Genomic DNA, 144,179 nt, shown 5'->3' with positions numbered 1-144,179 from the left:
CCCAGCCAATAGTAGTTGATAGCGATGATGCTTTTACTTTAGGAAAGCAAGAGAAGTAACAGTTCCTTGAACTCATCTTATAAACGCCTGATTTTATTTCACAGAGATCTTACCAGGAAAGTCAGAATCTTTTAAGGAAACTGCAGCTATTTGTGAGCACTGTTAAGTTGAAATTGTTGATATAAAAAAAAAATTCAGACACCAGAGATTGCTTATAGTTTGTTTTTAAAAAATGAATGATTTGGAAATAAGGGATAGAGAAGTAGGTGATTAATATTGAGAACATGTAACTTACAAGTTACTTCACAAAGTAACTTTCATTCTCACATTTAAAAAAATCAAAATTACTAAATCAGAATTTCAGAGATAAAGGATGTTAATCTATATTTCCACAGAGATTTTGTGGTATTCTAATGAATGTTTCAAGGTGTTGAACCAAGATGTATTCATACCTTTCATTAATTTATTCAGTAAATATTTAATGAGTGCTGATACAGTTGCAAAATATATAAAGCTATTGAGCTACAAAAGTGAATAAAATAAAATCGAAATTTCTGTCTTCGTGAAGCTCATCACCTAACAGAAAAAGAAAGCATGGAACTGGGTGCCCCTCTTTAGTATGTGAGATGCAAATTGTGTGCCCCAGTTGTCAGGTCTGGAATTTGATTTTATCCTGCTTAAAACTAATAAGTTTGCCTGTTTCTGCTTCATAGATACTGGCAGGAGACAGGAGACTCCTGGTTTTGAGACAAAGAACTTCATTAATCATGCATGGCACAGCAAGCAGCATGAGCATCAACATGTTTGTGTCAATTTCTCTTGCTGCCCCCTCCCAAGTCCATGGGGGTGGTGCAGAATGCCCGGATAGATGCACAGTGGATTGTGTTACAGGGGAGGAATACTGCACCTAGGAGATCTACAATTTTCATAGTAAGCAGTAAGCAAGCCTGCTGCATGTCATGAAGACATTACCTAATCCCCTGAGGATGGTCTTTATAAACACAGCCCTGGGAAATGGTTCCCTTAAAGAGCAGTCAGTGCCTTGCATTCATGGCATACTGGCAAGACATGCAGAGTCCGAGAGATCTGTGAAGGACATTCTCACAACATCAGTCAGGATCCAGAGTGCGATGCTAGAAATATCATGTTTTGACTGAAGCAAGAAGTCCAGTATTTCTCCTTTCAATATTTTTCCCATCTGCTTTCAAGCCATCCAGGTATCTTCAGATTCTTATATGGGGATTCCCTTCTAGGGCAAGGGAAAAATCCATTTTGCGATTGACACATTTCAGGGTGCTAGCTGTGAAGTGGGGTGCTGATTGCTGAGTAGAAAATATGGAAGACACAGACAGTGTATCCATAGCACAAATCACAGTAGTGGAGTCTCATTTCTGTACTTTTAAGGCCAACACTTGTTAACCACTATGTTGAGTGATTCCAGCCAAAGTGTCAAATATTCTCAAGGTTAAATTGACTTTGATTGCCTTACCCAGCAGCAAACGTGGTAACAATCTGCTTAGTCACAGAGAGGAGGTACAATGAGAGGTGTGGGTTGGCAAGAGGCTGGAATAGAACAAGCTGTACATTCAACAGAAATAGTTACTCCAATAGGACTTCCTAATTCTAAATTATGAAAGATTCATGTAGCCATCAGAGTTCAGTTAATAAAAACAAAAGTTACCCCCCACATTTTAAGTTTGAAGGATTTCAATACACGAAACTAAAGATTTAAACAATCATAGGGAGGGGTGGGGAGCTAAGGTCAGGAAAACTGCTACGTTCAATCTCAAATGAAAGCACCAAAGGGATGGTTCTCAAAAACTCTCCCAAAAGGTGATGTAATTCTCAAGACTCTCTGGAATGTTCTCACTCATCATCTCAGCTGCTATGGACCTGGTGTGTGCCCTCAAAATTCACATGTTGAAGACCTAACACCGCAATGTGATGGTTTTTAATGTTGGGGCCTTTGGGAGATAACTAGGTTTAAATGAGATCTTGAGAGTGTGGCCCACATGATGGGATTAGTGTCCTAAGACAACAGAGCTTTCTGCCTCTCCTGCAAGTGAGGACGCAGTAAGAAGGCAGCCGGCTGGGCGCAGTGGCTCATGCCTGTAATCCCAGCAATTTGGGAGGCCGAGACGGGCGGATCACGAGGTCAGGAGATCGAGACCATCCTGGCTAACACGGTGAAGCCCTGTCTCTGCTAAAAATACAAAAAATTAGCTGGGCGTGTTGGCGGGTGCCTGTAGTCCCAGCTACTCGGGAGGCTGAGGCAGGAGAATGGCATGAACCTGGGAGGCGGAGCTTGCAGTGAGCCGAGATCTCGCCACTGCACTCCAGCCTGGGAGACAGAGTGAGACTCCATCTCAAAAAAAAAAGAAGGCAGCCATCTATAAGCCAGGAAGCGGGCCCTCTCCAGACCTTGATCATGAAGGTAGCTTGATCTTGGACATCCTAGCTTCCAGAACTATGTGAAATAAATGCCTGTTGTTTAAGCCACCGTCTATGACAGTTTGTTCTGGCAGTCCCGGCAAACAAAGACAATCATCCGAGCTTTAGGGCGAGTCACATCTGTCCATATGTCTGGCTGCTTCTTCCTGAGAAGAATAACAGCCACTGCTCTTCACATTCTAAATTTCAGTCAAGTGTTTCATGTTGATGAACTCTAACCTGGCGCCTTACAGAAAAGGCAGTTTTGAGAAATGTAGTTCCAACCTTCTTTCTGTGATAAAGAAAGCAATTATGATGCTGTGTTAATAGCAGATAATCCAACCAAGCCGGATGATTAAACTAGCAAACAGATAATAATAAGCGCCACATGAGTGTTACAGACTAAGTGATATGAGATTGATAATGAGATAAATGTACTTCTGATTCACCCAGGATTTGGGGTAAGCCGTGACATCCTAGAGCAGAAAACATAGTTCAAACTGTGACTGATACCACTCTCTAGGCCCTTTGCACCAGGAGGACAGCTCCTTTGGCAAAGCTAAAGACTTTGGTGGAACCACAAAGATGCGAGAATCTTCCAAGTCATTCTCAGAAATATCAAGGGGATAGAAAAGAAGGAAAGTTTCCAGGTAACTTGGGTCCTTCACTGGCAGGTAGTGGCAAGCCCTGTCAAAGCATTCATTCAAAAGTAAAATAATCCAGTTAGATTTAGTGATCCATTTAATGAATTACTCCACTCAAAAAAAAAAGAAATAAAATAACTTTATTGGAAATGATGTTAGAAAGATGGTTTGTAAGACGAGTAAATTTGGAGGAGCAATGAAGGGCTAGGTTAAGGAAAATAAACTTTAGTCTGTAGGAAAATGGGGAACAATTTAAGATTTCTGAACCAAGGAATGGCCCAAGCCAGGCAGTGTGCAATGTGAACTGAGAAAAGAACAGACGTGAGGCAGAGAAATGAGATAACAATTTGGCTATTATTTTATTAAAGTGCATGATAATCAATGTTTGACTGCAATAACAAGAAAAGGAGTGAAGGGATTCTTGGTCAACATTGTGAAGGAAGAATCAACATAACTTAGTGATTTGAGAAGTGACTTTTTCTGAACTTTAGAATGTCCATCTTCTAGTCTTAGAAACTTGTATTCACCGAAAGCAGTCACTCCTGATCTTAGATTTCAAATCCTCTTAACCATGATAGTGGCTTCATTTTCAACAGGATTCTCCTTTAAACACAAGATAGAAGCAGACTAGGCATTTATCATTTCCACACAGATGTTATCTCTGCTTGAGTAGGCTGAGCTTATCCTTGATCATCTCTAGATCTCAATAAGGCTAATAAATTATTTTGCAATTTCCCTAATATTTTTCTCTAATTACATATGTTCACGCATTTTTTTTTTTTTTTTAATGGAGTCTTGCTCCATCACCCAGGCTGGAGTGCAGTGGCACCATCACTGCTCAGTGCAACCTCTGCCTCTTGGGTTCAAGCGATTCTCTTGTCTTAGCCTCCCAAGTAGCTGGGACTACAGGCGCATGCCTCCACACCCGGCTAATTTTTGTACTTTTAGTAGAGACGGGGTTTCACCTTGTTGGTCAGGCTGGTCTCTAACTCCTGACCTCAGGCGATCCACCCGCCTCGGCCTCTCAAAGTGCTGGGATTATAGGCGTGAGCCATGGTGCCCTACAAAGAAATTTTTTAAATTTCTTTTTTAAATGTATGGTGGTAAGAACCAAACATTAATTCTACTCTCTTAACAAATGTTTAAGTGTACAAAACCGTTTTGTTGTCTATAGGAAAAATATCGTACAGCAGATCTCTAGCACTTATTCATCTTGAATAACACAATTTTACACCTATGTATTAGCAACTCCCCATTTTCTCTTTTACTCAGTCATTTGCAACCACTATTCCACTCTTTGATTCTGTGAGTTTGACTATTTTATCTAACTTATACAAGCAGAATCATGCAGTTTTTGTCCTTTTGTGACTGGCTTATTTCACTTAACATAATGTTCTTAAGGTTCATCCATGTTGTTGCATATAGCAAATTTCCTTCTTTTTGAAGGAAAAGTTAATATTCTCTTGTATGTATATAGCATCCTTTTTTTTTTCATTCATCTGTCAATGTACATTTTGGTTGTTTCCACATCTTGGCTATTGTAAGTAGTGCTGTAATGAACATGATAAGAGTGCTCATATCTCTTTGAGATCCTGATTTCATTTCTTTTGGATACATAGTTAGAAGTGAGTTTGCTGAATCCTATGGTAGCTCAATTTTTAATTTTTTGAGGAACCTCCATGCTATTTTCCATAGCAGCTGCACTATTTTGCATTCCCATCAACAGTGTACAAGGGCACTAATTTCTTCACATCCTTGCCAACACTTGTTAACTTTTGACTTTTGGATAGTAGCCATACTAACAGGTCTGAGGTGATATCTTGTAGTTTTTGTTTGCATTTCCCTAGTGATTAATTGACGTTGAGCATCTTTTCATGTACCTGTATGGTCATTTTTATCTCATTTAAAAAAAATGTCTATTCAAGTCTTTAGCCCATTTTTAAATCAGTTTACAGTTTTTTTTTCTATGAAGTTGTAGAAGTTTCTTATATATTTCGGAAATCAGCCTTTTATCAAATATGTAGTTTGCAAAAATTTTCTCTCAACAAGTTAACAAGTTTTCACTCTATTAACTGTTCCCTTTGCTATGCAGAAGTCTTCTAGTTTGATGTAGTCCCACCCGTTTATTTTTGTTTTGGTTGTCTGGGCTGTAGGTGTCCATGGAACTCATTAATCAGTAAGTGGCTACTGTAGCCTCTTAGCCAGACACTGTGCTAGGTGTTAGGTATGAAAACATAGAAGAGACCTGGCCCTGGCTTTGAGGGGGCCCACATTCTACAGCCAAGCACAAAAATATAATTATTATAAATAATATAAAAGAAGTGCACTGTTATCACAAAGATGAACATTAGCAATGAGGGCTATGGGATAATAGCCTGGGAAGGCTTGACAGAGGAAGTGATTCTTAAGCTATACCTCAGAGGAAGAATAGAATTTGTCAAGTAGATAAGATCTGAATGAAAGAAAGCCAAGCAGCCACAGAGGCAAGAAGAAATAAAAGAGTATGGATTTAGATGCAGGCCATTTGCACACCTGATAATTCACACACTTCTTGCATACACAACTCCAATTTCCATAGCTAGATAGTCCATTTTTGGATTAACTAGGGTTTAAAAAAAAAAAAAGGTTTTTTAAATACATTAACATTTGTATGAATCTCTGAAAGCATCTGCATATTAGAAGTGTCTATTATTCAGAACCATATGAAAACCAATAGTAATTGGTTTGAGCCCACTGCAGAATTGGGACACCCTAATGCTCTATTCCAATATTTAGAAATAGGGAGACCAGCTGAGATAAGAAAGGTAACAATCATAACTATTTCAATAGAGAACAATTTTAGCTATTTTTCCATCAGACAATTTATAGTTACAGATCTAAATTATTGCTGTAGTTTCACTTTTATTCTTTGGGATGCCATTTCTATGATGCCACGTGGGACTATTATTTTAAATTTGAGGTTTACATTAAATCCAAGCTTTATTTTGTTTTGGTCTTTAATTGTCTGTAATTTCCTCTCCCCAGTCACCACCACCAAACCCCTAAATATTAACCTTGTTCACAATGAGTTATAAGTATTTATTTACTTTGGTTTTATATCCCTGCTTTCATTTTTTATGAATATCCTATTAAAATCAGATGTCACCAGAAATCTAGCGAACTCATTTTACAACCAGATTACTTTGTTTGTTTACTTTTTTCTTTCTTTTCTTTGTTTTTGGGTCTCCTCTTCTTCTTTTTCTTACTCAGTGTATTAGCATTCTCTAGAGGGACAGAACAAATGGAATAGATATATACATAAAGGAGAGTTTATTAAATATTAACTCACGCGATCACAAGGTCCCACAATAGGCCGTCTGCAGGCTAAGGAGCAAGGAGAGCCAGTCTGAGTTCGAAAACTGAAGAAATTGGAATCCAATGTTGGAGGGCAGGAAACATCCAGCACACCGAAGAAAGATGTAGGCTAGGAGGGAAGGCCAGTCTCTCTTTCCACATTTTTTTTGCCTGCTTATATCCCAGCCTTGCTGGCAGCTGATTAGATTGGGCCCACTCAGATTAAGGGTGGGTCTGCCTTCCCCAGCCCACTGACTCAAATGTTAATCTCCTTTGGCAACACCCACACAGACACACCCAGGATCAATACTTTGTATGCTTCAATCCAATCAAATTGACACTCAGTATTAACCATCACACTCACAAAGTTGTTTTATGTTTGGAGTCTCTCATTCCTCTTAGGCTATATTACATTTTAGATTCTCTGTTTATAGCATATTATCTTTTTTCTTAGAGTTTCTCTATTTATATGGCTGTACTGTTTTTCTAGGGCTGATGCAGAAAAATGCCAGAAACTAGGTGGATTAAAACAACAGAAATTTATTTTCGCACAATTTTGGAGACTAGAAGTCCAAAATCAAGGTGTTGGCAGGACCATGCTCTTTCTGAAGGGAAGTCCTTCCTTGCCTGTTTTTACCTTCTGGTGGTTTGCTAACAATCTTTGTTATCCCTTGGCCTACAGCTACATAAATCCAATCTCTGCCTGGTTTGTCAAATGGCGTTCTCCCTTTGTGCCTCTCTGTCTTCACATGGCTGTCTTCTTATAGGGACACTAGTCATATTGGATTAAAGGTCCACCCTACTCCACTATTACCTCATCTTAACTAATTACATCTGCAAAGAACCTATTTCCAAATAAGGTCACATATCTGAGGTGCTGGGCATTAGGACTTCAACATGTCATGTTTTGTGAGACACAATTCAACCCGTAACAATTACTGATATTGAGAAACAGTACAGACTGTGCTCAAGGGCATGGGCTTTGGAATGAAAAAGCCCTGGTTCAAAGCCTTGTTCCATCACGAACTGTGACCCCAGGCCATTTCTGTAATTTTCCTATTTATAAAGTAGAAATTATGACAATACCTCAGAATTTTTAGAGAATTAAATAAGATAATACATCAGTGTGATTAGCACAGTACCTGGCATATAGCAAATGTCCAGTAAATATTAGCAATTGGCATTATCTTAAGGATATAGGGGACTATTTCTAAATATATTCAGGAATCCCTATTTTGAACAGTATAAGAACTAAAACAGTAGGAAGTGGCAAAACTTTCACCACCTTTAGCCTATGCTGTGTCATCTTTCGAAATTCTGATATTTTTGGTACTGCCTGCCAAAATGATAAAGAGTAACTAGGAAGACTCTTTGCATGGAGAACTGAGAATGTGCCACATGAAAACTCATTCCGACAGAAGAGGGAGCTATCAATGACCAACTTGATTCCATACTACATTTTATTTTCAGAAGGAAAGGGTGATTCTTAGGATAGCCTCCTGTCAGACTGTCCCTGGCCCCACACTATGAATTTCTACCTAGGTCTTAATGGCTGTAGATGACTCTGAGTTAATACCCAAAGAGCAATGTCACTGGAAAGGGGTACAATATACGTTCTTTGGGTGATGAGTACCATAAAAGCCCTGACTTCACCACTATGCAATTTATACATGTAACAAAATTACACTTGTATCCTTTAAATGTATGCAAATTGCAAGATGGCCGAATAGGAACAGCTCCGGTCTACAGCTCCCAGCGCCAGCGACGCAGAAGATGGGTGATTTCTGCATTTCCATCTGAGGTACCGTGTTCATCTCACTAGGGAGTGCCAGACAGTGGGCGCAGGTCAGTGGGTGAGTGCACCGTGCGCCAGCCGAAGCAGGGGCGAGGCATTGCCTCACTCGGGAAGCACAAGGGGTCAGGGAGTTCCCTTTCCAGGGGTGACAGACGGCACCTGGAAAATCAGGCCACTCCCACCCGAATACTGTGCTTTTCCGACGGGCTTAGGAAACGGTGCCCCAGGAGAGTATAGCCCGCACCTGGCTCAGAGGGTCCTATGCCCACGGAGTCTCGCTGATTGCTAGCACAGCAGTCTGAGATCAAACAGCAAGGCGGCAGCGAGGCTGGGGGAGGGGCGCCCGCCATTGCCCAGGCTCGCTTAGGTAAACAAAGCAGCCTGGAAGCTTGAACTGGGTGGAGCCCACCACAGCTCAAGGAGGCCTGCCTGCCTCTGTAGGCTCCACCTCTGGGGGCAGGGCACAGACAAACAAAAAGACAGCAGTAACCTCTGCAGACTTAAATGTCCCTGTCTGACAGCTTTGAGGAGAGCAGTGGTTCTCCCAGCACGCAGCTGGAGATCTGAGAACGGGCTGACTGCCTCCTCATGTGGGTCCCTGACCCCTGACCCCCGAGCAGCCTAACTGGGAGGCACCCCCCAGCAGGGGCAGACTGACACCTCACACGGCCGGCCAGGTACTCCAACAGACCTGCAGCTGAGGGTCCTGTCTGTTAGAAGGAAAACTAACAGAAAGGACATCCACACCAAAAACCCATCTGTACATCACCATCATCAAAGACCAAAAGTAGATAAAACCACAAAGATGGGGAAAACACAGAGCAGAAAAACTGGAAACTCTAAAAAGCAGAGTACCTCTCCTCCTCCAAAGGAACGCAGTTCCTCACCAGCAACGGAACAAAGCTGGACGGAGAATGACTTTGACGAGCTGCGAGAAGAAGGCTTCAGACGATCAAATTACTCCGAGCTACGGGAGGATATTAAAACCAAAGGCAAAGAAGTTGAAAACTTTGAAAAAAATTTAGAAGAATGTATAACTAGAATAACCAATACAGAGAAGTGCTTAAAGGAGCTGATGGAGCTGAAAACCAAGGCTCGAGAACTACGTGAAGAATGCAGAAGCCTCAGGAGCCGATGCGATCAAATGGAAGAAAGGGTATCAGCCCTGGAAGATGAAATGAATGAAATGAAGCGAGAAGGGAAGTTTAGAGAAAAAAGAATAAAAAGAAACGAGCAAAGCCTCCAAGAAATGTGGGACTATGTGAAAAGACCACATCTACGTCTGATTGGTGTACCTGAAAGTGACGGGGAGAATGGAACCAAGTTGGAAAACACTCTGCAGGATATTATCCAGGAGAACTTCCCCAATCTAGCAAGGCAGGCCAACATTCAGATTCAGGAAATACAGAGAACGCCACAAAGATCCTCCTCGAGAAGAGCAACTCCAAGACACATAATTGTCAGATTCACCAAAGTTGAAATGAAGGAAAAAATGTTAAGGGCAGCCAGAGAGAAAGGACGGGTTACCATCAAAGGGAAGCCCATCAGACTAACAGCGGATCTCTCGGCAGAAACCCTACAAGCCAGAAGAGAGTGGGGGCCAATATTCAACATTCTTAAAGAAAAGAATTTTCAACCCAGAATTTCATATCCTGCCAAACTAAGCTTCATAAGTGAAGGAGAAATAAAATACTTTACAGACAAGCAAATGCTGAGAGATTTTGTCACCACCAGGCCTGCCCTAAAAGAGCTCCTGAAGGAAGCACTAAACATGGAAAGGCACAACTGGTACAAGCCACTGCAAAATCACACTGAAATGTAAAGACCATCGAGACTAGGAAGAGACTGCATCAACTAACGAGCAAAATAACCAGCTAACATCATAATGACAGGATCAGATTCACACATAACAATATTAACTTTAAATGTAAATGGACTAAATGCTCCAATTAAAAGACACAGATTGGCAAATTGGATAAAGACTCAAGACCCATCAGTGTGCTGTATTCAGGAAACCCATCTCACGTGCAGAGACACACATAGGCTCAGAATAAAAGGATGGAGGAAGATCTACCAAGCAAATGGAAAACAAAAAAAGGCAGGGGTTGCAATCCTAGTCTCTGATAAAACAGACTTTAAACCAACAAAGATCAAAAGAGACAAAGAAGGCCATTACATAATGGTAAAGGGATTAATTCAACAAGAAGAGCTAACTATCCTAAATATATATGCACCCAATACAGGAGCACCCAGATTCATAAAGCAAGTCCTGAGTGACCTACAAAGAGACTTAGACTCCCACACATTAATAATGGGAGACTTTAACACCCCACTGTCAACATTAGACAGATCAACGAGACAGAAAGTCAACAAGGATACCCAGGAATTGAACTCAGCTCTGCACCAAGTGGACCTAATAGACATCTACAGAACTCTCCACCCCAAATCAACAGAATATACATTTTTTTCAGCACCACACCACACCTATTCCAAAATTGACCATATACTTGGAAGTAAAGCTCTCCTCAATAAATGTAAAAGAACAGAAATTATAACAAACTATCTCTCAGATCACAGTGCAATCAAGCTAGAACTCAGGGATTAAGAATCTCACTCAAAACCGCTCAACTACGTGGAAACTGAACAACCAGCTCCTGAATGACTACTGGGTACATAACGAAATGAAGGCAGAAATAAAGATGTTCTTTGAAACCAACGAGAACCAAGACACAACATACCAGAATCTCTGGGATGCATTCAAAGCAGTGTGTAGAGGGAAATTTATAGCACTAAATGCCCACAAGAGAAAGCAGGAAAGATCCAAAATTGTCACCCTAACATCACAATTAAAAGAACTAGAAAAGCAAGAGCAAACACATTCAAAAGCTAGCAGAAGGCAAGAAATAACTAAAATCAGAGCAGAACTGAAGGAAATAGAGACACAAAAAACCCTTCAAAAAATAAACAAATCCAGGAGCTGGTTTTTTGAAAGGATCAACAAAATTGATAGACCGCTAGCAAGATTAATAAAGAAAAAAAGAGAGAAGAATCAAATAGATGCAATAAAAAATGATAAAGGGGATATCACCACCGATCCCACAGAAATACAAACTACCATCAGAGAATATTACAAACACCTCTACGCAAATAAACTAGAAAATCTAGAAGAAATGGATAAATTCCTCAACACATACACCCACCCAAGACTAAACCAGGAAGAAGTTGAATCTCTGAATAGACCAATAACAGGAGCTGAAATTGTGGCAACAATCAGTAGCTTACCAACCAAAAAAAGTCCAGGACCAGATGGGTTCACAGCCGAATTCTACCAGAGGTACAAGGAGGAGCTGGTACCATTCCTTCTGAAACTATTCCAATCAACAGAAAAAGAGGGAATCCTCCCTAACTCATTTTATGAGGCCAGCATCATCCTAATACCAAAGCCTGGCAGAGACACAACAAAAAAAGAGAATTTTAGACCAATATCCTTGATGAACATTGATGCAAAAATCCTCAATAAAATACTGGCAAACAGAATCCAGCAGCACATCAAAAAGCTTATCCACCATGATCAAGTGGGCTTCATCCCTGGGATGCAAGGCTGGTTCAATATACGCAAATCAATAAATGTAATCCAGCATATAAACAGAACCAAAGACAAAAACCACATGATTATCTCAATAGATGCAGAAAAGGCCTTTGACAAAATTCAACAACCCTTCATGCTAAAAACTCTCAATAAATTAGGTATTGATGGGACGTATCTCAAAATAATAAGAGATATCTATGACAAACCCACAGCCAATATCATACTGAATGGGCAAAAACTGGAAGCATTCCCTTTGAAAACTGGCACAAGACAGGGATGCCCTCTCTCACCACTCCTATTCAACATAGTGTTGGAAGTTCTGGCCAGGGCAATTAGGCAAGAGAAGGAAATAAAGGGTATTCAATTAGGAAAAGAGGAAGTAAAATTGTCCCTATTTGCAGATGACATGATAGTATATCTAGAAAACCCCATTGTTTCAGCCCAAAATCTCCTTAAGCTGATAAGCAACTTCAGCAAAGTCTCAGGATACCAAATCAATGTACAAAAATCACAAGCATTCTTATACATCAATAACAGACAAACAGAGAGCCAAATCATGAGTGAACTCCCATTCACAATTGCTTCAAAGAGAATAAAATACCTAGGAATCCAACTTACAAGGGATGTGAAGGACCTCTTCAAGGAGAACTACAAACCACTGCTCAAGGAAATAAAAGAGGATACAAACAAATGGAAGAACATTCCATGCTCATGGGTAGGAAGAATCAATATCGTGAAAATGGCCATCCTTCCCAAGGTAATTTACAGATTCAATGCCATCCCCATCAAGTTACCAATGACTTTCTTCACAGAATTGGAAAAAATTACTTTAAAGTTCATATGGAACCAAAAAAGAGCCCGCATCGCCAAGTCAATTCTAAGCCAAAAGAACAAAGCTGGAGGCATCACACTACTGACTTCAAACTATACTACAAGGCTACAGTAACCAAAACAGCATGGTACTGGTACCAAAACAGAGATATAGATCAGTGGAACAGAACAGAGCCATCAGAAATAATGCCACATATCTACAACTATCTGATCTTTGACAAACCTGAGAAAAACAAGAAATGGGGAAAGGATTCCCTATTTAATAAATGGTGCTGGGAAAACTGGCTAGCCATATGGAGAAAGCTGAAACTGGATCCCTTCCTTACACCTTATACAAAAATCAATTCAAGATGGATTAAAGACTTAAATGTTAGACCTAAAACCATAAAAACCCTAGAAGAAAACCTAGGCATTACCATTCAGGACATAGGCATGAGCAAGGACTTCATGTGTAAAACACCAAAAGCAATGGCAACAAAAGCCAAAATTGACAAATGGGATCTAATTAAACTAAAGAGCTTCTGCACAGCAAAAGAAACTACCATCAGAGTGAACAGGCAACCTACAAAATGGGAGAAAATTTTCGCAACCTACTCATCTGACAAAGGGCTAATATCCAGAATCTACAATGAACTCCAACAAATTTACAAGAAAAAAACAAACAACCCCATCAAAAAGTGGGCAAAGGACATGAACAGACACTTCTCAAAAGAAGACATTTATGCAGCCAAAAAAAACATGAAAAAATGCTCACCATCACTGGCCATCAGAGAAATGCAAATCAAAAGCACAATGAGATACCATCTCACACCAGTTAGAATGGCAATCATTAAAAAGTCAGGAAACAACAGGTGCTGGAGAGGATGTGGAGAAATAGGAACACTTTTACACTGTTGGTGGGACTGTAAACTAGTTCAACCCTTGTGGAAGTCAGTGTGGCGATTCCTCAGGGATCTAGAACTAGAAATTCCATTTGACCCAGCCATCCCATTACTGGGTATATACCCAAAGGACTATAAATCATGCTGCTATAAAGACACATGCACACATATGTTTATTGCCGCATTATTCACAATAGCAAAGACTTGGAACCAACCCAAATGTCCAACAATGATAGACTGGATTAAGAAAATGTGGCACATATACACCATGGACTACTATGCAGCCATAAAAAATGATGAGTTCATGTCCTTTGTAGGGACATGGATGAAATTGGAAATCATCATTCTCAGTAAACTATCGCAAGAACAAAAAACCAAACACCGCATATTCTCACTCATAGGTGGGAATTGAACAATGAGAACACATGGACACAGGAAGGGGAACATCACACTTCGGGGACTGTTGTGGGGTGGGGGGAGGGGGGAGGGATAGCATTGGGAGATATACCTAATGCTAGATGACGAGTTGGTGGGTGCAGCGCACCAGCATGGCACATGTATACATATGTAACTTACCTGCACGTTGCACACATGTACCATAGAGCCTAAAGTATAATAATAATAATAATAATAATAATAATAAAATAAAAAAATAAAAAAATTAAAAAAGTATGCAAATTAAAAATGAATAAATAGAAATGAAAATTCGGAGCACAACTTGTAGTGTTTTGGTATGCATCTAACAAATTCTAAAATAATATGATGGTATGAGGCATTCTATTCTAAACTAGTACAAATATCTGGGGAACTTTGGAACTTTGAGGATCCTTGTAATGCCTGGTGGTCACAAAAGTACCTGTGAAGTGTCACCTTGGTTGACGGAAACTGCAGTAGTCCCTGGAAGAAAAAACATGGAAACAAATCAGTGGCGTAAATAGACGTGGACGTCAGCACAGTGGTGCTTAGAATGCTTAGACTCTTTCATTGGTCCTAGCAAGAACTGTATTTGTGAAAGACTTTTATTGTATCTGTTTTACACATGAGGAAAACTAAAAGTTGAAGAGTGGTCAATTTCAAGTCCAAGACCACAGAGCTAATAGGTAGAAGAAAAAAGTATTTTAACCCAAGCAGTTAAATTCCAGGAGCTGCAAATTTTCTAAAAGGAATGTTAGAAACCCTCTAGAGCAGTGGTCAGAAATCTTTTCCTGTAAAAGGCCAAATAGTAAATACTTTCAGCTTTTGGAGCTGTATGGCTTCTTTTGCAACTACTTAACCATTTTTGCCATGGTAGTACAAAAGCAGCTGTAGACATATGTATACAAATGGGCACGGCTGTGTTCCAATAAAAGTTTATTTCCAAAAACAGAAGTCAGCCAGATTTGGCCCACAGGCCCTAGTTTGCTAATTCCTGACTCCTTTTAACTGCTGTGGCAAATGATTTGTTCAGTCTTATTAAAGCATCACTTAAGAAAATAGCATTTAAGGCTGCATCACCACTTTCTCTTCTATTACTGTTAACCTCTCTTAAATTGGTAAGGTGTTAGTAATCTGCACTGATGTATTTCACTTAGTGCATCTAGTCTCCTCGGGTAACAGAGACAGAAACAGACCCTTGATGTGACTTTTCCATAATAGATCACTCATTTTTGCACCTCTTGCTGCACCTGTTCATCACCTGCATGCCGCTTGCTTACATTGACCTTCATCGTTTCCTACACCTGTACCTTTTCTTTGTTAGCTACCCTCTATCTATTTTTTTCTGAAAGGTTACTTGGTTTCTGAATTTTTTACTTTAAAAAAAAATTATGTGACTTGTACTTCATTTGCTGTCTTTCCCTTCTTCTGCTCTAATTTTAACACATTTATGCATGCTTATAGCATCTGGGACTATGGCCACACATAAATTCTAAGAGCACTTCAAATGGTTAGGAATTTCAGATTTAGTGAGAAAACTCTTATGAGTTCAATTTTATTCAAAAGTTTAGTTGCACTAACACAGCATAGAAACACCGAGAGAGAAACAAGATGAAACAACGCACATCTAAAGTGGAAGTAAGCTTACTACATTCCTTAAGACTGTTTATTAGAACTGGAAGGAATGTAACTACCAATACATCCACCATTTTCTTTTATTTTTTTAAAAAAGAACACACACTGGGGCCTATTGGAAGGTGAAGAGAGGGAGGAGGGAGAGTATCAGGAACAATAACTAATGGGTAGAAGGCTTAATAATAACTGGACGATGAAATAATCTATACAACAAATCCCCATGACACAAGTTTACCTATGCAACAAACCTGCACATGTACTCCTGAACTTAAAAGTTTAAAAAGAAAAAGGAAAACTGGAATCAGGAAATTCAGGGTCATTTATTTAACTGGTTATAGAGTTCTTTGGAGAGCTGATTCTAAAATCCAGATCCGCTGATTCACCATCTAAGGGCTCTTTCTAACTTCATGAGACCTGAACATGTGGAACAAGACAGAAGCATTTTCAAAGCGTTTTTTTCTTCTGTTGATCTGACATATTGCATCATTATTCTTGGTTCTGATCCCTCAGGTAAAATGACTGGAACCTGTTTTCTCATCTGTTTTCCCACCCCCTCCAGTGGTTTACAAACATAAAGGCCAGAGTTGATAAGTTCTTTAAAGAAAGTTCAGTTTTAAAAATAATCTCCTCAAATCAAGGATCCTTCCCTTCTTTTTCAGTAACTTGCAGCTACAGAACAGTCTCAAGGTGAGCTAAGTCTGCCTTTGCCGGTCTTCCTACCTGTGATGTGTAACTTCACTAAAGCACAGTTCTGAAAATGCCACTCTGCTGCTTACTCATAAACATTCAGAGGCTCCTTACTGCCTCCTCAGACTACAAACATTTCTTTGTCTTCAAGTTTTCCTTGTTCTTTCCTTCACATAAAAACAAAACAAAACAAAACAAAGCTCTGTATCTCTCTCTCTACCATTATTCTTATCAAAACCCTTTCATTGGTTTGCTAGAGCTGCGGTAAGAGAGGACCACAAACTAGGTGGCTTCAAAACCAGAAATTTATTGCTTCACAGTTCTAGAGATCAGAAGTCTGAAATCAAGGTTAGCAAATTTCCAGAAGTCTATCTGAAAGAGTTGGTTCCTTCTGAGGGTTGTGAAGGAGAATCTGTTCATACCTTTGCCTTAGTTCCTGGTGGTTTGCTGGTGACGTTTGGCATTCACTGGCTTGTGGCAACATATATCCAAGCTTCACATGGTTTTCTCCCTGTGTCTCTCTGTCCAAATTTTCCCTTCTTATGAGAACACTAGTCAGATTAGATTAGAGCCCACCTTAATGACTTCTTAATTTGACTACATCTGCAAAGGCCTTTTCTCCAAATAAAATCAATTTCTGAGGCAAGAGGAGTTATCCTTTCAACATATGACACACATGTGACTTTGCTATGAATTTGTAGAGAGACACCATTCAGCCCATAATAGCCCTCTTTGTATTTCTAGGCCTTATACAGAAGCAATATCTTCCATGAAACATTTCCTACCTCTAGGCGGAGATGTTTTCCCCTGCTGAGCCTCTTAGTAACCATTCCTTCTTTCCACTTCATCACCAATTTCTTGAAATCAGGGATTGTGTATTTCTCAATTTGTTACTTTACCCTAAAGTCTATCATGTTGCCTGGTATTCAACAGACATCAAAAAATGTTTGCTGTAAGATGGGTACTGTGGCTCATACCTGTAATCCCAGCCTTTTGGGAAGCCAAGAAAGACGGATCACTGAGCTCAAGAGTCTGAAACCAGCCTAGCCAACATGGCAAAACCGCGTCTCTACAATAAAAGAAAAAAACAAATACAAAAAGTTATCCGGGCTTGGCAGCGCAAGCCTGTAGTCTCAGCTACTTGAGAGGCAGAGGTGACAGGATGATCTGAGCCCGGGAGGTCGAGGCTGCAACGAGCTGAGATAGCGCCACTGCACTCCAGCCTGGGCAACAGAGACCCTGTCTCACCCCAAAAAAAAAAAAAAAAAAAAAAAAAAAGGCAGGGCGCGGTGGCTCACGCCTTAAGCCCAGCACTTTGGGAGGCCGAGGCGGGCGGATTATGAGGTCAGGAGATTGAGACCATTCTGGCTAACACGGTGAAACCCCGTCTCTACTAAAGATACAAAAAATTAGCCAGGCGTGGTGGCAGGCGCCTGTAGTCCCAGCTACTCGGGAGGCTGAGGCAGGAGAATGGCGTGAACCTGAGAGGCGGAGCTTGCAGTGAGCCGAGATCGCTCCACTGCGCTCCAGCCTGGGCGACAGTGAGATTCCATCTCAAAAAAAAAAAAAAAAAAAAAAAAAAGGTCTGCTGGGTTGAAGAGAAGGTTTTGTCTTCTTTTGTCTTCTATACTCCAGTTCTATACTCTAGAGATGACAGAGATTTTCATGCAGGTTAAGATCCAAGCAAGGCCTCTACCCTTCTAGGTCATATTTTCACCATAGTGATGAGAAATAATACAGTATTGATTAAGAAAATGGACTTGAGTCCTAATTCTGATTTTGTCACATATGTCCATATTTATATAACCTGATAACATTAGCCTCTCACAAATTTCCCTCAAATTTTCTAATTTATAAAGCATGACGTGTAATCCCTACCCTAAAGGATTTGACTGAAAGTTGATTAAGACAATATATGCAACGTCTTAACCAGTGATAGCTAACAATACTGTTGTCTAGGACACCTAGATAACCTATTGCTATTTATAGTGCTGACAAGCTTTTTAAAGGCTTTCAAGAAGTTTTTAAAGACTTTAACATGTTTATAGATCACAGAGAAGCCTCCATACACACAGAGAAACTATTTGAGCTTGATTCATGAAGAGGAAAAAAAAAATAAGAGACACTTTATATAACCTTAAGGAAACAGTGGTCACTACTGGTCAAGGAGAACAGATAGCAATTGTGCAGAATTAAACTACAGATCCTATCTTTGACTATTTAGTCATGCCTCACAATTAGCCAGAAGAGCCATTTTCAAATATCAAGGGCAACACAAATAGAGTTGTTATCATCATTCATTCTTCAAAGCAATGACCTTTACTTTGGGCTAGTTTCTTTGGCAAGGAAGTTTGGCATGAAGCTGCTAAAGTAACATTAAACGGCAAAAATCTGTTCTTGTGACTATGCTACCTTAATGGCAATTTAACAAAACACCTAATTTCAGGCTCAGAGGTAAAAATGCTTAAGCAACCCACCTGAGACTCCCAAGTGGCATATTTATCAAAACAAGTTAAAGTCACCTTCTGAATAATTGTTGTGGAGGGGTTTTCACACAGCAGAGAGGCACATTTTCTGTGGATTGAACGATTGATCACTAAGTTCTAGTAACAGGTGCATCTTGCTTCTGGGGCCTTGAAACATGACAGGCTGTAGAAAGACTATTAAAATCGCTTTGCTAACAAAGAAAAATCAATTGTTCTCCACAAGGAGGTGCCCTCTGGCGCAATCAATATACAATAGTACAATGCTGGGCTGTAAAGCCTGTGAACAGATTTAAGCTTTTGAGTAGGTAAAAGGTGGAGAGGGGAGCTGTTTTTCATCTCCGATGGACTCAGAAAGATAAAGATATATTTTGCTGTAAGTTGCATTTGGTTTGTCTTCAGTAGATCAACTTGTTAAAAGCACAGCTGGGTTTTTTTGAGTATAGCGCTTTGTAAAGTAGCATCTTACCTATTTTCAGGTCAAGGTATGTGGTAGAGAGCTGGAGTTGGAAAGGGGCATACTTATGAGACTAGTCCAAGAATCAAAATGGAAGGACACATGGGAACAAGAACACTATCAGTTCCATTGTTACGAGTTGAAAAGTATATAATGTCTGTTATTTTTCTGCTACATATAAGAAATATACGAGTTTATATGGCAGTCAGGTACTGGAACTTTTTGTGCATTTTTCTACCAATAAATCAATAATCATCTGTCATTTACAGACATATGTTTCAAGAATAGAAAAATGGCATTTACAACCTCTGTATTTTCATAAAGCTTTGCCTGTGTGCCAACAATATTTGAAGCAGATACAAAACTCAAAATAAAACTCAATTCAGGCTATTCAGACAGGGGAAAAGCACACTCTCAGTAACAAAGAACTTTATGCTGAGAACATGAAGTGCTTTTTCACTCAAAGGAATGTTATAACTGAATAGTGTAGACAAAACCCATTGAACAATTGTCAGTAACTTTTTGTACTTAGAATGTGTATACATGAACATATTTGAAATTCCATCTTTAAAAATGTTAAATGGTCTAGATTTTATAAAATGAGCAACATAATTCAGTATTTTCACCAAAAATTAACTATATGCATTAATGGAGCATACAACAGAAGTAAAGATGTTTTATAATTTGCATGGTGTTGGGGAATTCACATTATTTAGAAGGTAATTTTTGTTCAATATAAATCATCTCAGAAGTATCATTCACTAAAACTTCCAATTTCTTGAGTTGAACCAGATTAATCTTGTCCTCTGAGTTTGTTTCAGCCATAGAGAAGTCAAGTAAATTGCCAGACATAAAGCCATGCAATTTTCAATCCAGGCATCCAAAATAAAGATCTGGGAGTCTGACAGGGAGGCCAACATTCAAAGATAGCAGTGTAGTAGAAAGTCAAGAGCCAGAAGAGATTCGGAAGAGGGTTTGGCTGTGTACTGTTGCCCACTCTTCAACTGGAACAGCTTAGACATAGCTATCGATGATCCCTCATCTGCATCTCCAGAAGAGGGCTGTATTCACTTCTGACCAGACACCCTCAGAGCCCATACATTTTCCTAGTGAAATACTAAAGAAAGTTCTTAGGCAGATGAAACTGATGAAAGAGGGAAGTGTAGAAATGAAGAAAGAATATGTAGAAGAGCAGCAGTAAGGGTAAAGCTGTAGGGAAACCTAAATGAAAGAAATCCAATGTTCAGGCATGTGTGCGTGTGTGTCTTTGTGCGCACACATGCATGTGTGCAGTTTGGAAGTCATTGCATTGTCCGAAAATAGTTAAGTCCTAATTTACATTAGACTTTCATTAGAGAGTATCATAATCTCTAGATGGATATTAATATGTTAAGGAATGTTATAATAGTAAAAATAGTAAAATAATGTGTCACTAATAAGCAAATGAGTATAGAATTTAATAATTAATCAAAAAATGCATAGAACAGATGACAAATAGAAAGCAAATTGGAAGATGCTAGATTTAAACACAGATCATATAAACACTTTCAATGTAAATGAACTAAAATTACAATTAAAAATGAAGATTAAAATAATCTAAAGAAACTAAACTCAATGCTGCTTTTAAGAGACATTTTCAATTTTAATGTTCAAAAACATTAAAAAAGATGATAAAAATTACTGAGCAACACTAAAAGAAGCTTGAAGCTACACTAATAACAGACACTGCAGACTCTAAGCCAAGGCACATTATTAAAGATTGTAGAGATATTTCAGGGCACTAGGAAAATATAATTCTAAATGTGTATACACCTAATAACATAGCCTCAAAAGATGTAATGCAGAATTTTACTGAACTACAAGAAGATATAGTCAGTTTCACAAATACATTGAGAGATTTTAAGACACCCCTCTAAGCAACTGATAGGACAAGCAGATACATCAGTAAGGTTATAGAAGAGTTGAAAAACTTGATTAACTATGTTGACATAATTGACAAATATAGTGTACCCAACCCAACAATTGCAGAACACAGGCTCAAAGTAAAAGGAGTTGATTTGGCTTCGTATAACAAGGAAGTCTGGACTTACATCTTCAGGTTTCAGATATCCTTGGACCCAGGGGTTTAAAAATATAATATGAAATTTAAAATTTTTTTTCCGTCTCATTTCTCCTTAATTTTGCATATTGAATCTTATTATCTCCTACACAAACAAGCTGTCTTTTTAAGACCTGAGAGTATGGTGTCAAGCAACTGTAAGTTGCTCCTCATTTTTGTAGGTTGATTTAGGAACCTGCAGCTTTAGTGAATTTGTATTAGTTCTAACAGTTTAACAATGCTGGACATTTAGGTTGCTCTTTTTATATTCATTTTGATCCTATACTTTCTGTGTGTCTCTGTATACCCTACTAGACTATTGTTCTTGTTGCCTTCTGCTGTTTCCTTCTCTCATTCTTTCTCTGTGTTGCTGCCATCAAATCTAAACACGTAACTGGTGTTTCCACTTTCTCCTGCTATGGCTACACCACTATGTTTATCCTCTTCTCATGCCCACAGTTATGCCTAGGTCTGGATGTACATTGGGATTCTATGATTGTCTGGATATGAGATATTATATTCACTCTAAGAAAAATTATTTTTCCTCCAGGAGTAGAAAGAAAACAATGTTCCCAGGCCTTTTCCAGTGTTTCTCCTAAGCCCAGAGTATATTTACATCTCCCTGTAGCTAGAAATAAGTCAATGACTCTAATATTCAATAAACCTCCCTGAACTCCCATAGTCACTTACTTTAACTAAAAAGATTTCATTGATTTGTTTTTGCATGGTTACCTTTTATTCAGAGATATGGCTTTGCTATTTTTCTCTAAAATGACCTTGACATGATTTGCCTCCTGGTTGATTGAACATCAGCAAAAGTTAAATAATGGCACAGCAGCTTATTCTCTGACCCAGAATATTCTCTTCTAAAAATTTAGCCAAAAAACTATCAGATAAAAATACAAACATAAATATATATTTTATAATGGTGCAAAATAAATGAAAACAACCCAGAAAAAACTAAATACCAAATATTAGAAAACTGGTTAAATAAATTGCAGGACATCTGCTGGGTGCAGTTGCTCAAGCCTGTAATCCCAGCACTTTGGGAGGCCAAGGTGGGTGGATCACAAGGTCGGGAGATTGAGACCATCTTAGCCAACGTGGTGAAACCCCGTCTCTACTAAAATACAAAAAAAAATCTACCTGGTCATGGTGGCGCACACCTGTAGTCTCAGCTACTCGGGAGGCTGAGGTGAGGCAGGGGAATTGCTTGAACCCGGGAGGCAGAGGTTGCAGTGAGCCGAGATCACGCCACCGCACTCCAGCCTGGCGACAGAGTGAGACTCTGTCTCTAAAAAAAAAAAAAAAAAAAAAAAAAATTGTAGTATATCTATACAATTAGCTTTGATATAATCTTTAAAAGTTATACTGGCCAGGCATGGTGGCTCATGGCTGAATGCCTATAATCCCAATACTTTGGGAGGCCAAGGCAGGAGGATTGCTCTAGCCCCAGCCTAGGCAACATAGCCAGACCCCATCTCTACAGAAAAATAACAAATTAGCTGGGCATGGTGGTGCAAACCTGTAGTCCCAGCTACTTGGGAGGCTGAGGTGGGAGTATCACTTGAGCCTGAAGGTGGAGGCTGCAGTGAGCCATGATTGTGCCACTTCACTCCAGCCTGGGCGACAGAGTGAGACCCTTGTCTAAAAAATAAATAAATAAATAAGTAAATAAATAAAATTTATACTGTACAACATTTAAGAACATATAAAACTGTTCAGGTCAATAACAGGTTGTCAGTTGGTTATTCCAGAATTACTTCTAGGTTAGATAGCAAAAGCTGGGACTAGATAGAATTTCTTCCTCCAAAGGCAAAGTGAAAGCAGAAACAAAAGCGAAAACTAGAAATGTTCTTGAGGGAAACTGCAGACGACATACATGGATTTGAAAATACTTTTCTGTTTTTCACCTTTTCAGGGCCAAAATAAGTTTGACACAGTGCCTTGTGTATTAATAACTTTCAAATAATAATATACCTTTATAAGAAGAGCCTCCCCATGGCCACTTCCCAGGTTCAGAGCTTCACCATATTCAGCCTCCCTGCTTGTCACACTAAGGATTCGACCAAGGACCTTACCAAGCTCAGGGAGGCGCATCAGACTCTTTCAGCAGTGTATACAGTTTATATTCCTCTTCCGTAACCTATCACTGTTGGTCAACTTTCTTAAGTCATCTAGCTATCCATTCCAAGCAAAGTGATGAACCTCACACAAATCCTCCTTTTATTTCCTCCAGCCCATGGACAAAGTTGGGATATATCTTATGCCAGAGACAAAATGATTGAGTTGTCTCGAAGCTGCATGAAGAGGCTATATTACAGCCTATGCATAAGGGCCTTAATATACCTGTGAAAGGTAAATAAATGCAAGTCAGATCTGAAACACCCAGTCAACACAGCCTGGGATAATTTTGCAATTGGTTTTCATGTCTTTTATCTTCTGCATCTAGATGACAAAGATAGGGGACTCTAACAGACCCTATATTAGTCAGTGTTCTCTAAAAGGACAGAACTAATGGATTAGATGTATATATAAAGGGGAGTTCACTAAGGAATATTGACTCACACAATCACAAGGTGAAATCCTGCTATAGATGGTCTGCAAGCTGAGGAGCAGGGAAGCCGGTCCGAGTCCCAGAACCTCAAAAGTAGGGAAGCTGACAGTGCAGCCTTCAGTCTGTGGCAGAAGGCCAGAGACCCCCTGGAAAACCACTGGTATAAGTCCAAAGTCCAAAAGCTGAAGAACTGGAGTCGGTGTTCAAGGGCAGGAAGCATCCAGCACGGGAGATAGGTGAAGGCCAGAAGACTCAGCAAGTCAAGTCCTTCCATGTTCTTCTGCCTGCTTTTATCCTAGCTGCACTGGCAGTGGATTAGGTGGTGTCCACCCAGACTGAGGGTGGGTCTGCCTCTTCCCATCCACTGACTCAAATGTTAATCTCCTTTGGCAACACCCTCACAGACACACCCAGGTAGAATATTTTGCATCCTTTGATCCAATCAAGTTGACACTCTTTTTTTTTTTGAAATGGAGTATCGCTTTGTCGCCCAGGCTGGAGTGCAGTCGTGTGATCTCAGCTCACTGCAACCTCCGCCTCCCGAGTTCAAGTGATTCTCCTGCCTCAGCCTCCTGAGTAGCTGGGATTACAGGCACATGCCACCATGGCCAGCTAATTTTTGTGTTTTTAGTAGAGATGGGTTTTCACTATGTTGGGCAGACTGGTCTTGAACTCCTGACCTCGTGATCTGCCCGCCTCCCCATTCCAAAGTGCTGGGATTACAGGTGTGAGCCACCACCTGGCTGACACTCATTATTAACCATCACAGACCCATTAGTACCTTTCCTGGGCCACATGCAAACAAAAAGATTTTCTCTAAACTGCCAATTGATTTACACCTTCTCCTCTTCACATCTATACACACAGAAAATTTAGAATTCCATTGTTCCACTGTCCTCTTGTGTGTTTATCAAACTCATACTGGAACACGATTCTTCAATTTGCTTGATATTTATTTATTTATTTTTATTTTATTTTATTTTTTTGAGATGGAGTCTTGCTCTGTCTCCCAGGCTGGAGTGCAGTGGTGCGATCTCAGCTCACTACAAGCTCTGCCTCCCGGGTTCAAGCCATTCTCCTGCCCCAGCCTCCCGAGTAGCTGGGACCACAGGTGCCCGCCACCACGCTCGGCTAATTTTTTTTGTATTTTTAGTAGAGTTGGGGTTTCACCATGTTAGCCCAGATGGTCTCGATCTCCTGACCTCGTGATCTGCCCATCTCGGCCTCCCAAAGTGCTGGGATTACAGGCGTCATATATTTATTTTATTAAATTATATCTTGTAAAAGGTGAAATTTAAACAACTTATTATTTCAATCAGTTATAAGACACCAATGCAGAATACAGATAAAAGAGGGAGATACAGTTGAGCGTGAATTTCAGAAGACTTTCCAGAGCTGTGTTACATGTTCATTTCTGCCACTGAAGATACCTCCGGATATTTGAAGGATCTCTATCAGATGACACTGGGTACTAAAGCTAACCTGCCTAAGCTGAAGGTCGCAAACAAGTTCAAGAAAAAAGTCACTGTAGGCTTACCTGTATTAACTCTTATGTTCATTTTACTTATATTCTCCAGTTGTGTTTTCAAAGGAGCTAATTTCTGTAAATCTCTTTATTTTCATTCTCAATTCAAATTTCTGGTTGAAAAACACTCCTGGAGTGCATGTTTTATATAATTCTGTGCAATTAAAATTTTATTCTCTAGCAAGAGGTTTTTAGTAGATGAACACAAAATGGTAACTGACAAATTATAATCAACAAATTCACCTTTTACCTCCCTTCTTTGTATCTGGTCATCATAAAGATTATTTAAAAATTTACCTTATATTGTCCATCTTTTCACATCCTATGATTGGGACTCCCGTGAAGCTTTATACAACTAAATAACACAGGCATCTATGATTTTCTCCAACTGGACAGATCAGTTTTAAGATCTATGGGCTTGGGGGTAAAGTAGGTTTGCCGCTCCCTGGTTACCAGCTTCTCTGAGTCCAGTGAATACCCCTCCAACACACACAACAGATTATATGAAAAGAGTTTATTTCTTACAGATAAGCAATAAAGAACAACAGAAACCTAGAATTCCTCATATTTCAGTCCCCCAATGCTCAGAAAAGCTGTCAAAAATGGATGGAGTCTCATCTGCACATACCCTGCCTGAACTGCAGCTGAGGAACTCCAGAAAGCAGCCCACCTCAGGTTTTATAACTCAGGGTGATGTGATGTGCTGGGCTGAAGTGTTGAAGACATCCTGATCTCCTAGGGGACTGAAACAGAGCCTAGGCTGTTCCAGCCAGTCCCTTGCTACCCCAAGATGTTTCATTCACAGCGCATTCTATGATTAATTTTGAGAACCATAAGCAAGAAAGTGGGGAGAGCTGGATCAGTCCAAGATCACTTAGAGAACTATCTTGCAATCACCACTTACAACTGAAGTTTATTTAATTTACTTCTTTGTGAAAGTAGAACCACTTTTTTCATCTTGTTAATTTTACTCTTGATGGTATTTATAAATCATATTACAGACTCCCATGATTCTGAATAACATTAACATTAGTAGTCTATCTGGCAAATTCTATTAGTCACTAAAATTGTGGACTTTCCTGACACTATTCCTATAGACACCACCAATACCTGAATTTTCATGATATTCCTTAGAATGTATTGGTTGTATTTTCCTCCTTTTAAAATTTTACATCTAAGTTAACCAACTTTGCCTAGTCAACCTCATTTACTTTCCTGAATTCTAGAACTTAGCAAATGAGTTCATTTGTATTTGCTTCACATGTCCCTGTTTTTGATCATGCTCTGTTTAACCACCAGTGAGTTTCTATTCATAACTCAGTCACTAGCTCATGTATTATCTTCCTCACTAACTGTCAAAGAAGAATTATTCACTCCATTTATAGTCTTGTACAGTTTTTTTATATGATAAGTTGATTGACGTGCTTCCCCTGTTACATTATAAACTCTGAGAGCAAGGACTTCATCTTATTCTCCTCTGTATTTTGAGCATCTATTACACTGGATGACACAGAGGTGAAGATACGTAACTGTTAGAAATGAATAGATGTGCCTTTTGCAGCCATCATCGAAGCGGGAGCAGCCAAAATGAAGTTCAATCCCTTTGTGACTTCCGACCGAAGCAAGAACCACAAAAGGCATTTCAAAGCACCTTCCCACATTCGCAGGAAGATTATGTCTTCCCCACTTTCCAAAGAGCTGAGACAGAAGTACAACGTGAGATCCATGGCATCCAAAAGAATGATGAAGTTTGGGTTGTACGAGGACACTACAAAGGTCAGCAAATTGGCAAAGCAGTCCTGGTTTACAGGAAGAAATATGTCATCTACATTGAATGGGTGCAGCGGGAAAAGGCTAATGGCTCAGCTGTCCATGGAGGCATTCACCCCAGCAAGGTGGTTATCACTAGGCTAAAACTGGACAAAGGCCGCAAAAAGATTCTTTTAAAAAAGAAAATTATTATACTTTAAGTTCTGGGATACATGTGCAGAACATGCAGGTTTGTTACATAGGCATACACATGCCATGGTGGTTTGCTGCACCCGTCAACCAATCATCTACATTAGGTATTTCTCCTAATGCTATCCCTCCTCTAGCCCCCCACCCACTCACCCACCTACAGGCCCCGGTGTGTGATGTTCCCCTCCCTGTGTCCCACAAAAAGATTCTTGAATGGAAAGCCAAATCTCACCAAGTAGGAAAGGAAACGGGCAAATACAAGGAAGAAACAATTAAGAAGATACAGGAACAAAGTAATCTTATATACAAGCTTTGATTAAAACTTGAAATGAAAAAAAAAAGAAAGAAATGAATAGATGCACTACCCTGAAGCCAGTTAAGAACCAGGTAATTACTGATCTGGAAGAACACCTGATTTGGAGACTTTATGTTACCACCCTACTGAGAGGTAGTGTGAAGGATCAGGACTAAGTTTCCCAGGATTTATTCTGAACTTGATGCATATGCATTTCAGCTTATGCTGATCTACTCTGTTAGACTCCTGTCCTAGTCCTACATTGCAGTGTTTCCTTTTCCCCATGGGAATCAAGGATATAGAGTTGTGGAAGAGAATGTACCAATCAAATACAGAGACTCTAAATTCCAGCCAGGATCTGACACAGAGTGTATTCTGAATAAATATTTGACAATTTAATTATATTCCCATAAGGTTATCAAGCTGTCTAATAGTCCTTGATATATGACAAACAGAAGAGCAAAATAACACAGAGAGACATTTGAATGCTATCTGAGCCATACTTTCTTCCAAACTTGTACTAAATAATCAATTTTTAAAATACCAGTTTTGTAAAAGAAGAACAAGAAAATACTTTTCTTCTGTGACTCAATAATATAAATAGCATTTGTGATTTTCAGTTCCAAACTGAGCTCAGATTCTATTGGCCACTAGTGAAACACTACTCGTAGGTAATAAATTCATTGGCTAAACTTGTAAACCAAGTTAAAGCTAAACAATTATTTGATTACCTTCTACTCATGTTTTACTAGTGGCCAATAGAGTCTGAATTCCATTTAGAATTTAAAAATCACAACTATTTATCCTAAAAGTGTTGCAACTCAAAACCAATACATGTGTCCAGTGCACCAGTCACCTGAAACAGAAGACATTTTAAAGCACATTTATAGCAAAAAAAAAAAAAAAGAAAAAAAAAAAAACAAGCATGAGGAGAAGAAGAATCCAGAAGAGACATTGCCAAGAACAAAACTTCTTTGTTGTCATTTTGTTTTCTTTTGAAATGTTGCTTTCTTTTAAATTTTATTTTATTTTAAGTTCCAGGATACATGTTCAGGACATTCAGGTTTGTTACACAGGTAAACATGTGCCGTGGTGGTTTGCTGCATCTAACAACCCATCACCTAGGTATTAAGTCCTGCATGCATTAGCTGTTTATCCTGATGCTCTCTCTGCCCCTGCCCCCGACCCACAACATGCCCAAGTTTGTGTTGTTCCCCTTTCTGTGTCCATGTGTTCTCATTGTTCAGCTCCCACTTATAATTGAGAGCATGCAGTATTTGGTTTTCTTTTCCTGCGTAAGTTTGTTGAGGATAATGGCTTCCAGCTCCATCCATGTCCTTGCACAGGACATGATCTCATTCCTTTTTATGACTACATAATATTCCATTATTTATATATACCACATTTTCTTTATCCAGTCTATCATTGATGGGCATTTGGGTTGATTCCATGTTTTTGCTATTGCGAATAGTGCTGCAATGAACGTACATGCATGTGTCTTTATAGTAGAATGATTTATATTCCTTTAGGTATATACCAAGTAATGGGGTTGCTGGGTCAAATGGTATTTTTGGGTCTAGGTGCAAAGAACAAAACTTTTAATGGGAGAAAAGATAGAAAGATGAAATTAGCATCTGGAGTTGATCTATTATTGTATATTGTATTAACCTACAAATGAATAAGCTTGTTTTTGATAAACTTGTTATATGTGACTTTTACTAATCCTTCCCCTGAAGCAACAAAACATGCTCTTTCTCTACCAGGTCCAATAAGCAGCTTTCTGAGTTCAGCAGCTGACCTCATTTTAGCATTCACTTAAAATTTATATTCTTCTTTCTTTATTTTGTTCTCCTTAAATTTTACAGACTTCACTGATATGAGCCAGCAGAGATTTCATTCACAGATTTCTTTGTGTGCCAGTGCAGAACGTGGAAGGAACTTGACACGCTAACCAGGAGGTGCGTTGTCCCCCTGGACTGAGTAAAGAAGATATGACACGAACTCAGCAAGCCCATGATTGTGAGACACTTCTACTGCTTCAGGAGGGAGCTCAGAATTCAATTAGAGATGCCAGAAATAGCATTCTGCTACAACTAAAGTACTGAGTGGGAAACTACATGTCTTGGCACACGAGTGATGGTTTTGCTATTCCTTTGTGTCATGGATAGAACAGAAAAAAAGAGAATATGAAGCAACGAAAAGATAAATGTGCAAAAATTTCCTCAAGGAACAATATTTAGTTTTCTATACTTGAAAATGAGTGTCAAAATATATATAAAGCAAAATTAAAAAGACATATAAGGTATTTTCTTAAGAAGAGTTAAGAAGAAAGAGGTTAACTAAACCAAGGAAAACATTGAGTGAGGACAAAAAGTGAAACAGATTTGCTGCTGTCACTGCTACCATATACCACAGACTCTCCAAAAAGAAAAAAAAGATATGGTTCAGTCTTTCATAATACAAACCACAATCCTGGCAAAAAAGCAAGACATAGCAGTGCTGGGAAAACTTCAGTAATTTGCACAACTAAATCAACAGCTATGAACACGTCCGCCAAATTCAGAGTACATAAAACTGTCTTTTTTTTTTTATTCTGAGAAAAGCATGTCTCCAGTAGATAGACCAACAAAATAACAACTCTCTGAATTTGATTAAAACAGTAGTAATAATAACATCAGCAGCTATCATGTGTTTACTTCTGGCTACCTGGGAGGTGCTATGCCAATCCCTTTGTGTATATTTTCTTATTAATCCTCAAATTCCTCTACACATCAGGCAGTGTTAAATATATTTTACAGATGGAAGAAACCAAGCCTCAAAAAAATTGAGTAATTTGGGTAAATTTATACAGAGTGTTAGAAGCAGGCTATGATCCCAGGTCTGCCTGACTTCAAGTTTGTGCTCTTTACCATTATGCTGTACTGCACAGGGAGACAAAGTGTTTAATGCTGTAAAAACAGAAGAAACATTTGAAAGAAAGTGGCAATACTATTCTAGAATTTCTTCTGGCCAAGGAACACAATTATGAGTATGCCCTACTGTATTAGTCTGTTTTGACACTGCTGAGTAAAGACATATCTGAGAGTGGGCGATTTACAAAAGAAAGAGAGGTTTAATTGACTTACAGTTCCACGTGGCTGGAGAGGCCTCACAATCATGGTAGAAGGCAAGGAGGAACAAGTCACATCTTATATGGATGGGAGCAGGCAAAGAGAGAGAGCTTGTGCAGGGAAACTCTCCCTTATAAATCCATCAGATCTCATGAGACTTATTCACTATCATGAGAACAGCATGGGAAAAACCTACCCCAATGATTTAATTACCTCCCACCAGGTATCACCCACAACATGTGGGAATTCAAGATAAGATTTGGGTGGGTACACAGCCAAACCATATCACTGACAATGTAGAAAGGCAAACTTGCTCTTCTTTGGAAGAGGAAGCTGGATGAAGATAGGCAAAACCACCCAATAATCGTGGTTTTAACTTAAAACAGGTATTATCCTATATTCATGTCCTAACTTAAAGGTACAATGCACTGTCTACAGTAGAAATAAACATAGGTTCTAACAGCACAGGCCCATCTCGAGTAAACAGTTATGTATCCACAATCTCAAATTTCATATAACATAATAGATATATATTGTGGGTACCTACGCAACATGCATAAGGCTTACCTCCATTTTTTCCCAAGGCTTTATTGACAATCAATTTGGTTAGAATTAACCATCCCCAGTTCCAAAAATTGGCTATAACTGGAATAAATAAATCAGATAAATTCCATTATCATTGCCTCAGTGATTCACCTATGGCAGAGGATGTGACCCAAGTTGGTCCAGTCAAGGTGTACTAGTCTATTCTCATGCTACTATAATGAAATACCTGAGACTGGGTAATTTGTAAAGAAAAGAGGTTTAACTGGCTCACAGTTTTGCAGGCTGTACAGGTAGCATGTCTGTGGAGGCCTCAGGAAACTTTCAATCATGGTGGAAGGCAAAGAGGAAGCAGTCATGTCTTGTGTTTCAGGAGCAGGAGGAAGAGAGAGAAGGGGGAGATGCTACACACTTTTAAACAACCAGATCTAGTAGGAATTCACTCATGGTCATGAGAACTGCAAAGGGGAAATCTGCCCTCATGATCCAGTCATCTCTCACCAGGCTCCTCCTCCAACACCGAGGATTACAATTCCACATGAGGTTTGGGTGGGGACACAAATTCAAACTATATCACAAGGTAAAGCCAAGGATTTGTGTTTGGAGATTTGAAGGAAGAGAAGAGTTCTTTCATCTTGACAGTCCAGTGAAGGGCGGTGAAATCTTGAACACTAACAGACATTTTGCTACCTTGAGGGTTAATATTGTCAACTTGATTGGATTACAAAGTATTGTTCCTGGGTGTGTCTGTGAGGGTGTTGCCAAAGGAGATCAACATTTGAGTCAGTGGACTCAGAAACGCAGAGCCACCCTCAATCTGGGTGGGCACCGTCTAATCAGCTGCCAACATGGCTAGAATAAAACAGGCAGGAGAAGTTAGAAGATCCAGACTTGCTGAGTCTTCCGGCCTTCATCTTTTTCCCATGCTGGATGCTTCCTGCCCTCGAATATCGGATTCCAAGTTGCTCAGCTTTTGGACTCTTGGACTTACACCAGTGGTTTGCCAGGGGATCTGGGACCTTCAGCCACAGACTGAAGGCTGCACTGTTGGCTTTCTTCCTTTTGAGAGTTTTGAGACCCAGACTGGCTTCCTTGCTCCTCAGCTTGCAGACGACCTACTTAGGGACTTCACCTTGTAATCGTGGGATTCATTAGTCCTTAATAAACTCCCTTTCATGTAACATCTATCCTGTTAGTCCTGTCCCTCTAGAGAATCCTGACTAATACACAACCCAAGGACGAAGCTGACACAAAAAGTAGGACAGGAATGGAAGAACTACAGAAATAGTCATCTTGATCAAATCGTGCCTGAATCATGCATTTCCTTTTAACTCTTTTAATTCTCTATACCGGCCAACTGCCTTTGTTTAACTAGTTAAAATATTGTATTGTTTTTGTTAGTCCAGTCCAGTGTAACAATATAAAGTGTTAAGGACTCAAGCTTAGTACCATTTTACATGTTAAGAACTCAAGTTTATATTCCATGATGCTAACTCCTCTTCCTTAGTGTCGATATTCCCACTTTAACTGTTTCACAGGAAATAATAATCAAACGCTTCCCACCACACAAAATGGTGGTTGTATCTACCTATAAATATCGAATATTCTAGACAAGAATGAATTTTACCTCCAGTGGATGTCTGGTAGATATCTCAAACACGTCTGAAACTGAGTGCCTGATCCCTTCTCAACATTTCAGTTGTTGGCAATTACATCTTTCCAGCTGCTCATTTTCTGCTACTTTCCCCAACCCTCATTCTACTTCAGGCATGCAGGCCTCCTTGCTCTTCTTCTTATAGGGCAGATATTCACCATCTTAGCCTCTTTCAACTGGCTGCTTTCTTTCCCTGATATTTACCTGATTAAGTCATTTTCTTGCTTCAAATATTTTCTGAGATGTTACCTTCTCCATGAGGCTTACTCTGTCCACACTAATTACAATTGTATCTGCCTCTCACACACACACCCTTCTCTGTTCTGTTTTTTCTCATATGACCTAACACTGTCTAATATACTGTTTAATTAATCTATTCATTTCATTGCATATTTTCCATATCTTACCATTAGAATGTAAGACTCACGAACATGCATTTTTGTCTCTTGTCTTAACTGATGTATCCCAAATGCTAGAATATGCCTGACATGTGAATAAATCTTTGTTGACTGACTGAGTAAATCACTCTGCCCTCAGCAACCTGGCACAGTTATCCAGTCCTAAGGTGTGTAGGGCACACTAAGCTATGAATTAAAAATCTTTCCACAAAAAATGATTTGTGATGATTTCCTTTGGAAATTGGATCAAATATAAAAAGAATTGAACTTAGAGATTCCAAAATCTCGTAAGCAGACACAATGTGATTTGGATGACTGAATAACCCTCATAGGTTAACCTCTGATGGCATATTCACTCATAAGCCTCTTCCCTGAATCTAGTGTGCTCTTTCCCTTCAATTTGGGTTTGCTGTAGCAAATAATTTAGGGTTTACAACATGGATCTCAGATGTTGTGCTAGTACACAACATATACTGGGTATGCATGGGATCATCCTGGATGTCATTTGTCAGACTGATACGGTTTGGCTCTGTGTCCCCACCCAAATCTCATCTAACAGCTCCCATAATTCTCAAGTGTTGTGGTATGGGACCAGTGGGAGATGATTGAACTATGGGGGTACATCTTTCCCATGCTGTTCTTGTGATAACGAATGGCTCTCATGAGATCTGTTGATTTTAAAAATGGAAGTTGCCCTGCACAGGCTCTCTCTTTGCCTGCTGCCATCCATTTAAGAGGTGAATTGCTCCTTTTTGCCTTCTGCCATGATTGTGGGGCCTCCCCAGCCGTGTGGAAGTATAAGTCCATTAAACCTCTTTTTCTTCCCAGTCTCGGATATGTCTTTATCAACAGTGTGAAAACAGACTGATGCACAGACTACAAAGTGTTTCCAAGCCACGCCCATTGGCTGTGACATTAAATAAATAATCTATTCCTTAATTCACTCAATCTTTCATTTGTTAATTCAAGAATATTTTTTCTGTGCACTGAGAGTGCTAGATTATATGATTGATACAGTACTTAGCTTTATTTAGTATAACAATGTGTTTTAGATTTTGATAAAACTAGCTAATGCATAGTTTCTAAAGATTAGTTGATCTATCCTGGAGATAAGGTCTGAGAGGAAATCTAAGATGTAGTGAAAATGTCTTAAAAGATGAGTATGATTTAGAGGATAAAGTATGAAGAATTGCAGACAGAAGGAAGACCATGAACAAAAGCATAGAAACATTAAGGAAACTAGGATGCATTCAGGAAGCCACAACCTGTTCTGTAATACTGGAGTGAAGGAGTGTGTGTGTGTGTGTGTGTATAAAATAAAGTGGATGCATCTAGAAAGATAGTATAGGTCCGATAATGAAGCCTTCAAATAATATCCTAAGGAATCTGATTTAACTTTTGAGAATTATAGCCAATGAAAAGTTAAAACAGTGGACCTACAGGATTATATGCTGATTTTAGAAAAAGTCTCTGAATGCATTTCTGAAGAACAGATGAGAGAAGAACAAAACTTCAGGCAAGGAGAATAGCTGGGAAGATGTTGTCAGAGAAACCAACAAGATGATATGACAAGAGATGATCTAAAATGCTCCCCAGATTTCTGTATCTGAGAAGGGCAGGTTGCCTATAAGAAGAGGAGGAAACATAGGGTGAGATAAGGGACCAACACAGTAGAACAAAGAGTGTGTTTAAAGATGATTGTTGGATTCTGTTTTGGACACACTAAATGTGAGAGACTTGTGGATATTGTGGAATATCTAGTTTGAGATTTCAAACTTACTAGAAGTTTGAATTAGAATTTGGAGGTATGTGGTAGGATTTAGGTTTTTACAACATGTCAGAATAAGTGGTGGAATGCATGAAATGAGACTAGGAGAAAGCTAAGGATGGGCACCAGAGAAAAAATGACTCACACAGGGACCTGAAGGCAGTGACTCAAAAGGCAAGACAAAGCAAAACCTGGAAGCCTCCTAAAGGTGGAGAAAGGAGCCAAGTGTTACAAAAAGGCTTTGTCCCTAGATCCCAAACAAGTCATCCTAGAATTGAAATTTCTGTAAGTGCTAGACGCATTTTTATCATAGCATGCCTTCTCCACACAGAGGAGAAATTGCCTCTTACGTTCTGAAGTATCTGGTGCATGGCAAGAAGGTTCCTTCCATTTTTCCTTGGTGTAACCTGCCTGCCTGTGTTGACACTGGCTGTAGTCAGTCTTTAGGCCCTGTTGTGATCCTTCCTGTTCCACTGGTTTCTATTCACCCACTGATGAGCCTTGGCCAGCTACACTTTTGCTTTGACTGTTCCACACTTTGTCCAGACTCTATTCACTCTTGTTTATCATGGAATGCCAACAGACGAGTCTATCACTTACATATTTCTATTGAATTGCTTCTGTGGTTCACTTTTTAGGTGCCAGATTGCTTATTTTATCCTAGATTTCTATTTTCACAGTTGTCACAAGTGATTTTTTGATCAAGCAGTTTTGGGAAATATTGGCCCAAATAAGTGATTCTTAAACTATGTTGTTCTTAAAAACTACCTGAGGGCTATTATTAATGTATCCCAACTCGAAGGAGTCTAATTAAGCGGATAGTCCTTGAGAAATAGGCTATAATCCCTGCTCTTTACCTTGCCGTCAAAAGACTTTTAAACTTTAGTCTCAGCTTTCATTAGTCTCCTCCCCTGGCATACTTCCCTTAATCACCCACTCACAATCAGTGAGGTCAATGAATCACCTACAGTAGAATTATGTGAGATAGATTCCTGAACTTCACCCAAGGGCTACATCTGAAACTCAGGAATTTCTATTTTAAAATAAAATCCCAAGTAATTTGAATGTTAAAGAGCCCAGCCCAGAACTCCAGTTCAAAACATGGCGTGGTGGTGGCGTTCATACAGGTTAAAGATGAATTAAAGTCATCTTGTAAGTTTGATCAGAATGAGTTTACTTCCAGATTTCTGTTGTCTTTGGAGTTGGGGATTGGGGTACATAATTTAAGAAAGTTTTCCAGAAGAATCTGAAAATCCTAGATTTTCTCCGTTTCTCTCTCTTTCTTCTTTCTGCCTGTCCGGCCCCATTATCCACCTGAAATTGTCCATCAAATTTATATCTTCAGGTCATATATCAACTCATCTATAAAAATGTCTACATATTCACATTTAAGCAAGATTAACTGCTCTCATAACTGTACTCAAGTACTTATTAGACATTTATAATACAAAATTTCCTACATTGAATTATAATCGATGGCCTCTGTGTCTTTCTTCTCTACTTAACTGAATTCAAGAGAAGGTGCCATCTTCTTTACCTTTGTTATGTCCAGAGCATGCTCGATAAATTACATTAAAGTAATTAAGAATTGCATGTTTTATAAACACAATAAAACAATTCCCTCCGTAAAAGTAATAGACAAGTAAGGCAAGTTCCAGTTTTGCAATGTTGACACCCTTGTCCTCAGCAAACTGTGTGGCTAGATGCAAAGCAGTTCTATCCATGTGTTCTTAAATTTCTCACTATGAATATTGGTGTAGTCATCATCATCTCCTTTAAAGGTGTCATCTCCACTATGGGAAACTTTATGATGAATTCCAATTTTATTTTCCTTTAAACTCAAAGGGCATTATTAAAGGCTAATGACAGATTGTTTTCACATATTAAATGCCCATTCCTGCAAAAAGATTGTACATCCCCACTCACTTCAACTCAAACATAGCCAAGTGTCATTCTATGGCCAATCACTATGAATGAAAGTGCTGATCGTTAACTTCAGAGCAGAAGCTCCAACAGCCAGCAGATGATTACCAAGTTGCTTATTTTTTCCCCTATGCAGCAAATATCATCAATGTTCTGGGTTGATACTGTACCATCAGAGGGAAAACTAAAACAGGACTGCAGTTGAGTCATGTGGATATGTAAAGAAAGAACAAAATACACTATGCTTTTTCAAACCACTTAGCACAGTTTGGCATATGCTGCCTGAGGAAATGCTCTTGTGACATTGAACTCCTGAATAATCATAAGCATCTTAGAGTTTCCCAAGCAGATATGACAATTAGCCTGAACATGGAAACCTCAGCTACTGAGTTTGCTATGGTGTATTCAACAGTGTTTTGAGCTTTTTTGTGGGGAGAGAGTGAACACGGGGGGGACATTTAGAACTCTCTGGTGTGTGTATGTGTGTATGTGTGTAGGGGCTTGGCCGTTATAGTTACAGGGGACCTACTGTCATGTAGTACATGATATACAGATGCTGTATATCCTGCAATCCAAGAGAGAGCTCTGCTTAAGAATTGTCAAGCCCAAATGACCATTGCTTTGGTGGAGAGACACTGGACCACGCAAACCAGTGACAAATGTGCAGATTCATTAGTTATTTTCATAGTGGATTTATCAAGAGTGTACTAGAATTTAACCTTCATTTAAATAGATTACTGAATCTACTAGTTTTTCAAGAATATTCACATGTATTCTTCAAAATCCTTGTTCAGAAAGTCATTGCATTTCTAATTTTATGGTACATTCTTGAGCCAATTCATTAACCAAAGGGTGATGTATGAAGACTTTTTTCCTGGCATAACCTGTTCCCTCTCCCACCAAGATTTTTTAATTGTTACTAATGTAGGTATAAATGTATTTATTCCCAGTTTGACCAGTTGTATGTTTTCCTGCCCTTTAGAAAATATTATCTTTTGCTGCTATCCTTAACAGATGTTATGTATCTGCAGACTGACTTTATAGCTCCTTTCCCCTTTGTTTAACAATACCATACATATTTTGATTTTTCATCATAGGCTGATCCTGCCACTTCATCATCATTCCTGTTGCTCTGCTCTGATTTTCCTCTGTACCTTTTTGTTATTCTAGAAAGAAATGATTCTAAAGAGAATAAATTCTGCCTTCCAGAAGAAAATTTAATATTATATTCAGAAACTGATGAATCTTGTTCGTCTTCTTCTAATAGATCAAACATTGTGTTATATCTCTTGGGTGATACCTGACACTGTAAACTCATATGCAAGTTGCTGTTTCCTGTCAGCTCATTGCATCCTTAGCATTACTGCTGCATGTTTCTCTCCCTTCCAAGTTACTCTTGTGCATTGCATTTAATATATGTATTTCTTACTTGTGCCGGGGCATTGGTGTAATTTTACTGGCCTCACTGCTTCTAGTAGCACCTTGTGTCAGCTGTGAATTTGGTTAGAATACTTCTACTCCCTTCTCTTTATTTAATTAAGTATCATATTTAACTTTCACCTTGAGGGCAGTATCTTACATAAAGTATCCACAGACTCTGGTGGAATCCAAGTGTGCTGATCACTAAAAAGTCAAGAAACCAAGAGTGCTTCTGGTCATCTTTTCCATGGATCCTTAGTATTAGACTAGGAAGATTGGATGACTGAAAAAATTGGCTTGTCCTAAGACACAAGAAAAGACGAATAAAGGCATCCATGACCGAATTTTAGGGCATGAAGTGAATAAATGAGTTAGTAATATAAGTAACTTTCAAAAGCAGCAAAAATCTTTGAGGCAAAATCTATTTTCTTCTTTCTCTAAATCTGGATTGGTTGTATATATTGTCTGTAGTCATGGGGTGCATTCTAAGTCCTTTATTCCGTTTCTTTTTATCAAGCCCAAGAAAGCAGTGTGAATGTTAATAGGTACTGAATAAACCCTATGATCACTGTAGTACCTTATAATGATGTGTTCCCAAGCTGCCATATCACGGTTGATTATTACTTCTTTTTCTTTGCAATCCTTCATTTAATTTCCATTCCTTACCTTGCTGTTAATATTCCTGACTATTTGAATTCGTTTTAGAGTGCATGAGATGCTGTATCAAATGTTTTTGCTAAAATCCAAATGTATTGCATCTCTCACATTGCATTCATCCACTAATCTTGTAATTCAATAAAAAAAAAAGCAATCAGATTTGTTTGGCATGATTTGTTCTGTGTAAATCCATGCTGCTTATTGCTCAATGGTGCTTAAATGATAAGTAGTGCTCAACGCAAATTTCCTCATCTAACTTCTCATTTTAGCTCAGGAAAGTCTATACTGTTTTTGTTCATAGATTTCTTCCTGGCACATAGCTAGTTTCTAGGTCCTAAAAACCAGAGAACAGAAAGACTACACTAGCTTTATTACAGTACCTTTTTTTTTTTTTGCTTTTATATTATTCCTTTCCCAATTTATTATTCCTACATTTTCTCATTAGATTTTCATTAAATTTACAATGTAATTTCTTTATTCTTATTTTCATACAATATCTGTTTAAGAAAAGTGTTAGTGAAGGTACAAGAAGACTATGAGAATACCACTTATTTCAAGCATCTCCATTGAGAATAGTGGACGATGACTCGGTTATATTTATACAATTTCTTTCTCCATATTAGTCATATAATATAAGAAAGATAGATTAGCAATTCATCTCTTAATCTCAAATATACTCGTGGTAATCATTTTATTTTTATGGATCACTTTCATTTGGCCATAATTTAAGAACTTGTTATGGGTTGTATTGTGTCTCTCAAAGAAGACATGTTGGAATCCTAAACCCAGTACCTCAGAATGTGACCTTATTTGGAGATAGGGTCTTTATAGGTGTAAGTTGAAATGAGGTCATTTGGGTAGGTCTGAATTCCAGTATGATTGGTGTCCTTCAAAAAGGGGGAAACTTAGTCAGAAACAGAAATGCGTATGGAGAAGATGAGAGAGACAGAGAGGGGATGCCATCTACAAGTCAAGTAAAGAGACCTGAAACAGATCCAGCCCTCAGAAGGTACCGTCCCTGCTCACGCCTTGATTTTGGAATTCTAGCCTCTAGAATTACAAGGTAATAATTTTCTGTTGTTTAAACCACCGTCTGTGCTACTTTGCTACAGCAGCCCTGGCCATCCAATGTAGTACCTATCGTACATGTACATTATTTTGTTATCATCATTATTCTGTTTAGATTACACTCTTCTGCAATGTGACAAATATTTCTGGTTCTTACTAATTACTGCTTTTATGTGCATGTACCACCACAGCAAGCTTTAAGATACTTTAGGCATCAAAATATTCTTGAAAAGATGGAAGAAAAAAAGGATATTATATATCCAGCACTTTTCCACTTCTAAAGATGGATGATATTATTTTTAGTGACTTTGAGAAAGACTTGACACCCAGGAGTTAATTCTACTTCTTTTTAAGTTTTCAATTACCTCTTATCCATCGGGCAAGGGCTTAATGAGACGGTAAGATAAGACCCCATGTCTTTTTATAGGCACGGGGTAGGGACACAAATCAAGGGAAAATTTTTGGTTTCTCTCGTTTGGGTTCTGAATCTTGTGAGAAGTAATACAAGAATGGAAAGATAGTTGGTGATCATTGATTTCAGCAACAGTGACCTAAATAGACCTATGATTGTCTCCTGCTGGAAGAATCAATAGGAATAATCAATAAATAAGAGTTTTTAAAGCAAAGTTCTCTGTTATTCCAACAGTTTTGCCATCTATTCACATCCTTCTGCTATGCTGTTTGTCTACTTAAAGCAGGCATGGCCATGCTACATTAATTTTCATGAAGATGTATCTAAAATTTATAAACCTTAAAATCTACCCAGTTCAGCCTCACACAAACTCAGATGCATATGTCCTTAAATCCTATAAATTTCCACAATTGGTTGACTGATAAAATAGAAGATGAAAGCTATTATGGGTCACCATAGATAAATAAGGGGAAAAAAGGTTAATTTTACCAGATACAGAAAAGTTTTCCTGTTTGGGATATTTGTTCTGGAAGGACGTTGTGATAATTCAATCATAAAATTTCTCCTGCAAGGCAACCAATGAAGTGCATTTCAACCAGGTTGTCTGATCTAGGGTGAAAGTAAAGAGTCAATTTATTTTCTAAACTTTGAGAGTAAAAGTGGGCGCTGTTAGCAATACGCTGAGAAAATAGATGTAAACAGGAACTGTCCTGAGACAAACTGTTGTACATAGGCAGTACCAAGTTAGGAGCTTCCTTTTACAAAATAGTCACTGCAATGGACAGGTAGATCAAGGATTGGAATCCCTCAGTGTTGGAAAGATCCTGTGACTCACTTCTAGTGCCCTTTCTGAGCACCCATGGTGGTGGGGTCGGGGCAGGGGGCCAGTTGTTAGGTGTGTTCCACAGCATCCACAAAATGGGGCCTCTTGGCTTTGAAAACCTCCTAACCAGTTGGTAATTGTTGCTTGAAACCAGCAAACACTCACTAACACAATGAACCTTTTAGAACACAGTGAGGATTCCTAGTATGTACGTGTGCACAGCAAGTGGGCAGTTGATAAATGCTTTTAATCAAGATGGTCATGATCAAGGCAGTCCACAAGTTAATGAGTCAGTGATCTGCCCTGCCTTGATTTTAACTTAAATTTTCAACATCCTACTGCATTTTATGCCATGTAGACCTACTTTAGTGATTAATTACTTTATTTGATAGCAACAGATATGATTGAAATTAAACACTCATAAATCTGAATAAAAGTATCCAGGCTTTTCACTGCCATCAGCAATCTTAAAGCTAGTTACTTACTGTACTCCTTTTATATAGGGTCTAAACCACATCGTTGAGCACTAAATGAGATACGACATCATATATCATCCAAGTGTATATTAGATCTACGTGGGTTACTCTTAGTTTGAGGACAGGGATCACTTTTTATAACTCTATTATATCTTCCATAGACTCTACCTATGAATTTGGATCCAGAAAACACCCAGTCTACTTATGCTATAGCGGTGTTTAAAACTGATTAGGAAGATATTCATATTTGGGGATTCTGAGGGATTGAGTAAATGGATTTCCTAACATAGAACAAAGTGAAATGAATAATCCAGTGTGTGTTCTAATATGAGTGAATTAATACCCACTCAATGAATGAATCAGTGTACAGTTTTTCTCCTTTAGGATGTAAATTATCCAAATATTTATTTTCATATTTCTCCTTGTTTTGGTTTTAGAAATACTGCCTCAAGCTTTCTACAGAATCACAAATTCTTGTGAAAATAAGTGAACAGTAAATGCAGGGGAAGAGGTCTTTTTTCACTTGATTCTGTTTCATAATTTTCTTGATACTGGATTTCAGAGGTAAGCATGTGACATAATTTGAGTGGCAATTTTATGAGTTATATTTGTAATATTTGTTATTTATACCTGCAAAACAAGCTCTTTATAAAGCCAAGTCAGAAACAATGAACACACTTGGAATGCATCTCACTAAGGGTTGGTACCACAGGTGTCCCATGGTATATGCTAGAGATTGGTTCCAGGACCTCCATATGTACTCAAATCTGGGCACTCACATCTGAAAAGTCACAGAAAAATATTCAGTTTCTGTTTTAATGTAGGAAGTTCTTAATGTTTAAACCAATAATACGGTAAGAGGATAGTGGAGAGAGGGCCAACTTATCTCATTAGCCTAATTTTACTTTAATTAAATACTGTTGTTAGATCTAGCATGTTTGTTTTGGAATTTTTTCTCCTAAAAAATGTTATCTGAAATTATTACAGTCCTAAAAAGTTTAATAATAATCTATGCAATATGTTTGTGTCTTTATGATATGTTAATCAAATGTATTAATTCAAACTAAAGAAACATGAGTTCAAAAGATCAGTTTGTTGTTTGATGTGGTTTAAGGGGCTGTTTGTAAATATAAATATAAAATGCTGAGTGATTTCAAAATATTCAATAAGCTAGTTAAACTTTTTTTCTTGCAACGGCTATTGGAACTATGTAAAATAGTGTTTTACACAACACTGTTTATATACAATGTTCATTTTTTTCCTTAGTAAAGCTATTAGGCCAGGCACAGTGGCTGACACCTGTAATCCCAGCACTTTGGGAGGCCGAGGTGGGTGGATCATGAGGTCAGGAGTTCAAGACCAGCCTGGCCAAGATGGTGAAACGCTGTCTCTTCTAAAAATACAAAAATTAGTGGGGCATGGTGGGGGGGCGCCTGTAATCCCAGCTACTCAGGAGGCTGAGGCAGAGAGTTGCTTGAATCCAGGAGGCAGACGTTGCAGTGATCAGAGATCTCGCCATGGCACTCCAGCCTGGGTGACACAGCGAGACTCCATCTCAAAAAATAAATAAATAAATAATAAATAAAGCTATTAAACTACAGTATAAAATCAAGAACAACCTATTAGTAAGTAAACTACAATTAATTTAAATTATTAGAAAGCATAAATTTGCATGTTTAAATTACTAATTGTAATATATGAAAAAGCATTTCTTTGACCATTTTTATTTTTATTTATTTTTACTTAAAATTTTTTTCTTTTTTTCTTTTTTTTGAGATGGAGTTTCACTCTTGTTGCTCAGGCTGGAGTGCAGTGGTGCCATCTCGGCTCTCGGCAATCTCCATCTCTCAGGTTCAAGTGATTCTCCTGCCTCAGCCTCCTGAGTAGCTGAGATTACAGGTGCCTGCCACCATGCCCAGCTAATTTTTTGTATTTTTAGTAGAGTCGGGATTTCACCATGTTGGCCAGGCTGGTCTCTAACTCCTGACCTCAGGCGATCCACCCGCCCCAGCCTCCCAAAGTGCTGGGATTACAGGCATGAGCCACCATGCTCGGCCCTAGAAAACAATTTTTTAAAGACGGAGTCTTGCTGTCACTCAGGCTGGAGTACAGTGGTGCAATCTCAGCTAACTGCAACCTCCGCCTCCTGGGTTCATGTGATTCTCCTGCCTCAGCCTCCTGAGTAGCTAAGATTACAGGTGCATATTACCATGCCAGGCTGATTTTTGTATTTTTAGTAGAGACAGGGTTTTGCCGTTTTGGACAAGTTGATCTCTAATTCCTGACATCAGGCGATTCACCTGACTCAGCCTCCCAAATTGCTGGGATTAAAGCGTAGGCCACTGCACCTGGTCTCCTTGACCATTTTTGATAATACTTTATGAATAAAAATATCTAAACACTTTGGAAATAATGGTGATGGTTGCACAACACTGTGAATGTAATTAATGCCACTGAATTGTACACTTAAAACTGGTTAAAATGATGAGTAGTATTTCATACACATTTTACCACAGTTTTTTTAAGTATAAAAATATTTGTTTAAAGAATGTAATGTTTGCAAATATTTTTAAGAATAAAGAAAAATAGTTCTGTGGTCATTGAAAGTAGAATAGTATTTTGCAGTTTAAAAAGTAATGTCCAGGCATGGTGGCTCACACCTGTAATCCCAGTGCTTTGGGAGGCCAAGTCAGGAGGATTAATTGAGTCCAGGAGTTCAAGACCAGCCTGGGCAACATAAGAACATGGGGATACCCCATCTCTACAAAAAAAAAAAAACAAAAAAAAATCAAAAAAATTGTGAGACCTCACCTCTATAAAAAAATAGAGACATTAGCTGGGAATAGTGGTGCACACCTGTGGTCCCAGCTACATGGGAGGCTGAGGTGGGAGGATCGCTTGAGCCTGGGAGGAGGTAAATGCTGCAGTGAGCCGTGTTCGCATGAAACTGCAGCCTGGGACAGAGTCTCACCCTGTCGCCCAGGCTGGAGAGCAGTGGCACCATCTCGGCTCACTGCAAGCTCCACCTCCTGGGTTCGCGCCATTCTCCTGCCTCAGCCTCCTGAGTAGCAGGACTACAGGTGCCCGCCACCACGTCCAGCTAATTTTTTGTATTTTTAGTAGAGACGGGGTTTCACCATGTTAGCCAAGATGGTCTCGATCACCTGACCTCGTGATATGCCTGCCTCGGCCTCCCAAAGTGCTGGGATTACAGGCTTGAGCCACAGCGCCCAGCCTCTAGTCTTACTTTCTATTTTAAAAACCATTTTTTGGCTTTTTCTGAATCATTTGACTTGAATCTTCCATGCTTTAAAAGTTTCCTGAAAATTCCATTACTTTCAGAAGTCCTGTCTAATAATGTAAATTATGGGGACAGTGTATATAACTTTCTGAAGAGTTTGATTAGTATTTCTGTTTCTTCGTTAAGCTGTACCCATCTCCAATAGAAAGAAACAAAGAGGTACTTCAATCAGTTTCATTTCTAAATGCTTAAAGACACTTAAAAAACAACTCAGTTTATTGTTGCTGTTGTTTAAATAGTGCTTGATTTCTTTTTAGATTTTTCTACAAGGAATATTCAAAAACGAAAAAAAATTAAATAACACCATGTTTCAGCAGAATGTGTTATTATTATAGATATTTTTGTCATTAGAAATTAAATCAGAAAAGTAGCTAGGTCCAAGTTCCACAAAAAGGTAGGGTTCATGATTTGCCTATGACCACGACATCTTGACACCAAGACATACTGGTTTTGCCGTTAGCTTCAGTTTCTCATCAGATAAAACCAAGCAATTTGGAGGCAGTAACATAATTCACATATCTGCGCTGTCTGGCATGTGGGAGTCACTGAAATAATTTAGTTAGTTCCCTTCCCCAAATTTCTCCATGATATATTTATTGAAGGATTTATGTGAAACAAGGTATTTACAGAGATTAGAACACAGAACTCAAAAAAGATATATCAGGTGTCCTGGTATCTAAATTATCTTTAAAAAAAAGAATAATATATGGAAAAGTAGTGCAAAGACATTACTTGAGTGCCGTGGTCATAAACTATTAAAAATGACAAGATTATTAGGAGGCAGTCAAAAATTTAGATGACATTTATCAGTTTTAGATGTGCTACCTTTCAGAGTGATCACGACAGTCCAATATTTTCAGTTTCTGGGCTTTTATTTTAGATTTAAATTTTGAGCATATTTAATTTGCTATAATCACGATTTTCATAGCATGTTTTCTCAAACCATAATTTTAATACAACCAAGTGAATTAAAAATTTTCTTCCCTATAGAAGCATAAATATAATTTTAGAATGAAAGTAAATAATATTGGAGTCTATATGCAAAAAAGACCCTACCTTACATATGAATCCATAAACAATAGCTACGGTATATACACTTTTAATTGAAAATTCTGAAATCATTAATATTTCTATAAAGATATCCACTTAGTCTAATCAAATTCTCCTCTTAAACTATACTTTCCATAAACTGTTTTTTTTTTTAAGTATGTCAAAGTGAGTCTCACGTATATAAAAAAAGAAGTCCTAAAAGTACTAGTTGAGCTCTGAAAAAACTGGGTGAAATTTTCTACTATCATGTCCAACTATTACCATCTTTTTGAAACTTGGTTTTTGCAATTCTTAGTAGAATTGCTTAATATGTACATTTGCCTTCTTTATATTTTTTCCACCATCACTTTTACCCAATTTGTATTTTTTTTACAATTCTATTTCCTCTCTTCTCCATACTGAATTGCAACTGGAAAATAGCTTACTCACCTCTTATTTTTAAATTTTAGTTTTTGTTTTCTAGGATTCCAAGTAATAAACATCCAAATGACCTTCTCCTCTGTAATGTTTTCTCATTATAAGCTCTGAAAAGGCTGCATGATAGACAAAGTGGCTCATTTTAGAAACCCCTATCATCTGGCAAAATTCTGTAGCTTCTGGCAATATATTTATTTCCTGGTTATATAAAGATAAGTTGACTCATTTTTACAATTGTTCTTTTGAGTAATAGACATATTTTACACATTGTTCTTACCTAATAAGTAATAATCACTAGCAAATGATAAGATCACATAGTAACCCATATTAACACCAAAAGAAATGTATTAAAAAATAAAATCTGGATTAGACCACTGATTTAACTGTTATTACTATTATTATCATACCTTCTGTTTTTCTGTCTCATGACTTAGTGTTTTCCTGGGGGCTGGGGAAGGATTTGAATAATCTAAAGGCTTGATGTGATTACCAGACATTTTAGTGGAATAGATGAACTTTAATATAGCAAGTTTTCAAAATCATTTATGCAGAATAAGGGGAAAATATCTCAGTGGTAAATAAAAACAAACTCTAGTACTTTCAAATCCTAGATCCCTCAGCAGAACTCCATTGTTCCTGAGTAAATCAATTAGAGTCTTTGCTACACAGTCTTCCTCCTCCGTGTGGTGTTTTGAATAACAGCCCTGCCCTCACCCCTTATATCCATGTCCTAATCCCTGGGACCTATGAATAATTATCTAGCCAAAAGGACTTGGCACACGTCCTTAAGTTAAGGATCTTGAGATGGAGAGATTGTCCTGGATTATCTGAGCATCCCCTAAATGTAATCACAAGCATCCTTATAAGAGGCAGGAAGGAAATTTGACTATAGTAGAAGAGTATGTGACCATGGAAGCAGAGATTGAAGTGATGTAGCCAGGAGTCAAGGAATGTCAGCAGACTCTAGAAGTGAAAGCTGGAAGAATCTCCCCTGGAGCCTCCAGAAGGAACCAGACCTAAGGACATCTTGGTTTTAGTCTCTGAAGGCTTCTTTTGAACTTCTGCCTCCAGAACTATAAGATAAATTTGTGTAAATTACTGAAGCTGTGGTAATTGGTTACAGCATCTATGGGAAACTAGACCTCCAAGATCCACCTATGATTTGAGAAAAATGTTCTGCACTGTCAGCCTTGTGGATTTTTATTTTGAAGCACTTTTCATGGACATAACAAGAAAAATTATTTTTACTTAGTTATTTGAGTATAAGTGTTTGTTGCAATTAATCTATTGGGTATTAACGTGTCATCATCAAGAGACAGCAAACAGCAGTGAAGATAAAAGCTGAGAGAAGACATTACATCATTAATGAATGATTTCTATGTTTGAGTAGCCAATTCAATGAGAAATTCAAAACACAAGAATCTTGCAGAAATCAGCTGCCAGATTTATTAATCTACCTGAAAATAAAAACGTAAAAACTCAACCAAAAAGTGGAATAAAAACAGAACTTAAAAAATTTTAGATACATTTTTCAAAAGAGTTTATAATGTAATATTTTCAACCCTTCTGTATTGGAAACACACTTAATGTTGGTCAATTATGTATTTAGTTCAGTGAGTCACTACGTTAAAACAGCAAAACATATAGTTTGTCCTTAAATATTATATAATTAATACCATTTCTGCCATTGTTCTCTTGTGATAACGTTAGCATGGCCCAATTCTTCCTCGCTGACTGACTAAAACGAGACTATTAAAAAGAAGAAAAAGGAGAAAAGAGAAAAAGAAAAAAAAGGAACAAAAATGAATCCTCAATACAGTTTTCATTCAGAATATATTTTAAAGACTCACTTAAATTTTCTCCTTCAGTTTCACCAAATCTCAATTATATATCTCAATTCTTTTTCCAATAAAACTTTCACTGAATATTTTAACATCTGTTTTTATTCTAAGTGCTGTAGATGGCCACATAAGCATAGTGGGGGAAAAAGGTTCTGATTTTTAAGGCATAGTTTTCTTTTTTAGGCCCATAATGGGCCAAAATAATACATGATGTATATGAACAACAATCATTGAAATCACATGTTACATACATATTTTGAAATTGGAGTATTTTTTGTAGGATTAAATGTGAAGAGTAGCAATTTTGGTGTTTGGGTTTCTCGATAACTGCTCCACTTAGAGAAATGAGCTGTGATCTGTGTAGTTTTGGAAAATGGGTAGCTGGGTGGATCATCTTTAAACAATCTTTCTCATGCTCATCACAAAATGCTTTTACAATAGGTTTATTTTGACTTTGTGTTTAGAATTTTTTTTTTTTTTTTTTTTTTGCTTTTTGCTATAGACTCGTTAAAAAAGTTGTTCTTCTGGATATTATTGATAGATGGAACAAAATTCATGTCCCTTGCTTCAATCTTTTAGCAAGCTATTCAGAGATTCTATATCCCCATTTACTCATGTTTTTTTCAAGGTGAATGAAACAGCATACCCTGCTTTCAATATTTTCTCCAAATGCAAAACAAAAACTAAACAAAAAACTTTGAAACTTTAAATCTTCCTTCAAACAATCCAATCACATTTACAGAAGTGTCCAAAAAGAGATGATGGATATCAGTGCCAGCACTATGTCATACAGCAACTTCCTCATATTCTTTGACAGTTTGTAAATAATTTTCCATATCACCAAAAGTTACAAAAGGTTCCACAGTTTCCTTTAGCAAGCTGAAGCTTACTCTTCATTTGTCAATGTGCATAAAAGCTGCTTATAGCATAGCATGGCGTAAGCTATTTTTTAAGCAATAAATGGTTTGAGTCATCTATTTTGTCCTGAAATGCTATCTGTAGTTAACTGCACTGCTTATAAATGGTCATAGTAAATTCAGCATGAAAGAGAATATTACAGAAAAGACAGCAGCAGAAGCATTAGCATTATCTAATATTTATATATGTTATCAACATAACACAGCAGTAAAAGGTTTAAATGCATATCAATGGGTACCATGTCTAAAAATTACTATAGTACCTATTTAGTGTATTGGATATTTTTCTTAAAGAGTGTTTGCTGTAACTAGAACAGCATAATACATGATTTAGTACAGTTAATTCTTATTGATTAAATAATGTATTTATGTACTGAAGAAAGTGAAAAGGAGACAGATATTTTTTGCTTCATTTTGATCCCAGATTTAACGTTTAAATGAAGATTCCAAAGGACCATGACATGTCATTATTTAACTGAAATGGGCTTCAAAATATTTAAAAGACAGTATGATTTGTATCTAAACAGCAAGGTGGCACCAGATACACGTAATGCTACTGGCCTATGACTCAGTTTGGAGCCAGAGTCCAAAATTGTGCCCCTCATTTACAGTCATGGTGATTATTCAACTTCAGAGAGAATTACCCATTTTATGGTTATCCTCTGCAAGTCATATATAAAGCAAAACAAAACAACAAACAGCAAATGCAATCGCTAAATACCTTTTTACAAGAGGTGCAAAAACAGTCATTTCTAACAATTAAACTGCCATTTACAGTAGATTGGGGTTTTTTTGTACATCTGCAGAGACTCATAAATGACAGGGGAAAATGCCCAAGGCAAATAGTCTCCAAGTGGATATTTACACAACGTGAAATTAACTGTACCATAGATACCCAGATAAAATAAACATTATCTTATGTTGTTATGAAATCAAATAGACATGATATAGTTTCATCATACTCAAAACTTATAGGACCCCATCCCAAGCCTAAGTAAAAAGTAATCCCCAAATCCCTCTGCCCATTCACCCATTAGCTTCCTGTTACACAGAACAAATGTTTAGCTTACTCCCACCCACCCTCAAATAAAGTGCACAGTCCATGGCAGACCATAGAATAATGCAACAGGAAAAGCCCCTTTTTGTGTATTATTATTTAAAAATAAAATACAAACAACAGAAATAAAACAAAGATTCAGCGATTCTCTGTATCTTGCAGAAAAAAGGAAAAGCGCAAAAACGCCCTGCTTGACTGTCACTTGTGTTAATACACGTAGCCTTCGTTGTAGGGGTGGGGGTTGCAGCAGCCCCCTTCCGGCATGTAGGCCATGCTCTCATCAAAGTGAGATAGAGGCACTGTGTCCTCCTCGTTGATGTGACGTTCCATGTCTGTCTTCAGCAGTGGGCGCTGATTATCTGGAAAGGCCATGGAGAAAAGCGCTTCTGGATCACAGACAAATTTGTAGACATATCTCTCTCCAGCCACCTGATGATAACATGGAAGAGAAAAACCCATTCTCACCATCGCCAGATGGGGAAGGACAGGGAAGGAAAAAAACAAAAACGTGGTTTAATATACCGGAAAGGATGGGTAACTCTGGCCCAACAAAAAGCAAACAACTAATAGCAGATACACATTAAAAAAAAAAAAGTCTTTACTTTGTGAAATAAACATAGTTCAGTCAAGGGAGATGCAAAATGTTGACCTTGAATAATAATTAATTAATTCCAGATATAGCTAGGAAGCACAGGAATTTGCTTGTTTTAATACAGAGGTAAACTTACATTGTTGTTTTGAAAAAAAAAAGTCAATTATTTAATGCAGGCATTTCATATTGAAAGCTTTTTTCTGCATTTTGAAAGGTAGTATCTACAAATCTGTACTTTTAAGGTATACTGTCCCTCTTAATATTACACATCTGAAATGGTAGAAAAACTAAATTCAAAATTTAAAGGAAAAATGTGCTTTATTCCCAGTAAGACTAGACTAGTAATTCACTGATTCACAGAGTAAATGGATTCTGTACTTTTTTTCTTTTTTGGCACTGTGTGTTGACAGAAAGAAAGAAAGAAAGAAAAGAGAGAGAAAGAAAGAAAGAAAGAAAAGATAGAGAAAGAAAGAAAGAAGAGAGAAAGAAAGAAAGAAAAAAAGAAAGAAAGAAAGGATACATAGCCTCATTTAAATGAAAGATGGATCAAAAGGACAGTATCCTGGGTACATCACTTTTAAAAATGAAGGCAAGATGCATTAGACAGAGTTAAGGATGTGTGTAAAGTGTCAAATTGAAGTAAGAGGTGTAAAAAAGTGAAAGGAATTTAAAATACACAATGCATAGGGAGGAAATGAGAAAAAGAAATGTGACAACTGCCTGCAATAAAGAAGTAGCACAATTTATAGGGTATGACATACCCCAAACTTAAATTCTGAAGAGTAATGCTTCCCTAGAAAATTATAAACAACTGAGTGAGATGAATACGCCTCTTGTTAATAGACAATGCTGAGATGCTCTCAAAACCCAGGGCGGGGGTGGGTGGATGAATACAGTTCTTTCTATTAACTTTGATAGTCACTTTGTATGGGTGTGTAGAGGTATGAGATTTTAGAAAGCTGAAGGTGACACGACACACCTCCATGTTCCTGTATATCAACAAGGCATTTGCTAGTTGATTTTTGATGTGGGGCAACAGTGTGTTCCTGGGTTATAAAGTATCGCTATATCTTTGAGGGAAAAGGAACAATTGCCAATGAACACTGCTGCTCTGAATTCAAATTTAGAACATTTTTTTGTTCTTTTGCCCTGAATTTAAGTAAGAGGAACCACTTTAGAGAATTCAAATAATCTGAATGTACCTAGGTTTGAAAGCATGAACATTTAGTAGTTTTTATGAATTTGGACCTGTTTCTTAGACTACCTCTCAGTGGCCTTTGCTGTGAAATGGAGACAGGAATGGTGCCTCAGAAAGCCCGTTGCGAGGTTGGGATGGAAGTCTCCAGCACAGAGCACTGTGCCATAAACAGAGGAGTCTGGCATATATTTATTTACTTTAGTCCTTCATACAAAGAAAATTAAGATCTTAAAGGTGAAATGATGAAATGACCATAAACATAAAAATAGGCACTATCAGGAACAAAGCTGAGATAGTAAATCCTAGTTTTCCTTTATTTTTTTCTTTGTTCGAAGTATTTGGAGAAAAAATAAAACAAAATAAATGGCCTGCATACCTCTGAGTGTTTTACAATGGGCTTTGTTTTGTTTGGGGCTGTGGAGGAAGAGACATTTGCTTTAAGTACTGGGCTTCCTTTGACGGGTTGCTATTGGCTATACTTAGAAATTATGTAATAAATGAATTAAAATGTGTAACATGCAATCAAGCTTATACAATCTCTTAAGGACTCTGCCTTTCCTCACTGCTTCCTTCTGTATTGCTTTTGGATAAACATTTTTAGGGCTACTACTTCATTTGCTGGACTATGTTAAATGCTACTGAGTTTAGAACAAGGGATGATAACCGAACAAGGGATGATAACCAACCAAGGGGAATGATGTCTTCCATTATGAGTAATAGAAGTACTAACGTGAAAAGTGCTGTGTATTAAGTATAGCCAAAATGCAACATTGAGACAGACAGAAAAAACAGGAATTTTTCCAGGGAGGTAAATCAAAAGTAAACAAGGAGATAGCTTTAGAGCTGTGCTTTCAATGGCTGGATATTTAAATTATGTTTTATCTCTTAAAATTTCAGAAGTAATATGGGGATACTGAAGGATAAATTAGAAATTATCAATTAAGTTAAAACAAAGGGTCTATAATTATATCATCCAGAATATAATCACCGTTAACATATTGGTATATATTGTTCTAGGCATTTCCTAATTTTGAAATAGAAGTACACATAGGCATTGTCTGTAAGGAAAACATACACTGTTCCATTGTTTCTTACTTCTTCCATATTACTAAAATTAATTACCAGTTTTCAATTTTTTTAACAAGTTCAGATGTAAGTTATTTTTATTTTTCTCTAATCTTCTAATTTTCTATATTACATACACTACATATGCCCTCAAAGTTTTAAGTTAATGAACAAATATAGCCATATAAATATTTTCTCCTACATGTTAAGATATATAATTCAACATCATAGTTTTTGCTATTTAAAAAAGGACAGCATAGTTTTCCTCTGAATGACTATACTAGAATTTACTTGAACATCAGAATGGTACACATCTGAGAATGTGATTAGCTGGGTGCAGTGATGCAAACCTGTAGTTCCAGCTACTCAGGAGGCTGAGGCAGGATGATTGTTACAATGTAAAGTATCTCAAGTACATTATTTCATTTAATAATCACAGCAACTTTAATGAGGTAAGAATATCACCATTTACTAGGAAAATAATCTGTTCAAGAATGTAATCTGGTGAGAGGCTAGCATTCAAACGTAATGCCTGACTGCCTTATCTGTTACTACTGTGCAATACCGCCCAGGGACACTGCTGAGCACCATCTGTGACAGCCCAGGTGATGTGGCCCTGCATTAGGAAGATGGTGGTGAAAAGAAAGGAATGGAATGTATTTGAAGGATCTGACTACAAAAAGGTAGTGAGAGAAAGGGAGGAATTAGAAATGACCCCAGGGTTGAGATGAAAAAGACAGGAGGAGCAGGTAGTAAACAGTTATACATCTTGAAGGCATGATTCAGAAAACAGGAAGCAACTGAAAATCGAACTTAGCCTTTTCTTTTAAGGATCATGGAAGTTCTAACGTCTGAGCCAGCAAATTCTAGAGCACTGAGATAATATGCCTCTTGTAATAGACAATGTTCTAGGAAAGTCAACAGTGCTATTTTTCGCTGCTGTAATAAGCTTCATGTAGCAACTGGTCTAGTTTTTCTCGGTAAAACTATGGTGACATAAAAATGTGCCACAATCTATAACATGTAACTATGTTTACAAACCCTAAAATAAACAAATGATACAAAATAAAACCGTAACATTCACGATAGGTAAATCATAAACTTGGTTCACAGTCAAAGCAATTAGATTTCTGCACACTTGCAAAGCTAAAGGGTGTAATAAAAACAAATATCCACGTTTTATCTTCATTCATTTTATTCCTTTCTTCAAAAATTTTATATTTTATTTTAAGTGTAATTCACTTGTTTTATCTCTACTCTTTTTTAAAAAGCTACTTTTGGCCGGGTGCATTGGCTCATGCTTGTAATCCTAGCCCCTTGGAGGCCAAGGCAGGCAGATCACCTGAGGTCAGGAGTTCAAGACCAGCCTGGCCAATATGGCGAAACGCCGTCTCTTCTAAAAACACAAAAATCAGCTGGGTGTGGTGGTGCGCACCTGTAGTCCCAGCAATTTAGGAGGCTGAGGCAGGAGAACTGCTTGAACCTGGGGCACAGAGGTTGCAGTGAACCAAGATCACTGCACTCTACCCTAGGCGACAGAGCTAGAATCTGTCTCAAAACAAACAAACAAACAAACAAAAAGCTACTTTCAAATACTATGGGAAGCTCATTTGAAATAAAATATATTGAACTTCCACCAACGAAATGAGATCAAATGTTCATTTTTAATGAATGGTTTAGGATGTCAAACTATCAGATGATAAAACTAGGCAAGACTGGAGGCAAGGAAAAAAATGTTTTTACAAATGAGAAAAAGAAATGTCTGTTTTAAGAATCAAAACAAGAAAAAAGGACAAATTTATTGTAAAGATTCTTTATTGCTATAAACAAAAGCATTTCAAAATTATATAATTGTAGACAACGTGCAATAAAAATTTCTGAAGATAGATGTGATATTAATACTGAAACAATCTTTTTTAACCATGTGCAGCAAAGTAGGACCTTCTAGAAAGCCTACTATTCTGTATACAATCTCACTACACATTTGTCTACAATGTCTATGCATTTATACATAGAAAGGGTTGTAATACCAAAACCAAGAGCTAAGCATTTGTTAAAATGAGTGAAAACCTTGCTTCAGCAATGCAATGATATGTGGCGTTTAAAGTATGACGTTCAGATTAATGTGCAACATTTCAATGAATTTTAATGCTGTATTAGCTGCTCACCTTTTGCATAATTCCTTTCTCATAGTAATAGCGGAGTGAACGGCTAAGTTTGTCATAGTTCATAGCTGGCCTGTTTTTCTGAATGCCCCAACGTCGGGCCACCTGCCACAAAACAGAATTACATTGTAGTGTTAACTATTAACTTATCAACATATTTCATAAAAATTATTTAATTAATTAATTACTTCCAAACCCACAAAAATGTCCAACTCAAGGATATAAGTAAAGTAGCAAGAGCTATCGTTATCTGGATTGCCTGTGTCCTGGTTTGCTTTTTTTTTTTTTTTTTTTGAGACAGAGTCTTGCTCTGTCACCCAGGCTGGGAGTGCAGTGGTACCATCTTGGCTCACTGCAACCTCTGCCTCCCGTGTTCAAGCAGTTCTCCTGCCTCAGCCTTCTGAGTAGCTGGGATTACAGGTGGGCCCCACCACGCCCAGCTAATTTTTGTATTTTTAGTAGAGATGGGGTTTCACCATGTTGGCCAGGCTGGTCTCGAACTCCTGACCTCAGGTGGTCCACCCACTTTGGCCTCCCAAAGTGTTGGGATTACAGGCGTGAGCCACTGCGCCTGGCCTGGTTTGCATTTTAAACCAGGTGTGCAGTGATCCTTCTGAAACACCACAATAGAATTATTTGTCACTACTGTTTTGGATACAAAATTAAATGGAAATAAGGAAATGTTTTTACAACAGGAATAAACAGGCTACAGTTCACCAAAAAGAGGTATGTTTTTCATTCTGAGATATACTGTCTGTTTTATCCTTCTTGGTTTCTCAGACAAAAACTATGGATAAAGAGCAGCTTAGTGATCTCCTTGTAAAGGTGTTTTACTGAGGTTATGATAAGCCAAAGGAAAAAAGATACCCTGCTCAATACTATATGAAAGAGTGAACAAGTGACAACGTGTGTAGCAGAGGAAACAGTATACAAATTAATAAACTGAACTGCAAATACTTTTTATTGCCTAAAGCAGCAGCAGAATAAAACTGTGAGCAATACTAAACTGATGAATTAAGCATTCATTTAGAGAACAGTAATTGGATGCTAAAAATAAGAAGGAAGTGGAAAAGGTCACCATGTATGTGAGTCCACAAACAAAAATCTCTAAAGCAGAATGTCTACTCTGTTGTTTAATAAAAAAACTCAGAGCTTTTTATTATGTGGCTTTGGAGGAGCAATGTATCTAAGAGTTTTTCAATAGAGCTTTAAAAAAAATCCTCTCTCCTCAATGTATATATATCCCTACCTCATCACCACCCCAGGCTAGCCAAAGCAGTATACAGAATAGTGTAGCTTGCTTTTCCGACCCCAGCTAAAGTCACTCTCTCATTAATTTCCACTTTTTATTAGTCTGAGAAGAAACTGCAGCTGCCATGCAAACCTAGGCAACCCCAAGAGGACATTATCTAATAGGGCTAGGGAGTGCCTTCATTTCCATAAAATTCCAAGTTGTTGCTATGTCATATATACTAAAATAGAATGCTTTTCAAAGACATCATTCTGTCTCTCTTTGCTTTATTAGTAATAACCTTTCTCCAGGGTTTTTTTTTCTTTTAGAAATACCGATCCTAGCTCTTTTCTCTCTCAGTAACTTTTATTCTCTGAATGAAGACATAAAGTACTTGAATGACATGCATCAGTATGCTTTTTTAAGAGTAGAGAGATGTGATGTAACAGGGACAACATCACATATCCCAGCAGACAATCACAGTGGCAGGTACATCTTAATTTTCCAAAGATAAACTTCATTTTAATGTAAATCTTCTGAGCAATAGTGAATTGAAGCAGGGGTGGGGGGGCTAGGGAGGAGGCAATAAGAAATGAAAGCATTTTCTAAAGAATATTTCATTCAGAAACCTAACTATGGACATCAGTGAACCTTTAATAGGCATAGCAGCTGAACTACATGCAAACCTGGACGGGATGTGAAAATAAAGTATTAGTATCTCCTTAAACAATAATTTCTGAATCCTTATTCATTTATAAATGATTATTTTCTAGAAACTCACCAGGATGCACCTAGAAAATAAAATACTCACATACTCACAACAACTTTAAGACAATGTTGTGGAGGTCTCTGGAGAGAGAAATATGATTTTTAAAAATACCACAGAGTTTGATACTTATCTTGCCCGTTCATTCTCAGCATCATGGGTATTAGCGGACATTTAAAAACAATAAAATGTATTCTTAGAGTTGTTTTAGTGTGATATTCCTCATAAAGTTGAGGTAAATGGGAGAGAGCAATACGTTTAAGAGATGCAGACAAGACAAAAGTTTTAAATTAACAGCATAAATAATTCCAGGCCAGGTAGACCAACTAAGAAAGTTCATTCAGCCTTTACATACGACCGACCAATCGCCACCGTATCCAACACCACTCAAAGTCAAGGCATAGTTTCCAATATGGAGTGGGAAAAATGGTGGGAAAACTTCCAGTGACTTCCTTATAATACGCCTTCAAATGAAAACTTAAGTTGTTAGCGAAGAGAGTAAAAAGATGATAGCACTGTGGCATTCACCTTTATTGTCAAATAAATTAAATAAGACAATGTAATAGTTCAAGCATTATTCAACTTACTTGAAAATATCATGCTTGAATATGTAACACTGAACCTGAAAACAACAATCAGGGCCTGGCTATCAGACTTCCTGGTAACTCTTCCAGCTCAACAAGCTTCAATTTCATCAAAAGACTTTTATACTGAGTCTTATAGACGACTTTCTATGTTAATAATTGTTTCCTGGCCAGGCACAGTGGCTCACACCTGTAATCTTAGCACTCTGGAAGGCTGAGGTGGGTAGATCACCTGAGGTCAGGAGTTCAAGACCACCCTGGCCAACACAGTGAAACCCCATCCCTACTAAAAATACAAAAATTAGCTGGGTGTGGGGGTGCACACCTGAAGTCCCAGCTACTGGGGAGGCTGAGGCAGGACAATCACTTGAACCCGGGAGGCAGAGGTTGCAGTGAGCCAAGATCACACCACTGCACTCCAGCCTGGGTGACAGAGTGAGATTCCATCTCCAAAAAAAAAAAAAAAAAAAAAAATTGTTTCCTGGAACAATTCCCTAGGAGTCATGACTAATTCAAAAATAATATTTCATTATCTCAAATATCTCAGAAAAAGAGATGTTAAAGATTATGTGTTTTCTAAAGTTACCCTAAACACACTGAGCAGATAATCTGTGCAGGTCTGGAGTCTCACTCAATATCATTTTAAACTACAAGATGAAATACAAAGAAATGGAACCCATCAGTAATTCCAATAAGATGGCTTCAGAGACATCTTTCACGGACTGTGCTGACACAGGCACCCAGTGAGCTGCTAGGCAGTAGAGGGAACAGGGTGACCACAGGTCACAAAGACAAGAAATTTCACAAACCCTTTCCAAAGAAGAAATTTAAACAAGACCCTACAGTCATTGCCTGATGGAAGTAATTGCAACAGTCAGCAATGCAGCAATCAGATATGGGATGTTTCATTTTGAACAAAAGCCTTAGGAGACATTCAGTGCTTATTGCACAATTCCCATTGAGTTAGTTATTATTTGGAAATGCTCTACTGACTCTGAATTATCCAGCCTCTTTTTAACTTTATGAGGCTGCTACAGAAGAGTTGTCTAAATGTCAGTCTGTTGTATGGAACAGATGTAATTCTACTTCTTCCCTCCATTTAAAAATCACAGTAACTCAGAATTTGATGAAACTTAATGGTCATCTGGTCAAATCTCCTACTTATTCAAATTTGAACATCATAAAAGTCAACAGTTGCTATATAAAAAGCTTAATCATTTGCAAAAGAATTTTTCTTCTGAGTGGATCAAGAAATACTGGCATAATTCAGTAATGTTTCCTATCTTGACAAATATATGGCAGGAACAACAACAACAAAAACCTCTGCTCAGTTTATTTTAATCACAGGTGAAGGGAAATAGCTGTTTAACTGATACAAATCCCTGTTGAATGTGCTCAGTTCCAGCATGAACCAACTCTTTCAAGTGATTATTAACATCTTCCATGAGGGGAAGAGCACACACTCCCATCATGCGAAAGGGCTTTCAAATTACTTTGTTAAATGCTTCTAGTCTCAATTTGTTAGTGCTTAACATTTTTGTGGTTCTTTCACTTACATCATTTACGAGTATCCATGAAAAAACTAATCTTCTTTGACAGCTAAGTTAATTTTAAACACACTACAGCATTCAAACACCCAAACATCATCCTAGATAATGAGAATTTTCAAATACTGACATTGAGTCTTTTGTGAGTGCGTGATTGATGTGTGGCAAGGGAGATACTGCAAAACTAACCCTCTAGTGTTACTGAAGTATTGATATAAACTAAAGACTTGACTGTTCTAACCAGTGCCTTTTATTTCATACTTTCAGTACATTCTTGAGTCAGATAATCTCTTAAATTTCAAGAAGTTATGTAAACTTATCTTCTGGACATCAAATTAGGGCATATTATCTGATTATAATTGAATACGTGGTTTATTAATAAAGACAGAAAATTCAAGATGATGGACCCAGTAGTCAAAGGTGTGGATGTTCAGTGTATATGAAAATCACTTTGGGTTCAAACATTTTTTAAACTTGCTGAATTTTTCAATATTACTGAGGTGTTTAGATTCAATACCTAATATAATCAGTTAGAGGTATGCTAGCTAAAAATCTTCCATTGCTTTTTTGGCTGATATAAACTAAAGTCAATTTTAATAGTAGCAGAGAAAGTATCTTTAGTAATGAAGATACAACAATTTGATATTAACTTCACCTTTCCATCAGCAGTCCAAAATGCTATTGATGAGTTATGCTACAGGAACAATAGTAGCCTTAAGCCTAAAGCTAGTTCTGGGAAGAATAAAAACTGAACTGAGAAATTCTTCATGGAAATACTCCATTTGTATGTGGGAAGTGGGAAGGAGGGGACAACTGAAGTTACTTGAAGGTGTCCTCCATTTCTCTGTACAGTATTATCTCTGTCCAGACTCTTCTTATTTTAGTAATTTTTTATGTGCTATGGGAACATTTTAAACTTCATCCCAACCTTCCAATGGAGTATGCCAGTCCAGCTGACTTGGAACAAGTGTCACGGACAAAGGAAAATGTTTCTACCAGGACTGTGTCTTGTAAGAGACACTTAAGGGCTGAGAATTTTCCACTGTTGCCCTTGCATCCCTTTATCCGCCACAGCTGTTTTTCCCCAATCTTCTTTTGAACATAACTTTGGCCTCTAAATGCTCCCCTCCAACCCTCATGACAAAATCCAAGTTGTCCAAATAATGATTGCTAATTTGAAAGAATAATTCGCCCATCCCCCAATCAGTTGACTTTTGCAGATATCGTTCCTCTCCTAAGGACCACAAAACCTCCCTCCTGCCTCTTTTCTCTAATTCAGATGCTCCTTTAGAAACCCTGAAGCCAGACATTCTTAAATAAAGGTGCAAAGCATGCTCTGGTTAATTTTCTCCAACATCAATTTTGTAGGATTGTATACAACAGGAAGGAACATGCAATACATTGGTGATTTTAAAGGTAGACATGTTTTATCTTTGCATGCTTTTTAATTCAGAAAGTTTCCCTAAAGTCTTGAAATGATTAAGAATACATTTTTGGTATATTAATCAAATATGTCAGTTTCTTTATGTTACAACATGTCTGAGTGTCCTAATTAAAATCTATTAAACTAACCTCTTCAGGCTCAATCAGTTTAAATTCCATGCCTCGACCAGTCCAGGCAATAAAATGAGAATTTGAAGGGTCATCCAGAAGAGCTACCAAAAACTGCCAGAGCTGAAGTGATCCTCGCCGTTGGTATGTGGGTCCTTCCCGATACATTCCTGGCTCTTGTTTGATGTCTCCTAAATTAAAACATTTTTAAGTTTCTGTTATTAGTAATACTATGCTATCTTACATAAAATGTACATTAAATCAATCACTAACATGGTTAAACCACAATCAACCACTTTATGGGTGTTTATGAAATATATTATTACCATTAAAGAGGAATTTAGTTAAATGGTGGAATATAAACGAGCAAGCTGTACAAACTTACAGATAACTATATATAACACAGGTGCAGAATAAATCCTGTGTCAATATGAATGACACACATCATTTACTTACAAAAATATTGTGGAACTATCTTTTTTTAAAATTGATTTCTTTAAAAACCATCGTATCTAATCAGACTTCTTTGCTTTTATTGTTAATGCTATTACCCACTGCTCTAGGCAACACTGAAGAGGGAATAATCAATCTTAAGCTCTGGGCATTTGATTCATACAAATTAAATTCTGCAAACTATAATTTATAAATATCTTATTGACCCGCCCATGACAAACTATTGAAAATTTTAATGCAAATATTTCAAAGCAAATTTAATAATATCCTAAACTGAGTTAAATAATCTTCACTTTGTATAAATAAGGAAAATCTTGTGGGTAATTCAGGGCATACTGCATTATCATAGTACTACCCTTCCTTCACCACATCATATACCTTCCTACTAAAGCTACTACTTTCTCAACTGGTAACAAAAATTCTCTCTCATTTTTCTTTATCTCTTGTTTGTACTTCACTCACTTGAATTTAACTTGCAATTGTTTTTTCTAAAAGCCCAATTTAAAAATGCATGCACGAGAGATTTCTGTAAGTATGTATTTTTAAGCACAAAAAGTAGGTGTTACATTTATTTGATATTCATATCTAGTGTAAAAATCTGTTAAATAGAGCACAGCAATAAAGGTGTTCATGTTGCAATGCTTCTGGTATAAATCTGGTCAGTTATATTAATTTTACAAAAAAAAATACAAAGTTTTATGACTTCTGATTATTTACTTCCATCTCCAGCCACATGTCTCAAAAATATGTGGAACTGCTCACATTGGGGATTGAGTGTCTAGGGCCCTACAGGTATATCATTGTTAATGCATAAATTGCTCTTCTCCACTAAAGAAACAATTCAGACAAAATGTATCTAAGCCTATGTAGTCATACTAAGTGTGAATTATAAAATAGACCAAATTGCACACTTTCTAAAACTTACCTATGGTCAGCAGAGAGACATATACCTCTTAAAATAATTATAGAAAGGGCAACATTTGAAAAACCTAAACCAAAATATAAAATGTGTGAGTCAATAGCTGCTAAAATCATTATGTTGTTTTGGTCTTAACATGATAATATAGAAGTGTATCTTCATATTGATTTCAATGACAATTTTATTTATCTCAGTTTTTCCTTCTGAGATTTACAATTTTTTTTTATGGGAGTAACTGAGTAATTATGCAGATAGAGTGAAACACTTAAATTTTATAGTCTCTATATTGCTTCTGCCTATAAATGTGACTGATCACACTGACCATGTACAGCGAAAAAATAACCGCCTCATTTTTCTTTCTTCTTGTTCTACATTACTCGTAAAATACAAGACAAATACTATCTTCCAAAAAATGTTTTATTAGTGTAAAATTTAAGAGTATTTAAAAGTCGAAGGGAATAAATAATCAAGGCAGCTTGTTCCCTAAATATTAGTGTGACTTTGGCCTGTCAGATTATACTGTAATTCTGTCCATAATTTTGAGATATTTTTCTTTCTTATATGCCCTTACTAATTTTCAAGATCTCTGAAAATATGAAGCTCACCAAACACGAAAGAAGCTAATGAAGGTCATTCCAAGAATAAGAGGCTTTATATACTTTGTCTAAGAGAAAATGCTATATTTTAAGAATGCTGATGCTCTGCTAATGTTGCTAAATAGTACGGTTCACCCCTCTGAAATGCAAAGCTTAAAGCTAACAGTTATTGTAGAATAAAACCAAAAATGTGATTCCTATAGTTTTTTTTTTTTTTTTTGACCTTGAATGAATTTAGAAATCTAAAGGAGGATAAAGAAGCAGATCTTCCCTAGACTTACCAGCCCTTCTGAGAAGGGTAAGGGTAGCAGAAAGCTCGGGAACACGGGGTAGTCTTCAAGCAACTAATTAGAAATTGAAAAGCAATCTGAGCATGTACATTGCTGTTTAAATAATGACAATTTAAAACTTCAGAGCGCACCCAAGTCGTTATAGCCATGATCCCCAAAGTTTGTGCAATCAGTGAATCAGAGGGCCCCTGCTCGTTTCCTGTCAAACGATCAAAGCAGGAGATATGAAAACCACTCTGAAGAACCACGAAATCAATTAACTGTTTACTTTTTACCCAAGCTTCCTCAAGATGCCAACTTTTGTCACCTTTGTCAAAAAAAAAATTCAATTTAACTTGACACCCTTTTCTAACATCTGAGACCTTTGCATTGCAATAGCAAGTGATATTAAAAAGGTAATGCTTTCCTAACTCCCTTTTAAGCAATTACAAAGTCATGCTACATTAGTAACATACATCTTCCCCAGTAAAAAAAAAAAAGAGACTAACAATCACTAACTAAATGGGCAGTTATGTTGTTCCTGTATTCCATAATGCATCTTTTCATGAACAATGAAAGAAGAGAGGCCGCGTTAGTCATCGGTCCATCCACAGCAGCACGTTTTCTGCTCTGCTTTGTTAATTACAGGATCAGCTTTCAATACATCTCGAATAACAAGCTGCATGTGCTCAGCAGGGCAATGGAAAGCCCCCTCTTACGCTACACAAAGCTCAGCAAGAATGATGCTCTTTGGCTATTTCTCCAAAAATGAACTCCCCCCTAACACAAAAGAAAAGGTTTCTTACCGGGGCAAGGAAGAGATAAATTGTAATAGGTCAATGTTAGCTAAAATTAAGTGCATGATGAATTATGTGCATAAGAATCTTTAAGTAGGGATGTCCACTGTTTTCAGAAGAAGCAAAGGTAATCACTCCATCTTTAAAAAAATCAAAACTTGAGGCAAAGTGTAAAACCTACCATCGAATTTTTCTGGGACAACACAGGTGTCATCATAAAACTGCCTGGGGCCCTTTTCAAACATACAGCCTGTGGATGAAAAAGGAATACATTTATTCATGATAGAAATGAAGCTCACAAACACTTAAAATATAACCATTTAACATAAAAATTGTGATAGAAAATGACTCTGCCACCACCTTTCAGTTCCTTGACCCCTGGACACATTATTTAACCTCTGTGCCTCAGTTTCCTCATCTATTAAATGGGATGACACTAACACCACTTATCATGTTATAGGGTTGCTGTAGTTTAGAGTGATGCCTAGTACACAGTGAAATATAAAAGTTAGTTATTTATATTGTTAACTCAAGCCAGAGCTCACCTAAACATTGGCAAGGATTTATAATGTATCGTCTCCTTTTTCAGATTCATCTAAATTTTATTGTTCAATGAAAAAGTGAGAAAGCAAAGTGAATTATTGGTATTCACATTATATTATTAGTCTGATGCTCTGAGACAGATTTATTTTATCCCCTTACTTTCTTGTAAAAATATTTAGGTGGGTTAACCTTCCTGTACTCAATTAGCAAGATAAGAGAAAAAAAAAAGTTTCCCTTTTTTTTCTTTTTGCTGTAAGGTAAGTCCACAGAAAAAAATGCAAAATAAATCAACAGCTTTTCATAATAATTTCCTCTCTCAAATATCCTTCACTGTGAACTTTCATTGTTGCTATCTGTAATTACCAGGAATAAATTTCATAGAGTTTACTTTTATTTCTCAAATGTATTGGTCTTTATGGTGGGTATATAATACTAACAACAGAAGCAACGATAATTACATTGCATTTGTGCAAAACTTTTAATTTCAAATATTTTACATTTACCATCTCATACTACCCTTTAAAATTCTACTAATATCATTTATACAAAATAACCAATATTAGACCTAGCCTAAAAGAATGCATCCAAGTCAATCCTATTAAAGAGATGTAGAGTGTTTAGGTTAGGAACCATGCACATATTTCAGAAATACTTTACTGAGGATTATATCCAGACAAAATCATTTTTACCATTACTTTTTAGGTATCAAAGTCCTTTAGAGGCAAAGCTTTCCTACCACGGTTACCACAAGCCTGTCTACGAGAAAACTCTTTCTCTAGGCCTCCTATGTGAAATCTCATTCATATAAATTATTTGTCCAAAAATATAAAATCCAGAACATTTAAAGGTGAAAGCCTTTAAATCGATGGTATTTTACTCCAAAACTATGACTAGGTCTGTAAAAGCAAAACCAAGTATTCCTCGAAGATACATTTCAGTAGTAGCAAAGTGGGCTAATCTATAAAGCATATGTTCTATTTTAAAAGGATGTGGTTGTTGGCAAAAAAAGAACACAGAAATCCACTTTTCAGTTGTTTCTATGCATATGACTCATGTTAACAACAAGATAGCACTACTTGAAACGTCTTCTTTTTACTCTGGAGATAGTCTTAAAACAATTGCTTAGGGAACATAAATGATTTTTCCCAAATAATATAATGATTAATTAAATGATGTTATATTTGGGATGTCTGATTATTCTGAACAGTATTTACACGGAATTTCAATGGTGGACAACTTAACTTCTGTTCTGCTGGGATGAGCCAGGAAGCCTTCTTGCCTCATATAAATGGAGTGGCAGCTAGGCACTTCTGAAAGAGGAAACAATATTGGTCAAAAAGAGTCTGGAGCTGAAACGCTGCGGTTATCAATGGACAGGGTGCAGACAGAGAAGATACAGAAACGGACACAGGTTCCCATGTGGGGAACATGTCAACATATAATCAACATTTCAGGCAGGGCCCACACATGAAATGAAAGAATGAAGAGTATATATCTTGGTGAATGCTGATTCTCTTGAATAGGAAGGTGAATTCAAAGTTTTACCCAAATAAACCTTGCTAAAGTTCAGCTCAAACAGCAACCCACATAAATGTGATGGTGTCCTTGAAACAGGGTCACAAGTTTTAAATATGCACCAGGATATTTAGCAAATAAATTTGTATAATCCCATAGCATTCTATGACTATAGCAACATTTGAAATATTTAGAAGCTTTCAAGTTGAAAATACTGTAAAATGTATTATAAAAAGTTTTATTATGCTATTATACTATACCTTCTTCATATGAAGTATTACGAAGTATATAATTCTGACCACATAAAAGACAGAGTTAACACTGTTTCCTGATATCTGCATTTATAATACGGTTGTAGTATAGTTAATCTTTCGGGTTACCAAATAGTTAGCAATCCATTTTAGCCCAACTTCTTAACCAATCGTACTTCAAATTATTTTGTAATGCTATTTTGATTTATTCCCAGACATAAGGTCCCTTAAAGCAGCTGGGGCTGGAAGGGACAGTGTTAATAACTCTGCCATCAGCTCAGCAGCTGCTTTGAGGCAAGCATTTTGTTGAACTAATGTTGACACCCTGCCACAAAATACTTTTATTGACTGCTGCACACCTGGATTGCGGCTATAAAAACAGCTGGCTGACTCTGGAGGCAGCCAGAGGAAAACAGATAGGCTAAACTCTATTACATATAAGTGTGACTAAATGCAGTCTTTCCTTCCCAGAGTGGGAGAAAAGGAGGGAGAAAGGAAGTGCAAACATTTCTGAGAAATTCACTATTTAATGTCAAAGAACACCTTATAAAAGTGTTTTAACATATTACAAAATTACCATAATCCTGGAAAACTAGATATTTGACATCAAATTTGAGATCTGATGGACAATTTCACTAATACATACCATCTCTATTCAAATGGCTGATTTGTTTATTGCTATATTTACTTTATAACATTCTTAATAAATTCTAATGTATGATATTTAAGATATACTGATTTAAAATTCATAATAAATTAATAACATATAATAAGGCTAATGCCAGAATCTCCATTACACTTTCAAAGGCCCAACTTGTGAACTCAAAAAAGCAATGGATGGCAATTTAGAAATATATGGAATACGACTGTGTTTTTGCCAATTCCTGTTACTATTTATACTGTAGTGTAAATAAAATTAACATCTAGCTTTTAAAATGGATACACTTGGCTAGCATTGTTTAAATCTGGTCTATACTTAAAATTGGTGTCCTTTATACAGTCCAGAGAAGCCTGAAAAAATATGGCTAAGGGGAGATTATCCCCATAAAGTAAGTAAAGTCATGTTATCCTTAAGTGATATCAGTTAATTTATGACTATCAGAGTGGGTCAGACTCTAATCAAATTGTAGAAACATTTCCAAAGTGATTATTCAATCAAATGACTAACATGGTTAATTAGGAGCCATAAACATTGCTCTGAAGTTCATCAAAGTAATGACTTGCCCAGAAAAATTACTGCTAATTAAATTGCCTGCTGCTTTCATTTCTACCTTATCTAATAAAAAATCCAACCAACGAAGTTTGGCATTACATTTTAACTTTTGTTAAATGCTTGACTATGATCCAAACTAGCTAAGCGGTGACTTCAAAGGCAAATGTTTTGTGGCAGAGGAAGGAGGCATTGCATATGCATTCACTTCTGTTTCTTCACGAATAAAATGTACAAAGTTCAACAACCATAACAAGCTGTAGTTTAACTCATGCAAAAATATTAAGATGACAGCATATTCACACTGTCCTATTATGCATCCACAGATTATAGTTTAAGGATCATTAGTACAAGTACAGCACAATGGTTATAAACAGGCACCTTGTCATCTGATAGAACTGATTTTGAATCTCAGTTCTGACACTGAATGGGAGCATGACATTTTGTTGTTATTTAACATCTCTAACTCCCAACTTCCTCATCTGTAAAATGAGAATAATAATAATAATGACATCCTTAAAAGGGTTGTTGGGAGGACCATATGGAGTAAGTTATGTGCAACATTTTGCACAGTATCTGCATACTGTAAGAATTCACTATATGGGACTTATTATTAATAACACTCTATTTTTAAGTGATCCTCACAAGTATTTAAACTGAGTACTTTAACCACAGTACTTAAAACTAGAAATAATTATATATCTAAATAAGTTACATTTGTTATCTTACTCTGCTGTTCTTAAATTATATGCGATGACTGATTTGTTGATTATTAGTGTACCTATTCTGGAATATTTTTCACAAATCTATCTATTAATCTATGATATCTAAAATACAATAAAATTCATTATAAACTTATAAGGTTTAAGCCAGACTCTCCAGTAGATGCTTTAACTATTTGGGGGTACCTCTTTTTTTTTTTTGAGACAGAGTCTCGCTCTGTCGCCCAGGCTGGAGTGCAGTGGCGCAATCTCAGCTCACTGCAAGCTCCGCCTCCTGGCTCAGACCATTCTCCTGCCTCAACCTTCCTGAGTAGCTGGGACTACAGGCGCCCGCCAGCACGCCCAGCTAATTTTTTGTATTTTTAGTAGAGACAGGGTTTCACCATGTTGACCAGGCTGGTCTCGAACTCCTGACCTCAAGTGATCCACCTGCCTCGGCCTCCCAAAGTGCTGGGATTACAGGCGTGAGTCACCATGCCCGGCCAGGGGTACCTCTTTTGAGCTTCTTTTTACAGTATTACCCCCTCATGTTAGCTCCTAAAGGGCTCTGGCTTTAAAAGTTTTAAATTAAATCTAAAAATTAAATTATGTAAATTTAATTTAGGACAAAGAATTGTATTTGTTTCAAAACTTGTGGATCAAAGAGCTCTATGACATATTAGTACTGGCCAAATCAGCTTACAGAAATTAAACTGCCTATAATTTGTTACAGATGAGTTCATGGTGATGAAAGCTGATCTAATATGCTGTAAAAATTCAAAGCAACAAAGCGCTGTTGTCATTTTAATGCACTAATCAATGTAGCGGAAGTTAAGAAGAATAATAAACTAACACCCCAAACTATCTAATTTGATTAGTCTTCACGTTTAGTAACATCAGTAAAGTTCTCTTCAAATAAAAATACGCAGACAAGAAACTAAAGAAAAAAAACAAAAAACAAAAAGTTACCTTCTTCTCTGTCTCTTGATTTGCATTTTCAAGCTATGCTGGGAAACATAATATTGATTTGGGAAGCTTTACCAAAGGTTTGACCACAAAGTGCAGTTTTGAATTTGCACATTTAAAATTGCTAGGCACTCTCTGATTTGCATATTTGCTGCCTCTGTGGCAGAATGGAGGCTCTCCTTTAGGGCAGAGTTTGCTTAAAATTTCAAGGAGCTACATCGAGCCACGGCAAAGAGAAAAGATTTGCCACAATTGTCTGAAATATCTGTACAGAGGTGGCTGAAATTGCTCTGCTATCAAATAGTGTGTAAATCTGGAATTATAACATATTATAACCTCTAAATAAGGGAGAAAAACAAGTCTTTTTCATTTGATGCTTTTGGTTAAATTCCTCTAGCAATAACAAGTGTATAACTTAATTAAGCATTTGAATCTCTTAGAGTAAATGAGAAATCTCAGTAAAATATAAATATGTTTGATGTTGTATTTTAATGTGGTTTTGCTTTCTTATAAGTATATAGTGCAAAGCTGGATTGATTATACACTTGACTAACTCCTTGTGGAGGTGATATGACAAAATCAAGTGCACATAAACTTGTCTATTGTATATTGATGATTTCTAAAACTTGGCACATACAATATCCAGAGCCAAAATGTGTATGTAAACACATATCTGAAATTATCATATACTCAGTAAAAAATGTGTGTATCAATGCATACCTAGGAGTTTCAACTAGTTTTTCAAAAACATTTGTCTATTATGTAAAAAATACTGAGTTGTATTAAGAATTAATATCACCAATCTCATTCAAGAAAGATGAGCATAGTGACAGATCTTGCCAATATTTTATCTCTTTTAAACTTGGTACTTCACTAGATTTTTTGTTTCCTTACTTCTTCTCATTTGCTGGTAAGCTCATAGTTTATGTTTAAAATCCAAAGGTTTACAAGGGTGCATAAATAACCTGAGTTTTATGCAGATGTGTTTAAATGCAAAGGCATCACATATATGCCATACTTTTAGCCTGCTTTTCCAATTGTCACATGTCAAATTGAGTGTAGTCAATTGAGAAAACTTATTTCATAAAGTTTCCTAGAATGAATGATAATGGAAATAAATCTTTTTACAACTTTTACCATATGACCACTCTATTGTAGAACAAGTCTAAAAGTAATTATCTTCCAAAATAAGGACATATATATCTGAATTCATGTGAGAATGATAGCAAAAAAGTCAAGTTTTATAAGACCTATTTGCTGTTCATTAGGAAGCTCAATGTGAATATAACATCTTAGTTACTAAACTTGATGTGAATGTAACATCTTAGTTACTGAACTGGATATGAATATAACATCTTAGTTACTGAACTTCACATGAATGTAACGTCTTAGTTACTGAACCTCATGTGAAGAAGGCAGTAAAGCTGGAGAAATCCTGACAAGGGAGTGATGAATTTAATATTACCTCACTCACACTTAGATGGGATCTTTCTCTTTAGGGTTTTAAGTAAACCGTGAATACAAATAATGTAAAATCTGCAGAGATACTTTCTTCACAATAGCTCAGATGTACTGAATCTACTATTGATTGAGTATAGGGGGAGAACCGTTAATTTCTAGACGGTTTTAATATGCTTGTAATAGCATTTGCAAAATCTTAAAAAAAAGAGAGAAAAGTAGGGGTCAGACGTGGTGGCTCACGTCTGTAATCCTAGCACTTTGGGAGGCCAAGGTGGGTGGATCGCCTGAGGTCAGGGGTTCGAGACCACCCTAGCCAACATGGTGAAAACCTGTCTCTACTAAAAATACAAAATTTAGCCGGGCATGGTGGCGTGTGCCTGTCATCCCAGCTACTCGGGAGGCTGAGGCAGGAGAATGGCTTGAACCCAGGAGCTGGAGGTTTCAGTAAGCCGAGATCGCGCCACTGCACTCCAGCCATGACAGAGTGAGACTCCATCTCAAAAAAAGAGTAGGCTGGGCACAGTAGCTCATGCCTGTAATCTTGGCACTTTGGGAGGCCGAGGTGGGAGGAATGATTAAGCCCAGGAGTTCAAGACCAGCCTGGGCAATATGGTGAAATCCCATCTCTACCAAAAATACTTAAAAAGTTAGATGGATGTGGTGGCACACACCTGTAGTCCCAGTTACTCAAGAGGCTAAGATGGGAGGATGGTTTGAGCGTAGGAGGCAGAGGTTGGAGTGAGCCCAGATCATACTACCGCACTCCAACCTAGGCAACAGAGCCAGACCTTGTCCAAAAAAAAAAAAAAAAGTAAAAGTAAAGTAAAGAAAGAAAAAGTAAAAGTAAAATAAGTAAATAATGCAGTTATTGCAGTTATCGGAATTTAGGTGCTTTTGAAAATTTAAGGCTACATGGCAAAAAATAACAGTATAGAATTTTATCTATACAATTATAAACTTCTCTCGTTAGCACCTGGGGTTTTCTTTTGGACAGTACCCCACACAAATAATGACCAGATCCAAACAACATTAGATTATATGATCTACTAGGCTCACACTATTACAAGTTTTACAAGCCTGTGATAGTCTTACTAAGCTGAAATTTTAAAATAAAGTTGAAGTGATAGAAAACATAGGCACAACTGTAACTTTGAGTATTTATTTATTTATTTATTTTGAGATGGAGTTTCGCTCTTGTTGCCCAGGATGGAGTGTAATGGTGCGATCTCAGCTCACTGCAACCTCTGCCTCCCAGGTTCAAGTGATTCTCCTGCCTCAGCCTCCCTAGTAGCTGGGATTACAGGCATGCACCACCATGCCCTGCTAATTTTGTACTTTTAGTAGAAACAGGGTTTCACTATCTTAAGTCAGGCTGGTTTTGAACTCCTGACTTCAGGTGATCTGCCGCCTTGGCCTCCCAAAGTACTGGGGTTACAGGTGTGAGCCACCGCGCCTGACCAACTTTGAGTATTTATTTCATACTACCATACTCTTGACAATTAACAGAGGTTTAAAAGAAAATATGAGGCCGGGCGCGGTGGCTCACGCCTGTAATCCCAGCACTTTGGGAGGCCGAGGCAGGCAGATCATGAGGTCAGGAGGTCGAGACCATCCTGGCTAACACAGTGAAACCCCGCCTCTACTGAAAACACAAAAAGTTAGCCAGGCGTGGTGGCGGGCGCCAGTAGTCCCAGCTACTCGGGAGGCTGAGGCAGGAGAATGGTGTGAACCCGGGAGGCGGAGCTTGCAGTGAGCCAAGATCGTGCCACTGCACTCCAGCCTGGGAGGCAGAGTGAGACTCCATCTCAAAAAAAAAAAAAAAAAAAGAAAATATGATACAGGATGCCATTAGCTGCCAAAATGGGCCACACAACATTCTGAAGAGATAGTGGTTTTAATGTGGAATTTCAATGCTAAATTTCTCTCTTGCTGGAATCTACATGATTTGAAAAAAAACATACCATGAACAGCTTTGTCCTCTTGTTTTCATCTCTCCTTGGATCACCACAACATTCAGATAACTTTTTCTATTTGCTTTGAATATGAATAATACTAGTAAGAAGTTCAGCAAGACTGTTTCTCTTGCTGGACTAGCACAATATGATTGTTTTAAGAGTATTGTCTCTCTTATTTTATCTTATCCTCTAGCCCCAAATATTGTACTTTTAATTATTAGAAATAATAATGGCGTCTTAATAAAGGACTAGCAGTCTTTGAAGAAGTATCTAGTCAAAATAAAATCATGTCAACGGAAATCCTTTATTATTGCCTGCACCTCTATTATGTGCTAGAAACTGTATCAGTAACTTTATAAACATAACCATATTTAACCGTTACAGAAACACTAAAAGATGAGTTATTTGCCCTTTATAAATGAGGAAACTGGAGGCATAAGGGGTTACAAAACATGCTCAATATGACACAAATCGTAAATGGATGTCAGGCCCAGGATTTAGTATAATATTTCCAGTGTCATACTAAGTGAGTGGTTTTATTTTTTAATACTAAGAAAAACAGATGGAGCAGTGAAATGTACAGACCCACATACTAGAAAAAAAAATTAACAGAACGGAGAGTTGAAAAATACTTTTAAAGAGAATAGTTAAATGAATCACAATAACACATGCTTGTTGTTCTTTTGGTTTTTTTTTTTTTTGATACTTTTCATATTTATCTTTGAATTACTCTCCTGTAAAATTTTCCAGATTGTTAGAAACAACTAAATAGAAACCATACACACACACACACACACACACACACACAATAAGAACAATAACCATCCATTTAATCTGATAAAAATCCCTTGAAAATTTTTTCAAGTTGTTCATATCCTAGTTGAAAATGTTTTATGAAATAAAATGTCTCTTTTCCTCAAACCTATTAGTTAACTCATTTAAGTATAGAAATCATTTAAGTGTAAAAATTCTAAAACTATATTCGAAACCTAAAAACATATACTTAGTTAGGTAAGCACTTTAAAAAATGTTATATGTTCCCTTCTTTTGTTCACATTCATGAAACAGACAAAAACACACAAAGACACACACACACACACACACACAGAGAGAGAGAAGAGAGATCCAAACATGTATCTTTAAAATGTCTCATTTAATTTCAAACCTCAGTTCCACTAATAAAAACAGTTGTATGTTCACTTTACGGACTTCAAATAAGCAGTTCTGGGCCTAAATATCCTGGTTGTTTTATGAAAAAAGAAACTAAAAGTCCCACATTATAAAAGCACACTCCACCCCCTTCTAATTGCCTTTTTCCAAGCTAGTACAACTCACAAGCAGATTATCCATCCCTTCCCCCTTTCCTGCCTGTAAAATCCAAGTTAGACAAACACTGTGGGGCTGAAATGACATATTTGAATGGAATTCAGACCCACCAGTTCCTGTTTATGTTTCTGATTTGAGAATGTTGTCTTCTCATTCACTATACATTAGGAACACTGCAAGGCCATAAATAGTGTCAGGTTACTTGCAAGCAGGACCAATGAGCATTAATCATTACTTCCAGTCAACTGGCAAAAGCAGCAGCTGATGGAACACTACACCCTTCAGCTCTGTATAAATGGACATTCCAGAGAGAGTGAGTGTGTGTGTGTGTGTGTGTGTGTGTGTGTGTCCTTTCAGTCTCCATTTTATGAATGAAACTCCAGGCTCTATAGCGTCCATTCATGTAAGAGAAATGCTTACAGGGCTCTGCCCCTAGGGATCAATCAGTCATGGGTAAAACTGGTATGATTGGTTTAAGACAGCCTTCAGCCTTCCATTACTGCCTTAAAATGCAGTCCCTGTCCATTTGGCCTGTGTTAATGCATAAAGAGTAAATCCAGACTGTAGTCTCAATTCTCAAATCAAATCACTAGAGCCAATGTCACTTACTGTAACTGTAGATTTAGAGCATATTTAAGTATTTCTTAGAAAAACTGATATAGTGGGCCAGAGTACTGCTTTGGGAGATTTGCAATTTTAACTCCAAAAGGAATGAGGAAAACTCATATGAGACATGCTAAGCAATAAAAGGCAAAGTCAAATTGTGAGGCCAATCTATGACCTCTATTACAATATGAAAATCAATTAGGAAGACATCACTGTCACTTTTCACGATTGAAGCACCTAAAAATCAGAGATTAAGTGATCTACTAGTCCACAAATCACTGGCTGAGTAAAAGAAAATTATCTTTGGATATTGAGAAAGAGCTAAGATGTTAACATTTTCTGAAAGTTCAATAGCTCATTCTTTAAAGTTCCCAAGTGATCCTACACTTGAATGTCTTCAAGCAATAGTTTTAGAGTTAGGAGGGAAAAAATGAGCTGCCATGTTTCAGGAGAAAATGTAGCCATAAGCAAATGATGTTTTGTAATGGAATAAGGCCACGGTTTGGCCTTTGGAAGTGTTACATATCAAGCACAAAAGGCCAAAGTTCATGGAATCATAATCATTGCTGCACTGGAAATTACTAAAGATGGCAATATTTAAAAATATCCAGAGTTTTTAGGGAGAGGAAGCAATATATGAGCAATTATGGAAATACTTTTTGAAGAGTCAATCCTATCCTGAATAGTGTTAAATATGGAATGGGTTTTACCCGCCATTTGTAATTTGGTCCTTGACTCCAAAGGGGAAAAAAACACTTTTTTCTTTCAGTGACCTGAAGCCATGTGAGAAAAAAGTTGCAGTAAACAGTCCCTGTGTATATCTCTAAACCACTGATCAACAGATCCTTACCATGCCTACAGAAAAGGAAGAGGATAAACAGAAAAATTGCCCAGTCTTTGGTTTTAAACCTGGGAAGGATTATTTATTATGGCATTATGACAAATATTTAACCTCCAATTTCTAATATCTGATTAATAAAGTCATACAGAATAAATAAATTTATGGCCATATGTTAGAGCTCAAAACTAAAATACTTAACATAGGCAGGTGGGAGATGAACCCACCATTCAGAAAAAATATGAGACAGAGGAAAATCACTAAAGAGTGAACGTATACCGAATTATTAATTTTTTGCTAACTTTTTTTCCAGGGCTTTAAAAATATTCAGTATTTTCTAAGGAATTACTCTTTAAGGTGGTTCAAAAATATGTAAATAAAAATGACAAACTGAAGATGAATATCTTCAAATGTAATATTTCATATTTAAAATAACTGTAATATGTTTTCTAACTTCCATTATTCAATGTATTTAAAGTCTGATCAATGTAATACATGAATTACAACTTTATAATTATTAGGGGCTGGATATAAAATTCATAATAGATTGATTTGAGAAGTATATGCATTATCTATATTGAAATAATTTGTTTAGGTGTTCAGAGTTTTAGATATTGTGGTTTTTATAATTCTAGGCCTTCTCCTATAGCTATATAAGAGGGAGGCGGGCCTTGAGATAGACTGTTGTAGTTGCTGAGAAGAGAAGAAGGCATACATTCGTAACAACTTGGTGACTATTCCATACTTTCAAAGGGAATATGAATAGAAAAATACTATCCTACTTCCTTTCCTCCTTAGCTGCCTAATTAGAATCCCAGCAATAACACAATTTTTTAAAAATAACTAAGATAAAATAATTTCTTCAATGTGAAAACACTGAATAGTAAGTGACATCAGACAGTGGTGGTATGCACCTGTAATCCCAACCACGGTGAGGCTGAGGAGGGAGAATTGCTTGAGGCCAAGAGTTAGCAACTTACCTGGGCAAGACAGCAAGACCCTATCTCTTTAAAACACATCAGCCAAAACAAAACAAGACACACACACGTAGAATGTTCAAGAGGGAGAAATTATTGATCATGGGCTTTCCATTTTGGAAATAATGAAGTCTGCTAGTTTATAGTAAGCCTTGAATATTCAAAATAAATATCATTTACCTTTATTTCTACTCCCTGTGTTCCATCTGACTTTAATTAGTGTCTTTCAACAGCTTTCCTTTTTGTAATCACTGCATACTTTCTGTTTCCTGGATAATATTTTTGGTTGTTTATGTGTGCCCCAATTGTTCAGAAAGGATGAAAGAAAAGTGTATTGGGAAATATGTATGAGATTAGTTTCCCTAGAATACGTATCTTATCTTGTAAGTAAATAGTAATAAATTGTTTTTTAAGGTAAAATATCCTGATGACACAATTTCTGAGATATTGCTAGATGAGTAGTAGTAATAAATGCAATAGTAATAGTTTAGAAATAAATGACTGGGATATTTTAGCCCTCTGAATGTTGTTATTTTTTTCTTAAGTTTTGTGCAAGTTTAGTCAGTTGATTGAGGCCCTGACACGTCATCTCCAAACCTATAAAACACTACACATTTATATTTTTATATGGATGCAGAAAATAACCACGTTGTTCTTGCTCCATTAACCAATTATTTAATCCTACAACTTTCACTTTCAAACCATATTATAAACTCTGCAAGGGGAAGCCCAAGCAATGCTTACTACTACAGGAGGCATTAGGAATTACTTCACTACTTTTCCTACTATTTGATTAGGATGAGTATCCACCAACACAGCAAAACATAGAATAACATTTACAATATAAAAACATTCCTCTCTTGCCATTTCAGAAACCCAAGAGTATTTAAATTTCTTGATTAAAGTGCCAGCTTGGGCCTATGTGAACAGCAGATAGATTTGTGAGCTCTGACAGATGAAAGTTAAACATATTCCAGTTTTAACATATTTAACATAAGCTAAATATTTTTTCAGTATTTATTTCATCATTTTTCTGCCTACACATAATTTTTCGATATGCTAAGGACAGATAACCGTTCTCTAAACTTAGAGGCTTTTCTACTGGCTTTCGTCAAAGCCCTAATAGGGTAATAAAGAAGTATATGAGGAGCTTGGGAGGGGTTGTTGGGGTGAATAATGGATGGATTTTAAATGAAGAGAATGGGCTGGGCACGGTGGCTCATGCCTGTTATCCCAGCATTTTGGGAGGCTGAGGCGGGCGGATCACCTAAGGTCAGAAGTTTGAGACCAGCATGACCAACATGGAGAAACCCCGTCTCTACTAAAAATACAAAATTAGCCGGGCATGGTGGTGGCGCACGCCTGTGATCCCAGCTACTCAGAAGGCTGAGGCAGGAGAATCATTTGAATCAGGGACGCGGAGGTTGTGGTGAGCTGAGATCGTGCCATTGTACTCCAGCCGGGGCAACAAGAGTGAAACTCCGTCTCAAAAAAAAAAAATAAATAAATAAATAAATAAAATGAAGAATGGAAAAAGCACCCTATTCCTCAAAAACAGCTTTCTTTACATCTGTTTGAGATCCTGTAGTCCCTCATAAGCTTACATGTGAAACATGGATTCAGCTGACACTGAGCCACCATCAAGGGCATTAAGAAAGAAAGAGTGAGGTCCAATGAGAAGACTCAAACTGTAAGTTCATGCAATCAAGGATTTAGAGCTTGGAAGGGCCATTAATTAGCCACTTTTTCTTCTCATTGTTTTTCAGCCTTTTTCAAAAGAGCTATTACAAAAGATCACTTCTTTGATAATCTCAGTTCTTAAGAATGCTCGTGGTATATTTTTTAAAAGAAAGCAGAATACACCTTCATCATTTATATCGTTGAATTGCTCTATTTTTCTACCTCACTTCAGTGAACACCTAACATTTAGAGTAAAATGTGGGCACTATTTAAAGTGAAATGTGCTCCTCCCAAATTAGTGAAAGCACACCTCACATCTTCAAGCAGATGCCCTGGATCACGAAGAGCCTTCAAAAACCATACAAAAACACTCAGTATTTCCCTTTAATCTGAACAATTATGTAGAAAGACAAATCATGAACTCTCCACTAAACTAAGAATTAGAAAATCCTAATTTTAGTTTTGGCTGCTTCACGATATATCTGTAACTGATGGTAAGTTACTTCATTTGGATGAACCTCAGATATTTATCTGTAAAATTTGGGTGTGGAGAAGAAGTTTGAAGTAGGTGAACTTCAAGAGCTTTCATGATAAAAGGATTTAGAATTCTATGAAACATTTATTTGTGTCAACTTCCCAATTTAAAATCGCACGAACAACATTTGCCGCCAAAGAGTTAAGTGCCTCCAAATTGAAAAAAGGCCTCATCAGTAGCGGCAGGAGTGGCCTTAAGAAACACAATTTAAAAATGCAAAAACACTTTCTTTGGCAAACATATGATGGTGAGTTCTCACCCTTACCCTCTGCTTTTATTTCCTACTCTCTCTAAGCTCAAAGTACGCAGCATTGTCCTTTATTTTCTTATTTTAGCTATCTTCCTCTTGCCTTTGAAAGTTCTTCTTTCCCTCTCTTCATTCCCTACTCTGATTAAGTTGCTCCACCACATGGCCGAGAAGCATTGTTTAATTAGGATAACAGAATAGGTCTTAAGGGCTAAAAACACCTTATTAATGTACATTACTCCTCCAACCAACTACTAGGTTAAGATTTTTAACACACTACAATGTGCAAAGGAATAAAATCCTAATGGTAGAATTGCAAGCACTGTGCAAGGTGAACATGAATCCCACTAAGTAGGGCATTATTTTCCCTCCCTCCTCTAAGGCAGTCCTAGACGCAAACCAATAGAAAGTCATTTACGCTTACAACATATAAGACTATAACATCCTTTACTTGTTTTCACTTATAGGACTGACGTGATGAGTTTGGACACTTCTCTTCTTCAACTACAAATTGATTGATTTTTTTGAGAGGGAGTCTGGCTCTGTTGCCCAGGCTGGAGTGCAGTGGCGCAGTCTTGGCTCACTGCAAGCTTCACCTCCCAGGTTCACACCATTCTCCCGCCTCAGCCTCCCGAGTAGCTGGGACTACAGGCGCCCGCCACTGCGCCCGGCTAATTTTTTGTATTTTTTTAATAGAGACGGGGTTTCACCATGGTCTTGATCTCCTGACCTCGTGATCCGCCCACCCCGCCCTCCCAAAGTGCTGGGATTACAGGCGTGAGCCACCGCGCCTGGCCGGATTGATTTTTTTTTTTTTAAATACTCATTCTGTTTGATTAGGAAAGCAGCACATAAGCATTGTTGAAATATAAAATATTAATACTTCACAGATACAAAATATCACCTATAATATCACCACCTATATATAGCCAAGGTATTTCTATACTGGCTCTTAATTTGCATGAGTTACGCTTTGCATACTTTCAAAAACTCAGTAGTCTCATTTCATTAAATATTTTTCAAATATCTGACTTCTAATGGCTGCATAATATTTCTTTTACAGGTACCCATAACTTACTTTACCATTCACCTATTATATATTTTTAATATTTTGCTTTCTCTCTGTCTCTCTCAAACATTGACTATGCATCTTTCACTATTTCTTAGAATAAATTCCTGAGAGTGAAATTACCCCCATCAAAACATGTGAACATTGTGTGCTGATATTTTCTGAAGTCAAAGTTTAGTTTCATGTGCCCACTACCCCTCTAAAAAAATCTACTGTAAGATATCAAAAAGTAAAATCAAATGAAACAAAAAAAGCAAAATATCAACCAACCAACTAACAAATTCAGCTCTAATAAAATATATTGCTATAAACATCTAAAATATTTGCCTCACTGGACATTCTGAATTTGCAAAACCTCATATGTGGTCATGAAAACGGGCAAACAGTCTTGACTCTAAGAAAATAGGATACTTTGTATGGGAATCTCCATGAGGCACTCCAGATGAAGCACTCAATGTGTATTTAACACTTCTTATGTGGGCATTTGACCATAAGGGCATGAAAAAAAATATCATGTTGGATTTAGAAAAAAGCAACCAACCAACAACAACAAAAAATGTGTACTGCTTTATGCAGCATAATAGGCTAGAGAAGAGAAGGAAAGGGACAATAATAGATGGATTGGATTGGATCTTTTAGAACCTAGTATCATGATACAATCATGATCATACTGTACTGGTTCATCAAATTGGCCCTAAATATCTTTTTCTTGTTTCCTCACTGTCTTCTGATCAAAGTTTTTTTCTTTTCTCCTGAATAAAAATGTATACTCTACTAACATAGTATTTTGCATTTTTTATCTTAAATATTAGGCAGTTGAAATTGCATTCCTGTAATTATAATTATAACTAATAGACCTTCCATTTCCCATGTCATAATTAATGTCAGGCTTTATTACAGCACAATCATAAGCTACCTTTTCCCCTTACGAGGCTTCTTTTATTTTCACAACATTTATAGTGTATAGAATTAAGCAATAAAGAGTTCTAAAGGTCCTCCGTAAGAATAGCCTTTGGATCATAGATGCTGAGTTAACTGACTTAGAAAATGCTTTTTACGGCAGGGCACAGTGGCTCATGCCTGTAATCCCAGCACTTTGGGAGGCTGAGGCTGGCGGATCACTTGAGGTCAGGCGTTTGAGACCAGCCTAGCCAACATGATGAACCCCTATCTCTAATTAAAAACACAGAAAAATCAGCTGGGCGTGGTGGCACACGCCTGTAGTCCCAGCTACTCGGGAGGCTGAGGCAGGAGAACTGCTTGAACGTGGGATGCGGAGGTTGCAGTGAGCTGAAATCACACCACTGTACTCCAGCCTGGGCGACAGAATGAAACTCCATCTCAAAATACAAATACAAATAAAATGCTTTTTACATTGTTTTTAAACCACATATAAATCTATGTGCTTCCTAATGTGCTATTTGTTCAACACCAATAGGTGAAAAAAGAAATCACTGATTCAGTGATAAATGCATTAGATTTCCTCAAAGGTTATTAAGCGTACTTTCAGCAAGGATGAAAAAATTAATGACAACCAAACAAAATATCTACGGATCATATTTGTTGATTGCAATGTATGACATATACATATGTGTCAACGTAACTGCAGCAATATCGTGGCGAATCAAATACATTTTGATACCCACAGATTAACTTTTCATAGGCCCTGGTTATGGGGTTACTATATTTATTTTAAATCCGGTCGGAAAGATATAATTTTACCATTTAACTATTCAAGCAAAACACAACTGTATCCTACTCGCAATATTGAAATTAGAGCTCAAAGGTGGTATACAACTTTGGTAATTTTAAATATAATTTAAAGGGGAGAATGCAATATAAAATTAATAGCTTTTTAGGTAAGAATTTTACAAGTAATCTGCAAGACATGGCATACTTACAAAAGAGATGCCATACATACCTTCGACAAACGATGCTGGACTATGTTTTGAAGATTATATATGACTCAGTCTGTGCTTTTGAGGGTCAAATAGTGACTGGCTCTGAAGTCCATATTATGTATGAATGTAATTCTTACAGCACAAGATGCTATATTTCACCCTTATTAGAATTTTAAAATCTCTTTTCCATTAGGTTCACATCTTCTTAAGAAAAGTTGTACATTCTCAATACCACACTACATATAACTGTATATACAATATAAATATGGGGAGAAGATATACATGGAGCAATCACAGAATCAAGAAAACCGTTTCAGGCTGGGCATAGTGGCCCACGCCTGTAATCCCAGCACTTTGGCAGGCCGAGGCGGGCAGATCAGTAGGTCAAGAGATTGAGACCAGCCTGACCAACATGGAGAAACCCTGTCTCTACTAAAAATACAAAATTAGCTGGGCATGGTGGTGCATGCCTGTAATCTCAGCTACTCCAGAGGCTGAGGCAAGAGAATCGCTTGAACCTGGGAGGCGGAGGTTGCGGTGAGCCGAGATCATGCCACTGCACTCCAGCCTGGCAACAGAGCGAGACTCCATCTCAAAAAAAAAAAAAAAAAAGAAGAGTTTCAATGTTGCTGTTTTTGGTATCATACATATAAAAACATTTCTAGGCAGGTCATGGTGGCTCACACCAGTAATCCCAGCACTTTGGGAGGCCAAGGCGGCCAGATCACCTGAGGTCAGGAGTTTGAGACCAGCCTGGCCAACATGGTGAAACCCCGTCTCTACTAAAACCACAAAAATCAGCTGGGCGTGGTGGTGGGCGCCTGTAATCCCAGTTACTCGGGAGGCTGAGGCAGGAGAATTGCTTGGACCTGGGAGGCGGAGGTTGCAGTGAGCTGAGAACGTACCACTGCACTCAAGCCTGGGCGACAGAGCGGGACTCCGTCTCAAAAAAAATTCATTTCTAGAGCACAAAAAGAAATATTTTAAGTGCTATGCTATACATGTTCTTTGGAATGATTATTTGAGATAATTTATATGATTTCCACATAAAGTTTCTTGAAATCATGATGAATTTTAAAAACTACAACAAATTAAAATGTGTTTTGGGGAATAAGGATAATATCAATTAACAGGATTTGAAATTTACAGAGATAAATGTGTACTATTTATAATAAAGCCCACTGTATTGCAGGGTTCTTAATTAGAGACACCAGTGGACGATACAAAAGGTTCTAAACTGAAACCACAATGGGAATTTCAAGATACTCCCCAAATTACAGTCCCTGGGGCAAAAATTCAAATAAAGACTCTTATACAATCTGTTAAAATTTCTTAAATTATAAATCAGCCAAGCAAACTGATAAATAAGGTGTCTTCTCATCTTTGCAACTGTATACCATAACAACCTCACAGCCATGTCAAGTTTAGTAGTTGAGGAAATCTCTAAAATGAGCCTGGAAGAGTATGGTATGGAGAGAGCTAGTACCCAGTCTTCAGATCCTGACACACCCCACTTTTTGTCTCTCTCCCTATCCTCGAGCTCAATATTGGGCCACACTGTGAGAGTTTCACACATCAAGATCCATCCTCATGCCTTCACGAACAACTGCCCTTTAGCCACCCTTGAACCTAGACTATATATAGGAGCAATGTGCTCTGCTTTCAGAAAACAGGGCCTGGGATGAACTTGCTCAGGCTCTGGAAGTAGACTCAAGGCCACTTGGGCAGAGAATTCACAGGTTTTGGAGAGCTTGCATGCTTTCTAGAAGTTGAGGCATGCCTCAAGGGGGCCAATTCCCTTCATCCTTTGAACTTATTGGCCAGTATAGAAGGATGACCAGAGGGAGACTTCTAAGTCACAGGGCTCTCTTTTGCAGAGTCTTAAGGGCAGTTCATTATCAAGCAGGTAATCTTATATGCAAACTGGTAACTCAAGACCTGGAGATAGTTTTCTTTACTCAAGTAGACTGATGATAGAAAAACTCAGCAGAGGAAGCAATACTCCCTTCATAAAGAATGCCCAAACTTTATATCCAGACAAAAGGAAACTGTTCTCAAATATTTCCACATCCACAACCATCTATTGACCACAGATACAATAATGTTAACAATATTTTACAGGTACATGGTAACCTTATAAACATTAGCTTTTATTTCATAGATTATTTTTCAAAATACCTGAGATGTGTTAAAAACAGATGTCCTGATTTGGCAGATTATAGAAGGAAAAACTCAGCAGAGTTAAGTAATTCTTTTAAAGCCTCAAGGTTCAAATATTGGCAAAGTTGGTGACACTATTTGGAAAAGAAATTTTTTTTTTTGAGACGGAGTCTTACTCTGTCACCCAGGCTGGAGTGCAGTGGCACAATCTCGGCTCACTGCAACCTCCACCTCCTGGGTTCAAGCAACTTTCCTGCCTCAGCCTACCAAGCAGCTGGGACTACAGGCACCTGCCACCGTGCCCAGTTAATTTTTTGTATTTTTAGTAGAGACAGGGTTTCACCGTGTTAGCCAGGATGGTCTCAATCTGCTGACCTCGTAATCCGCCCACCTCGGCCTCCCAAAGTGCTGGGATTACAGGCATGAACCACCAGACTGGAAAAGATTTTAAACCCTCCCTCCTTTCAGGAAACTCCTCTCCCCCACTTGACACGCTGCTTTGTACTACTTTCTAGCTCACAGAGACAAAGCTAAATTCTATGAATAATCTGTTATTCCCCTCTTAATATGTAAGAATTCTTACTTACGAACACTTAGAATCTTTGCCACCAATAATTTTTTTTTTTTTTTTTTTTAAGATTTTTGAGACGGAGTCTCTCTCTGTCACCCAGGCTGGAGTATAGTGGTGTGATCTCGGCTCACTGCAACCTCTGCCTCCCGGGTTCAAGCGATTCTCTTGCCTCAGCCTCCTGAGTAGCTGGGACTACAGGCACATGCCACCATGCCTGGCTAATTTTTTGTACTTTTAGTAGAGACGGGGTTTCACCATGTTAGCCAGGGTGGCCTTAATCTCCTTACCTCGTGATCCACCGGTCTCAGCCTCCCAAAGTGCTGGGATTACAGGCGTGAGCCACCGCACCAGGACCCCAGTAATTTTTTTTTAAATGTTATAAGCAATATGTGACCTAGTTCAGAAGAATATTACTTTCTGTAAACATTTTTATTAAATAGCACTGTAGTAGCAAAATAAGAAGAAAAAAAGTGCAGAATTAAGAAAAAAAATTGCAATGTCCCTCTCGAGCTGAGACTGCATAATTCTGTAAAGCGTATTTTTCTTTAAACTGGTTTTGTTTCCAGACACTATTTCAACCATCACCTCATGTCAAAATGACCTGATAGTCCAAACCTTTACACGTAGATGAAGTTTCAATGAAGGGACAAAATCTGAAAGATCTTATTAAAAAATGGTCAGGAGCAACCTAGTCTGATACCAACACTAACCAATGTGACAAGGGAGGTGAAAAAGTGCCCTGAATGTAATTTGCGCAGAGCACAGGCCTACCTGAGTCATATGCAAAATCTCTGGGTTCCTGTTTAATCATCAGAGGAGGGGGAAAGCTTTGGCTGGCCGCACTGCCAACCATGGTGTTGTGTTCATACACTGGGTCGTGGTACTCCTGCTTAAAGCCTTGTGGTGGGAAGGGGATGTTTGGCTCAGACATCTGGCGTTGGTACATAGGACGTCCTTCCCTTGGCATTGTCGGCAAAGGAGGAAAGGAGTTACAGGGTTCAGAAAGCTGGCGGCGAAATCTAGGGAATAAGAGAGTGTGTTTCAGATGAAATGGTAACATGGAACATTCTTTAAAATACGGATACGGTTTTTCATTTCTTAGTGAATGAACATGATACCAGCTGACCTGAAGTGTAAATCTTTAACAAGCATTACATTTTTCTTTCCTGGATTAGTAGCTCTACGTTTTTTAATCATATGACTTATATTCCTTTTCTAATCAGTCTCTTGCAGCACTGTTGCAGTATATGAATTAAAGATGTACTTTGAGTAAGGATTGGAGAGCAATGAACAACTTTGAGGATTTTACACACACACACACACACACACACACACAATGATTAATGGCTAAAATGCCTAGTTCTAAATCAATTGGATCACTGATAATTTCCACACAGAAGAGTGTTAAATGATTATATACCAGAAAAAAAAGGGGGGGAGGGAAATAGAGTCTGATCTCAAACTGCATCCTCTATCTTTTAATTCTGTTACCAAACTGATCAATAAACAAAAAACCAACCAAGCAAAAACCTACTTATTGGTTTTCCTTCCATTACCATCCATTGCTGAGGAAGCAAGAGAGGAATGACTCTTTTCTCAAATCAGCAGGACTTTCAATTCCTCAACAACGTCCTAATTAACATTGCATTCTAGTAAGAAACAAAACTGGGTATTATAAGGACTCAAACCCAAGCTAGTTTTAAAAAGACTACCTCTTTACTGTCAAACAGCAATGCAGACCATATTGGCTTCCAATAGATTCAAATACAGTATCAAGTTGATAAAAATAAGCATAAATGCACAGCTGATCTCCAAAGGTGAAAATAACATATAATGTTGTATAGGTTTGGGGCAAGTCCCGCTGTTAGGACATGAGGAAGTTCTGAGGCCTCAGCAGAAGGCTAGAAATGAGTCCTCTGCGTCTTTGTTCTTGGTTATACTTTATAACGATTGGCTAATCACATAATCGTTCTGTTCTGTGTTTCTCATCCATAATATCATTGACCCACCACAAAGATGTGGATTAATTAAAGATTTAAAAGTGCTCTAAAAATGCCCCAGGAGTGCTTAAAAATAACCTATAAAACATTTCTATGAGCAAATATAAGCCTATTAACCCACCCCCCCCCCCCACTAAAAGCATTCCTGAGACTTTAATTTGGAAAGTTAGCATTTAATTTTGGTAATGTTAAATGAAAATAAGGTAAAAGCTAAAGAATGGCAAAGCGATTGCTTTAGCATTTCCAAGAACACTCCATCCTGTGATTTAACTCTAGGCTCACTGGTGGTCATGGAAAGCACTGAAATTCCACCTACACCTGCAGAAAATAAACTTAGAAACTCGGATATTGCAGAGCAGTTAGGCTGACTGGCACTGCATTCATTTCCCTTCTCTTGCTTATTTCATTAGCCAAAAAAAGAAACAGAAATTATCATTAAGAACTGTCAAGGAGTGAATCAGAAAATTGTAACTTGAAGTTAAAATAAGAAACTGGCTCACTTGCGAAGCCTTAAAAGGAAGTTAATAATACTTGTAACTGAAAGCTTTGTAAGGAATCAAGCCATTTGTTTTTACGAGTCGACCTGATTCCAGTTGGAAGTTGCTGGGGAACATGTATATATCAAACACGCATGCTTCTCAGGAAGTTGCAAGGTTTTGGTGCAATTCTTAGGAGCCACTGACCAATGGTAAAGAGAAAGTGATTCAAGAAGCTTCTGGTAAGGAGTTAACAGATAAGGAGAACATGCTGATGAACTCCCAGATAAAGAAAAACAGGGTGTAAGTGGTGGAAACACTGAGAAAGAGAGACAGGGCTCCTGCACAGTGGGTTCAGGAAAAAGTGCCAAAGGGCTCGCCCGAGGAGCAGAGTGAGGCTGAGGAAAGGAAGCAGGGTGCAGGCCAGTTGGCCGTAAAGCGTTCCCAGAGTGAAGTGGGGTGCCTGGCTGGAGGGGGTGTTTTGGGGAAAGGATCTGTTCCCAGAGCAAATTTGCCATTTATAACTGAGGGACTGTCATTTGTTGGCCAGAGCCCTCTAAGAAATCCTCCTCAGAAACATACGGCTTTAGAGATTTTCCTGGGACTGGCCAGCTGGTACTGTCCTCAAAACTCAGTCAGGGGTCAGTGGGAAAAGACCCTGAGCTTCCCTCTTGGAGTTCCGGGCCGGCTGTTCTCAGTCTCAAATATTTGACTTCAAGTAGAGAAACTAAAATGGATTTGGCTAAAACATTTCAAGTTAGGTCACCTAAAACCAGGCACACTGCTTATTCAGCAGTCACCTTCCCTAAGAAATAACTAGTTTGCACAAAAAGCAAATTATACAATCTATAATTCTGGCACTGATCAGAAGAGTGAGATTCAGTTATCAAGAACTCCGAGAAGTCACCAGTAGTGGAGAAAATAAAACTTTGTTTGTTCATACTTTTTTGTTCCCTTTTAGCTCTGCACAATGTGCATCTGTTTAATGGCCCACCCTGCAATAAGAATTCTTTCATCTGTATTTACAAAACTGTTTACACAGATGCACATACCATTGCACTCTGACAAAGTCTCAAGGCTACGGGGTGAGAAGAAAAAGATAATAGGAAGCATTTAATAACTACCCCACAAGAGGACTTAGTGATGGAAACAAGGGTGGAAAAAGACAAGGCTTTGTATCACATTGTAAAGAACGCTTTCATCTTATGCCCTTTACAGCAAAATGAGTTTCTGAATTTGAGATTGAGTCCCATGAAAAAACCTATAAAAAGCAGATTTGAGTGCTCCCTTATTTTCAGAAATTTGCCAGTGGCACATCATCTGCTTTCCTCTGCTGATCTAGAAGATTCCTTTTGCTGAGTTAACTTTTACAATGGTGTCTCAGAGCCAGTTTGCACTGACTTATTGTCAAACTTGCAGGAATTTTTTGAGCCAGTTCTTAAACACAGCCACTATTAAGAGTTAAATTAGATAACTTCACAATCAAAAAATATGTTAAAAACAAAAGATAAAAATGCAAAACTCACCACTTTCTAAGTATCTTACTACCAATTATACACCTGAGGTTACTTATGTCTCCCGTATCCGTATGCTAGAAATACTACGTTACGCTGTGCTATTGCATCTTTGCAACTCGGCATTCAGGGTTGTCACAGTGATGGCTCATAGTGGGCCATGAAAGCAATATGTACATCACAGACCCAGCAAAAGCTACTGATGAGGGCGTTTCGTTTTTCTCTCATGCAGGCTGTTGCTAAACATTTACCAGCACACCACTGCATATAGAAGCACAAGGCAGAAGAGATAAAGAAGGAGAGATGCTGTATATAAGCAACCTGGATTTTAAGCTGTATATTAAAGTAGTACATCTCAGAACCTCTACAGGTTTTATTTAATGTTTTATTTAAATATGAATTTCTTAATCTCAAGGAGTCAAGAATTACCTAACGCAGTATTCTCCTTAGATCTACGCTATGTTTCTTGCTTGCTCCTTTCTAAGTAATACTAATTGAGTCTCTATCTCTTTAATTGTATATTCTCAGTGTCCAGAGTCATGCGTCTACTGATATGAAATATTCATCACCTGGAAAAGATGGTCAACAGTTTTAATCAAATAAGTTATATTCTGCAAAACTATGTACAGCTGAACCATTCAATATAAGGTAAAAAACCTAATTCCATAAGCTACCTACTAAAATTAGTCTCCTAACTTTACAGAACAAGTACACACATATGCTCATAAAAATGGGATGATCTGATTTAAAGTTTAAGTGAAGCAATTTAATTCAAGCAAAGCGAAAGGGAAATGCTCAAATGTCAGTAGATAGATTAATTTTCCATTTTAGCAACCAATTTAAATGTTTATAAAAGGAATGTTTATAAATGACTTTCTCCACAAATTATAAGTATAGACAGAGTGAGCTCTTTCTGAAAATATTTTGCACAGATGTGCAAAAATAATAGGCTCACCTTAAATCTACTCTAGGCCTTCAGAATTGTTAATAGAAATTTTTTCCAAGAATGCAAAAAACAGTTTCTAGAAAACTGGTATCTGCAGGTTACCTGTGGTCCATGGGGTAGCTGCTATCTGGTATGGACTGCGATGGAGGGAGGTGAGCTGGGAAGGCCCGGTCAGGTTTCGGTGTATGAGTTGAGTTTGGAGATGCATGATGCAGTGGGGACACTGGCGTGCTGGATGGTGTTGGGGGGTTGGAGGGCCTCATTCCCACTTGTGGCTTCTGATCATAGGCACTACCCAGGGGACAAAAGAAAAGAGAACATTTCTTTCTTTGGAGCAATTTTTTAAAAAAGTTTCTAATCCAAAGGAAGAAAAGATATTTTAGACTTAAGTCAAATGGAAATGAAAACTTTGTTGTTGCTGTTGTTGTTGAAATCCAGAACAGATAAACTTCAAAATCACAACACCCTTAAACAGAAAATAGGATAATTAATGCAAAACATTGTAACAGAACAAATATTAAATGTGTATTTTTAATGCATATACAAACAACTTAGTATAGGGAAATTACGTCCAAAAAAGCAGTGGTATTTTTTCCATCTATTCTTGATATATCTATTTGAGAAAGTTTGATAGATCTTTCCTAAATCATTAAATACTTCTGATATTATATTCTTCTTTTATATTATGTAAGATTTTAAAACAAGAACTAACATCAGCTTAATAAGGTAGAGACTATACCTGGCTTGCTTTTGTTTGTGGTGGGATTTTAAGAAGGCAATGCTTTTACTTTATTTTCCTTTTATTATATTAAATAAATGATGCTTGGCATTAACTTCCTCACATGGGATAATGAAGATTAATGAGGTAAATTAAAATGTCAGATATATTTAAACTTTCTTAGAGAATAAGTACAAAATAATGTTATTAGGAATAAAATCCTATTATAGTCTAACTTCTAAACACTCACAGTTACAAAAGAATAAAATGAGTAAGTTTGATTTTATATTATGATTTTAAATTGCTTTCCTATGTGTAACTTTCAGGAATGTGATTTAACTAATTTTTGTCATCTATAAAATATTTTACTAAAACTAAATTTTCTTAAATTTTTTTTAACAACAGGACATTTCTAAGTTAGAATGCTGTATTTCATTTTGCTGGGCGCAGTGGCTCATGCCGGTGATCCTAGCACTTTGGGAGGCTGAGGTGGGAGGATCGCTTAAGCACAGGAGTTTAAGACCAGCCTGAGCAACATGGTGAAACCCTGTCTCTACTAAAAATACAAAAAATTAGCTAGGCATGGTGATGCATGTCTGTAGGCTCAGATATTCATGAGACTGAGGTGAGAGGATCGCTTGAACTCGGGAGGCAGAGGATGCAGTGAGCCCAGATTGCGCCACTGCACTCCAGCCTGGCTGACCGAGTGAGACCCTGTCTCAAAAAAAGTAAGTAAAATAAAATAAAAAGCAATCATCAGTACACTTTTTTTCTTTAGAAAGAAATAATTCTTTTTGAATTAAATTATGTAATAACTTATTCTGTTGCTCCAGCAATGCAACGGAATTATATCCAGCTGCAAAAATCTTTTACAAGCAGTAAAGGAATATATGCTGCACAAGGCTGCTCTTGCTTTAAAGCAAAGTCAACAGCGTTCATATAATGAATTGCATGTTTGGTTCCACCTATGTTCTTTACCAGTATTTCTGAAGAAAAACCCACTTCTTTTGTGAAATGGTTCACCTAACTCATTCTCATGAATGAAGAAAAAAATGATACTATTCCCCCATGAAATGCTGTACTCAATAATATTTTCTGTATAGAGATGGAAGTACCAGAATTTATCGCATATACCATATATCGCTGTGGGGATTTTTCATCCCCCAAAAGAAACACAAAATATTCAGGCAATTCCTTTATTATTGATTTGTGGATGTCAGATATGGCATATAAAACAGTGATGATTTCACAGTCACAATTCTGATTAATGCTGAAAGGCAATGACAATTCTATATCTAACTGGCATTGACTAGAAATTCCTCAATATGTTAAATAATTATGCTGTGGATACACAGTACTTGTAAGGAGAAAATGCAAAAACAAAACTAAACTATAAAATAAAACTCAGATCGATCAATACTGCCTTATCTGAACTCAGTATGCTTTAATAGTTAGCTTCTACAAGAGACCTTTTTTATAAAACTTTGCAGTTTCAACTGAGCTAGCTCATAATTTCAGGCTCTGGTGAACCTCTTAGAAAAGCAAATATAAAAGACAAGTTTGCAAGAACAAATGGTAATAAAATATCTGAGCATTGGTCAGCTGCCATAATGACACAAGTCTATGTTTCTCTTTTATTTTTGAGACAGAATCTTGCTCTTGTTGCCCAGGCTGGAGTGCAATGGTGTGATCTCGGCTCACAGCAACCTCCACCTCCCAGGTTCAAGCGATTCTCCTGTCTCAGCCTCCAGAGTAGCTGGGATTACAGGCATGCACCACCATGCCCGGCTAATTTTGTATTTTTAGTTTCTCCATATTGGTCAGGCTGGTCTTGAACTCCCGACCTCAGGTGATCCGACCAGCTCTGCCTCCCAAAGTGCTGGGATTAAAGGCATGAGCCACCGCATCTGGCCTATGTTTCTAGAATCTTACATATCTTGGACATAAACAGTGTATGCAATAAATATCTGAGGAAATATTTAATAGAAGACCCCTTTGGGTCATAATGTACGATGAATCTGAATTGATATAAATTATAAAACAGTACGAATATTTGGAATAATTTGTGTAAGTTTCCAAACTAACTTCTTTTAAGAACTAAGTTTCTACTGTAATTGAGAGTGATAATACTCGGTAGAGACAGCCAACTTTTTCTTTATGCAATTAAAGGCCAATATGAAAAGTAGCATCATGCAATTTACTTTGAAGGGTTTTTAATGAACATATATGTGATCAAATTTTCTAATAAATGAACAATGTACTTTTACTGCACCACCCTTTATTATCATCAGAAGAACAACCAGCTTTTTAATAGATAATAGCCTCTGCTAAGCCTTATGAAATTCCAGTTTTATTGCAATTGTCCATGAACTCATCTTATAGATCATCTGCAAAGCCTGACATATAACTAATGTACTGCTTAGACCTGCCAAATGTTTCTTTTTTTTTCTACAAACTCTCTATCTAAAGTGTATAATGCATTCATTCTAATGGGAACTTTCAAAAGCTGCTTGTGCCAAGTAAAACCCCTTTTTCAAACCCAAGATGCATCACTACAGTAGAAAAGCAACTAATGATCTCGATAAAAATTACTGCTTTAAAATGAATCCAAAGTGTCTGATTGGATGGTAAATGGTTCTTTAGAGTTCTGCTAAATGCATTACCTAATTAGCTTGTTACATAATAAAGTTGTAACTCATAAAATATGACTTGAGATTTCATATTATTCTGGACCTTTTGATTTGATAAGAACCACTATACTGCATACATACAACTGGTGGCTTTACCTGACATTGTACAGGCACTTTTCTCCATAGCTGAATTTAAAGGGCTGTTCTTGACTGCAGGCAGAGCCGATTTCTGAACATGGACTATGGGGTTCTTTCTTGATTTTCAGTGGTAGGCCATGAAAAGCCACTAGAAAAAAGAACAAAAATATCCACAAAAATTAAATGCTGTTAGGAATTATGGAGATTAATGTGTTCTACTTCTCTTGTTAAAAATGTCATTCATATTTCATATTAACTTATATATGTAAGAAAAATCACGTTTGATGAATTTCAGTAGCAGAAGATTTCAGAGAATCTTCACATACTCCTTTTCTGCCTTTATTGTGTAACAAAATGCATGCTTGAATTTTCTCTCATTACTTAAGTGAATCACTTGTAATTTGCTTAACTGATATTAACAATGCTAGAAGCTCAGTTTCAAGAAAGTACATTTTGAAAACGTATCAGAAAGGTTTCCAATGACTAAAGCAGAAAAATTACAACTGATTAGCCAAGAATTAACTAAAGACCAAAATATAGTTTTAAGCATTATTGAAAAGAAAATATATCAACTGCATCAATAATAATAGTTTAATGAAATGACAACTGGACTGGGACAAAGAAAATCCAGGCGCAGGTCCAGAGTGACTGATATTACTTTGGGCAAAAACTCAACATCTTTGAGGCCAGTTCTCATCTATAAAATACAGATTAAGTATCTGCCTATCTAATTACCAGAACTGTGAAGATGAAATCTGAGAAATATGTAAATGTTGTTTGTCACGTGTAATCTACCATGAAACAATTATTCTATTTGAAATGATGTTTTTGCCTTTTTACTGTGACTTAATGCATAGTAATGCTTATATGTATTTATGTTTAATAACGTACAAGGCTACATCACAAAATATGAAAACTAGAAAAATACGTATATGGGGAGGGAATCATAGCTGTAAATCCAATAATTAAAAAGCATGCTATAGGCTGGGCCCTGTGGCTCACGCCGGTAATCCCAACATTTTGGGAGGCCGAGGCAAGTGAGTCACCTGAGGTCAGGAGTTCAAGACCAGCCTGAGCAACATGGTGAAACCCTGTCTCTATAAAAATACAAAAATTAGCCAGGTATGATGGCAGGTGTTTGTAATCCCAGCTACTAGGGAGGCTGAGGCAGGAGAATTGCTTGAACCCAGAAGGTAGAGGTTGCAGTGAGCCGAGATCATGCCATTGCACTCCAGCCTGGGCAACACAGCGAGACTCTGCCTCAAAAAAAAAAAAAAAAGAAAAAAAAGCTATATATTTTTTATTCTTCGATATGAAACTGAAGAAATGCCTATTAGAAATCTTATCAGAATAATTAAATTTTTGGTATAAATGAGAAATTGGTTTAAAAAAGGAAAAAATAGTCATAAGAATAGATTTTATAATTTTCATTTAATATCTACAGGTATGAATATTCAAGGGATAAACACATAACAGAGACACACGTTCTGGAGATTTATTCTAACTCTTATACAAACTGAAATTAAAACACAGTATGTTAAGTCCGCTTTCCAAAAAGGAAGATTATGACAAGAGGAATTTTGTGGTTTATGATGTTGTCATTGCATCTTAATTATGCCATTACAGAATTATAAACTTGCATTAGCTTGAATGTTATATATAATTTTTAATATAAAAATTTGATATCACAAACTACCAAGCTTCAGGAAAACAAATATTATTTGTTTTATATACATATAATTTTGATACAAGTGTTCAATGGCAATCAAGAGTCATCTGAAATATTCCAGAAAACAAATTTGCCAAATAGGCACATTTTACTTAAGTGATCTAAGAGAAACTTAACACATAATAATAAAATAATTACCTTGGGTATACTATTTCAAAGCATTTTTTAATGTAGTGTGTGTGTGTACATACATGTTTAGTACGCCTATTCAAAGTAAAGAGAAAAGAAAAAAAGAGAAATTTTGTCCATCTCCATATATCAAGAATACTCATGTGCATTAACTTTACCAAGTCAGAAAGCTCTAATTCTTCTGATAGAAAAGGCTTAAGAGCCTCAAGAATCAATTATGAGGACTTGAATTCTGATTTGAACAAACCAACTATAAAAAGACAACTCTGCAATAAATAAGACATTTTAGTATAGACTAGTTATTAGATAATTTAATAAATCATTGTTAATTTTGTTGGATGTGACAATAGTTGTATTTAAAAAGTTTTAATGTTAGAGGTTCATAAAATATTTACAGATAAAACATCCAGAATTTTCTTTAAAATACTCTAGAAAAAATAATTGTGTATGAGGAAACTGATGAATAAGACTAGAAAAATGTTGATAAATGGTAAAAGCCAATTGAAGGGCAGGAGGGAGTTAACATTGTTCTCTTAACATTTCTCTATTTGTCCTAAATTTCCTGGGTAAACATTTTTTAAATGTGAAAAGAAAACCCATGAAGAATTTAAAGTAGTGCTTTAGGCCCAGTACGGTGGCTCACACCTGTACTCCCAGCTCTTTGGGAGGTCAATGTGGGGAGATCACCTGAATCCAAGAGTTGGAGACCAGCCTGGTCAACATGGTGAAACCCCATCTCCACTAAAAATACAAAAATTAGCCAGGCATGGTGATGTCCACCTATAATTCCAGCTACTCGGGAGGCTGGGGCAGGAGAATCACTTGAACCCGTGAGGCAGAGTTTGCCGAGATCGCGCCAGTGCACTCCAGCCTAGGTGACAGAGTAAGATTCTGCCTCGAATAAAGAAAGAAAGAAAGAAAGAAAATTTGTCTCCCAGTGTATATCTGCGTGTTGTGTGTGTGTACGTGAGATCTTAGAATAACAAATACTAAATGACACAGCTTTGTAATACATTAACCATGCATTTCTTTTTTTTTTTTTTTTTTTTTTGAGACTGAGTTTCACTCTGTCGCCCAGGCCGGACTGCAGTGGCGCCATCTCGGCTCACTGCAAGCTCCGCCTCCCGGGTTCACGCCATTCTCCTGCCTCAGCCTCCCGAGTAGCTGGGACTACAGGCGCCTGGCACCACGCCCAGCTAATTTTTTGTATTTTTAGTAGAGACAGGGTTTCACCGTGTTAGCCAGGATGGTCTCCATCTCCTGACCTCGTGATCCGCCTGCCTCGGCCTCCCAAAATGCTGGGATTACAGGCGTGAGCCACCGTGCCTGGCCTCTTTTTTTTTTTCTTTAAACAAGTGGTTTTCAATTATTTATTACGTCTTTGAACATATTTAGCAAAATGTGTATTTCCAAGTTTTGTTTTGTTTTTTAACTTTCATTTTAGGTTCAGGGGTACATGTGCAGATTTATTATATAGGTAAGGTCGTGTCATGGGGGTTTGTTGTACAGATTATTTCATCACCCAGATACTAAGCCTAGTACCCAGTAGTTATTTTCTCTGATCCTCTTCGTCTTTCCACCCTCCATCCTCAAGTAGCCCCCAGTATCTGTTCTTCCCCTTTGTGTCCATGTGTTCTCATCATCCAGCTCCTACTTATATTATAAGTGAGAACATGCATATATCCAAGTTTTAGCACTTCAGATTAAGTATTGGGTTTTACATTTTCATAAGAAAAAGCAATAGCAACATATAAGGAATTCAAGTAACAAATCATATTATATCTGAGAGATTAGATCAGGTTTACATGACTAAAAATTGATGACCTCTATAGCTAATATGCATGCAGTATGATGTAAAGTTTATCATATTTATGAAAATGTCAGCCATATTGGAGACTATAATGTTTAATATTACTATATTTTAAGTCTTGAGTACCAGGAAGTAGGAAAATATTTATAAACAGGACACAAAAAGCACTAACCATAAAAGAAAAAAATATCAGCAAATTAGGCTTCAATGAAATTAAGAACACTTTTTCAAAAGACACTATTAAAAAAAGGAAAGTAAGTCACAAGCTATAAGATGTTTTAAGTAGAAAGATCTGACTAAGAACTCATATTTAACAAAATAAGAATTGCAACATATCAGTAAGACAAGACAAATTCCCCATTTAAAAAATGGGCAAAAAGTCTTGAAACAGGCAGGTAGTTCACAAAAGAGGATATCCAGATGGCAAAACAAATCGGAACGACAACAAAATATATGCAAAGGTATTTAAAATCTTTATTCTTCAGAAAACTGCAAAATAATCCACATAACATTATCACTATATAGCTGTATCAGATAGATATAGATATCACTAGAATGACTAACCTGCAAAAGATAAACATTACGAAGTTTTGGTGAAGACATGAAGCAATGGGAACTTTTATACAAGCTGCTGAGAGTATGGATTAGTATAATAAGCACTTTGGAAAACTTTCTGGCAATATCTACTAGGGCAACAGAAATCTACTCTATGATCCATTAATACACCCTTAGGATATATCCAAGAAAAAGGAGTGCATATGTTCACCAAAAGACATGTGTAAGAATGTTCAAAGAAGCTTTATTCATGATAGCAAAAACTGGAAAAACTCAAATATTCATCAATGGGCAAATGGATAAATAAATCACGGCATATGCATACAATGGAATGAATACTACACAGGAATAAAAAGGGACAAATTACATGCAAAAACACAGATGATCTCACAGGTACAAAGTTATGGAAATATATCTTGCTGGAAACATTTTATATCTTGCTCTGGGTGGTGGTTATACGGATATATACACATGTAAAATTCATCAAACTATACACTTCAGATTTTTGCATTATAATGAATGTGTATCAATGTAAAGTTTAAAAAACTCTGAGGGACATTAATCAAAGCTACACTAATTAAGTTACTTGAAAATGTCTGGCCTTCTGACCCCACTGAGACATCTGAAAATGTGCTTCAACTTCACAGGAGAAATTATTCCAGATGGGTAGGGAATGGAGGGTTGAGAGGAATGGCATGTTTGGGGCACCATAAGGAATGGCTGCTAGCATAACAACAGCCTTCTATCAAAATGTCCATTAGCATGGACCTAGAAGCAAAAGGCATGATCCATGCTAGTGGAAATGCTATTTGGTGCTCTACTGCTTTCAGATTGGCCCAGTGAGTTTCCTGAAGTGACCTTAGAAGAAAGGGCATGTCTTAGTCTGTTTAGGCTGCTGTAACAAAAACACCATAGACTGTATGGTTTATAAACAACAGGTATTTATTGCTCACAGTTCTGGAAGCTGGGAAATCCAGCATCAAGTCACCAGCAGATTCAGTGTTTGGTAAAAGCTCACTTCCTGGTTCACAGATGGCATCTTCTTGTTGCAACTTCACATAGCAGAAATCACAAGTGAGCTCCCTGGGATCTCTTTAGTAAGGGAATAGGGGCACTAATCCCATTGGCTCCATCTTCATGACCTAATCACTTCCCAAAGTCCTCACCTCCAAATACCATCACACTGGGGAGTAAGTTTCAATATCCGAATTTGCTGGGGCAGGGGCAGTGAGACGGGGACACAAACATTCAGTCTACTGCAGGGCATAAGGATTCTCAAAGGGTTATCAGAGGCAAGCTGATCCCTGAACACAGGATACCCAAATCTGGCACATCATCAAATTATCTAGGGAGCTGCTAGAGAAACACAGATTCTCAGACCTCGTTTGTTATTGGTTGGATTGTGTCCCATCAAAATTTACATGTTGAAATTTCAACACCAGAATCTCTTATTTGGAAGATTAAATTAATATAAGGTCATTAAGGTGAGCACTAATCCAATATGACTAGTATCCTTATAAAAGGGGGAATCTGGATAAAGAGACATGCACACAGGGAGACTGCTACGTGAAAATGAGGGCATAGGTAAGAGTGAGGCCTCTACCAGCCAAGGAATGCCAGAGGTTCCCAGGAAACTACCAGAAGCTAGGGAAGAGGCAGGGAATAGATTCTCTCTCACAGCCCTCCGATCCCTGCTGACATCCTTCATCTTGGATTTCCAGCCTCCAGAAATGTGAAACAACAAATTTCACAAAGCAACCCAGTTTGTGATACTTTGTTACAGCAGCTTGAGAAAACTAATACACCACTCCCAGAAATTCCATTCATTAGAGCTGGGTTGTATCAGGATTCTGAATCTTATAAAACTTTTTAGGTGACGCTCATAATTGGGCAAATTTGAATCCACTGTGATCTGATGTATGCCACATTCAAATAGGTCCAGTAGCTGCAAAGAGTTTTTTTTAAAAATCCAGCAACATCTTCCTTTTCCTTAGATGCCAACACTCAAGGATTCTTACAAGTTCTCCCGCTCCAGTAGTTTTGGGATCCCCAACTCTCTCCATAACAGGTTCAACCTATGTGGGCCTCAGTCACTATAGGCCCTTGAAACTGATTTTTTTTTTCTAATCATAAGCCAAATAAGTAATCCAATGAATCTGAGTTGGCAAAAAAAAATTTTTTTTTTTAATTGCTGCATGTGAGGAAAAAAGAGAAAGCCAACCTAAAAATCTTCGACTTATAGCACAAAAGCCGTAGGCTACATTATTTTCCTCATTTTAACTTTCCTGCTTCCTGGAGATTCTATGTCACAAAAATGACTTCTCTTACTTATTCTTAAATAAGAGTAGTGTAGACACTCCCATCAGAGAGGGCTGAGTTGAAAACGTGTTGGGTATTTCATCACAGGGCTGAGAATCTGAGTCTGCTAACAGGCGGTTTTCCAGTTCATTGGCACAGGCACAAGCGAAAGCAGCACATTCATTTTGTGCAATTTGCTCTACCTTCCCACATGGAGTTGATGCATGTAAAAGGCTGTTAAGTACTAAATTATTCCTTATCAAATCACCATCATCTGCAGTCATGATCAACACTAATTAAATTACTTTCGTTGAACACGGCTCCAGCCTGCTGCCGAGGCTGCTAGGTACTTTTCATTTCTCTTACAGTACCGTCCTTGCTGGGTCTGGAACAGACTTACAGACATCTGCATTGTTTGTAGTTTTAATTAAAGTGAATCTTTCCTTCTTCAAGTGTACCAAATCAAGTGAGTTAACTCCTTCATTTCATTTGCAAAGTGGTGGTTCAAAATGATATTATATATTTTTTATCCCTGACTTCAGACAGGTCAGATAATTTATCTAGAAAATCTGCAGTCTTCCTCTGGCATTCTTCAAACACATTTTCCATGGAAACTTTTATGATCCACAACTCCTCCGGACAATCAAATTTTTGGGAGGAAAGGCAGAAAGAACACTCAAGAGATGTGTCTTGCATTTTTTCTTTGATGGAAGCTTGACCTTTAAAACCACATCTTAAGGCTGACTAATGATCACTTGAGTTTTTCTAATGGTTAAATTTAAGAGCTCCAAAATACCAAGACTTTAAAAAATGCACTTCCAAAATAAACTTAACCACTTCTTAATTCAGAAGTTTACTTGGGGTTATGGTATTCCTCATGGAGTGTTTGCTTAACTAGTAACTGTTTTCATTTTAGAACTATGAACTATGACACATAATTGCTTTCAATTTTTTCTACCTATATTTTAGAAAGAGGGCACAATCTTGTCACTATTATTCTACCAGAGGATAGAAATGCCCTTAGCTTTCTAAAAGTAACAATGCTGGTATACAACTACAACTTTGGTTGAGGGTAGATACATAATGTAAAATCACATTTGAACACTTGAAATATAAGTGGAGAATATGAATTTATTTATTTACTTATTTTATTTATTTATTCATTCATTTATTTATTTTGAGACAGAGTCTCACTCTGTCTCCCAGGCTGGAGTGCAGTGGCACGATCTCAGCTCACCGCAACCTCTGCCTTGCGGGTTCAAGCGATTCTCCTGCCTCAGCCTCCCAAGTAGCTGGCATTACAGGTGTGTGTCACCATGCTCAGATAACTTTTTTGTATTTTTAGTAAAGACAGGGTTTCACCATGTTGGCCAGGCTGGCCTCAAACTCCTGACCGCCTCGGCCTCCCAAAGTACTGGGATTATAGGCGTGAGCCACCACACCTGGCTGAGAATATGAATTTAAAATCTGTTCATAGGAGAATAATTTCCCAAACAATCATAACATTGGGGCATTATTTGTATCCTTACATTGAAAACAGATAATGTTTCTTACAACTGACTGGTTAATGAAAATCCAGAGAATGAACAATGAAATCTATGAATCATGTATGTTTTTGTTTATATTTTTACAGTGAAGATGATGATGTCTTGTAAATTTAACAAAGATAATATGTTTAAGTGTTGACAACAAACTCTGGTTGAGTTTGGAATCCTAATAGAAAACACTAATTGTAATCCTAATAGAAAACACTAACTATACAAAAAAAAAAAAAAAAAACTCATACATAATATTTAACCATTTTCAAAGAATTGTCCCATACTCTATTTGATTCTCATCAGTTAAGACAAGAACATATATAATCATTCCCATTTAACAGATCTTTTAAAAAGGCACAAAGAAGCTAAACACCATGTCTGACTAAAGATCTAACACTAAATCATAACACATTAAGAATTAGAGCCCTGGGCTCAATCTTAAGATTGTAACTGTTGAACTCTTGAGTATATAATTCAAATTGATTTATACACACACACTTGTTATTTCCTTCATGCATGAGCACCACTATCACATTATACGAGATTTTTATTCATTCATTTCTTCAGCAATTAATTCATTAATTCATTTATTAATTCATCTACCATGCCCCAGACACTATGGCAGGTCCTGAGAGGATGAAGGAATATGGAGCTATGCAATGAAGATAAATAGTAAGACACAGTCCTTATTATCAAGAGCTCATAGAAGTCCAATTAGAGCTTTATTTGGTGTTTTAAAAATTCCCTAATAAAGACATTAGGCAGTATTCTTTAAGTTTGACTAATTCACGTGTGTCTAATACATGTATCTGTATGTATGACCTCAGTACTATATTCTTGGCACGTTTATCTAAATAAAAACACTTCTCAGAGTATTCATGTTTGCTTTTAGGCAATCTGCCTTCTTTCAATTTATTACTGTGACCAAAGGCATTTAAAAGTTCACACCACTCATATTCCACTGAAGGAAGAATGTTGCTATTCAACATTTGAAGCTTCCCCTATACTATGATAACCAAAATGTCACAATGATGGAAAGGTCTCCTTCTATATGTGGACAGCGAAAGTAAATACAGTGATAAGTTGTCTTGGCTCTGACCTTTCACTCTGCTTTCCTCCCAACTCTTGTCATAAGAGTGAAATAGGGTATCAGTTTCTGTGAGTAGCAAACAATTACCCTTGGAAGAGAAACACATCACATTTTTAATTCTTCTCTAAACAGAAATAAAATCTATAGTTTTGGAGGAAGAGCCTTGAAGACAGTCTCTTTATTTTGAGGTTGCGTTTTCTGGTCTGTTCAAAAATTATGTTTTAGAATAGTTTTCTGTATGCTGTTCTAGAACAGAGGTTGGCAAATTACAGCCCATGGGCCAAATCCGGCCTTCCACCTGTTTTGGTAAATGAAGCGTTAGTAGAACACTCTCCCACCCATTCATTTCAGTCTAGTCTAGGGCTACTTTGAGCTACAATGGCCAAATGGAGTAGTTGTAACAGAAACCATATGACCCACAAAGCCTGAAATATTTACTATCTGACTCTTTACAGAGAAAAGTTTGCTGATTCCTGTTCCAGAATATAGTCTATAATAAAAAAAGGAAAAGGAAAACACGAAAGTGGCTGGATGGAAAGTGACACCTGCTAGTGGCAGAGACAGCTCAACTAGTCAACAAAGGACGTTTAATTTTAATCTCCTAACTCTTGGTTTACTCTGACTCTCAAAACCAAAAATGTGCAGCCTTGTGTAGCCAATATTACAGCGATATACACAAACTAGCTGATTAAAAAAATGACACAAAATTGAGACCAAAACTCTGCAAATTTATGTGCTTTGAGAAATTTCAAGGCATTTACTTAGATCAGGGTGATGATGTATAACATGGAGAATTTTTTGCACCTGTCTAAAAAATATAACTGAAAAAGTCAAAACAAATCATAGTGTGGATACTAAAGTGCTTGTAAAAAAAATTTTCACTTGGCTATAGCAGTGATTTTTAAAAAAAATCTCTGTAAAAGGGAGGGGGGAAGTAAATGGTATGCATAAATTAGATTATTTAAGACCAGATACAAGCATGGCATGTAAAATGCACACAGCCTTTTATACAAATATATGTAGTTAGGAATACACTCAGGAGATGAAAAGCATTCACTTTAAGTTAATATCACTTCAATTTCAGGTAATAAATGGATCGCAATGACCTCAATTAGTGCTCAGTTAAATTCTAGAAGCAAAGGGGAAGGCTTGAGTATAAATAAAGACAATGGTGTCACATGCTTTGTGAATCCATCTTCCAAGACACACAGAAGCAGAAGGCACTTTCAGCTGCATCTGAGGCTCTCAAAGATTCTTTCTAGTACATTTACCTCTTCCAAGCCCTCCCCACCCCCACTGTGTACATTCACCACTCACACATACACACACCAATATCCATTACTAAAGGGCCTAATCTCAGCCATCAGCAGAGTGCCTTTATGGGGCCATTAAACCATTTCTCTTGTTTACAGTGCCTGAAGAAAGATGTGAATTATGTCTGTGACAAAACAAGCGATAACATTTCTAAACTGCTATCAAAATGCAAACTGAAACACATTTAAGAACAGGGACCCTGATTCGAGTTTTCATGATTTTCTGTTATTTGCAGCATCTGGAAATACATTCACCTATAATATTTCCGAGACAGGAATTTAGACCATAGCACAGCAAGGTGATATGTATTTTTTTCCTAAATAATATTCTTTAAGGAGAGCAGCCATTAAAAAAAAAATGCCACCAAGTTTTAAAGGAGTATTGTCAGTCTGCAGAGATCAGATACCCAGTTTGCCCCTGGTAGTTATTTTGGCAACACAGGGGAAAAGTAATGTGAACTTTCATCCCTTTTTAGGAAAATCAGGGTTTTTAAATTGAAGCAGACATTAGATATGATTAAGTTTTCAGGATTGAGCCAGTGTTTGTTTTAGCTTCGGAGACCTTTGTACTAAAGGAATCACAATTGGGAGCCCAATGTGCAAAACAGGTAGAGTGGAGCTACCTTTATGAGGGAAGGCAAGCAGTCATCAATATGCCCCCACCTTGCTTCCTGAAGTAGATCCTTAGCACATGCAAGGATCTTCCTGGGCCGTTCAAAAATCAGTGCCAAGTCTCAGAACTCATTTCACAGAACGGAGCATCAAACTTTTGTGAGTGTGTGTGTGTGTGTGTGTGTGTGTGTGAGAGAGAGAGAGAGATCCCAAACTCCTACCAGTAAAAGTAACTTCACACTCTCTTGCAGGGATCCCTGAGTAGTCTTGACAGGGTATACCTAAATGAAGGAGATACAGTTTGAAAAAGCCCCGGAAGTGATCAGGTGTCTACAGACTTGGAAACTAGTGCTGAGGACAGACTGGCGGCCTTCGGATGAATGCTGCAGACTCATAAGGCAGCTGTTTCTCAAAAGCAGACTTAAAAATTCAACTATCTCTACACTGGGGAATACCATAACATCTTAATAGAAGAGAATGGGTAAGTATTCCGGATTGGGGTCCATCTTTCATCTTTTCAAAAAGTAGTGGGGATACCAAGATGTGGCCAACTCTCACTTTCAGAAGGTCACTTTCCCCAGCCCTGACGATCTAAATCAGTGGTTGCCAACATTTCTTTGTTTTAGAGTGGTTGCAAATAACTTCAATTAACTGTGATCATTTAAAAATCAGCTTCAAAATCTTATGGTTTAAAAATCCAAACTGCTGGCTTCTCTAGGAACACACATACACACACACACACACACAATATTGAGCAATACTGGGTCCAATTTCCTGCTTTAAAAACAGGTCAGGAGTTGGCTGAACCACTCTCAGCTGCCCCTTTGGCCAGGACCTATGCTTTCCTATATGCCACAGTCCCCACAGTCCCCACAGTCCCCACAGTCCCCACCACTCCATTCCCCATACTACTTGGGCTAAGTTCACTTCACTCACTTATCAGCCTGCCTACCCCCTATTTAACACATAGATAAGAAATCATCATGTTTACAAGTAAATGTGCATGTGCATGTTATCTCTCTCACACACACATACACATCATCTCTAATTAGCAAAAATAAATATTATAAAACTTATGTTACACTCATGAGTTAAATATTCAAGTACCTACTCACGGGCAATAAGACATAGAGGCAAAGCTAGCAGGCACTTAAATCTGCCTAGTTCCAAATCTTGCCACTGCCACTTATTAACTATAAGACTGGGCAATCCACTTAACCTCTCTGTACTTCAGTTTTCTCATCTATAAAATGGGATAATAACAGCACCTGCCTCATAGAGTTTCTGATAGGACTAAGGGAGCCACTACGTATAAAGTGTATATTGAGTCCTTAATGATGTTAGTTGTTGGTGTTATTATTCAAACCCAGAATTATCAAGTGTTACAGCCAAAAGAGAACATGTAGATGACCCAGCCACATAAAAGCTGACTGGTTACGAACATGGAGACTAAATCTTGGCTTTGCTACTTACTTACTAACTGAAGGACTTCTGGTGAGCTAGGTAACCTTTGTGTTACTCAGTTTCCCCTTTTGTAATATCAAATATTGTAATACCAAAATCATTATAATTTCAAATATTGTAATGTCACAAATCCCACAGAACTTCCTCATGGGATCTGTGTAAGAATTTAATGAGGTAACACATATGAGAACTTAATAGTACCTGACATGTGGCAAGTACACAGTAAATGTTTGTTACTACTAGTATTAGTCCAACCACTTCCTTATACAGAAGACAAACAGACTCAAGGATGTATACTGACTTGTAGAAACAGAGCTTCAAGCCATCAGATGTTACTTTACTACTTTTTCTATTTAATCTTGTTTCCAATTTCTCTATCAGTCAACTACACACTAAGAGCAAAATAAATAAATAAATAAATAAATAAATAAATAAACATGGAAAAAGTCAATTAGGACAAGGTATCCTGACAGAAGGAAAAAGCAAAAGGTGTGGCCTGGTAGAAAGAACACTGGATTAGGAGTCGAGTAATCTCTACCCAGTTCCTACCCCAGCTAGCTGCATAATCATGGACTAACTGTGCAACCTCCCTGGGCTTCTATTCCTAATCTGCAAACTGAAGCCATTAGGCCAAGTCATTTTTTTATAGCTCTAAAATGTAATGCGTGTGTGTAAGTGCCTGCTTACTTACTGATGTACGAGAGAAGAGGAAAATGGCAAAAGTCTGATACAAGAATTCCAAGGGCATAACATTCTAAAGCCATTTACTAATAAGGGCACAGAGCTCTACAAGCCTCAATAATAACTGAGGGCATTTGCTGCATTTTAGCAAAGGGTGGCAACCAACGTTCATAATGGCAACCCTTAATCACCACAAAAAAGCAAAATTGGGTATAAGTACTATATTTAAGAAGGGAGGGAGGGTACATAATGCACGTTAGAAAGAGGTACATGCAATACGGTTATTTTAAAACACTTGATGATTTAAAATTTGACTACAGGGACCTCCCACTTTTCAGTAGGAAATGTGGGAAAGTAAGATGTTATTATATTAATAAAGAAAAGGCAGAATTCGAAGACAAAGTTAGATTCCTAATTTTAAAAGGATCACAAGCATCATTAATTGCAAAATAAAGAGACCAAATGCAGAATATGTTGATTCATTCCTCTAAATTTTAAAGCCCAAACTTAATATAATGGTACTTCAGCAGTAGTGGTACTAAATGATCCTCATCTTCACAGTCTAATTGCCAGGAGAAAGTGCCCTGGGAGGAAACTGGTTCTTCCATCTGGAAAAAGGATAAGAACAGGGAAAGGAAGGCCTAATGTATGAACAATCCAAATCTAATCAGTTTTTCATTTTGCATTGGCTTCAAATCAGATCTTCCTACCCCTACTGGTCCAGTAGATGGAAAGCAGCACGACACTATTTTTTTGGAAACAAATTCTGTACAGGGAGCCCAAACATACAGTACTTCATATCCAACTGGCAGGAATAAAACCTGAACAAGCTGCAGCTATTTGAGAAACAGATCTAATAAATTGAAATGAAGTGCCTGAATCAAGATACCCATCCAAATCCACACCTCTCAAAATTTGCTATACTTAATAAATTACCTAATTATGACCTTTATGAATATTGAAAACACCTCTCCTACAGAAATTGTCCCACTTTGCTGTAATAGGGACACTCTTTAAGCCCTGCAAAGTTCCAAAAATAAAAATCTCTTCTCTGCCTAGTAATTCTGTAATTTTTTTCAAATAATGGACAATACCTATTTAGAAGAGACTGGGAAGTATTTGTTATTATTTGTAGCTGAGTAGGGGCTGGAAGATCCCAGCACTTCCGGGTGTTTCCCAGGCCAGGATGAAGTACTGAGGAATGCTACGGCAGATGGGCCTGCAGGATGTGCAGACACCAGAGGTGCTTTGTCCTGGCTACTGAGTGACTATGAAGACAGGTTCTTCCCATAAGAACATGTAAAAAAAAAAAAAAGATTAAAAAAAAGGTGGGCTTCCTTCTACCGTGCATCCCCCACACCTCCACCAGGATGCCAGAACAAATTCCACAGTGCTATCCTCTGTAGGCAATCTGTATAGATGTCTAACAATAGTTTAGAACAAAGTGGTAAATATATTCCTTGAAATCCAGTGCTACAAAAAAGAAAGCAGATCATAAACAACAGACGATAGTGGATGAAGATGTAGCATCTAAAGATAACCTATTCAGAAGTAAATGATAAATATGATCTTTAATTTTCCTTTTTTATTAAATCACAAACACAGGAGCTCCACCTTAAGATTTTACGTTAGTTTTTTTATCAATGCACCATAGTAACATACAAAACAAAATTAATATTGCATTGCCATAGAAGACTACCAAATACTAATATGCCTGTCATCACTTTGAAATAATAATTACTAAAAAGGCATTTCTAAGATTTGTAAGTATTACTCACTAAGAACAAGTAGTCAAATAAATATATTAACACGAAATAAAAAAAAATCATTTTCTCCAGCAGTATTTTAAAGGCAATAAAATAAGTAATCAGTGATGCAGATACTTGCTTAAATGAATTTATTACTGTGGTCTTCAGAACCAGAGCAGTATAATTCTAAATTTAGAATTCATCTCACATGGATTAGCATGATCTAAACAATTCTTCAAATAAGCCCAGAGGTAAGAGCAATGGTACATGGCTTACAAAGTGGAGAAGGCCAACAACAAGACAACTAAAACTCCACATCTATACACCACACTCATGAATCTAGGGAAATACTATTATTGTTCCATTCTTCAAATGTGCATTACCTGTTTAATATTTAGCTCCTGGAAAGGATCTTTCAATCTCAGTTTGGTGATCCTATATTGCTTGAAAAATTTTATTCTCTTTTGAGTTATCGAATCCTCACTTTTGATATATCATTTCACATACTTTTCTTCCAGTCTGTATGTAAAAAGGGTCTGTAGTTTGAATGGTCTTAAATTGACTATTTTAGCACCAAAATGACATGCTGGATAAGTAGGAAACAACCCTCAATGGTTGAAGTACACCTGCAGCATTCTTATGTCACCCTACTGAAGACATGATTGAGATCAATTCAGACATCACTAGTCACTTGGCTCCTTGTTCAAAACAACCCCATTGGTAGACAATCAAAGCTGAAAATATGTTCTGAATACCAGAGCTAGGAAAGTTTGCCCAAAAAAAGAAAGCCAGCTGGCTAGGGCCAAAAAAAGTACCTTTCAGTAAATGCCAATAAAACTTTACAGGCTGCCAAAATAACAAAGATAGAGTAATTACAAAGGAAACTTCACAATTTTCCTGACAATAAACACCTTCTTAAAACGAAATTTTCTGTCACCTGGTCTCAATTGTTACAGCTGTTAATACTGGCTGGGGTAAATCTTGCAAAAACATTTTATTTGAACCAACTACTAATTTGGCACAACATTTTTATAATTTTTACCCCAAAATAAATTTGAAAAATGTTCTTTAAAAATCCCTTCTGATATTTAATTCAATGTATATTGAAGGAGTTTCCATGAGGAACTGCCACTCTTACAGAAAAGCTTCTACCCAAAGTATTTCACCCAACTTGAAAATTTTTCATTTAACTGTATAAGATTAAGAATTCCCCCTCAAAAAAAAGGGAGATGTATGACATACAAAAGTAAAGACTGTGATTGGGCAGGACCACTTTTTTTTAAAGCAGTCAAGTCCTTTTTTAATTTCTTAACAATAAAATAAATATTAACTTAAAAACATTTACAGCACAAGAGCTACATGAGAATAATGAACTCTAAGAGTCTCTGCTGACGCAAACCCAGCCATTGCCAATAAAACAAGAAGCAAACAAGCCAAACGCTGACAAGGAAAGCCAAGCAAGAAAGCCTTGGATAGACTTAACCGTGGCCATGAAATACACAGTGAGGAGACACTGTGTAAGACACCTATGTAAGAAACTAATTTGAATACCTCTTTAAATACTTTGCAAGTATTGTAGGAACTAAATGTATTGGATCAGTGAATGCACAGATCACATTTCCATACCTAGAGGATATACTCCCAAGAAAATTATTATTGGAATGAAGAATTTTTGAATTATATTAGCATATTCTGAGTAATTTCTGTGATTTCTTAACACACTCATTTTTTTCTACAAGAACACATCTCTAATTTTTCATCAGGATCCATTTGGGAGTTCTGAATCACAAATGAACCAAGCCAAATTACAGTATTTCATAAGGAGTTTAAGAGACTACTCTTGTCCACCTGCACAGTCTTTAAAATGAACAGTTACTGAGAAGTGCTGTAATCATAGATATGCAGCTTGTTAAATCTGATTTCAATACCAATACCCCGCATGTAGTTTATATTAAGTCATATTTATACAAAGTTACAATTACATTTGACTTAGTTGATATGATCTACTGATAAAGAAATATTACAATAGCTGAAAATATAAAATCAAGTATTATACAACTATTCATTAATTACATACACTTGTAACCTAAGAAATGTTCTTAATTTTCACCCTATTTATAATAATCCAGAAGGGCTTCTTAAATGTTCGTTAAATTCTTGTTACACTTTATAGAGTTGTTGATATAACCTCCCAGCTGCTAGTTCAAAGGATTTTTGTTTCTTTTTTATCGGCTCTAGAGTCTCCCTATTACACTATTCCAGGAGTGTACCCTTAAGGCTATATTACAGGAGAGAACTCCATATAATAAGATCATTTCCATCCTTCAGGAACCAAGCCTTGTCTGATGGGAACCAAGATAGTTCACCTGTTACTAAATTTGCCTCCATAGCAATAGTGTCATGGCAACATTCCAATGTATATTTTTTACTTTGACTTGCTAACTGCAAATAAGGGGAAATTAGATTACTACATTAAGCATAAAATGTAGCGCATAACTAGGTAGCGGTGGTGTACAGGTGTTATTGGAAATAGAAAATCTCAGCATGGAAGCAATAATACTTGAACATTACAAATCTTTTTACTTCTATCTTGGGCAGAGCATTTTGTAGTAACATCAAAATACATATCAAATCATACTAATCCTTGCACAATGCAAGTCTTTATGTTATACGTAATATACAGTATACGGAGGCACTACATAGGAAATAAACTCTGCATTTGATTTTATTGTCACATAAATTTCATTTAAGTAAATATCAGTTACTAATTTCTGTGGATTAATAAAATTTTTAAAAGACTCCAAGGAAAATTGCAAAATGTCAAAAAAATTAAGATGTGATTATTAAGGTGGATCTCTATTATTAAATTAGGAGGTATATCCAAATACTCAAGTGTTCTAATGTTTAACTGCCTTTTTTAAAAACATCAAACTATATTTACTGCTACGTAAACTTAACGCACCTATTTATTTATTTATTTATTTTATTTTTATTTTTATTTTTTTTGAGACGGAGTCTTGCTCTGTCGCCCAGGCTGGAGTGCAGTGGCGCGATCTCTGCTCACTGCAAGCTCCGCCTCCCAGGTTCACGCCATTCTCCTGCCTCAGCTTCCCCAGTAGCTGGGACTACAGGCGGCCGCCACCATGCCCGGCTAATTTTTTGTATTTTTTAGTAGAGACGGGGTTTCACCGTATTAGCCAGGATGGTCTCAATCTCCTGACCTCATGATTTGCCCACCTCGGCCTCCCAAAGTGCTGGGATTACAGGCTTGAGCCACTGCGCCCGGCCTAAGGCACCTATTTAAATGTAACCTTCTGAGATGCTTAGATGGTGGCATCAAGCCCATTTGAATGAACAGGTATTACAATGTTTGCTCTAGATCACAGATCAACTATAGGGATAATCATTTTTCTACAACTTGGTGATCAAAGAGGACGGTAAACAATGACAACAAACAGCATTTGTTGTCTACCAACACAATACAATGGTGGAAACTTGCATATGGAATGAATTTTTTAATATTTCTGTCTTATTTTATTTTCTGCATTATAATCTGGTTCTTTAGAACAATGAGCTCTGCCAAAGCGTCTGCTGTAACTCCAGGTGTAAAGTGCATCAAATACTGTAGCCAGCTGATATATTCAGCAGCTTATATTAGCACTTAAACACACAAAGAAGATTTATACAGCACTCCTTTGTAATTGATAGTTCCAAAAAACTAGAAAAGTATGAAGATGAAAGAGCGCTCTGCTCTCCTTCCAAGTGTGCAAATAGAAAAGATGAACTTTGGAGAAACACATGGATACCACCTGCAAAACAATCCTGTGATCACAACCATGATAGGCCTGGTTTGCATTCTCTTCCTCACCCCTTTGAAGTAAATAGAAGCTTTGTAAATTGAGGGTGTGCATAGGGATAAAAGTTAAGTCAGATAAAGCCTGATTCTCCTCTTACCATACAAGGCATACATAAATTCTTAGCCAGTGACTATTTCTTTGAATTACTACGTTTGATTTCACTGACATAAAATTTCTGGTATATATGCATTATTTAGCATGTATTTGTTTTAAATATGGTTAACTAGAAGTGTGCCTATATGCTAAAATCCATTTACAAAAATACATTATACCCTTTGCTTTTTTCTTTCCACTTTCTCCTCCCCAATAACACGACATTTTCATCCTCAGAAATTTCCAGGTTGGCCCATTTGTTGTTGTTCAGATAAACCTTGAATACATCTGACTTTTGCTAACCCACAAAATGACCTATCAAACTTCATTCCCATTACTATCCAGTGTGTATGTCTATATTCAAACACTGCTACCATTCTCTCTGATAGACACAGCAATTAATACCTGGTCTTGTCCCAACTTAATAGGCCCTGCCCTCATCACTGGGTAAATCATACAAATCTTGAGAAGCCCAGTTGATATGTGGTAAGCACAGATATATTAAAAATTAGGTGCCAAGGAAGATCATTTCATTTCTGTCACTACTTGGGTACTGTTTGTTACTTTGGGCAAACTGTTTTGCTCCCGACAATCTTAGTTTTGGCACACAGCTCTCTCTACGAGACAGTGCAGCATCATGGTTAAGACTATAAACTTTGGAGCCAGATCTACAACTTGGCTGCTGTGTGACACAGGACAATCCACCTAACTACTCTGTGCCTCGATTTTCTCACCAAAAGAAGGAGATAATAATAGTTTCTACTAAATATGGATGTTACGAAAATTGGCTGCATTAAGATATTTATAAAGTGTTTAGAAGAGGAACTAGCACATAGTGAGCATTACACAAGTATTAGCTATTATTATCAAACAAATACAGAGATATTGGGTGAATAATCTCTAGGTTCCTGTCATTTCTAGTATTTCATTGAGTAGATTTCTCATTCTATTGTAGGTCAGGCTTCATTTTCTTCATGAGGTCTTTCTCAAGTACTCCAATCTGTGTTGATCTTACTTTAAAAAAAAAAAAAAAAAAAAAAACTATAGAATTTAGTGTCTGTAAGGACTACTCATTTAATTTGTAGTCAGGTAGTATTTTTTAATTGTTAATACAATAATAGTAATAATATTAATAATTATGAATGCTCTATTTTATCCTCCTTACACATCTATAGTATCCTTACTCTTCAAAGCCCCTTTGAAAGATGAGGAAATGGAAGTACTAAGAGATTAATTGACATACCAAGGTTACCTGGCTATCAATAGGAACTGGTAGATGGGGCACTGAGCCTAACTAGTAGGACTCCAAAGCCTGCACTCTTAGGTGCTATTTTAACTTCCCACTCTACTGTACCTTAACTAGTCCCAGCATATGCTTCCCCTTCTTCCACACTTCACAGTATGCTTTTAGAAGGCAGGAATCATGTTTTTTTAAATATTTTTATGCATAAGAATTATATCCCATATAAATAGATACTTAAGTACCTATCTATCTTTATCCTGGCATTATAACTATGCAAGTAATTCATATAATGTCTAAAATGGAATGAGTCTCAAAATGATTGCTTAAAAATGGTTTGTTCTGGCCAGGCACAGTGGCTCACACCTGTAATCCCAGCACTTTGCAAGGCCGAGGCAGGTGGATCATTTGAGGTCAGGAGTTCAAGACCAGCCTGGCCTACATGGTGAAACCCCGTCTCTACTAAAAATACAGAAAGTAGCCAGAGTGGTGGCACATGCCTGTAATCCCACCTACTCGGGAGGCTGAGGCAGAAGAATGGCTGGAACCTGGGAGGCAGAGGTTGCAGTGAGCCAAGATAACACCACTGCCCTCCAGCCTGGGCAACAGAGTGAGACTCTGTCTCAAAAAAAAAAAAAAAGATTTATTCTCTGGAAACTTTTTTTTTTTTTAAATTGCGAGCCATACATAGATTATTTATCTTTCTTAAGTTAAATACTTAGAGTACTGCACATAGACAACCTACCACATAAAATAAAGAGGAGGCTCTTTCACAGATCTGTAATGTATTTGCTGCTACATCTAAAGTATTTCTTCTTTTTGAGTTGTTAGTGGAGGACAATGGAAAGGAAGATGGTGTTCACCTCTTAGAGAAAAATCTATAATGAATAATTACATCTGTCTAGGGGAGATATGCTACCAGTATGTGGCAGCAGTAATGACATCACAAACCAACTCTTTCATGGCTAAATTAATCAAATGCAATCATCTTAAATTCTTTTAACTAGATTATCAACATTGCTATTCTGAATCTTCATTACTGTTACTGTAGCTTATAAAGTCCTCTGCCCTCAAAACAGTACATAAATTAAGTACATATTGATACTGCCTGACTTCTACAGAGTTACTGAGTTATTCAATACTCATCTATGTGCCAAATTCTTCAGACAAGATACCTCATTTAATCATTACATTCACCCATTTATTTTCCCCTTTTACTTACAAAGCTTAAAGAAGTTAATTAGTTCAAAATCACAAAAATGGCAAATTATAAAACTTAGATTTAAACCTAGATTTAAACCTACTCCAATCTATAAATCTATAAAATTTATAAATCTATAAATTTATAAATCTATAAAATTTATAAATTTATAAAATCTATAAAATTTATAAATTCATAAAATTTATAAATCTATAAAACTTAGATTTAAACCTACTCCAAAGCTCACATGTTGCCATGTGAGCTTATAGCTACTTTAAGATTTTACCACAGTGCCAAATTCTCTGATGCTAGTAATTCTTTTTGGAGAGAGAAAAACTAGAACCTATTTTTCTTATATTTAGCATGCAGAATCCAATTGATGAAACTCAAATTCTAATTTGTTTTGTTGTTGTTATTGATTTTCCTTGGGAGCTGAAAATATAAGAATCTGTTATCATATGCTGGGAGTGGTGGCTAATGCCTACAATGCCAACACTTTGTGAGGAAGGATCACTTGGTTCCACAAGTTCAAGACCGCTGGGCAACACAGCAATACCTCCTTTCTACAAATAATAATAATAATTAAAAAATAGCTGGGCATGGTAGCGCACACTGGTAGTCCCAGCTACTCAAGAGGCTGAGCTGGGAGGATCGCTTGAGCGTGGGTGGTTGAGGCTGCAGTGAGCCATGATTGCCCTACTGCACTCCAGCCTGGAAAACAGAGCAAGACCTCATCTCAAAAAAAAAAAAAAAAAGAAAAAGAAAAAGGATCTGTTACTATATAAGAATGATTGCACTAATATTTGTGAAATACTTTGGGTCAAACACATCTGGTCCTGTAGAAGCCCAGCCATAGCCTAATAATTGATTGATTGGAAAAGTAGCTATTTTATAAGGTGATCTTTGGTCATTCACAATTTAAGCAGCCCATTAATTTTAAATGGGCTTCAAGAGGACCATTTTAAAGCTGAATATCACTTCATTGCAAATAGTGTTACAGCAAGGGTCCTGTGGATTCATTTTTATTATTTAAATAGCAATGATCATAAAATTAGCACCCTTCTAATGTAGTTCTCATCTTGATTATTGCTATTTAACTAGTGAAATTTTTTCTTCAGGCTGAGTGAACACTATAATTATTACTGCTTTACATTGTAAAGGTTGCATCTTAATTGAAAAATCAACACTTTTTTTTCCTTTTCAATGAATACATCAACTTTGAAAAAAAAAAAAAAACATTGAGGATAGAAGCAATTTTGTTAGACCCACAAATTAGGGTGTCCTTGATTGACTAGAATTCATAACCCATAATCTTACACATAAGATGCTAACTGATCCTATAGTAGGGTCTGTATTACAAGTATCAGAACGTTTCCAGTGCAACACTTTTTGTTTTTGAATTCCTATGGTCAAAGTAGATTTGAACAAACAACACTTCTGAGTTTCTTCTGACAATATCATTACAGATATGCACTGAACTACTTAGTGTGATCAACAGCAAAAGGTCAAGTTGTTACAACTATTTACAGTATGTGTAGATATAGTAGATAAAGTCCACATGTTGGTAGGTGTAGACATTATTTATGAGTATGCAGAAAAACACTAAAAGGTAAGTTGATCAGAAATGAATGCACGTGTGATATATTATGAATGTTATGTTTTGTGTATTTCATATATCTATAGATTTTTGTATATACAGAATAAAAGCTTATATAGTATGTTCCATGTGCCAAATATATTACTTAGATATTTCACATAAACATATACAATGTTACACACATGTGTGTGTGCGTGTGTGTGTGTTTGTGTGTGTATATATATATATATGTATATATATATATATACTCATTTAGTCACCCTAGGGAAGATAATATTTATCTCATTTTTATGCAAGAGGGAACTGAGGCACAATAATCTTAAGTTGCTTGTACAAGGTCACACACCTAGTAAATAGAGATTTGAACTCAAGAGTCCTAGGTCCAATGTCCTACTCTTATACAGTACAATGTACTCAGTCCCATAGATAAATCTCATCACGTTTATATAATATGGCTTTAGTGTCTTCAACATCAACACTATCAGTAGCATGAAATAATATAAAAAAGTAGTATCAGACAAAATGCAGAATGTGATATTCAATTAATTTCAGCACATTAGCAAATGTTCCTGGCCTAATTATGTGTTGCCAAACAGAGTCCAAATCAAAATTTTAAAATTGTCTTTTGAGAGCATCATTATTTTGTTAAGCAAACATTCAGGATTCCTGAAGCTGAAGACCTATGTATACATAGAACTTAACCACATTTCTACAATCCAAAGCACAAGCATAAAGATTTTCATAGACAAACAGGGAACTTCAGGGATTGTCTACTCCACCCTTGCTTTCCATATATGTATTAGTTTGTGCATTATGTTATAAATTAGAATAATTCCATGAAGAATAAAAATCATTTTTGATAAATTTTCCATTTTTCTTTTATTGTATTACACAAGCATACAAATATATGTATGTATACACGGATGTGGCAAAAACACTTATTTTACGTCTTTAATTCACTTGTATAGTCATGGCAAATCAATGAATAACAACTTTGTACATTTTACTGGAATGCATACACGGGAAAATGTTACAAGGTGAGTTTTGGTTCTGCCATTCAACACCTATGAATGTAGTTCCTTATATAGGAACCACACTAAACCTGTATGAGCTTTGTCTACTCTGTCTATATCCCAAGGACATTGTGAGAATCAAATGAGATACAGGATGTGAAAATGGCCTATGAAATCTAAAATGCTGAACAAACATAAATGATTAGTATTATTGCTAGTATTGTATTCATCTTTCAGTTCACAGCACCTAGCACAAGCCTGGCACTATGAATATTTGTGAACATAACTTATTTTTCATTATGAAAAAAGCTATGGTAAGAATTTAACCAACCGGACAAGCTGCGTGTTACCAAAATAAAGATGCCAAATCTAAAGAGTCTAAAACTGCTATTCCCTTAACTATTATAAATAATATGAAAATAAGAGCATATTTTCCAATTTTGTAATCACAAAATTCATGTGTGTTTTACTATATTCACAACTATTGAAATTTTGCATTAAGGTTTTTGAAAACATTTTAATACCAATCTTGGCAAAAAAAAAAAAAAAATGGAATGCACACACACACCTATACGTATATATAGAGAGAGAAGTTTACTGATGACTTCTCATTTTCTTAGAATTTAACAAAAATTCTAAGAAAAGAATGTTATATTTTACATAAAATTCAGATGTTTGTATATATTAGCCTGCTTATATGCACATCACGCACACATAAATTCATATGACCATCTCTACATAAGACCTATAAATAAGAGGATAGGTCTATATATTCCATAAGCACATTATCCGAACTTCAGAAATTGCTGTGTAAAAGCCAAAAGCCTAAATTTCCACTTTGATCAATGGGACAGCTTTATCACAGAATGGGATGACTGACGTTTATTGATTAGCTGATAACTTTCTAATGCGAAAGCCTTTAATCTGCAATAAAACTATGAATGAAAATAGAGCTTTCACAAAGGAAAACAGGGACTGATTTTCCTGAAAGAATACAAGAACATGGAGATTTCAGATGGCAAAAACATCCAGAGAAACATAGCAATGACATCCAGCTATTTGGCTTTCCCTGCAGACCCGTGAGTTGAGACAACTGCATCACCTGACATTCTGGCCCCAGTGCCAAGGACTAGGGAATCAAATCAAATCAACATAATAAGGCTGTTGTGTTCATGAGGATGGAGAAAAACAACCCCAAACAGCAGTAAAAGTTCACTTCACAGCAGGACCAACATTTCAAAGGAAAAGCTAACACTACTGAGAGGTTTGCTTCAATACTACCCATACATCTTGATAGGGATGAGCCATTTTTAACCATGTTGGGTGGCCTTAATAGTATTTGACAGAACTTTTGCTGGTAACTCTGCAGGTGGAAATAATTCTAAGAAAAACATCTTACGGTTTAGGACTAAATTCAGTGTTGAAAAGTTCTGGGGGATAAATGGAGAAAGGGGGGCATATATTTCTAATCAAAATTTATCCAGAATTTTGTATTGGTTTATAGATCATGATCATACTTAATGTGAAAAATCGACATAATATGAAGCTAAGAATTATGCATAGATACATTAACATTGATAAAGGAGACAAAACCTGGCATAAAAATATTGAATTGAATTCATTCCTTCATCCAACAAATATACATTTGTGCTAGTGATGTAGCAGAATTTAAAAATACCCTTTTGAATAACAAAATGGGTGAGAAAAGTATCTTATTCCAGTGTCACAAATAGTGAATCTGATAAAGAAAAAAATCACTAATGAGTGAAAGTATCCAGGTTCATATTTTTTCTTATTTGCTATTTTCCCAAGACACAGCTAAGGGTGTACAATCTTTCTTTTAAAATCATAAAGAGCCTGATAATCCTTTTGGATTTCAGTTTTTCATCTTTAAATTAAAGGTGTTGATACCATTAATCTTTATCGTCTCAAGCTGCAGCTTTGAAATTTCTATGAATATTTACTACTATAATGAGAATTCCATGAACACTAGTGATACTCCTATGACTACTACTAAAACCACCGCCACTGCTGCTGCTACTACCACTGCCTCCATTCCCATCGGCTGTTCTCCTCCAGTGAGAAAAACACGCCATGTCTGAAACATTCTGGGGCCAAAACCTGTGCATAAACAACACATAAATACAGTGTTATCATAAACATCCCTCGATTTCTGGTAAATAAGAGAAAATCTTTGAGACAGAGAAGCGCACACACTGCAGCCTAGACAAGGACTGGAATAGTTCCCGAACACCATGTCCTCCCATCTATTTTTCTCACAGCTATTCGCTCAGATGAGTTCACAGAACACCTTTCTTGAGACAAACCTCTATTGGAAGATGCTCTTGGTCTCTCTTCATCTATCATACCTTGATGAGAATAATTTTCAAAAACTATTAGTGAAACACATTCTTTGTTAGCCATGCAGATTTTTTTTTTTTTCAGAATAGAAACAGTTTTGAAGCTTGTACGTGTAGTCTGAGTATTGGCTATCAGGGAGGGAAGATCTGCACAGACTAACCAACCACGAGTTGGGATTCTCAGCTGTGTAATTTCAGTCATCACATGCCTTAGTTATTTGATTATTTTATGCCCTGGGTTTCTCTTCATGTAAAACAGGAACAATATCAAGTTATTTCAGAGTATTTGTCCTAATAGAGATTATTGAGAAATGTGTGGTGAGATAGGAGTATTTAATAATATTTATTAGAGTGCCCTAATCTGATAACTGAGATTTAGCTCTAATGTTACATAAATGCAAACAGCTTTCCATTAGCCCTCAAAGAAAAATAAAACAGAGGGAAATAAAAGCAGATATTGGCATTCGTTTTCAAACAATTCAAGCCACCTGTGCATGAATACGTTTTTTAAAAAATAAGATTCTAAATACCCAAGAAACTATTCATTCAATTCAGTATTCAATGAATAACTCAAACATGTGAATCATACACATAAACAGGGCATGAACCATCCCCTACAAGCCAATGAAAATAGGATTAAAATTAGGATCTATGTAAAGTATGTATTGGCACATAGAATTTGTTAATTCTAAGATAATCAAGGGAAAAATAACATCTGATCTGAATCTTAAAGGGCAAATATGATCTCAATGAATAGGACAATACTCTGTAAGTAGTAATAACTAACAGTAGAGTACATCATTTTTTAAAAGTCCAAAGATATTCTTGTTAGTCCCCTATAACATGAATTTTAGCATAGGTCAACAAGGTGTTAACACAGACACTGAGAGCCATCATCCACTAGGGAATCCAGTGGCCTTGCCTTTGGACAGAGTACATTTTGTTAAAATAAGTGTAAAATTAAGTCTGGGTGTGGTGGCTCACACCTGTAATCCCAGCACAGTAGGGGGCCAAGGCGGGAGGATTGCTTGGTCTAGGAGTTCAAGATCAGCATGGGCAACATGGCAAAACCCCATCTCTACAAAAAAATACAAAAATTAGCTGGGGATGGTGGTGCATGCTTAGGGTCTCAGGCTGAGATGGGAGAGTCATTTGAGCCCAGGAAATCGAGGTCACTTGAGCCCAGGAGATTGAGGCTGCAGTGAGCTGAGATCATGCCTCTGCACTCCAGACTGGGCGACAGAGTGAGACCCTGTCTCAAAAACAGAAACAAAAACAAACAAACAAAAAAACCTAAAATTACATGAAACCTAAGCACATTTTCTTCAATATGTAATAGATCAGAGTCTGAATACACAGTGATTATGCATAGATTTCACATCACTCATATAATTTCACATTACTCAATATGTGATAAATACAACTTCATTTATCAATTATATGCAGTAAGAACATAAGCTCCATGATAGCAGATATTTTTCTGACTTTTTTCACCACTGTATCGCCAGTGACTGAGACAAAGCCTGGCATATAATAGGGACTCAAAACACATTTGTTGAATGAGTAAACATCTAGAGTCTTATCAAAATATGTAACACCTGTACAGACTACAACTGTGTAGCATATGTACCCAATAAATAAATTAATTAAACTAAAATATCATAGGTAAAATAAGAATTGTTGCACTGTTAAGATTTATTATTCATATTTAAAAATCATAAAAATAACGGTAATGGATACGGATCTCATTTGCAAAATATAATCATTCCAATTTTGCAAACAGAAATGTCAATACAAGATTCTGCTACAATAAAAGATAATTAAAGGGTCCATCACAATTCAAACCTCTACAACAGGACCTAAAAACTAGTCAAAACAGGACAATATAGGCAATAACTTGGAGTAACTATGAAACAAATCTCTGAATAGTTTAATAATGTCACACCTACAGCAAAACAAACCAAAAAAACTTCTTTGCTAAACTCTAGATTTACAAAAGATTCAAAAGGTTACATACAAAACCATTGCACAAAGGTACTTTTCTGATCTTAAAGCTTAATCAGACATTGTATAAACAGTATTTTCAATCTAGCCATTCCTGATATATTGCCAATAATGGAGTTCTAGAGTTAATATTACCCTTAGCTACTGTCAAATGCAAATAGTGCTTTAGATTTAAAAAAAAATAGCATCTAACCAAAATTTTTACCTAGTAAGACACAGCACCAACTCTCATTAGGAAAAAGTTCAATAACAGACAGAAGCAAATATGCATTGTGCATCTTAAATAGACGTTTATCATGATTTAAAAAAAAGAGGAAAAATGATACCAATAAAAACCCATAACAAACACTAAACATACAATTACGATATGAAGGTCCACATGTACTAGTTTAGCTCAGGTTATTTCTTCTTTATATCTTATTTCATGAAACTTACATATTCTATGAGGTGGTAGCCCCCAAATATATTTATTTTCATGACTGCTTTTATTTTAGTTTCAAATACTAATAATTGTTGTGTTTACTTTTTTACATATCAGAATATATAGATGTATGTGTATTTATTAAAAATATGGGGACAAAAAGTATAATATTTGGTTCTGCAAATAATTTTCCACTGACATCCTTTACCTAGATTTTTTCAATAAATATTGTTTGGCTTATATTCCTATCAAGTCCATTCATTGTATAACAAAATAATTATTTAATATGAGGTCAAGTTCAACCAAAGAAGGTATAGATCACTTTCTTCAAAATAACTTGTGACTAATTATAGGAAGGGTAAGTAAAAAATATTTGCTGACATAACTTCCTTTGAGCACATTTCAAAAGTCAATTTCTACAATATATTGTTATATTAAGGACAAAATTAAAGAAGAAAAATAGGAAAGAAAAAGCTAAAGACTTGGGTTAATATGTATATTTTTAGCTTTCAGCTTTGGAAGAGCAATCACCAGTTTTGTGGAGTTTTGAATTTTAGTTTTTGGTTTTCATCTGGGCAGTAAGTCTGCCCTATCTACCTTAACAAGAATAAACTGGTAAAACCAAAAATAGTGAAAAGTATCTACTAGAGCATACTTTACTAAAATCAAGACTAATGTAATTTTCTCACTGTAAGTATACAGAATGTAAGTATTGGCTGCACCTGTCCATTACTTATATTCCGTATACTTACAGTGAGAAAATTATAAGTATACCAATAAAGGAAAGTACACCTACTTCCTATAAAGGAAAGTGGTCCTTCATAGCAAATTCTACATACATTATTCCACCATGAATTACGTTTTTTTCTAAAACCCACTTTTCAATTCAAGCATGCATTCACCATATTTAGATAGTATCCTTTCTCTTTTCCTTCTGGCACAAAATCATAAAAATCATAATGTGGCTCTGGGCCTGAAAGATTTGTTTCCCTGTCAACTTACAGATAAGTAAATAAAGGTTAAGAGACATACCCAAGGTCTATGATTTAGATTTTATTTCTTTTACTGGACTTGATGGATTCCTGGGAGGGTATCTAAAATAAAAATTCTTGCAAGAGAGCCTACTTGCAAGATGGAGAGTACTTTTCATTGGATTTTCATTTTGATTTAAAAAATGTATTCCTTGTAAAACAATCAAGCACCAAACTAAAATTTTTGCTTTACTGGAAAGGGGGCTGCTGGGCTTTAATTGTGACAGACATAGAACGCATCTGCACCAATGGAAGAGTAGAACATCTAATGACAAGAATTCCTACTAGACACACCTAGAACAGGGTGGGTCATCAATGCCTTGGCTCTCTCTAATCAGCATTGGGAAGTTCCTTCTAAACTAGAATTGGTTCCAGTATAACAGAAATCTACAATCAGCAATGACTTTCTCACAGCTAAAATAGAGAATAATCTTTGGAAGTGGAAAATATATATAATTCTAGCAAAGATGATAAATAAGAATATATTTAAAATATTATTTTTATATAGCCTTCATTTTTTGATTCCCTAGTATATTTTAAAAATAAGATGACAATATATTACTTAAATAATATTTTCCAGAAACTGATTGCCTCTATCACATAACAAATTGTATATGGGTATGAATGGCAAGGTTCATCTTACAACTTAATTGCAAAAGACTGATACTGCTGTCTTTATTTTACAATTAAGTACATGAGAAAATATCTAACCTTGTATTCCACGAAAGGCCTGCATCAGAATCACCTAACAGCTCCTTAGAGATACAGAAGCCTAGTTCTAGGCCTCTAATGTCAAGCTCTCACAGGACAGGAAACAGGAAGCTGCATTTGCACAAGCTTCCCAAATGATTTTTATTCATGCCCAGGTCTGAATAAGATCAATGGACTGAAGTAGAATCAGACAGCTGATTACTGGCATTAAAGTAATTAAAACCTATCCAAAATGTTTTTCTATCTTTGTAGGACAACAGGTAAAATCTAAAACTGATAAAACAAGAAGTTGCAGTACAAGCATATTATTTAGTATGTAGGACAACTAAAAGGCAGTTGCTTCTAGAGAGGACAGTGAGTTGTGGGTTGCAGGAATAGGGAATAATTTTATTTGCACTTTTTCCTACTCTGTAAATACACTGCTTTGACAAAATATTTAAACTGGGCCAGGCGCAGTGGCTCACGCCTGTAATCCCAGCACTTTGGGAGGCCGAGGCAGGAGAATCACGAGGTCAGGAGATGGAGACCATCCTGGCTAATACAGTGAAACCCCGTCTCTACTAAAAATACAAAAAAAAATTAGCCAGGCATGGTGGCGGGCGCCTGTGGTCCCAGCTAGTCGGGAGGCTGAGGCAGAAGAATGGCGTGAATCTGGGAGGCAGATCTTGCAGTGAGCCGAGGTCACGCCACTCCATTCCAGCCTGGGCGACAGAGCGAGACTCCGTCTCAAAACAAACAAACAAACAAACAAAAAAACACAAAGCAACAACTACAAAATGCATACCCAAAAGAAACTCAGAACCATCAAGAGGTAGCTATCGTATAGCTCTCAGGAATACTAACTTGGGCGAGAAGGTATGCAACTAGTCATGCTTGAAATGGATAGTTTGAGTCTATTTGGTAACATGTTTAAATATGCCTCAAAAAAAGTTTTAAATTTTTTTGAAACTGAAAACAAACCAAAAAACTCATGTTCTTAAATCCAAAAAATGCCATTTCTCTTTCAGTGTGTGCTCTCATTTTGGTAAAAGCAGTCAGAAAAACGAAAGAAGACTAAGGTTTTCCTGACCAATCATATCAAAAAAACTTAATCAGGCAAGAAAGTTTTCAAAATTAGTAATGAAAAAATCAACTTTATAAAGTACTCACTGTATGTGATGTAGTAAGGTAACTTAGTAAAGGTAACTTAGTAAAAAGGCAGGAAATTATGAAAACAAACCATAAATGGAATTTTTCTGATCCTGGACAAGTACGTGTTAACATAAACTATTCAGTCAGGCTCTACATAGACCTGACTGACTTCAGTTTTCTAAGGAGCAGATTTGTAACAGTAATCTAAGTACTTCTTTTTTCCACTTCATTGCAAAAAAAAAAAAAAAAAGTCAAATGCTATTCTTTATTTTCTTTATTTTATTTTATTTATTTATTTTTTGAGACAGAATCTTACTGTCACCCAGGCCAGAGCGCAATGGCATGATCTCGATCTCGGCTCACTGCAACCTCTACCTCCCAGGTTCAAGCAATTCTCCTGCCTCAGCCTCCTGAGTAGCTGGGACTACAGGCATGTGACACCATGCCCAGCTAATTTTGTAGTTTTAGTAGAGACGGGGTTTCGCCATGTTAGCCAGGCTAGTCTTGAACTCCTGACCTTAGGTGATCCGCCTGCCTCGGCCTCCCAAAGTGCTGGGACTACAGGCGTGAGCCACTGTGCCCGACCCAGATGCTATTCTTAAAACCAGAAATTCTTAAAGAAACAAAGTGTAGTTATGATTTTCATTTACTTAAAGTGTCATCCATGTAATAATAATAGTGGTTTTAAACAGCTGAGTCCCCACACAAGGGTTTGTTTGGATGATTTTTGTATGGTCCACTAGTATTGTATTACAGATATCTGATAAAGTATAGAAGTTTGCAAAAGATTTACTTTTGTAAATAGTGAAGAGTCAGGGTTATTATTATTTCTTTAATAACATTTTTTCCAACTGACTTGCATTCCAGTGTATTTTACTGAGTGTAAGATAAAGCAGTAGAGTTACAAGGATCTATCCTGTTGGGAATTTTGCATAACCCTGGGACTTATGCACACTCCTGGAAATGCTCTGGAAGAAAATAAAATGTAAATGTGAAAGTCATTATCATGTGAATCACTACAGAGAAAAGATTGAAATGAACTAATGTAACCAAATGGAAACAAACTAGTTATAAAAATAACACATAACTTTGTTACGAAGAACAAAATGAAAGGTGGTAGATTTTTAAAGATGAATGATATAACGGCCAGGCACGGTGGCTCACGCCTGTAATCCCAGCACTTTGGGAAGCTAAGGCGGGTGGATCACTTGAAGTCAGGAGTTTGAGACTAGCCTGGACAACAACAGTGAAACTCCGTCTCTACTAAAAATACAAAAATTATCCGGGCATGGTAGCGCATGCCTGTAATCCCAGCTACCTGGGAGGCTGAGGCAAGAGACACTTGAACCCGGGAGGCAGGAGTTGCAGTGAGCCAAGATCGTGCCACTGCACTCCAGCCTAGATGATACAGCGAGACTCTGTCTCAAAAAGAAAAAAAAAAAAAAAGATATAACTAAATTTAAAATATATGATTTGAGGCTGGGTATGATGGCTCATGCCTGCAATCCTAGCACTTCAGGAGGCCAACTTGAGCAGATCACTTAAGCCCAGGAGTTCAAGTCCAGCCTGGGCAAAATCCCATGTCTCTATAAAATACAAAAATTGGCCGGGCATGGTGGTGCGTGCCTGTAGTCCCAGCTACTTGGGAGGCTGAAGTAGGGTAGACTGCTGAACTAAGGAGGCAGAGTTTGCAGTGAGCCAAAATCATGCCACTGCACTCTAGCCAGGGCAACCAAGTGAGACCCTGTCTCAGAATAAAATAAGATTGAAAACATAACGTTATTGAAGTAATTAAATTTAAAGTAAACAATTTAGGAAAATTCTGTTTAAATACAAATGTATATCCACTTCAGAAACATAAGGTTCACCTATGTTTGAAATACTCCTTAATTTGTCCTTTTTGAGAAGATACACTTCTATTTCTTCTGGATTAAAGCACATCCTAACATAATTCTATTTTTTCCAACAGAGTGTCTGAGTTATGAAAAGATTTATTGCTAAGGAATAAACAATTTGTTAAAAGCATGTTATTGTTTCTCTCAGCCTTAATCGATTTCCTGGCATGCACTTGTAGGAACTTGTTTTCACTTGGTTTTTATTTTTATTTTCTGATAGATATAGGGTCTCATTATGTTGCCCAGGCTGGTCTCCAACTCCCAAGCTCAAGCAATTCTCCACTTCAACCTTCCAAAGTGCCGGGATTATAGGCATAAGCCACAATGCCCAGGCTCTGTTTTCACTTATTTTTAATGCCTATACTTGCTTCAAAGTTAGCATCCTTCAAAGGTTAGCAATCTACAGTATACCATCACTGGATTCCACATTTCCAATTAAAACATTTTGTAAACAGCAACAAACAATGCTTAGGGAAATTTTTAGAAAGTTCTCAAGTGTTACGATTTAATTTCATTTTCACAATTTTTGGATGCTCTGATCTCTATTATTCTACATGCATTTAAACATGTTACAGTCAAATGCATATTCTATAATCCAGTATTGAGCAAAATTTTGTTCTTCATTCTCTTAACCTTAATTTACCAAAGGACTAAAGCAGTAAAAGCTAAGGCAGAAGCACCTTATTTTATTGAGGCATGCAAGGAAACCTGATTACTCACATTTTAAAAAATATCCCCATAGAATTTACAGACAGGCCATACAGAGGGGATGGAGTTTCTTTCTCTTTCTAGAGATAGGATCCCTCTGTCCCCACTAAGCATACCCAGACGGACGAGAATCAAACATCTGTTTAAAGGCATTTTGGAGACCATCTAACCTCTCAATTCCAATATTTGATAAACTTCTGCATCCAGAAATCCTCTTTAGTATCTAATACAAATGCCCTATTCTTCTTTTTAAATCATTTCCCTCTTGTCCTTTCTTCGGTGAAGAATAAAATTAGCTGGTTATTATAATCTGAACAATAGTCCTTCATGTCTGTGAAAACCTGAAATAACATATTCCTCCACTTTTTTTCTAAATTAGGCTATTTCAGACTTATTTTTGCCTCTGTTTATAGGTTTTTTAAAATTATTATGTGTCTTATTTACATGTCCCAAAGCCATATTTGTTAAACTGTAAATATTCTCTAATTGAAGTAAAATAAACCTTCACAATTCTGAAAACATTTGGTTAAACTTTCATAGTTTCGGCAAGTTTTCCCAGAATGAGACTATACGTGCAGTTTTAAGGCATATCATATGTTTCTACCTTAAGAAAGGAATTAAGACTCTGAAGATGCTTAGGAGGAAATAAGCACTAAGAAGGTGATCATGAATACAATGATAATTTTACTTATTGTTCTTCTATAACATGTAAGCCATGCTGAATGTGACGTGCTTCTTGTACCCTCAAGAAGTTCACAATCTTATCAAAGACACAAATGTATCTAAAATACTATAATACAATAAATATAATATACAAGATGCTGTGGAGTCCAGCTAACTCTGTGGGGTCAGAGTGGCAAGAAAAGGCTGAGAAAGACTTCAGTAAGGTGAAATCTAAGCTGAGTCTGAAATAGGAGGTTCACCAGATTGTAAAGCAAAAATGAAAAGTTTTAAAGCAAAATGAACATATGCAAGGGCAAAGAGATTTACAACAACTCAATCTGCCCAGAGAACTGAAAAATTAGACGGGCTAAAGTACAGAGGAAAGGAAAAGACAGGGTACTGGAGTAGCAAGAGTTTAAACCAAAAGGATAGTCAAGGCCTGGGTTATAGAAGAATTTTCCGTACAGCTAAAGAAATAGGACTTTGTCCTGCAGACAGTTTAAGAAGAAAAGTAACAAGGCCAAATAGCTGTGTGTTAATGCTACTGCACAGTGGCTTGCAAAGAGGGAAAATCAAAAGACAAGAAAACCAACCAAAAGGCTGACTCAGAAGTTCAGTCAAGGCAGAATGTAGGTGTGTGAACTAAAGCAATGAAATAGGGATGAAGGAGAGGCCATGGGCCATGAAATTAAGATATTTTTGAAAGCTAAGATCAACAAGTTGGTTAGCAATTTGAGGTTTATTGTAAAGAACTGAGGTCTCTAAGGATGAATATCAGGATTTCAGTTTGGATGGTGATGCCACTAACTTAGAAAGGCAACAGAAGTAAAAGAGCAACGTCGGTCAGGAGAAATCATGATTTCACTGTTGGACTTGCTGAGTCTAAATTGTCTGTGGAGTGTTGCGTTAAAGATTGGAGTTGGCATGTAGATGGTGTTTTGTGCAATGCACAGCCAAGGGCTAAGGGAGTGAGTCCAGAGATGTTGCCTTTTTCTAATCTGCACAGGGACACTAGCAGGGATCAGGTGAGGATGTCCAATAGACAGCTTCGGAGGGAAGAACCAGGCTGGAGACAACAATGTGGAAGACATCGCTGTTCAAAGCTGTGCTGACCAATACAATAGTCAGTAGCCAGACATGTCTAAATTTAAAATAATCAAAATTAAATAAAGTTAAAAATTCATTTCCTCAGTCTCACTAACCACATTTCGTGTGCTCAACGGCCAAGGTGGTTAGTGGACACTGTATCAGGTGGCACAGGTGTAGTCATTTCCATCACAGAAAGTTCTATGGGACAGTGCTGGCATGGTGCATGTAAAATAAGAGGAAAGGGGGCTCACACCTGTGACCCCAGCACTTTGGGAGGCCAAGGCGGGCGGATCATGAGGTCAGGAGATCGAGACCATCCTGGCCAACACAGTGAAACCCCATCTCTACTAAAAATACAAAAAATTAGCTGGGCGTGGTGGCCGATGCCTGTAGTCCCAGCTACTCGGGAGGCTGAGGCAGGAGAATGGCGTGAACCCGGGAGGTGGAGCTTGCAGTGAGCCAAGATTGTGCCACTGCACTCTAGCCTGGGCAATAGGGCGAGACTCCGTCTCAAAAAAAAAAAAAGAAAAGAAAAGAAAAGAAAAAGGAAAGGTTTGGGGACAGAACCCTAGGGAAAGAAGAGGTCCACAAAGAGGAGGGAAGGAAGATGAGTTGAGTAAGAAGGAGTGGTCAAGGGATTAAAAAACAAAAAAAAAAGGAAGAAAATCACGCCAGTGTGACCTTCAGAAAAGAGTTCAAAGAGACTAAATATTCAAGAATAAGAAAAGCTGAAAAGAGGTCAAATAAGAAAAGGGGTAAAAAATTACCTATAGGTGGCTCATTTTACCCTGACAATTGGTATAGTATTGGAATTGTTACCAATTACTTTGGATGTAAAATATCAACGAGATTAATTCTTTTACTCAGACGATGTGTTTAGCTTTTAGAAAGAAGAATTCAATTGCCCACAGGAAGGGAAATGTTGGAAATATGACCATTCTCTTTCCATACTTTAATCAAGAAGGGGAGGACTTGTATGAGCCATCATCCTTCTGGGAGTGTTTCTAAGGGTGTCTAATTAAGGTCTATATAGTTGCTGAGTAAGTTTCTTGAAAGCCTATGTCAAATACCTGTGTTTAGACATCAAACAGCATTATACAGTTTTCTTCTCGGATCAGAAATAAAGCTAATACAACAGTGGTTACCAGGGACTGAGGGCAGAGAAATGGGAGTTATTGTTTTACAGGTACGGAACTTCAGCTTGGGATACAAAAAAGTTCTGAAGTTGAATAGTGGTGAAGGTTGTACAACAATGTGAATGTACTTAATGCCATTGAACTACAAACTTAAAAATAGTTGAAATGGTAAATTTTGTGGTATGTATATTTTACCACAGTAATTTCTTTATAATCAAGCTGAGTTGAAACATGTAACATGTTAGAGAATCTGGACAAAACCTTGCACAACCCTCTACGCCTGAGAAATTTAACATACCAAACATAAATGCTGAAAACATTGCCCACAACATCTGTTACTTGAAGTAATGCAGGTATTTGTATTAGAAAAAATAAAACAAATTTAGATGTCACCAACAGAACAAAAATGCATTAGGCCAGTTTCATAATTAAGAAGGCATTTATACCCTTTGCCTTACTATTTGCTCCTTTGGTCAGTAGCGGCAGTTAGCTGGTAGAATGGCAGATTATAAATATCAGCAGTAAACCCCAAGGCAACCACGTTTGTACAGGCAAAACGCTCACTCTGCAATTAAGAGACCGTGAGTACTCCATGCATCACTCCTCGTGCATTCTCTGACAGACCCGGGAGCAAGGCTCGGGGAAAGGAACGCGGAAGACGGAACCCTGAGAGAAGCCAATGGCTGCTTCCATTTGTGTTACTGCAACCAGGACGCAGAAAATTTCAGGCTAAAAATTAAATAAAAGCAGGTGACAATTCATAAATGTACAATACTACAATAAGCCAATGAATGTTTGGTCCAGAATCTTTTATAAATTGTACAATAACTAATCTCAAGTAGTTTTTAACTCTATCTCCCATCAGCATCCGGGCATTTCTCTGTAAGCATATTGGCAAACTGGAAGTAAACATGCGCATGTTCATGGATCACACCCTATTTCCTCCCAAAGATATTTACCAATATGAAGAACAAGACCATCTTTCAATCAACTCAGTCTTCCTTGCCTACTATTTGGAGTTCTCTTCCGATATACAGAATTCAAGAATTCTGCTCAAAATAGAGTTTCTGCTGATGTCACAACCTAACAAATCAAATCATCTTATGGCTGTAAGTTAAAAAGGCGCTGGTACAATGTAAGACGAGACACTGGACGTGAAAACCAACCAAAGAGAAAGAAGGAAAGAAGGAAACCAGAAAGACAGAAAAATACAAGAGATGAGTCATACTATACTTACAACTTTCAGCCTGATAGTCTGGTACAAACTGCTCATCATTGTCAGGTACCTGAGCTGAAGAAGAAAAAGAAAATTAAAAAAAAATTAAGGGAGAAACTGCCAAAAGCATAAGGAATGTCAAGTAAAATCTGTCAAGTAAGATCTTCTTGGGCTGAGATCAAACCTATGATTATTTGCCAATGAGCTCCTATTTAAAATGGTATTGACAACACTACTTAGGAGGAGAAATGGAAGGGGATCATTGATGTCAACTAGGAACCATATATATGTCAGAAATAGGATGATGGCGGGTGTATTCCCTCTGAATTTCACCTGCCAGATGGAAATAAAAGAGATGCAAAATAAAGAAAGCTATAGAGTTTCCATTTCCCGCAGTTTTTTTTTTCAAGAATACAGCAAAAGCTATTTCAATTCACCCACTGCCAGTGTGTAAGCAGCCTATTTAAATTAACCACACAATTATTTTAAGTGATGTGCAGTTATCACACACGTCCTTCTGCTTTTTTAGAAATGTCTGCTGGTATGTTCTCTGTCCTGCAAAATACACCATATTTTAAGATGCTTGCACTGAATTTTGCCAAAGTATGCTACAAAGGTTTTTAAATGGAAGAATGGTCCGTGATTTGGCTCATATATAATAAAGTATTATATTTCAAAGATTATATTCACATTAATAAAATAACAAACAAAAACACAAATGTCATCTTTTCATTCAAAATATTTTCCTGGCAACTACTAGGCATTAACAAAAAGAATATCACTAGTTCGTCAGTCCTAATGTCAAAAGATTTTCCTATTTTTAGTAAAGGAAAAATACTGAATAGCAAGGACTTACTGCATTTGGCAGCAATCAAAACACACGTGCATTTTTCACTTCTAAAATGTTTTCATCACAGTTGATTTAGACATCGAAGTAACCTATTCCAAACTGAATATTAATAATAAGCTTTCACAAACACACATAAATACATGCAAACACACACACACATGCCCAAAAAATAGAAGTTAGGTTACTTTTAATTTGATAAAAATATAATGAATTATCACCCTAATTAACTTTAGCTGTCATTTGACTAGCTAGTATTACTTTATTAGTGTTACGTAATACTGAAACTTTTTTATCCAGCCAAGTCACATTTAAATAGATGTTAATTAACTTTCTTAAATGAACCTATTCTGTATGAGGAATGCTTATTAAAATAAACAGTCTCTTTTGAAAATGCTTCAGGTTGGTAACTGAATGGCTTAAGAAAAAAATCTACATAAAAAGGAATTCTACATTTTAAAAAAATTTTGTATAAAAAAGAATACAATATACAGAATTAAAGTTTCTTTTTATCAGTTTAATATTATTCTTTAAAAACAGACATTTGGCTGAATAAAATTTGTGTTATATTATGAAGAGCATAACAATCTGATAATTGTGCCTGTTATAAAAATGTATGCAGTTTGACATTCAACTGTTTTCTAACAACTCTCTTCTTTCTGTACACCAATAATTAACCTTATTACGAATGCACTGTATCCCCACTACCAAACAAAATCAAACAAATTAAGAATTTTTTCAAGTTTTAACTGATGCCTATTTGATCAGCCTATATTGCAAGGAGAATTTTTTTCTCTTCATATTGCTCTAATATCTGATACTGTGGGTAACAACTTTAAAGTTAGCGAACTACAAATCTTAATTCTGTGACATGCTAGTTGTGCAACTTTGGTTAAGTGACTGAACCTCTTCGAACTGAATTTTACTTATCAGTTTACTAATGAAAATACAGGTTTTTTGGTGAGGATTAAATGAAACAGTCTAAACACAATGCCAGCTACTCAAGAAATGTTCCTTATTTTCTTCTTTCCAGTCCTCTACCCACCAACCCTTGTCTTTCAAGTCATCCACAAAAAAGTACTTGTCATTACAATGCTCAGTTTAATATCTTTACTTCTAATGAAGTCTACTAGAGAGGCAAAGAAACAGCTAAAATCTGTATATTAGCATTCTCTCAGCTAATTAACACAACATATTTTTTTGACACTGCAGAAAAAAATGTTCTAAAAGATTCATAAATTACAAGGCGAATGGTGTGCTTTCAAATAAGTCTTCATAAAAAATTACAAGTGTTTTAAATATATATTTAATAAATAACAGCAAGTACACAGATTCAAATCCTGCACATTTTTCCCATTATATCCTTGTTTTGGTTTTCTCTCAGAATTAACAGCTGAACAGATATAACTATTGAGATGCAAATATATCAACCACAACAATTACTGGGCTTTTAGAAAGCCAACATTTACAAGAATCTAATAAAAATATAATATCCCTTTACAGGAAAAGTTATAAATAGCTGGTGAGTAACAAAAGTATATTTGTAACTGAATATGATGGTACGAATGTCTTAAAGGTCTTTTGTTTGTTTTTGTAGTATTGTAAGCAGATTTGCAACTTCATAATATATGTCATGGCAAGAGCAGCACAGAATCATTGATGGGGGTGTGATGTGTGCTGGAATATGTGTGAGGAAAAAAGGGCCAAATTTTAGGAGTAGAATAATCTAGAAGTTATACCTCGCAAATATACAGAAAATAGCTGCACAATAACAACCTGTAAAGAGTAAGAATAAGAATTCCTATTTCTGTTCTAACTCCTTAACATACTGAATAAATACTTCACACTTACTCCTGAACATATTACAGAATTTTAACAAAAAACATATGACTCACGTTTTCACAGAAGCTAATCTTAAGAAACTGAATAGACCAAATGAAGCAGCATGCTACTTAAATAGACAAAGGCTTAAGTATACCTCTAATTTCAAGTTAGAGTAAACGGAAAGCAGTTAACTAAAAACACAAGTTGGATCTAGGCAAGGAAAATATGACAAAGTATTGCCACACTTGTATCATACATTTCCTTTTTTCTTCAATTCAGGGGAATACCGTGAAGGAGCAAACTGTAGCTGCCTGAAAATTTGCAGCAAGCCATACCAACTCCAAAGTTGAAAATTAACAATAGAGGTCAACCTAAAAAAAGCAATGTTTTTTCCACTACTATCTATTATAAACTGTGCTTGATATAATCACCTTTGGGGAATGAAAATGTTTCCCCACACTATGTAATTAAAGATGAAGGGGAAGAGGAGGAAAGGAGAAGGGGAGAAAGTATATACCAAAAGACCAATAAAATGCTTTCAAGGAGATTAAGCATGTGGATTTTATTGGTAATAGCTGGAGCAGCTCTATCAGTTCATTGCACATTAATAGACAAGTTGCCATCAAGTCTCAGGATCTCGGCTTTAAAAGGGTAGTATCTGCACTCTCAGCTATTTGTTTTACCTAGATTCTTATCCAAAGTTGTTTTACTGTTTTCTCTCTTTTTGCTACGTATCAATACATATTATCAGAAAGCAATTCATGAAAATATTAAATCATGACCTATATGTCACAAACTCACCAATTCTCCTTTTTAATTTCAATACTTTTCTTAACTAATATTGCCTTAGGGATGGATAATTTTAAATATAGCTTGCCTTTATGTTATGCTTATTTTTAACTTTCAAATGAAATAATAATCATTACTTAAGAAAAAGTAAGTGATGAAAAAGTTTCCAAGGTTGGCTGCAGGGAAGTGAAAACCCTCCTATTCTTACAAACTATGTACCTATTGGGTTTTCTTTTAAAGCTAAGGAAAAAGTGGAAGAATTACAAATAAAACAAACGTCAAGTATAAAAGGGGTTAATATTTAATTAAAACCAGTTCTATCCACTGTAACAATGACCTGGAGCCAAACAAGGCGGAAGATGTATGAGTCATTCTTTCTGCCCGTGAATGAGACAGCTGATCTCCTCAGCAATTCCTCAAGACAAGCAGGCAGAACTGGAGTTCTGCCTCCATTCACAAAAACACAGTCCAGCATATGAGCCATGTGGCCCAACCACAATCTTTTCATGTCACACCCTTCCAGGGAGCTAAAGCAAGTAAACTTGGACTTGCAATATAAACACACCAATTTTATTGCTCTGTCTCAGAGCTCAGATCCATTAAAGGAACACATTTAAATAAATGACAAGTTTACAAAGTTACATATATACATACATACATATATATATATATATATATATACACACAAATACATACATACACATATCCCATCCTGCTTTACAGAGTAACTTGTTACAGAAACTTGCATGTATAAAACTAAGGAAGAAAAAAGGAAAAGACAGAAAGATGCAAAGAAGGTTTCAAGAAAGGGAAAAGAAAAACCATTACAGAAATGCCTTATTTTTCTTGCCTATTATCCAACTATTTTTATCATAAGAATACTGTAGATTGTTTGCTGAACTTTGTAGCATTTCTCTTTGAATCAAAGAGTTAGAAACAAATTTCTTGTCAGAAATTTAAATTTTATTTCAAATAAGAAGTAAAAAAAGAAAAACCCACCTTCCTACAGTGGTATGCTGTTTAATCCTAAATTGAAGCTACAGGCCATGGAACAAAATAATCATGAGTCCACTAAGCTTGGTTTTCTACCACATCCACTTTTAACATTAAAATGATTGTACAAATGTAAAAGCATTAATTATGCAGAAGTATAAACATATTTAAACATACAAAAAAAGGAGGCAACTTTCCAATGACAAAAACACCTTTAATACTTGATTAAGGCATTATTTCCATATTTCTATATTCTTACTATAACAGTAAAGTTTTAGTTGTTGTGAGTGTCAAATCAGCTTAAATTCCTAACTAAAATTGACCTGCAGTAACTTGAAAACTTAAGGGAACCTCAGAGTCAACTAGCTGTTGTTTCTAGCCAAATATTTTCTCTAATGCTACAGAGGTCTGACTCTATTATTATTATTTTTTATTATAACATTACACACAAGTCAAAGGGAATAAAGTTATACTACAAAATGTAACAAACTGCACATTTCCTCTAACTGAAATAGAAAAGCTTAGCAATATTTTATTTATTAGGATCCTCTGGAAAAACTACACTATACTATATCAAATCCTATTTTTCCATTTTTAAAAAAACTTTTCTATTTTGTAAATAAAACATGGATGAAAAAACATTTATGCAATTCCAATGAATGTTTAGAAATAAAATATACTTACTCTATCTGCTGTCTTTAAGTCAAACTCAAATGAGAAGTCTTTCTCTCATATTTTAGATTATTTTCTAGTACAACAAAAAGAGGGGTGATAGCCCATCCTCTCCCTGCCCACACACACAAGAAATTATTGTTGTTCAATTATAAGAAATTATATGGACTTCTCTAATTCAATGCTTAATTCTAAATTCATGTTTTATGTAAACCACATAAAATAATGTAGTTTTTAAAGGCTTTAATCCTTATTGCACCAAGTGGGGGAAAATAATTCATGAGCACATAACCAATTTTATGTTCCATTAAAAAAAAGTAGGATTTCTGAAAAATAAAAATGAGTGTATTATGACTACTGTATATTGTGGATGACATTACACATAGGGAGTAACAATAGCACGTATTACTTAAGAAACATCACATAATGATTTTGAATATAAATTTAGCATCAGCCATTAAAGCGAACTGAGGGGAAAGTAATGACATCTCTGCTTTTAAGTCAACCTGACTGTTGTTTGAAGGTCACATAAAACCAAAAGGAAAAAACCCTTATTTGTATGATGTAATAACCTTTGCTGTAGAAAGGTTGTTCCTGGAGATAAAACTCCTACTCGAAGTGTGGCGGCAGCACTAAACTTCACTCAATACAAAACCACTGAAAAACATTTTACCCTGAAGACAGAGAATATTGTTGATGAAAGTGAACCCGAAAGAACATCTCGACCGGAAACAAAATAACAGTCAAGAGAGCAGCTATACATTTACATCAGATATATACTGAAAATTATTATTTCCCTTTAAGTTGTGTTAGTAGGTGAGCTTTAAGAAGCAAGTTTGGAAGAATGCAATCCTTTCTTAATTTTTTACATCTTTCTATTTCTGTTCTGGATACACAAGAGGTTCCATTTTAACTGTGACTTTCAGGTTGTTAAGAATAAGACATCACCATGACGTTGATAGAATTGATATTTAAACTCACTCTTTCATGGGATCAAATAATTGCAATTGCCTTTCTGTCAGTAGCAGTCTAATTCAAAAGTCAAAGAATCAATAAAGAATTGCACATAGTAAAATTATAACATAAAGCGACTATGGCAATATTTTAAAATAGGCATATTCCCTGACTTTTTTTTTTTTTTAACTACTGTGGTCACTGAAAACATTAACTTTTCAGTTTTCTTCAGAATAAGGTAATTGTTTTAAATTGTGTTTAGATGTTAAAAAAAAAACCCTTTAAATTGCAGTGTTATTTATTGGGAAATGATATTAATGTAAAGTTATATTCTCTACCAACATGTTTAAATCTCTGAATGGGAATTAACTTTCTTGGTAGAATGCAAGTGTATTTTTATAGAGGACTTTACTGAACTGAAAATACCGGTCCCATCCCCACCCTCAAACAATCCTGCCTTATCTATTCCAACTTCCCCTTAGAAATAAAACAAATTTTATAATCCATAATAATTTACCCATGACTAATCCATATGTTGCATTTGGGGTAAAATTTACGAATAGTCTTACAGAAAAAAACAAACTAAACATGCTAAGATATCATTTCACAAATATTTGAGGACTTTTATAATTTTTCAAAAACACAATTATCATATGACATATGACAACTAACTTGACTCTTATGTCTAATAAGGTTTTTAGACCTGTTTAACTTCCCAGTGGAATTCTAACTCATGGGAGAAACTTGGTTAACTGCCAATGATCTTTTTTAAAAGGGTCAAGATGTCTTAAAATTCCATGGTCACTTTCTTGGCTATGGAGCATTATGAAAAGAAATTTGTAAACGGTTCATAGTCTGCCAATTTGGCAGTGTTTTAATTTCTGGATGTCCAGAAAGACATAAATGGACACATCTCACTACAAATAAACTAGGGTAATCTGGGGATCTCTTCTTAGCTAATACCGTTCAAGACGTGGGATAAGTCAAGTTAAAATATCAGTGCAAAATAATATATTTAATTTCTCAAAACAAAAAAAAAGTGGAGTCTAGAAACAAGAAGTTAAAAAGATCTCTTTTCTCATTATTAGATTTTAAACATCACATTAACAACTTTTTGCTTACATCATGTTTAGATAAATTAACGTAAACTATTTTGAAAATGCTTAAATTATTCTAAAATGAAATCTTATCCATAGTTTGTAAATAGTAGTCCACCTGGGAATTCATATAAAACACTCATGATTAATTCCTGAACTTAATTGAAATTATAATTCTTTTCTAAGTAAAGGTCCATGTTCTTCCAAATACATTGATCATTTTCTAGGTTTATTTTTTGTAGTGCTAAATCTTCAGGTTTGATTTACAGGTATGTTAATAATCCCTGAGAAAGACTATTCTCCGCAGAGTTTTAAAAGATAAATTTGGATAAATTATTGCAATCACTTATCTGAGCTACAAGCCACAAAACAAGTCAAAAGTTAAAAAAAAAAAAAAAAGTACTGAAACTGATTATAAAATGGTAAGAGTCTGTCACAGATTCCACATTTTAAAATTCCAGGAACAGAATTGCTATGCACATTCAAAATCTGCCAGCAAGTGCACTGACTTGGAATCAATGAGATTTAAACATCTAAGAACCAACAAACCTTCCAGAACAATTAAAATAGATATTTTAAGTTATTTTGGAGAAGCAAATCAATTCTCTCATAAAGGTAATGTTCTCACAACCTTTGACTTTGCAAAACTAATAGGCGTAAGTTAATACAAGAATCTCCATGCAAATTTTCCTTGAAAAACTTATATCTGAATATGACTTATGTTGCAATAAAAAGTAATCTATTGCAGTAAGTTTCATTTACACAGACTAGCAAAATGATCCTTAAATACAGCCAAAACTTTCAGTAAGTCTTACCTTCATTAACATATAAATACAATCATCCTTTCAAAGGACTATTAGGAAAGCTATTTAACTTTAAAGATTGATAAAGATTGAAAAAGCTCTTTGGAGAACTAGACTATCAGCAAAACAAAGAAACTTATTTTACATGCTAACAGCAACTTGATCAACTGCATTCAAGACCACCGATAAAACACATCAGTCTGCCTCAAAGTAGCTACAGCAACACCTGGGTTCCATTTAAAGAGACCCACTCTCTCCTTTTTAACCATCTTAAAATCTGTTCCAAAATGTGCATGTTTCCCATATAATGTGAACACACAAATAATACTGTTATACACTCAATGCTTAAATATCTATAATTTTTCTTTGTATTTCCCACAAAACACACCATAAAATTAATATTTCACATTTTTATGCCAAATCCAAAAGAAAAATTTCAAATTATGAATGCCAACAAAAGTCCCTCAATATTAGGCATTTTTGAAGTTGTATAAAGCTTTACGAAGCAGTCTCATTTTCCTATAAAGTTGCATGCAATAAAAGATATAACAGATTGCACCACAAAATTTTAACAAAAAATAATTCAAAATAAACGTAATGCCTTTACATGTATCCTTGCTCTATTAAATAAATCCTAGTAAAACTGACAAAATAGCAAAGGTCAATTTCAACAAACATCACATGAATAGTAACACATGGAAAACATTTTTAAAATCCTCATATCTCCCATTTATTTTAAACCCATAGATTTCCTAAGTATTAGATACACACCTAACGTTCTGTGTTGTGAACAAGGTGGAAAGAAGACACTTGCACTTAAATCTTGAAGCATCCCGTCCTGATGAACCCAGAGAAACTAATTTCTGCCATCAGAAAAGTCCTCCACCAGAACACCAAATAATGATATGCGCTGCTCTAAAGGAAACAGCAAGCCAGCCGAGTTCTGGCTCTAGGAGGTCTCTGGAGGTACAATAATATAAACCTGATCAATTGCAATTAAAATCTGAACAGAGGCTTAGAACTTGAAGTCTTGGTGCATTAGTTCTTGCCAAAAGCAGATGTGATTGTGAGCTGGAAGCAATTTCTCCTGGTAATTTGTGATGACACTGGGTAGTACAGCCCCAGAGTCCCCAAAGACAAACTCATCAGAGGCTCTAATGCATGCATGACACATGAGGTGGCTCTTTTAGAGCTCAATTAATTGGGCTGGATATTAAGACAGCAAGTTCAGGACTTCTTTTTTTTTCTCCTTCTAGAGTTGCTTTTCCCCCCTTTTAAAGCAAATTTTGCCTTACCTTCTGCAAGCCATGTTTCTTGTAATTGACTTAGATCTTGAAAGAGTTCTAAAAAACAAGTCAAAGACATGAACATAAGATTTGCAAATCTTTAGTCTTCATTAAATGGAAATGTTTGTCATGAAATTGGTATTAAATATAAATTTAATTTCAAGAGACGCAGTCAACATAAAAATAAAAAAAGAGGCATAACTTAAATATCTCAATAATAATGCCTACTTTTCATGCCTATTAAGCAACTCTTTAAGAAATTATTTTAGTCAACTAAAGAATAAAGTCAATCATCTTTTCTTCTTTTTAACAAACGGCTTAATAAATAAGCTCAGGGATACCAGAATTCACAAAAAGGCTGAGGTGAATGTGTGTCTATTCACTGAAATCTTTCTTAAATATATTTAACTCTTGTTAAAATAGTAGTAGGGGGAAGATTAGAAAGACTGAAAAGCATTTTATTTATATCTTCTGAATCTTACATAAAATATATAATGGTACATGGTACAACTGTCAAAGTATTATGTTTTCAACTTTAATACCTCAAAACTAAAAGAAACCACTTCAAATACAAGTTTTTAGAGGAAAATTTCTACATTAATAGGTTTATAAAAGTCAGAAAGATAATTCTTTGGCACCAGGTTATCATCAAGTTCAAAACTATATGGTCATGTTAGGGAGGGAGGGAGGGAGGTATTTAAATAGTACGAAGATTTGAGGAAGTTGCAGAATTCAGTATATCTAATTAAAATTGCCAACTAAACTTTGATAATTAAATCGAAGTATATTAAGTTTATTATGAATGTCCTCATATGGCTAAAACAATTTGTAACATACTGACATCCTAGCAACAGTTCATAAAAAGAATCTGCAAACTAATTTCCCAAATAGTATTATAATTATTAAGGAGGCCTTAAGTATGATTCAGTGAACACATTATGGTCGATAAACAAGGTATTATGACCTCACAATTTAGTCATCAAAATCACCCTTGAAAATTCTGTTAATAGTAGATGGTTTTAGTGTAAAGGAGGTGGGAAACCAAACAATCACTAATACTGTTTAACTTGTAATAAAGAAGAAAGAAGAAAGTAAGCAGTGTACATAGCTGCTGAATTTGTCCCACTGTATTGGATATTTTTAAATTGTTATCTTAGTGAATGGGGTGAGTTATATGCCATATGGACAAAGGTATTTAAACACAAAACTGATTAAAAGAAGGTTGTCATTGAGAAGTTTTTATTTCCTTCTTTCATTAGTTTGTGATAGGACCATAAAATAGTCTCCCATGCAAACTGCCACATTATGTAAATCGTTCCAAGTTAAAGTCTTAATTAAATTCAGTAATTTCAAAGTTTATTATTTTTAAGATAAGACTGAAGTGCTCCTTTTCTTTTAGCAGGGTGGAGAGTGTAGGTAAAAAAATGGGGGTTCAGCCCAAAATCAAACCTCACCTTCTGAATCATGAGCCAGATCTCTGTTAATGAATTTTCTTTTCCTGACATTTGTTGGTTTCTCGTTACAATTTCTCCCACGCTGACTCTACAAAGGGAAAGATAAAATCCTTTAAAAGAATGTAAACCTCAGATCACACACACGCACACGCGCGCGCACACACACACACACAGACATGCATACATAAGTCTAATGGATCTTCTCTCTGAATAGAAAAATAGAAGTCCATAGTATCAACTCTAATATTCATTTTCTCACTTATTTGACAGTGAAAGCTTATGTTAAGCAGGCAGGGAGAGTTGCTTCCCAGTGCCGATCTTAGCACATTACTACTTATCAGTCATATATTCATGGTATCTCAGCATCAAAACAACCTTAAGCATTTACAGTTAAAGTTGTTTTTAGGCTGGTTCAATGCTAGATTAAAACAGTGGATTTTATTCTCTCTTGGACAGCCCCTCCTCCCCACCCCACCCCCACAAAAAAAAAGCAAAAAGAGTAGAGAAATAAAAAAAAAAAAAGAGAAAATGAGAAAAAGAAAAAGAAACAAAAACACCCCATATAAACAAAAAGTGTCAGCATTTGTCTCAACTTCATTCTTTTCAATGTGGCAGACAAACCCAGCCAAAAACTTTGAGTGCAGCAGCTGCTGCTGCCCTCCATCTCCTCTTCCACTCATCTTGGGCACTTTAATCAGAAAAAGGGGTCTTAAAAACAAAACTATGCCTTATCCAAATCACTGAAAGGTAAGCTCATTTTGAAGACTGGGCTTCTAGAAGCAGAGTCGCCCTACAGTGGCAACAAAGCAGATAAGTATCTGCAATCCCAACCCCCGTGCCCCCTCCCTTCTCATTTTCTCCCTCTCCCCACCCCCGACGGAGTCAAGTTTATAAACAGCAACTTTCAAACTGATCACTCACATTGGTGACCATGTAAGGCACTTGCTGGTCATAAAATCCATCCATGCTGCTGCTCTTCGCAAATCTCAGCTCAGTATTTTATATTTTGAGCATTTAGCTGGAGATTTCCTCAGGATCTGGACTTCTATCAACCTAGAGGGGAACAAGATGGCTTTTAGGCTTAAAAAAAAAAAATCATGAATGAAGCTCTTGAATTTGCATAGCTAATTACCCTCCGACAGTCCCATTCACAAAAATAACCCTCCCTACACCGCCTCCTTCACCTGGATCCAAAGAGAGCCAAGAGAGTTCACAATTTACATATTTTCGGTAGTAGCAAAAATCCGAACAAGAGGCGATGTATTTATTTACACTCTCGATGTTTCCCTGTGCGGTCGGTGTACCCCGGGCAGCTCTGATTCGCAAACGTGTGCAAAACTAGCAATGGCGATCAACGAGACTTGCTTTGCACCTAACGGGACTAAAGAGACGGAGACACCTCTTTCATCAGGATAGTTTTTGCGACCCACAACCATGCAATTATCTGGAGAGACATAAAAAGTTGTTGGAAAGACCCACCTGAAGGCCACGCTAGGCGAAAGGCTGCAAAAACTTCCCTCCAAATTTAATAAAAACATTAATTATAGCCCAGCACTTCCCCCTTGGAAGCCGAAAGCGCCTCTGACAGAGCTCAATTCGGTGGTTTTTCCTCTACTTCTCCTCCAGGGGCCTCCAATCCAAACTGATGGATCGCTGCCTCCCATTGGCTCCGCGTCTCTTTCACAAGATCAGATTTCGGGCTGTCAATCAGGCGGCTTGCTGCCCCTTCCCGCGGGTCTCCCTCGCCCCTCTGCTCTAGGGGGTGCTCGGCCGGTAGGCGCTGGGTCCTCAGCCTGGAAGCGCCACGGAGAGACTCGATTTCCTCTGTAACCTGCTGCTTATTGTTAAGGCGCCTGGGGATACTGAAACCGTGTGTTTCGAGTCGCCAGTTCCCATTATTGGGGTGTTAGGTCCACTATTGGGCTGGTTTCCTTAAAGCACTGTTGTGCGGTTCTGGTATACACTTAGAGGCACGATCCACAAAGCCCGTACCGCCTTTTTCAGCCGCCCTCC

General features: G+C 36.8%; 1 protein-coding gene and 1 pseudogene across 5 annotated transcripts; one reads left to right on the top strand and one right to left on the bottom strand.

Moving 5' to 3' along the window:
• Nucleotides 1–26,946: 26,946 nt before the first annotated feature.
• On the top strand, nt 26,947–29,564 carry LOC129041554 (large ribosomal subunit protein uL24-like; annotated as a pseudogene).
• A 16,454-nt stretch (nt 29,565–46,018) lies between these two features.
• Nucleotides 46,019–143,874, bottom strand: ETV1 (ETS variant transcription factor 1). 5 transcript variants are annotated; one of them, XM_054496221.2, is made up of 14 exons: nt 143,646–143,874; nt 143,351–143,547; nt 143,088–143,219; nt 142,167–142,254; nt 140,722–140,769; nt 131,469–131,522; nt 93,133–93,262; nt 89,731–89,919; nt 85,464–85,711; nt 65,967–66,033; nt 64,362–64,432; nt 61,168–61,337; nt 55,471–55,572; nt 46,019–50,876 (listed from the first exon to the last, which is right to left on the bottom strand). In XM_054496221.2, exons 3-14 carry the CDS (start codon nt 143,130–143,132, stop codon nt 50,655–50,657), a joined length of 1,434 nt encoding a protein of 477 aa, XP_054352196.1. In that variant the 5' UTR covers nt 143,133–143,219; nt 143,351–143,547; nt 143,646–143,874; the 3' UTR covers nt 46,019–50,654. The 5 variants fall into 5 exon arrangements, with proteins under 5 accessions (XP_054352196.1, XP_054352197.1, XP_063523590.1 ...); XM_054496222.2 differs by lacking the exon at nt 143,351–143,547; XM_063667520.1 differs by lacking the exons at nt 143,088–143,219; nt 143,351–143,547; nt 143,646–143,874 and adding an exon at nt 142,894–142,951.
• Nucleotides 143,875–144,179: the final 305 nt, after the last annotated feature.

Source organism: Pongo pygmaeus, chromosome 6 (assembly GCF_028885625.2).
Source record: "Pongo pygmaeus isolate AG05252 chromosome 6, NHGRI_mPonPyg2-v2.0_pri, whole genome shotgun sequence".
NCBI lineage: Eukaryota > Metazoa > Chordata > Mammalia > Primates > Hominidae > Pongo > Pongo pygmaeus.
This window is presented reverse-complemented; position numbering and strand designations above follow the sequence as displayed.

Bases quoted from the DNA above. Each gene is read 5' to 3' on its own strand.
- ETV1 (XM_063667519.1), bottom strand. From the start codon at position 142,846: ATGAGTGGAAGAGGAGATGGAGGGCAGCAGCAGCTGCTGCACTCAAAG. The intron at 142,255-142,759 runs GTTGAGACAAAT...TTCCCTTTGTAG, and splicing joins GCCACATTGAAAAGAATGAA to AGTCAGCGTGGGAGAAATTG. The intron at 55,573-61,167 runs GTTAGTTTAATA...GTTTTGTGGCAG, and splicing joins AACTGATTGAGCCTGAAGAG to GTGGCCCGACGTTGGGGCAT.